We start from the raw sequence: 140290 nt of genomic DNA, 5'->3' as shown, positions 1-140290 counted from the left end.
TTTGCCCAAAAAGGAGATTACTGAGGAAGGTTTCTGGGCTAAACATCCGTTGTCACCTGTCAGGGCTGGGCTTGGGAAGTGTAAGGAGAAGGTTTTTAAGAAAAAAAACAAAAAAAACCCCTGTCTTTGAGTACAGGACTTTGGGGATTAAGCAGTTAATACTTCTACATAACCAGTGTGTGTGCTGTGGTTCACTGGTATCTACTGCTGCCTTCTGATGGCTGAGAAATAGAGGAGGTTAAATTTTGCCTTCCCTCTTCTGATAAGTTTGTTGTAAAAATCGTCTTGGTGTGACCGTCCATAAGCTACAGCACAATTCTTGGGGCTCTGCTCTGCAGCAGGAAAACTGGTATAGTATCGTTATGCAGGCTTGTGGTGTACAGTGAGCTAGCTAAGGCCCCAAGTAATGATCTGAATCTAGGCTTTCAATTGCCACTACGTGGATTTCTAGAGCTGCTGTCTGTTAGTTGTCTAAGGATTTATTTGAAATCATTTACTGGAACCTGCACATTGTTAATTACATGTGAAAAGCCAAGGAACCATGGACCAAATCCAGCAAGATTGATTAAAATAGTCAGGAGTCTTTCTTACCTCAATGATGCACTGCACTAGGGTGGGAGAAATGCTGAGTTATTTCTGTCTGGAGAGAACAGCTGAAGCTTTTCTTATTTCCCCAATTTGCTTTGGCATCCTGCTTGTGGTTCACTTGAACAGGTTGAAGATTTACACTGGGATGCTTGCAGTGGGCTGAAGGACCCTCACTGTTTAGAGTTCAAGGCTATAGGTTATGCTGCTTGCTCAAGTTTCATAACTTCTCCCACAATGTGTTTGCACTCACCAGGTACTTTGAAATGTCTTCCCTGGGCTTTGGTCTGGAGAAACACTCAAAAACCTGCTGCTTGTTGCTGGGCTTTCCATGAAAGGAGATGCCTAGAAGGGACATGCCTTTGGGTCAGAGACAAGTGACTGAGTCAGGATTCCCAGGGTGTCTTTGGCTTGTGCTGGGGACTGAGAAGGAGGAGATACTGTTTAAGGCAAGGAACTGGGAGGTCAAGGATCTGCTCTGCAGTGTCTCATTATCTTGTGAAGCTCCAGGCTGTGCCTTACCTCTTCTGGGTATCCCAGGCTTTAAACCAATGGGATAAATTTGCACTGTGCTGCTTGTAAGGCTGAGTCCATAACCATGATGAGGCTGGGAGCAGTGGATGATTAACGTGCTAAGGAAGAGTGACAAGCTGCTCAGTGTCTGCACCAACAGCCCCTAAGACCACTAAACTTTCTTCTATATTGCTGTCTGCATTTCGATGGTCTTTGCATTGATTAGTTGGAGCACTGATGTGTGCTCCACCAGGCTCTTAAGTTTAATTCAAGTGCTATAGCAAGAGGTTAGAATAATGAAGATATTTTTAACAGCTCCAACAAACAAATCAGCCTTGTGAACACTAAGCCCCATCTACAGCACCATGATGGTGACAGGTCGAGACAACTTCAATTACAGCACTACAGTATGTTGAATTGTTCTCTGTATGCAAAGCGAAAAAGGATGTTGCTTGCTTTCTTCTTTGCTTGTGGGAAGCAAATTGCCAACATGGTTACTGGATGGGGTGGGAAGGGATGAGTCTCCAGTCAGCAGCTGGCATGAAGCAGACAGGAGTGGAACAGGAAGTAAGGTTGGTTGTGATTATGCTTTGGGTTATTTGAAAACTGGGCTGCTGCTTGAAAGTTGGCCTATGACAGCTGGCAAGGCACTTGTGGGGTGGGTTGGAGAGGCTGGCATGCTCTGCTCTGAGGAGGAAGGTGCTAGGAGGCTTCACATTATCATCTTCAAATGAATAGCATCCCCTTCGCATTGTTGACTGTCTGATGCATCTCTTCCTGCCAGCCCCTGTGTTTCTGCACTGCTGCTTGCTGCTGGGTACCCAGCTCTCACTCCTGAGCGTCTCTCTAACGCTGGGAGGAGATTTGCAACAATATGACAGTTGCGACCCCCCCATAATATCCCCTTTGGGCTCCCTCCCTCCTGGATGTGTGGCTTCAGAATCCAAGTTGGGAGCCTGGCAGGGTTGATGGGATGCCCAGAGGGTCTTTGATCCCAAATGTCCCACTGTTTGTGGGATCCTGCAGGGTGAGCCCTGTCCCTTGGGAACCTTAAATAGATGTTAAAGACTCTGGCTGACTTCTTGTCACCCTTGCACAGGACTGACCTTGACTTAAGGCCATTTCCCAACCAAGTGGTGGTTCTTGCATTCAAAGTTGTATGCAACTTTCAAAGCCTATGTCAAGGCCATTTCGTGGCTGTAACTCCATTTTGTTTCAAACTTATAACCTGAGAACTTTCTCTCAAATGTGTACATGGTATTATATGTGATTGGATTCCATGTGGACTAAAAAGGCAGGTTTGTAGAAGTGGTATGTTTCTGCACTGAAAGGGTTGTGTAAGTGGAAAAGCACTCAATGCCTACCGGCTGTTATCTTTTTGGCAGTCACATATGGGTCTGGGTCCAGCTTGTAAAGCCAGTTACCTGCTTTTTACTCTTCAGCAAGGCTTAGTGCTGAAAGATAGAGTAATTTTCACCTTACCCAACAAAGGTGGTTTTTAGTCATCTAAACATATCTGTGGCCAACATGTTTTAGATGGAGCACTTGGGGGAGGTGTGGAGTCCACCTATGCACGTGCAGTAGCCCTGGGGCATCCAGGTAAGTATTGCATGCAGCAGATCGTGCAGCGCATGCAGGGATTGTCCCATCAATCTTTTCCAAATAACCAAACTGCTTTTCCCCTCTCCCCCCATAAAGTTGTTGCTAAAAATTGAAATAAGTTGATCGCCCGCTCCCATGCTAGGCCCTGCTGCCCGTGCTTGCCTGGGAGCAGGGGCAGCTGGGGGAGCTCCTGGCTGCTTTGGGGGAGTAGTTTATGTCCTGATAGCTGCTGCTGTTGGTCATCCTGGGGGCACTGAGCTTCACAATAGCAGTTGGTGGTTGCCTCTGATTTAGAGCTGCAAGAGCAGTGCTTGTTCCCCAGTAGTTATTGCAGCCCACCAAACCTCTGGTAAGAGGTTTTTCAGCTTCCCTCAAACTCCAGAACTGAGACTTCGGCATGAAAGATGTAGCTATAAAATGTCTTACAGGAGGAAAAGGTATCTATATATTTGTCTTTAATCAGAGTGAAGAGTTCGGTGTGTATCTGCGGTGGGCAATAGAGGACATAATGGAAATAGACCCTCTGCAGCCTCCTTTGATCCTGGAGTGGCTTCTTGGCTCCTATGCCAGCTGCTCCCTTGCTTGTGTGCTGCTGTGCATCAGGAAACACAATTTAGTGTGTGGGTTGTGCCCCTCGATGTGAACCTCCAGACACCTGGGCTGTGCTCTGCCTCAGGTGTGGCTTGAGTAGTTCCCATCAGTGTGCAGTTAAATCAACATCATTTATTTCAGTTGGGATCACCCAAGGACTGGCATTATGAATCTTTCCCTGTCCATCTATGACGCTTTAAAAGCTAAAAGGTGTGCTTGGGCTGAACTTGGGGGACAGGCTGAGATGTAATCTTTGTACATAGTGCTCTGAACAAGGTACTTGGAAAAGTGAGGGCAATGCCCCTGAAGTGAACAGAAATGTTTCTTTCTCCTGAAAGCCTCATTTTCCTTCTTTCAGGAGTTCCAGCTGTTGCTGAGAGCTGTCAGTAGCTGTAGGGATGGTTAAATTTGAGCAAGAAGCTGTTCCAGCAGGAATGGCTTTGCAGTGTCAGCTTGAGCCAGGTGTAACTTTATCCTAATGCATCTAGAGAGATTACTTTTTTTTCCTTTGTGCACTCCTAAAATGAGATTGAATTTACGCTTCTTCCTGAGCTGACTCTGAAATACCTGCTAGCAAGCTGCTCTGCATACAGGAGACAGCATTAGGAGGGAACAAGTTTTGTTGGAAACCATCTGCAATATGGGTTAGCAATAATCCCGCCAGCCTAGTGGGAGCTGGGGTGGGAACAGGCAAGGTTAAGCCCTTTGATTATACCTACACATCCGAAGGTAACCCTGGATACAGAAACCCTTCTGTTATCAGCCTGCAATGTTGTAACAGGATGCCTGCAGCAGGCTGATATTACCAGTGTGCTGCACTGCTATCAAATGGGTGAAATATAGGAGCCTGCAAGGGGGTGGAGGATAGGGAAGGTTGTCTCCCTGCCTCTGGCTGCTAGGTGGGAAGGAAGAATGGTTACAGGGTGGGGGGGCAAGGGCAGGGAGGTGATCTCTTCCCCCTTTGGGCAGCAACAAGGCCAGAGATGCTAAAATTGCCCGTACAGCTTTGGTATTGGGAGTTTTTAAAGGGATATTGAAAGCTTGGAAGGCATGTAGAAGGAAATGCCTTGAAGGGAGGGAATGGGAGAACTCAATCTGCTTAGTCCTTATCAAATGAAGGACTGGGTGACTTAATTACACTGTAAGTACTTTCCCAGATAACAAAGAGCACTTTAATCTTGCAAAAAAAGGCACAATGAGAGCCTGTGTCTGAAGGATAAAATCAGACCAATTGAAGCTAGAAATACTGTGCAGTCTGCTAATGACTTCCACCCCAAGGGGGAAATTTTGTCCCCTGACAGGATGGAGGGAATTGGCCAGACTTGTCTTGCATATTGACTAAACCAAGCACCTCATTTGGCCGACAAGCTGATAGTCATTAGAGTGGTCAGATGGGAAGAGGAGGTGTTTCCTGCCCTGGGATGTGGGGAATGGGCTCCCTTGTCAGCACTGTGAGGGTGCAGGGTCCAAGTTCTGGGGCTCCTGGTCACCCTCAGACATCTGGCCAACCTCTTCGTACTGGCTGTGACAAGACAGCTGTGTGGTTAAGTGGGCTGATGGTCCTGCCTTGGCCTCAACATCTGCAAACTGGGGTCCAGAGTGTGTTGGATGAGCCAGCAGCAGACATGGTCTTCCCTAGTGTTGAGCTCGCTGGAGGCGACGGGTGGAAAGCAGGCTGCGCTCATATGTGAGCAGAAAAATTACTTCTGCTGGCTCCATTCTTGCACTTTTATCACTGCTCTTGGCATTAAAAGGGCATTGTATCCAGATTATTCATGCACTGCTAATAACTCTGGAGTGCTGTATGCTAGATCTTGCTCTTAGTTGCACCCAGCACTTCAGTTGTGCTGAAGCCAAGGGAGCTGTACTGACAGATCTAAGGAAAGTCAGAATTTGATATTAAATAAGTTTGCATCCATTTCCGAAGCATGGCTACAGAACAGGAACAGCATGATCCCTGCTACTGGCATAATTCCATTTAAATGACATATCTGCAGATGGAAAAGCTGCCAGTGGGTCTGTCTGGTGGTGTAGAGAGAAATGGAGCACTGGTGCTTAGAGCACCTGATAAAATAAGTTTTTGTCTTCTCTTTTATGAACTGGAGATGAAAGGTGTGTGGGTCAAGCAGATCTCTTGTTGCAAGCTGCAAGCAGACAATGGGTCTTCGAAGGAGGATACAGGAGCATGGAAATGTCCACTTAAAATGCTGTTCCTTCTGTACCTGCCCTAATGCTGGAAGGACATCGGGTCTGAACCCTGTATGTAGGGTTGCAAATGGGATGCTGCAGCATTGGGCTATGGCACCACTCAGGGATGGGAAACCTTCAGGGAAGCATTGCTCTTGATGAACTCTATTTGCAAGAAAATGGAGTGGCTTTCTCTGACACTGGAAATGTGATCTGCTAACACAGCCCTGGGGGCTGCAGGCAGCTCGGCTCTTCTCTTGGCTCTCCCATAGCTCCAGAAGTCTGATGGTGCCTTTGAGGAATAATCCTTGTTTAATTAAGTTGTATGCGTTGGGAGGTGACTTTGAGTGATTTCCTTTGTTAGCTGCTATCTTGCTTGAGGAATGGCTCGCCTTGTTCTTAATGAAGCCTCTCCCGTCTGCTGTGGATTGAAAACTGTCTGCAGACTAATGAAGACCCAGACCTTCCAGAGATGCCCTTGCTTCTTACGGACACCAAAGATGCAGTTGCTTTTTGTGGGGAACTAGCTATCTAGCAGCAAGATAACCAGCTCCCAGACAAGCAAGTAAATAGACTGGATGTGTCAGCCCAAAGGCTAAATAATTTCTAGGGGCAAATGGAGACAGCTCTGAGAGGTGTTGGGGGCTCAGGTGCAGGATTGCAGGACTGGGACTTCATGTGTTCAGCATTGAATATTGCTGGGTATTAGTGCAGCAGAGCTGCACCTTTGCTGTTGCACAGAATAAGATGTGTGACCAATTGTCTCAATCCTACATCTCAAAACTTGCATACAACTGAAAACCAAAACGTACTTATACACTGCATGTAGTGCTAAAGAGCAAGGGAGCTTGGACAGAGTCACAGGTGGAAGAGGCGAAGGCTCCACTGTTGCAAGATGAGGCTGAAACTACCCACAACAGGATGCAGAGCTGGGCTTGAGCCCTGGGCAGTCACTGTGATCCCCAGGGTGATGGGCCTGTAGCTCCAGCTGTACAACCAGATGTCAATAAGGACTAAGTGCTACAGACACTTGCATTGACTTTGGGTGTAGAGCATGGAAAGCTCTGCTCTTTATTGCTAATAATTCTCCAACCTGATTTCTCTTTCTCCATTCAAATCGACATGTTTCCCAGCAGCTGTCTGCTAAATCCCAGGCAGGTTTTGTAATTGGCCCCATTTCCCTGGAAGCTCTGCAACAGCAAAGCAGCTTTTGTCATCTTTTCATTCCTCATGAAACTTCTCCTTCCTGGTGAAGAATGAATTTTTTTCCTGCTGCCTTTGGTCCTTCCAGGCATGACTCATGGGGCTCTCTGGGGGCTGGAGGAACAGTTTGTCTCGGCTCCCCCTGACAGCATTGCTAACTTCCTGAAAATGCAGATAAACAGGAGTCATAATATTAACTTGGGCTTTCCATATTTCCTTTTTGTTTGGGTTTTGGGTTTTTTTTGTTTGGTTGGGGTTTTTTGTTTGTTTGTTTTTAGTGTTGGGAAGTAGATAGGGCTGCAGCTGGGGCTCTTGCTGGTTTGCTGGGCAAGGGCCCTTTGGGTTAAGGAGAAGTCAAGATCTCTGGATGCTGTCAGGTGCTGCTGTGGGGCTTTAGACAAATCCTGATGCTCTGGTGGAGGGGCCATGCACATAACAAACCCTGTTCCAGGAGCATCCTGTACATCAGGGAGCCTGCTGCTGCCAAAAAGCTGCATTTGGGAGTTAAACGGAAGGAGCATGATGGAAATCTTGAAGTTGTGGGCTGCAATGGCTGAAGGACTTCAGTAGTGACCTGTTTTCATCCTGGAGAAGGATCCTGCTGTGTTTCTGTGCATGTGAACATGCTATCAGAGGCAGCTGCAGGTCTGTGTTTCCTCTGATTGACTGCAAGGTCTGCCTCATGTCAAGAGCTTACTGGGAAACAGCAGAGAGCATCAATGTTGGATGGATCTAAACCTATTGCATCTTTGTTTGGACAACTGGAGGTGGTGCCAGGATCCTGTCTGCTGGGATGGGAAGTGTTGATGGGGAGTTGCAGGCAGCTGTGCCATGCAAATGTGCTGCTTTTTGCTTGGTGCATCCAATGCAGGCAGGGTCACAGCCCTGTGAGCGATGTCCTCCTTACCTTGGGGGTGCCGGGGGCTCCTGGTTTTCCCTGGCTGAGTGCAAATGCAACTTGCGCGCAGTGTCAGGTAAGAGCATCTCCTCTTGGGAACCCAAGGGCTTGCTCTGGATAAATTAGCAGTATTAGCCCTTGTGTTGCTGAGCAACCCTGTGGGCAGCCTGTGGTGAAGGAGGTGGCTGTGAATTCGAGAAGGATCCGTGTCTCCTGCTGGCTCTAATCAAGGTCCTGGCCCTGGATGCAGATTGCAGCCTGGTTTGGCTGCTTCCCTTAACGTGAGCCCTGGATGAATGTTTATAATGCTGTAGTGTTCACAACTTCCATCCAACAGTGTTTGCGTTTGTTCCTAGTGCTTTGATCATGGTAATAAATCCCAGCTCCTCTGGCAAATTGAATCTTACCTAGGAGGCTATGAGTGTTGTTAGCATTGATGGACTGAGATGTTCTGCTATCTCCTGGCTTCCTCCAGCTCTGCAGGACTGTGCCACCTTTTCTCGGCAATGCCACTTGCCCATTTTGGGATCATGTCCAGGGAGGTGAGAAGTTTTTCCTCTGTCTCTTGGACTGCCTGACCCAGCAGCGCTGGTGCTGTACTGGCAGCGAGTACTTGGGCTGCCAAAGCAGCACATTGTGGGGTGAGAGTGCTGCTGCTGTGGAGGGGGAGAGGTCACCTGGACATCCTGCAGGTGGGTCCTGAGGGTGACAAACTGCTCTCCAAGGCTTAAGCCCTGCTACAGTGAAAAAATAACTTCTAAACTTGCCTTGTTTCTAGTTTGTCCTGGCTTAGAGAAGGTAACACGCTTGGGCCTACTATTCTAAAGCTGTTTCTAGTCTTGGGTGCCCCATGGCCTTGGGTTGAGACTCTCTAAAAATTAAGCTGAAAATCTGGTTCCTCAGAAAGGGAGTCTCAAACAGAACCAGAGCCAAAGCCTGGCACTGCTGAGCAGTGAGGCTGCAGCCAGCCAAAAGCAGGCAAGAAGTTTCTGCATGGGTTTGTGTGAGTAACACCGAGGACAGACACTTGGCTGTTACTGCTCTGGCTCTGCTATCAGAAAGGTGCCACCTGGGGCAGCCATGGTGGTGGAAATAGGCTGGTTCAGACCTTCCCTGGTGAGGGTGACAGGTACATTGGGTGTTAGCATCCATGAGAAAACCCAGCTGTCCCCTGGCCAGGGGTGGGACTTGGCTGGGGAGTCTCTTGCTTGTGTGTTCCAAGGTCCCAGGGGCATGTGTATTCTGCTGCAGGCCCAGGATCAGCAGGTCAATGAGATCTGCTACATTCAAAGGATGCTGTAAGGGAATAGCTTTGCAGAACTGGGCTGTCCGTGGTGAGATGTGATGCTTCTGAAATCCAGGCTTGGGCACCCAGAAAGCCACTATCTGCTGCAACCTTATTGTTGGTTGAAGGTTGATTCCCTTGAGATCTGTCCATGTTGCTTCTAGCTAAGCTAATGGGGCTGGGGCTGTCCTGACCAGTGGCTCATCTTTCAAATCTGCTGTCCCAGCACTGCCTGTGAGAAATTCCAGCAACTTTCATCATAATTTGCTGGTCCCTGAAAATCCTGCATTGGTTTTGCATGTTGCTTCTGAAGGCTGATTTGAATGGTGCTAAACATTTTGATCTCTGCTCTTGTTTGCTGCCTACTCCCCTGAGCTGCTTTGCACTGTGACTTTCTTCTGCTGGCTGCAGCCTGCAGTTCCCCAACATCAGTCTCCATTAGGCGACACCTCTTTACCAACATTTACATGCTCAATATACAATCAGGTAATTGCTGTGTGATTTCACACCCAGGTGATTTATTGCAAACTCATCCAGCCAGAGACTATAATAATTAATCTGCAAATTAAGCTTGCTTTTAAATTAAGCCATGCATTATAGTAGCATGATGGGTAACTGCTAGCTCTTTAGATTTAGAAGGTGGTGTCACTTGCTTCTCCCACCCAGACAAACTGTAGTGGCTTTAATGAGGCTTTCATGTGTCCCATTTTCCCAAGCACTGGGGACCCAAAGCAAAGATTGATCTTGGGGCATCGAGAGCAAAGGGTGTGGTGATGCTGTTCATTGGAAGCCATCAGTACCAGGAACTGACTGCCATGTGAATCAGACCACTTCACTCACCAGTCTGAAAACTAATCCTAATCCCAAACTTTGCCTCTAATCCCCTGATGTTGGACTTGACTTAAAATAGCTTGAGAATAAGGGAAAAAAGATTTAATTTTTGCTTGTTTTGCAGCTTTGACAGGGCTACATCTCCCTGATCCAGCCAGGAGAGTCAATAGGTCTTAAATGAGCAATGCTTGGTATAAATACCTCAGTAAATACCAAATGCCTTTTTGGTTTTCTGCAGCTTTTAAGACTTTGGGAGGACACTAGAATCATGTGGGTCCTTCTCTCAAGAAGGACAAAAGCTGCTGAGAACTGAGTGGTGTCAGCAGTCAGAAGTTCAGCACTTCTGCAAAAACAGCCCTTTCTATGCAATATTTGGTTGGTCTAAACTTTAAACCCTTCCTACCTTTCTCTTTGTTTGATTTCCCCTTAAGTGAATCCTTTCAGAGATGCTTGTTAATTCATCTCCATTTGAACGAGGTTGGGGGGGGGTTCTTGGGAGCCCTTGGTGTCTGTAATGCTAAACACTAGCTATATGGGTTATCTCACTCTGGCAGCCCCTCACATTGTGGCTGGCTTCCCCCCTTCCTCCTGCAGCTGGGAGCCCAGGTCCCACTCATTCATTCATTCATTAATCCCTTTCATTCCCTGCTCATTTGTTCGTATCCTTTGCAGCATGGGGAGAAAATTGCAATCCTGAGAACAAATAGGAATTCATCTTCTCTTTGGAAATAAAAGCCGGTCCATTTAAATTGTTTGTTCTCTTTGAGATTTGCCTGTGTGCAGATGAGATGGAGGTCTTCTATAATAGAGTCGAAGCCTTGGTGCTGAGCAGGGACAATAGGAGGGAACCCATCCCTCTTCCTTTTGTATCACACTCTCTCCCTGTGCCTCCCCGCAACCCCCAAGAGGATCAGATGAATTTTCCAGGGCAGATGGATCAGTTTTAATGATGTGCTTCTGTGCTCTTCTGGCCACCAGTAAACATGATTAAAGCAAAGAGATTTGTGCTTTTTTTTTTTTTTTTTCTGAAGACTGCAAAGTTACTATGTGGCTCCTGCTGGGCAGCATGGCCACTGCTGCAATGTTTATTTCAGCCTGTGGTCAGAGAGGGTGCCGGGCTGTGGGTCCATGTGATTGCAAATTTGTCTGCCAGGACGTTGAACCTTTTCCTGGCTGTGTGTGCACAGAGAGCCCTGGCAGTTCAGGAGGGGACAGGGTCCAGACCCAAGAGCCTGCTCCCCTCCCACAGGCATGGGAAAGAGTAGGACCCTTGGCTTCTTGGACCTCTGGGAGGAGAAGATGGCAGTGGCATCTCTGTCTCCTGCCTCATTCCAGCTGATCCCTTCTTTTAAGCTTGTCTTATGCTGGGAAATCATAAGCTGTGCCTGCAACTTTGCTGGATGAGCAGTTTTAATTCCAGACAAAAAAAAGACACGAGCTCACCCTGTCCAGCTTCCCACCAGAGCTGGGGGCAGAGCATGCACCTGTGGGGATCGGGGCTGTCCTGAGTCAGGCAATCTGCAGTGACCAGTGAGCCCAAGCTCCTGGTCTGTGGTGGCTACCTGGGGGCAAGGGACCTCCTGCAGAGCCTGAGCTAGGCTGCTGGCATGGGTGGTGGAAGAAGGTTTGGGGAACTTGCTTTGTTGCCTGTGGGTGAGTGGAGACTGATCCTGTTCCCCTGCAAAAGCAGAATGGAATAAATCCTCCCAGGGTGGATTTGAACAAGCTATTTAACTACTGCAGCCCATTAAGTGATCCTTAAAATGTAAGTTTCCCAATTTGCAGAGGTGTTGAGCTGCTCAGGTGTTTGAGGTGCTCTGGAAGTGGCTGCTGCCTTCTGAAGTGTCTCTAAAGCTGAGCAGATCCTTGAATGTCTTGTCCTTGTCTCATACAAGGGATTTCTTTTCCAGTTTGAACAGTCACCAGCTACATTTACTGTCAGAAAAGCTTGTGAGAGTAACGAACCCTGGAAACTGCTTATCTGTCTTTTGAAATAAAAATGTTTTTGTCCTGGAAACCAAATGATATCTTGCACTTAGCAAAAAGAACTAAAACATACTACATCTCAAATGTCATCTGCTCACAAAACTGCTCTTGAACAACCTGCAAAGCAGAAATTGTTTAATGTGTGATGGGGTTTAGTTAGTATCACTTTCTGGAGGGCAATATAGTGAATTAATTCTTGCAAAGTGGGCTTAGGAGTCTTTGCTTTGGACAACCCCTTTCACCTCCATCCATCCAAGTGAAGTAGTGCTGTCACTTCTGTAGGATGTAGCTTGCCTTATAGGATAAAGGTGACTGTTACCCGGTGCTGGTAGTCCTTCACTGCCTCTCTGCCATCACCTTCATCCCCCACTGTGCTTGGAACACTAGATAATTTTGCCTATCAGTTTGGGAAAAATTTGTCTACAGCAGTGCTGGAGACTTAAGACATCCAGAAACCTGTCCTACATTGCTGCCTAATGGTGTGCTCGTGCTGGAGACTCACCACCCCATGGGGACGGTGCCACTGTGATCCCCCCAAAGGAGTGTCTGCAGCATGTTGAGCTGCTGTCTGCCTGCACAGCTACTGGGAAAAGCACTGCTGACTTTTTCCTTCTCTGAAATCTCTCACTTCCACTTTTTACCACCCTAATTCTCCATGGGTAAAAGCATGAGTCTCCAGCTTGAGCTGAATGATTAAACCAAGCCATTGTCAGCAGCTGTCGCTCAGCTTGCAGCTGGGAGCGGGATCCTTTCTGGAGGATGCAGCACACAGACCTGGGCTGACCTCAGCTGCAAAGGGCATCTCTGAAGTTGTGCATTGCTCTGACAACTCAGAGGCTAAAACTCACCAAAGCCTTGCTGCTCTGTGCGATTCATCCGCTCGGGCTTTGTATCTCGGTGCTCCAGCTTCTCGCCTCTGGTTAGAAGCAGCATGGCAACTGCGGAGCCTTGTGCTCTGCAACCACCTCCAGTAAATCAGCCAGAAAAGAGCTGTTTCCATTTCTTGTTTAAAAACACTGGCTGCACTAAAAATACCTCTGCCCCTGCAACCCAGACAGTGAATGGAGGAGTTGGCGGGGGCTGCAGGGCCCCAGCAGGCTGTTTAGCATGACAATACATCTCTCTAATTGTCCATATGCAAGGTTTGGTGCTGGGTGGATGAGATTAAGAGGCTGGTTGGTGATTCATAGCTGAGTCACGGGTGCTTTGGCTGGAGGGAAGCGTTGCCCCCCAGTTGGAGCAAGGGGAGAGGATGGAATTGAGCTCTAAACTTCAAACCATGTGAGGTCAAGGGTGTCCTTCCACAAAGGTCTCAGGAGGTGCTTGCTGCTGAAAGATGTCCAGCTTGCTTCTTGTGTGGCTGCTCAGCAAACTAGCAACTGGCCTGAGTTGGGTTCAGTGTGTGCTAATTAATCCTTAGCTGTTAACCACTGCACAAATGCAGCTCTGTTGCCCCATCTTTAATGTAGGATGACCTGGCCCTGCTCGGATATAAAGGATTTTCTGGTTTTGCAGCTCTTTAAGAATAAAGAACATGAAAGGTTGAGCTTTAATTGTGGCTTTAAATGAATTTAAATCTCTTGAAAAAGCTGCAGGTTGAAGTAGAGATTTGGGACGAGAAAGTGCCTTGCTGCAGGGACAGCTGGTTTGGCAGGCTGGAGTCCGGGGTTTGGGGTGTCTATGGAGAGGCTAGAGCTTGGCTGCCTTCTTGCACGGTTAAAATTGGATGAGGAGCTGCAGCTGCTGCTGGGCAGAGTCTTTCTTTCAGCTGGAAGACTGAAATGGCTGTGGAGGTCATTTCCCTCCTCAGTTGGTCTGCAACAGTGCTGCCTGGTTGCTTCTCCTCCACCACTTTAACTCATAAGAGAAATGAGTTCCTGGAGCTGTTGCTTGGTGTTTCTTTTGAGAAGTAAGTGGGGAAATGCTAATGGGAAAATACAACACTTTCCCCTCACCAGTCCTCTTAGTTTTGAGTTAAAATGCATTTAGGCTCCTGGGAGGAAGAGGAGTGCCTCCAATGTGGTAGTCGGTCTTGGTATTTAATGTAATTTCATGGCCTGTCTCGAAAGGCCTTATTAACAAGGTAGGGTGTGAATTCAGTGTGAAGGCACTAGGAGCAGCACTGCCTACAGCAGCAATGTGCACGGTGATGCGGTCATAGTCCTGGTTTAGCTGTCTGGTTTTATTTTTAACTACTGCTGCCTTCGGAGGCAGCTTCCCTCTCAAGGTGGAGGAAATTATATGTGATCCCAGGGAGAGATTTGTCACACCCAGCGCGTACTCCACTGATGCTGACCCTGTTATGGCAGAATCAAAATGCCAGAGGGTTAGAGTTCTGTCACAGCCAGCACCAATAGTCAAGGATAAGAACCCAAAATGACTCCTGGTAACAGGGTGGCGAGTGGGAGAGAGCTCACAAGCACATCTCACAGGCACCCTCCAGGTGTTTGGAGAGCTGAGAACTTGCTGCCATCTATGCTTGTAGCCCTTGAAAGGCTGGTTTCCTGCGCTGTGGGGGGAGAGCTTCGGAGGAGGAAGGATGCTGCCTGTGTTATTGGGTCATAGATGGTGTCAAGTCTGTCTGACATTCCTCAGTTCTTGGGGGCTGCAGCACTGCAGGCATTAACTGGAGCAAGTCAGGCATTTATATTGCAATCATGCCTAAAAGGCCAGAACTGGAGATCCAGGATGGGGGTTGCCATGTCAGACACACAGTAAGATATAATGATCCTCTGGGCTTCCAGCCTTTTGCTGCCTAGGGAAAGGAGGAGGAAAAAACAAATGCCAGGGGTCTGTACTCAAACTAACAAATGGGCAGAGGCTGCTGTGTGCTGACAGGCAGGGCAGGAGGCACTCAGCACTGTGAGGTGAGCTTGTACTGCTGAGCCCTGCCAGCACAGCCCTCGGTGAGCTGAGCTGCCTCCCAGAGTCAGCAAAGACAAGCCCTCGCTCGCCGTGTGGATGCATGTGGGACGTCAGTGGCAGGGGATGCAGAGCCAGACTGGGGAGCACCTCAGCTTGCAGGCTGGAGGCCCCGTGAGAAGCAGTATGGCCAAACCTCAGCATCTCATGGCTGTATTTGTTAAACCTGATGGAAGTGGCCTTTTCTGCTCTTTGTGCAAAGCCATAGCTTCTGGGGATAGCTAAAACTTGGTAACAGCATCCAACAGGAGCTCTAGTCTCTTCTCTAATGACTCACTGATATAGCTATCAGCTCATTACTGTGTGCTGCTCTGCCTAAATGGACAGTTAATTCGCTTGTAGCGGGCACTACTAGTTTGCATCGCTTGTCCTCTTTGTTATTGATGTAACTGCACCCAGCCGCAAATTAATTGGCTGCTGCTTTGTTGGCCCAGAGCAAATTGCTTGCAGATGTATCACAAATTCATAGATGGTAGACTAGATTGGCGGGGTGCTGGGTGTCCTCTACACCCCTCAGTATCAAACTGATTAACAACTTGTAGTGCTTGGAGGGAGGGAGGTGTGCTCCAGAGCAAAGTCACCACGGCCCTGGGTGCCTACAGCCTTGGTTAGGGAGCTTGGGAGGGGGTGAAAATAGGAAGAGGATGGTGCTGGGTAACCTTTGAAGTTAACAGCTCTTTGTGGAAGTAGCTTAGTGTCATTTGCCTTCTCTTCCCTGCTGTGGCAGCTGGGGTCTGTGATGCCGAGAGATGCCGTGGGTTGGGGTGAGCCCTGTAGGCAGGGCAGAGCTGAGAGTGAGCTGTGGTCTGTCTGCTGTTGGAGCGAGGGTCTTGGTGTGGCTGGGCTTGAAGTGTTTTAACCTGCACATGCAGGCTGGTTCCTTGGCTGGTTTATCTTCACCCAGCACAAGCACAGCATAAGTGAAGTATTCCCTCTTTTCACGGCATTGACGAAAGCCTAACATCAATGATCTTAAATTAATGATATGTTGAAAGCTCAAGGCTAAGGGAGCAGGAATTAATATCCTTGAGACCTGTCTAGTTCTGCCTCTTCTGACACCTCCTAATTTTCCATGTAAATTGGCTTATGGATCTTTGGCTCAAAGGCTGTGTTGTGTGCTGGGGGAGTTTGGCGTGTCTGCTAGGAAATTATCCAGCGTAATGGCAGGGTTATAATTGTGCTGTAGCTATTCAGATCTGCCTCCCCTGTGTGGACGCCCTATCTGTGACTATCTGAATAATCACTGCATTTATAGCAGTTTAGCGTGCATTTCTGGTTTGTTAAATACTGTATGCCAGTATGCGACAGGCCCATGTGTGCACAGTTGTGCTCATAATAAAACACGATGTTTAATCCTTCTGTTATATTGACTCAACTGTGCATGAACAGCAGGGATAGTTCTTACACACACACCTAGAAGAATAAGCTCAGGCTTCGGCTCATCCAAGTAAAGTAAATTCACCCAGAATTTTGCAGGAAGTAAATAAAGGTGTGAGCACAGCTGCAGGGAAATCCATTCAAAAGGTATTGATTCACTAGATTCTGGATCTGTTACTGTACAACAGTACAGACTGAAGGCTGTTTCTGACTTCACAGAAAATCAAATGTGGGGGTTGACTTTTAAAACTAATTGTACAATAGGGAAAAAAAGCTGTGCAAGTCATTCAATCAGCTGAAATTCATTCAGCTTTTAAATTAAAAAAGGTCTATTGACTAGCTGTGCTTTAAGCGCTGCTGATTTGAGGGCTGCATAGCACAATGAGAACTTGTCCCTCTGCACAAACGTAATAAATAAAAACAAGATACGAAAAGAGCCGGTGTCCCTTTGCGCTATGAGTTTGTGACTGGAAAATTCCCTCAATTTGCACACAGCAATAGTCCTTACTTCTAAGGCCTGAGCTGAGGATGGGAACCATAGTAACATCAATAAAAAAATTCCCAGAAGAAGGGGAAGTTTTGCTGAAAAAGTGTCCCTGTTTGACCCTGGAAGATGGTTATGGAAACAAACCTGTGCGAACCTGGAGGCACAGCTGGGTGTGGGCCAGCCCTGGTGGCTGTGCCTGTGATGGAAGCTCAGGGGATGCTGCTGCCCCTTTCTCAGATGCAGATCTGCTCAGCAGGCTGCTGGGATGGCCTCAGGCTCAGCCCAACAAAGCTTGGCAGTTGCTTTCAGGTAGATGTGTATGAGGGCAGTGACCTTTCCTAAATCCAGGATTGAGAATTAAGTCTTCACTCGGTTCAATCGCCCAACTTCTGGAATATCTCAGCAGAGATGTTCTGAGCACCAGTTTCGTTCTGACCAGTTAAAATATTTTTGTCTATCAGGGAGCAAATTAAGATGGAAATGTGCAGGCCAGAAGCTCTTTTGGGCTCAGGAAGGACCTTTCATTGTTATGTTAGATGGTTATGTTGCCAGCATCCCCTTGCTGACACTGAATGCTGCTTTGTGCTTTGGTGGTTTTATTTAGTTTGCCGTATGGAGTGTTTCGGCAACAGCATGGCCAGGGCATGCTCAGGGAGGGGAGCCTGAACAGGTGCTGAACAGAGATCCTGAAGCCCCTACGTCAGCTAAGCAGCAGTCTCACAAGAAGCCAAAATCAACTGTCCGGACAGAGCTACTAACAAGGCAAATAAGTCTGTAATAGATTTTGGTAAAACTCACCTCTGGTTTTAATTAGCTCAATAATTCTATTTTCAAAGTCTGCTTGAAAGACTCAGAATTGACTTTGGTTTTTCTTTTTTCTTTGTTTTCCTCCCTAGGAAAGAGTAGCAGAAACTAACTTCTGGAGGTGGTCTATTTAAAAAGGACCAAACCCACAAATTTTTTCTTTCATAAAACAAGAAGATTGTTTCCCTTTGGCTACTCTTCCCTCAGTGCTGAAATTGTCTGGCTCTCTGAGTCTCCAGTGCCCATTGCTCCTTCTGGAGCTTAAAACAAGCCCCCCAGGGGTACTGCTGTTTTCTCTTGACTATTTCCTCTTCCAAAGTGGCACAAATGGTGCTGACTGGTCTCTTTCCCAAGACCTTAGAGCTTCCTTGCATCTCTGTCCCTGCACAGTGCCTGTATCATCACCCTTGGTCATGGATCTTTTTGATTAAAGATGTCTTGCTTCTACTTATTTGATGAAAACTGACCAACTTTGTCCAGTTGACACACATGTCATTGTGGTGTCCTGACCTTGGAGGCTGGTGAAAACCTTTCCTGGGAACCTAAAAGGAAACCTTTAAGTAGAAGCCCAAGGGCAAAAAGTCAGGTCAGGAGTCAAAAAGAGGAAAGAAATTTATGCCAAACTATTGAGATGTTTTTACCTTGTGTTATCTCCCAGGGCAAAACCTCTGAAGTGCCATCGGCTCATCTCATTTTAAGCCAGAGTGTGTTAGACAGACTGCTGGAGAGGTTGCTGCTTCATCTTGCAGTCTGTGGAGCAAAGATGTAAATGCTCCAGGGTGAGCAAATCACAGGGCAACAGTCAGGATCTGATGTGTCTTGCTGGAATATATCACCACCACTGTGAGCACCAGTTTCTCCAACTGTAGAAATGGGGATAAATTCATTTCTGCTCCTTCTGCAAGTTATGGGCATGGAGTTATTAATGGTCATAACACGCTCTAGTCCATGTTGCAGAAATGTCACCTAAGACAATTTTGCAAGCTTCAAAAATAGTATAGCATCTGCTAATCAATACTCATTCCCACTCCCTCTTCTCCCAACCAGCTACAACTCAAGGCTAATTTTTTTTCCTCTCGAGGTGTTTGCTGTTCACAGTAATGCACACTGAAATACAGCCACTGACACAAAAATATCAGATGTGATGTGAAGCAGCAAAATAGGGTAATATAAGCCACTTGTAGAGCCACTGCTGCCAGCTGTGTCCTCGTTATGCGTGACACTGTCCAAGTGTAGGCAGATGTCTTGCAGGTCACTGAGTGACTCTTGCTTTTAGACAGCAGTTTTTATTTTGGGAGTTAATAAAAGCAAGTCATAAAAGTTCCTATTTGGATTTCACAAGGACCAAACCTTGTTTTAGCCTTTCCTTTTTTTCTGTTTCTTCATTCTTTCATTTGCTTAAAATTTCTGTAGTCTTCCCATTGTCCTTTATACTCCATATTTCTCAAAGCTTCCTTTACCCTGAGATATATCAGCTTTCAGGAGTCAGGCATGTTTGATTGAAAGACTAATGGTAAGCTGAATTTTGTTTCCTGGTGCCCTGTTCTGCAGGAGCCAGCTCTTGTCCCTTCATCACCACCACTGCCATCCCAATTCTTCCCTCTGTGTGGTGCTTTACAAGTCAAACCCAGTTTGGATAATACTGCCCTTTTCTAACTCATCATGAAGGTGAGGAAGGAGCAGAGTAAAGGAACTGCAGAATTTGCTTAAAACTTGATTGATATCCTCAGGAGTTATCCCATTCTAGTTGATGGGAGGGTAAGATAGAGCAGCTTTTCTCCAGCTGTCATCTGGGATTGTTACTTCTTCCAAAATGAGACACGTCTTCAAAGCTTCCTTTGCAAATGAGTTGATGGACATCACCCAACAGCTTCTTGCAAGGGGAGAAATGTGATGTGGATTTTCTGCTTGTGGCTCTGAATGTTGGTGAGGTATCCTGATATGATTAATGCCGTAGCTCTTTCCATGGGAGCTGCAGTGAAGGGTTTCTATTGAAAAATCCCATTTTTCCAGAGCTTGCAGTAGCTGGACTGTATCCTGCTGCTTTCTGTTCTGAGGCGGCTGTGTTCTGGGGAATGTGTGTGAAGATAAATTAGTTTCTGCAGAGTTTTTTATGGAAAATATGTTCCAAAATATGAACTGCTGCTTAGATAGTGACTTTGTGAACTGCCTGTATTGTCTTTGAGGCCTTCCATCACACTTGTAACATCTAACACAGTAGCAAAAGGGTCAAAGAATTTCTACAAAGATCTGGTGCTCGTGCAGCATTATTTGAGTCCCTTTACCACATGAACAGTCAGATACAGAATTTAAAATTTGGGCTTCTGCACTGAGCTGTCACAATTGCAGTTCATTAGTATTGATGTTTCCTCTTTAAAGAAGAGATTAAACATTCCTGAAAAACGCTCCTGACAGATCTAATGTATTGCAGCTTGTTACTGGTTGCAGAAGCTTGTTTTCTGCTAGTAATTATGTAAGTCAGCTGCATGTCACTTAGTCAATCTCATACTCATCTGAAGCAATACCCTCACTGCTGTGTCATCTCTCCCAGCCCATGAGATGTATCTGATATCTTTGCAGCTATTGGAATAAGCACATTTTAAAGAATTAGTACAATGAGGTGATTTGGGGAGATTAAAGAAACGGAGGTTATGTCCTGTCTTTAATACATCAAGGCTCAGCTGATCTGCCTGATCCCTGATGCTGGCAGGCTTGTCAGTGCTGCAGCTTTTATCCGACACTTGTAATGCTGCAGACAAGTGTTTCTGGTAACTTTGTCTTGAATCACCCACTACTCTTTTTTGGTTTCCTTTCGTGTGCTAAAGGACAGAGTCAAGATAAGCAGTTGCTTTTCTCAGCAGTCCTGTAGATTTTATCTGAGATGACAGCCTACACTTTCCAAGGATAAAATGGTCATCATTATTCTCCTGTTTCCAGCCATCATCTGAGGTTTGGTCATTAATACTTATAAAGCATTTGAAATTATTAGACTTGAGGAACTAAAGCACAGTAACATGTCAGCTTTCCTTCTTGGCAGCTCATTTTGGTGGTGAAATCAGAGCCCCGAGATGTCAAACTCCACTCTTGGGCAGCCACAGAAGAAGCTTTTGGTGTGACTCAGACCTTGTTTTGCTTGGCTTTTCTCTAATCCCATGTCATTAATTTCAGTGGAGGCAGTGGTGTGAGTGAGAGCAGACTCTGGATTTCCTCCTGTGGTCGAGCAGTAAAGGGGGTCTGAGGCTGCCTGTGCAACTGGCCTGTTTCCTTGTGCGATCATGGACTGTTCGGTGCCTGCGATTGCCCAATGAGTGTTAACCTCTTGGATGTGTGTGTGCGATGTGTAGGGTGCTGTCCCATCTTGGAAGGGATTAAATACCTGTCTGAACACAGCTGCTGAGGCTGGATGGTACTCACACCCCTTTGGAGGGTCAGTTTGGTCCCAGGGCGTGTTTGGCTGTTCAGGGCAGGTTCCCTGGTTAACTGTTGTTCTAGGAGTGAGTTAGAATATGGATGTGTGGAAGGGAGCTATGATACGGAAACACAGCAGAGCGCTTGGTGCCTGGTCCACAGCCATCCCATGTCTGCCCCCCCAGCGGTGTATGTCACAGCTTCTGCATTTAGATCTTGGTTTATAACCTCCTCCCCATTCACTCTTTCAAGCTTTTCCTCTCCAAGCACAGATGATAACTTGTGAAGTTTCACTAATGTGTGAGTTGGGAATTATTGTTGCTAAAGAAACTTCTTTAGACTTGAGGAAATTAAGGCACCAGGAAGGAAAAGGGCAGACAGCCATGAAACATAGGCCTGAGTCTACCTGCCAGACCTGGCTGGAAACTGTTGTAAAGAAATAAGCAGACGCTGATGTAAACTGGGCCAAGTCTCAATATGCAGCTATGTGGCCAGCTCAGTGCAGCCTTGATTGAGACCACAGTGGTGTCCTCCCTCATCTCACATCTGTACACCAACACTTCATCTATGTGCTTTAGCCAAATCTGGAGATGAGAAAATAGCAGAATATTAACGGTGGAGCTCTAATCCACTCCTAGCAAGCCTGAGCTTGGACATGATGCCATGTGGACAGGGAAGATGATAAATCAGGCCCCTGGTGTGGAGATGTGGGCTGTGAGTGGCTTATGTGTTAACCAGTGGCCGGGAGGTGGGCTACAGATGCTCCCAGAGCACTTTTCTGAGTGATGGGATCCCCATTGGGCCCCATAACCTGACCCATAGGGTCTGCCAGCCTGAACATGGATGCATATCTGGGGGATCATGGCTCCACCATGGGATATAGTGTAGAAAGGCGAGGGAGATGAAGTGCCCATCCAGCTCCCAGAAGCCTTGGGAAAGGCTCTCATTTGCATGCCATGGCAGTGTGTGATGCTTTCCTGCCCCAAAGTGTTGCCCGGCGTCTCTGCAGGGGGGTTGTCTCAGTCTTCTGCATGCATGGTTTTTTGCTCCCACATTGGCACTGGTGCCGCAGGGAAGATGCCTGGCTGCTCTTCTGCTCCAAAGGAGTTTGAAGATAAAGAAGTGTCTGAGGGACATAAGTCCTTATGCTGGTTCATTTAAGAACTAACCACCCAGACCAGCTTCTTGCATCCTGTAGCCTTTGGCGTACCAGGAGATCTTCTAATAGGACCAGAGGTCAAGCCAAAACCTGACTGTGCTCAGTATAGCCCTTTTCCCAACTGCATGCAAAGCTGCTCTGCTCCCCTTCTCTCTAAAACAAGGCGTAATTAGCTATGCTGTGGCAATATAATGAACAGTGGGCTGGATTTGCTTGGTAAAGCCTCCCAGAGCACACAGGAGACATCCTAATTACCCTGATTGGTCCATTATGATGCAAGGTTGATAGAGAGATGCTGGAATGTTGTTTTGCTTTTTTCTTTTACCCTGAGCCTGAGACTGTCAGGAAAAGAGGGGGGAGGTCTCATTAAAATCCCCCCAGGAAAGACACATAATTTATTTCACACTGAACAATTGATGTTTCCCATGCTGCAGAAAGACTGAATATTAATTCCAGCAAATGGGTCCCTTCTCATTGAGCTGCCAGTGTTTGTGTTCTTAAACCTAGAGATCGGGTCAGTACTGGCTGGGGGCTGTGGCTTGGCACAGTGCATCTCAGCCCAGGAGCAAATGTTTATGCGCTTTCTTCAGTGGCCGCAGTTGGCTGGGGAAAAGTATCTGGACTTGAATAAAAGCAAAGGACAGGCAACTTGCTCTCACTCTGAGAGGTGACATTTTACTCTTTTTCCCCTTCTGAAGGGGGTTACCCCATTGATAACACAACAAATTTATGTTTCCAGAGCACTTGGAGGTCTAAGGTGGGGATTATGGTCTAGGAGGTTATAATGACTTGACCTTTAAAAAAAACAGGGGGGGGGGGCAAAAATTAAATCCCTAAAATGCTTTGGCAAGTTGAAATCCAAAGTCTTCATTTATGAGCAGGCAGGAAGGAGGACAGGGAGCCCTGACAAGAACGTCTGTTCCTTTCAAAACCTGCTTCCATTTCTTGGTGGGAGGGACCTGGCTGCTGGAGAAGGTGTACCTCCAAGAACCAACCTCCTAATGGAATAAGTCAACGAGAGCTTTATGCAGCTCTTACCAGTGCTAACTTCACCCACCATTTCCACCACCATGTTTATCTCTATCGAGGCCTCTATGCCAAAATGTTAGTGTTTGGCTTTCTGAGGTCAGGCCCCGTGGGAGAAAAGGTGCCCAACTGCATCCCTGAGTCTGCAGTGGGATGTGGGTGTGAGAAGCAGCACTGCTCCTGGATGAGGCAGGAGTTTTCTCCTTGCTGTGGCTGCTTAAGGAGAGCTCTGCTTTCTCCTCTGAAGTGTCTGGTGGAGCAGGGCATGGCAGCCTGGTGTCACCAAACTGCTGTGCTTCCAGCAGCATGTGTAGGAAGATAATTGCAAGAGCTCCTTCAGACTTAGCAAAGGCAATTTAATAATTTTAATTATTCTGGTGTTTGGTTATTATGTCACTGACTCTCAGCCTGCCTACCCTGCGAGTGGAAACCTGCAGGGAACAGAAAAGTGCAGGTTGGAGGGAAGGGCTGATTCATCTGTTAACTTAGTTTTAAGTGGAAGAAATAAGGTTTAAGGCCTAAGCCAAAACCTGTGTGTGTCACTGTAACTGGAGCTTGGAGAAGTCACTGCCCTGAAGGTGTTTCTATGGAGCCAGACCCTGCAGATCTCCCTTTCTCGTGCGGTGCCAGACGATGATGCACTCAGTACCTGGGGTAGAGTCTGTTCACTGTTGCGTTAAAAACCCGCCGACTGCTGTGGTGTAAACTCAAACTCACCCTGGTGTGACAGGCAGCAGAACTTGGCTCTCGTTTCCAGGGGACTAACCCTGTATGGACCTGCAAGACTGGGCCTTGAGCCTTCAGTGGTGCCTGTGTTGCTCAGCTGCTGTGCTTGAGGAGGGCAATGCTGATGTATGTAGTCTGCCTTTGCTTTGGAGAAGGAATCCTTCATACAAAGGTTTGACCCCAGGGAGCATTAACATTACTCCAGCATCAGGCTGCAGCATTTAGAGGTGGTGAAAGGTACTGAGCTGACAATCCTGGAGGCTTTTCTAATGTGCTTGTCCTCAGCACATCCAGAAGTGCTTATGAAAGCACCACTCTCTGCACCATCACATCTCATACTGAAGTAAGCCAATTCTCAGGTGTAACTTTGCAGTTGTTGAAGCCCAGCTCTACCCTTCAGAAGAAGCCAGTGCCACTGCTCTCCCATGAGCCAGACTGGGAGGTCAGGAGTGACTACTTCCATAGCTGACACAACCGTACTGGTAGAAAGGTGCTGTGAGAGAAACAACTGTTGGGTCCGATATGATTGTAGGAGCTGTTTCCCAAATGGGATATGGGTAGGGCACAAAGGCTCTAAGAGCAGGGATCATCTCTTGTGCCCTCCTGCAATCAGGGTCTATGTCTCTTAACAAAGGTTTTCCCTCCAGTGGTGCAGTTAGTTCCCTGTTCAAATGCTGTCCTGTAAATACAGCTTCAAAATACGCCTTCTGTTGCCTGGAGGCACTGAAGGGCCCCGGTCTGCTGGAGGAGCTCTCCAGTGGGAGATGGGTGGGGGCTGTAGATGAGAAATCTCTCCCTCTTTATTTCTCTACTGCTGGTGAGACTTTCCTGTGTGCTGTCCCCTCCCCAGGCCCACAGCAGTGATTGAGCAAGTGGAAGGGCTGCAGGGGAGTGCGAGGGTTTAGCTGTGTTGCTTTGCTAATGGGAGGTGAGCAAGAAAGGGCATTTTGCTGTATGGTCCCTGCGTCTGGCAGGAGGACTAATGCGAGTGGGCTGGGAATGTATCCGTACCTGCCACGTGGCTCCTCTCCCACCAGTGAGTCTGTTGAATGAAATGCATCCAATTAGCAGCCCAGGAGGATTGATGAAACACGATTAGTCAGGTTCTGGCTGTGTCCCAAGGGCCAGTGAGTCACCCCACCTTTCCCTCCTCCCCACCCGGCAGCTGCCAGCATTGTGCTCGCTCTCCATCACGGCTGCAGTTTGCTCCTGAGCAGGTTTAGCTGTGCAGAGACTTCAGGTGGAGAAAGGTGTCTGGAGAAGGATGTCACCAGCCTGCTGCCTAGCAGGGCTTTGGGGACCTCAGCTCCAGCTTGTCCTTGGTGCTGACTTGGCAGAGCTGTGGCTGTGGGGAAGGCAGGAGTATATGGCACTGCCTGGTGTGGACACAGGGATGTAGACAGTGAAAAAGAAGTAACTGAGAAGGGTGAGCTGGGGACTGAATCCTGCAGCAACCAGCCAAGGAGGGCTCTGTCACTAGCTGGGAAAGTAGGAGTAGAAGTAACTGGGCCATCTGCCTCTCGTGGGAGTTTCTCAAGAGCAGAGCTGTGACATGTGGCTTCAGCTGCACCTCTAAGGACAAGGAGAAGGAAGAGGAGGGAGTGGAGAGTGAACCCATCTGTCTTCCTGCTGTCTGACAAGGCAGCTCGCAAACACGCAGAAGTGCTGGGAAAAAGAGCTGAGGAAATTTGTCTCATCCAGCGTAGCAGGCTGTTGATCCGAACAACTAGATTGAATAGTTTCTTTCTATCACCCTTTGGTTTAGGGGGTGCTTTTCGCCCTAGTTATTTAGCTGGATTTCCCTTAGTTTCTTTCAAGTGAGAGAGACAATGGGCTGTGTATGGGAGGCAAGACTGCAGGGAAACATGCTGCATTATCTCTGTGCCCTTCTCACCATGCCTTTCAGATGGACCTCACAGCACTTCGGGCTGCCTATCTCTGCACAAGTAGCTGTGTCCTTTTCTACTTAGTGATGCCTTTTATTCAAGCTCTGCCATTAGTAACCGAGGCACTGAGATGGGGGGATCACATAATAAATACAAAGAGCAGAATAGACAAAGTGGTAAAGCTGAACACAAACTGGAACATCAACAAGCTCTCTGACTTAACAAAGCCAGCTCTGAAAAATAGGCAAAAGGGGTAGGGTGTTTGGAGTAGGTCACACCAAGGTGCACAGAGACTGTTCAGATACTGGAAGGCCTTGCCTTACCCCCTAGGTAGGGGGACACCTCTGAAGGCCTTTGATCAAAAGGTTTGCCTTCAAAGGAGAAGTTCTTGTTCATCTTCCCCTGTCCTTTGGGGTGATTTAGGGAAGATGGCAAAAAGCTATGTGCTGTCTGTGTTCTTTGCTGCTTTGCTTGCTTGTCTGTACCTCTATTCCCAACCTCCCAGTGCATCCACAGGTATCTACATCCTTGTCTTCCCGAGGTGCATTTGCCACAGCTTTTATGGATGTACGCGGAAAGGAAGGGACCCTACAGCCAGTATTTAGACATCTGGACTAGGAAACCCCTTGGGGACAGGCATGAGGGAATGACAACTATGAGCCTTTGTCAGGGTAGTGGGAAGGGGCAGGTGCCTCTGCTGGGACACCAGCTAAATGGGAAGCCTTGTCCTTGGTGTTGGGACCAGGTCTCTCTAGCATGGCTTTCACTTCACGTCTAAAAGGACTTCAGCCTGGGAAGGTGCCTGTGTACTGTGCCTTGACTTCAGTGTGATGAGATCTGGAAAAGGTCTACTCCACAAAGGCCCTTTCAAGTATTGCACTAGGTGGTGCTGGTCTCTCTTCTTGGTTAGCCCACAGTGCCCCCGTGGTTTTTAGCACGTGGCTTGGCCACACTGGGTCAGACTGACTCACTTCAGACGGGAACAGACTAGTTCAACCATAAACACCCCTTTACTGCATAAGCAAGATAGTATCTTCAGCGAGCTGCTTTCTGAGAGCCTTGACAATTCAGTCTGTTTTCACTTCTCTCATACTTTCCTCATTGCTACTATTAAAGGAGGAAAAAAACCCACCCAACTGCTACCACCTCCTTTCACAGATAAGTGTGCCAGTTCTCCCCTTAACTTCCTTATGGGAGAAAGGTAACACAATAGCTTCCCTTGTCCTGAGAGCAAGTCTGGCTTGGCACAGCACACATCTTCCTTGACCTTCGCTCCTGAGCCCTCTGGGGAGAGTACTGACCAAAGAGCAAAGCAGATCCATGAAAACCAGCAGGTGAAAATTTCTGGCAGTTAAAATGGGGCAAAGATTTTAAAGTCATAAAGCTTGAAAGCTCTCTATGTGTCTGGCTGGGTTTATTGCCCAGGGAAGCGGGGGCGAAAAATTTGCAAGACACCGTACAGTCGTTGGTGTGGATGTGCTGCTGTGGTGGGTGCAGGTTGACAGAGCATGGAATGAAAATACAGAGAGACCCTGTTAAGAGGTTTGTTCAATGACTCAAAAAGCAACATGATGCACCTGATGATGTCAAAAGTGCTGGTGTGCAACACCAGCCTGCTTTGATCACCAGATGCAAGTGAATGGCTGTGTTCTCTACAGGGTGTAGACTGAAGTATTGGCTGTACTTAAACACCTGCGCGTGTGGCATGTGTGCATTAGGCAGACCCGTAAGTGTGCATGTGGCTTAGAAAGTCCTGTGCAGGTGACACAGTTTTGCTGTGTAGGGGTGAATTTCTGTTCTGGGTATATTGTGGGTGGCTGGTGGCATGAAACCATAAGCATGGTAACAAATTCTTTTGTGCTGTATGATGTTTTTAATTCTTCTTTTTACTAAATTCATCTACAGTAACCAGTTCTTCCATGTTTGACAAGGTGTTGAACAATGCCTGCATGGTCCCCTGGGAGCCCTGTGCAGGCTATCAGTGTAATCCCCCACATTTAGCTGATGTGTGCTGTCTTTTCTCTAGTCTTTGTAATAAGCAAAGTTATTTGCTAGCCTCTGACTGTTAAAGCCACATATACAAAACACAAACATTTAATTTTTCCTCTTTTAACTCTGTAAAGCATTTGTTATTTTGAGGAAGCCGCATAAGCAACTCTGTTTCCTCTGAGCTGCCTTTTCACAGCTTTTTGCTCCACAGATCTCTGCACATTGTGTTTTTCAGTCATGTTTAAAACCCTCTGCCTGGGGTTCCCCGATGGCCATGCAGACTGTGAGGCACAAGACAGCATGAGGAACAAGCAGTGTGAAAATCTGCTCATTGGCATGAAAAGCCACAAAGCTGGTGTTAGCAGCGGTAGTTTTGAGAATTGTTTGCAGTCCCTTGAAGCAGTGCAATTGTTATCTGCCTGATTTTGCTTGAAATATTTAGGATTAGCATCAAAATTAGCCAGTTCTTGAAAATGTCTTTGTTGCCAAACAATACAGCCCACTGGAGGCAGACGGGGCTGGACCAAAAGGCCAAGTGACAGACCTGGGTGAGACTTCTGGCCCCAAGATCTCTCTCTGCTGTTTGCTTCTAGGATATGAGCACAGATGTCAAAGTTTCCGGGTCAGATTTCTTATCAAGAATAAATATATGACCTTGTGTTTCAAAGGTTCAAATTTTGAATGAAGAAGCTGTATATTGACATGCTGCTTAGGAACCCCGGTCAGGCCGAGAGACGAGGAATCGTTGGGCAGTGTTGTTGATAAAGGTTTTACTCTTCCAAGGTGAACGTTCCCCCTTGAAATCCTCTTTCTGTCCTGCCTCTCTTTTCCATTCATCCTCTTTGGGGCCCCAGTGTCTTGTGTGATAGAGTCCTCCCATGCAGGAGTGGAAAGAAGCAGCAGTATGCAGCATCTCATAGGCTAAGGGCTGTGTAGGAGCAGAGCCCCGCAATGAAAAAGGGAGGCACCTGGACTCTTGGAGGTGGAAGCTTGTAGTTCATATGCTTCACCAGGAATTGCTTGAACCTGCTGCTTCTCTACCGACTTATAGATCTGAAGGCTTTCTGCTGTGGTCACTTCAGAGCGCCCTAGTGAACAGCCACAGTCACAGGCAGTGAACGTGGGGAAAAGTCCTCCAGAAACTGAGTCTGCTGGGTGGATTCTGGTGCCAGTTTCAGACATACACTAGCCTCTGTCATGCTGTTGTTGTTGACAGAGCTGCTGTTGCGACATGGCTCTTTTGCAGGGCGGATGGCCACTAAGAACTGGCGCTTGAAGGTCTCGCTGAGAGCGATGTAGAGGAAGGGGTTGAGGCAACTGTTGGCATAGCCCAAGCTAATGGCAAAGTTGTAGGCATAAAAGAAGGCCGTGGATGGTGTGTCAATGCCGAGGTGAACCAGCTGGAGGATGTAGAAGGGAGCCCAACAAATAAAAAAGGCAGAGCAGATGGCAACTGCCATACGGGTGACTTTCTTGGTACGTACCCGGAGGCTCCTTTGGGGCAATGGGACCACAGTGGTGGCCATGTGCTGGAGGATCTTAAAATAGACCACACAGATCACAATCAATGGCACAGCAAATGCCAGCATGAACTGATAGAGGGTGAACCAGTAGATATCAGTCTCTGGGTTGGGAAGCAAGAGAGCACAGCGGACGGTCCCATCTTCCAGAGGCATAAGACCTGCATACATCCATACGGGAATGATGGTCAGGAAGGAGAGGAGCCACACCAAGCAGATAACTAAAGCTGCAACACATGGGGTCCGGACATAGGTAGATTTTAGAGGGTAGACAGTTGCTAGGTAACGGTCCAGTGTCATCACTGTAAGGATGTTGGTGCTGGTGATCTGGCTGTTTGTGTCCAGGGCAGTGATAATGGTGCACAGGGGAGCTCCAAAGTACCACGAGCCATTGCCTAGGAGCTGGTGGATGAGGAAGGGCATGCCCAAGAGGAAGAGGAGGTCCACAATGGAGAGGTTGAAGATGAAAATGTCAGGCACGGTCTGTTTGCATCTCAGCTTCTTCTTCTTAACAATAGTGTAGATGACAATGAGGTTCCCCACAATGCCCAGGAAACAGATGATGCTGAAGAGACTGGGCATTATCACATTGGTGTATGGTGCTGGCTTCTCTGCTACTGCCAAAACAAACCAAAGCAGTGAGCATAACCCAGAGGCAACCTCTTTACATCTCTGTATGCTTGCCCAGTCCTGCAGCTAGATCCCCCTCAAAGATGTAGCTTGGAACAGTGCTTAAGACCCTCTGCAGTATGGAGGGTCTTAGCTGGGGATTTGACACTTCCTTCTCTGCCACTCAGTACATGCAGCAGAACACCCAAATCTGGCCATGTGTAGGCATCTTTCCTTAGCTCTCCTGATGTACTTCTGTCCTGCTCTGAAATTCCCTGGCTCTTTTTTGGGAGACTAACATCAAGGTGGTGTGCCTCTGCACTCACTCTTCCAGGGAGTGCTGAGTGTCCAGCCATTTCTGAGGGGAGTGGATGAGGCAGCTGGTGCTTTGCATATTGGAGAAGTAAAGCCTCTGTATGGGTGCCAAAATCTGGATATAGTCAATGCTCAAGCTGTTGTCAGAAAACTTTATTTAGCTTGTCTGTTGGGTGGTTTATCTATTGTACAGTATGAGATAGCTCTGTTGTCAGGGTTAGGCCAGAGCATGCACTCCATTCCATCTTCCTTCCCTGCCCCCCTCCCTTTCTCTAGTTTCTTTTCTTGAAAGAATTCCAGGTGTGTGGCCAGACAGGGATTTTGGGAGTATGTTTCAGAGTGGCCCTTCAACAGGGAGTGCCCTAGCTCTACAAGGAGAAAAACATGGCTTAAAGCTGCTGTCTCTGAGTTCTGGATGCAGGTAGATTTCCAAGGCAAAATTCTTGCCTGGTAACATTTAGCTTATCAGCACTGATGCTTGACTGTTGCTCTTTGGGCTAGGAGGCTCAAACATAATCTAATTCACATTTGCCTTGTCCCTAACCCAGGTTTAAAATCACATTTTGAAGCCACAAGCCCTCAGTGCCAACTAACAGGGATTTCTGCTCTTGGGCACAGAAGGTGGTGTGTAAGGCATTGATCGTGGTGCTCTCTGTTCTGCAGGACTGCCATGTGCAGTGTGTGATGGAGCCTGAAATCACCCTCAGCTGAGGCAAATCTCATTTCATCTCATTACTCCTCTCCTATGGGACCTGGTGAGGTTTTTTTCTAGGGGAAGGCTTTGTGTGAGTTATTTGTGTGGCTGTTACAAGGACATGCATGACAGCCCCTAAGCTTAGACTGCATGTGTCTTTCATTGAATTACAGATGATTCAGTGTGGTGTTAATTAGAAATGCTTTCAGTCACTGTACTATTCCATCTCCTTAGCAGCCTACACCTGTAGAAGTGGGGAAGTCTCCTCCAACAGAACCTAGGGAAATCTTGAAAATGAGATTAAGTGAAATAACAGATTCTCATAAGGTGTTGTCTCTGCCAAAGCGGTGTCTGTTTGCTGAGGTGGTATTTGCTGATTTTGACCTCTAGAATTCTTGAGTACTAACTTCTCCAGATTTACTTTGGTGTGACAGAGAAGCTTGAATTGGCAAGATAACTGGAGCTACACTGGTGGCCTGTGGCTGGAAAAGTGTGTGCCGTATCAACTGTATGTAATATTTCAGTGCTCTCAGAAGTGGGACATGATGAGCAGCCACTGCCTCAGTCCTCCTGGCACTAGGAAGCAGCCAGCTTAGGCATAAGCAAGGCCAAGGTCAGAATCCAGTAGAGCGGTTGCTGCACCATTTTATCAGAAAGCTTCTATGCAGATGACAGAAAGCAGCCAATGAGGCACAGGAGAACTGGCAGGGGCCTGAAGGTGAAAGCCAGGCTTGGTTGGCAAGACAAAAAAGCCTGGTCTGGGCCACTCGTGGGGGTTTGAATGGTTCCTGTTCTTCCTGGCTGCTCAATGCAAAAAAATGCCCCATGTTACATGGCTTCTGATAGGTAACATACTGTCATCAGCACCCTATTGAGACTTGATACTTGCTCTTCAGTATCCAGCCTGTGCATCCCCTGAACATCCAAACAGCTCCTTAATTCTTGAACATGGCAGACTAGAAATTGGAAGATGACTGTGGTCCTGCTGCTCTGCATATAGCTGTTATGAGTTCTGCTCTCCTCTCTTTTAGTCCCAAACTTTGTTATGAATGTGGTGGGCATGGATTGTATGAGTGAAACATAAGGCCACTTGGTTAGCTGGAAATTGGGACAAAATGTCCTTTTCCTGCAGTATAATCAATACAGTGCTCATGCTGATCCTGTAACGTTTGGAATGAGCTCAGCTGACCTTAAAGCAGAATGTGTGCAAGCCCGAAGTCTTCATGTGAAAGGTAGTCTGTAGAGCTGTAGCATCTTTCCTGTTATTGGTATTTGTACAAGCAGGACTTTCAAGTGTTATTAGCTGAAAGCTAGTGTGAAGCTATAGCTCCTGTGTGTATTATAGGCTGGAGTTAGAAGTGCATGACTATCAAATACTCAAAAGTTATCTCTTTTCTAAAGCCTCTTTCATCTTGAAATATCACTGAACCTGAATTTTCAGGGCTGCTGCTGTGCACATACAAGTGGCTTGGCTGTACTTTGTTTACTGAAACAGCTACTTCAGGCATTGATTTGTCCTTGCTTGTAGATCTGTGGCTGCCCTGTTACTTTTTTAAAAAGTCCCAAAGGGGATGGCACTATGTGAACTGAATGAGGACTGGCCTAAATCTTTTTTCTCTAAGGTGATTGTTGTCCTCAGCCATGCCCAGATACATAAGAAACTGCATCTTTACTGCATTTCAGAAGGAAGCACCTAAGGCACACTTTCAGTTTATAAAGGACAAGCTGGTGCACAGGGAGTCAAAGACCACACATAAAACCCCTTCTGTTGAAGAGTTTTACCAACTTGCACCACCGAGAATTGTCATGAATAACCCTAAACTATTGCTACAGTGGTAGCACAGAGAAAACAGGAGACTGATGAGGATCTCTGCTTCCCTCTCCAGCGATGTCTCATGTTCTCTATGCCTTATTCCCCTCCCGGTCTAGCTGGGCTGGTTCATCTCTTCTCCACAACTGAGACCAATGGGCTGCTGGAGTTATTACTGTCTCACAGCCAAAAGGTAGTGAATTGCTTCAAGCCACTGGGGCCAACGGTGGTGGTCGGGCTTTATTTTGGTGCTGTGTGGTGTCCCGGGAGGGAGGGCTGAGGCCCGGGCCGCTCCCCAGCCCCCGGGAGGGGGTCAGCCCCGTCCCGCCCGCCGTGTGCCGCCCCCTCGGGGCCCGGAGCTGTCCGCCCTCGGGTGCTGAAGGCGGCTCGCCCCGGCCGGCAGCCCCGGGGGTGGGGTGCTGGCGGGGGGGTGGGGGGGACGACGACCGTATCCCTGCGCTCAGCCTCTCCCACTTTTTGGGGTACCGGCCGGCCCCGCTGAGCACGAGCAGCGCCGGGGTCAACGCTGCAGAGCAGCACAAGAGGGATGTGCAGGAGGACTTTGCCCTGCAAAGCTCTTCGCGCCCCCGCCCCGGCCCCAGCGCGGCCGCCTCGCCGGGGAGGTGCGCCTCCGCCCCGCGCAGCCCCTGCTCACCTGAGCCGTTTCGAGCGTCCGGCGCGGAGAAGTTGCGGGAGGAGTTGGCGGGGGCCATGGCAGTGAGTCCCGGTGCCAGGGCTGGAGAAAGTTGGGCAAGTTTCCTCAGTGAATCCGCGGCGGCGATGGGGTGCCCCCCCGCCTCCGCCCTTTCCCCGCCGGGGCGGACCGGGGCCGGGCGGAATGTGGGAGGCAGAAGCCCTCCTGCAGCTGGCGAGCAGAGTCTGCGGCTCGGCTACGCTGCGCTCCGCCCCGCCGAACCCGGAGCAGGTACTGACATCAAAGAGCAGCTGACTCCGCCAGCCACGTCGTCTGAGAGCATCCCTCCACCGCCGTCGGGTGGGAGGGAATGCCGGTGTCGAGCTGGGCCCGGGGGGAGCCTCCCTCCTCGAGTGGGAGGGGGCCGACTCCCGGCCGGAGGTTGGGCAGTGCCTCGGTAGGGCTGCAGCGAGAGCCCCTTCACATCACACGCCGCCCCCGAAGGGATGGCTAGGATCTGCGTCCTCCCAGTTACAGCCAGCCAGCCAGCTCTTGCTATCGTCAGTAGGAGAGGAATAGCAGATTTTGTCTTTTAAGTAGCTCTGATCTCCTGCCATCAGTGTGTATCTTTCTCTCTTGCAGAGACATAGGCACTTCTCATCCCTGAGTCACAGGCACATCACCACTAGTGGGGTTGGGGGATGTCAAGGCACCAAATTACTCACTGAAAACTCTGTTGCTTTGACCCTCTGACCCCTCTAACTCCAATTCCGACCTGAGACACTTCACTTGTAATTAATTCTCTGCTGTTTTCTACTGTTCCACTTCTTGCCACAGCTCATTTGCTTCCTAGCTCCAGAAATTAGCTTTATTGCTAGCTCAGGTTTTATTTGTATTCTATTATTTTGGCCTTAAAAATACTAGGCAAGAGCTCCCTTGGGCTTTGAGAAACTGCTTTGCTCTTTTTCCGTGCCTTGCCAGAGCAGTAGCCTGCTCTTTTCTGTGGCTTTAAGCTGATGATTTTGTTGTGCTTCCTGCCCACTGTTTATACATGAATTTGGTTCCTCCATTATAGTTTGATAAATCACATGTTACCAGGGTGAAAGGATCATTCCGTACCATCTGTACCTCTGAGCATTTCCTGTACAGAAAAAGCATGATATCTTGTCAGAAGTCTGCAAGAAATCCAGTAGCAACAGGCAGCTTTTCCTCTGTGGTAGAGTGCAGTGTAGGGGATTGGGTTTGCTTTATAAAAACTACATCTGTCTGTCTGGAAATCTGCCTTGCTTCTGTCTCTTTCTCTGTAGTTGCAAAGGCTGCCATCAACTGTAGGGGCCATTTTTTGGAGCTTCATAAGGCTTTTATCAGTCAGGACTAGAAGTAATCTGTACCATTAAAAATGAGGTCCAACACGCATACCAGCAACAATGCCAGCATGGGTTGTAAGCCAGACTTGGCAGCAGCATTTTCAGTATGGGCCTTTTACTATGTAAGCCAAAGGAGTTCATCATTATTAGGTTGTCCTCTAGTGGACCAGCAGCAGACAGAAATCTGGAGCATGCTTCACCCAGGCATTGTAGCTCTTAGGAATTAGAGACAGGCTGGGGCCAATTTGTCTGCTATGCTATGAGGTTTTTGCTGAGTCTCTGGAGTTGCCTCAGTCAGTGATTTGCCCAGGAGGTTTTTCCCTGGCAGATATCCATGGTATATAAGACAATTTTGAACCTGCAGAGCTTGCAAAAAAGTGGTGTTTCTCAGTCACTTAATATTTTCTTTAAAAAAACTTTTTTTCCTCACATCTTGGGCAAACATTAATTTTCATCTCTATGGGGTTACTACTGCAAAGCAAGCTACGGTTTGTGTACTGGGATGACGGAGCTAAGGTAGGAGAGCTATTGTGAACAGGGTGCTGTCCTCTGCAGTGAGTGCCTTCGTGTAATTTTGCTTAATCCAGTCTTGAAGTACAGAGTATGAGTATTTGCATGGGAAACCGGTGGGCAGTTGCTATTCCAAACATTTTCCCTGCATAGACAAGCTCCTACTCACTTTCCCTGGAGAGGAATGAGCTATCTTATAGCTTTCAAAGAAAGAACCTGACATTTAAATTTAGCAGTTTCCAAAGCACAGCATTATTTTTAATTTACCATCTCAGATATTGCTGTTCACTTAGAAACCACCTTGTGTTTGAGGAAGCTGTAATTCCTTCTTCTCAGCCGTAGGGGCATAATAAACCGCAGCCGCTCCATCCCTGATGCATGTGTGTCACAGCTGCAATGACAAAACTGTGCTCAGCATGTGATATTCACTTTACCAGCATGGTGATGTGACTGTTTTATTATTGGACTTTTATATTCAGACTTTGACAAGGTTTGGTTGTCCCTTTTTGCTATGTCAATAATCTATGGAAGTTCTTGCCCCAAAGACAGGCTGGTCTCTGTAGAACCAGCCCCACCAAGCTGAAGGGCTGGAGAGAAGGAGAGGAATATTAACTGCAGCAATTGGTGATGCATAGCCTGTCTGTGCATAGAGCTCGCCATTGCCAGAAGGAGCAGGCACAGTAATCGGCTCATTATCTGGCTGAACACTTGAAGACAGCAGCTCTCTGAAGGACTAGTTCTGTGAGTGCTCATCTACTTGAAATTGCAGGAGGGATGAACTCTCAAGGGACCTTGGGATATAGCCGAGGAATGGTACTAACCACTCTATGTAATTACAAGGAAGATTGAGGCACTAACCCCTTGAAAACACATCTTAAAAGAGAGATATAGTAATTAACATTTAAGCAGGGAACTGCCATCTTGACAGCCTAATGATGTAGATAAAGGTGTGGAAATGGAGCTCAGCCCTTGAACATAAAAGAAAAAAAGTTACTTCTTCCTACAAACTTGGCATCACCACTACCCTTAGACCATCCTGTCTGCAACATCACTGTTATGAAGAAAGATAGTAATCTTCCAAAGCTGCTTCTAGGCAAATTCTGTGACTAGGGAGTGAATCTGGCTGGTCTAACAGTGGTTTAATGCTGAAAGGCTCTTGCATTTCAGTAATGAGTTATATTTCCTGCGTCTGTCCCAGCTGGAGATCCTGTCTTACGCAACACAAGTAGAACCACAGCATCCCGTGGGGCAGAACGCAGCACCGGCTTCTGTTACTGTGCTACTGAAAGCATTTCCCCAGCTTGTTTCACCAAATAATTTCTCATTAAATGGAGACTTTCTCATTTGCTAAATATTTATTTAGCACCTAGCTACTACTCTGGTTTGCACTCTGGAGAGAGGAGCCTTCACTAAGAGCCAAGTTGCAAATTCTCCCCTCTAACTCACTGGTCTCCTTATTCACAACTCCAGACTTACAGAATGGGCCTCTGCATTTTTATTGCTTAGCTCTTTGTCTTTGTTTATATTGATCAAATAGCCTAATGGGTGAAGTTTTGCCCTTGCGGTGGCCTTAGGGCTAGGGACAATTTCATTCAGGATGTGTTAGACATGGTGCATCAACCCTCCATACTGGCTGAGTACTTGAATATTACTGTCTCTGTCCGATAGCTGCACATCAGTCTCACTTACCCCTTTTCAGGCGAGATTGGTAAAGTAGTTTCCAACTACTGATCCATTTTGCCTCCCTTGATTTTGGAAAGTGAGTCTTTGCTATTACTTCTCATCTACAGAGAAGGAAAATGTCACGTGGCAAACTTAAATAATTTCCCTAAAGCTACATGCTGAGCTTGAGGTCAAAAATTGACAGCAATTCTCTCTACAACAGCACTGGGTTAGGCAGCATCTTATCCATCTTCCTGCAATGATTATCCCAGCACAACTGTTTGTATCCCCACAGAAGCACGTGTGCTGAATGTAATCATTTGATCAAAAAAAACCCTAAACACAGAAAACCCAAAGGTTTGAAGGAGTAGCTTCGTCAAGGCAACTTGATGGTGACTCAGGTGTTGCTGTCATCGATCTAGATGTGCGCTGCATATATGGTCTGGCTGATTGGCAAGAAGTTGTTGTCATGTCTTGATGCCTGATTCGATTCAGATCAGTGCTACTGTGTGATCTGGTACTGCCCTGGGCTGGTATTAATGAACATGGAACCATGGCCTGAGACTAAGCTATGAGCAAACCCCTCATTTCCCAACTCCCAGACTCTGCTTTCTCTTCTATGTGTGTGTGTGTAAGGAATAGAGCAGAGTGAATCCCCTTTCCCAGCTGCTCAATAGTCATACATGGCTTTAGAGGAATACTTAGCTAAACAATCATCTAAACCCTCTTGTTATCCACACTGGATTTCTAATTAATTAGCACAAAGTGGGCATTTATCTGAAACCAGATGACCACCTCTTCTCTCCCTGCAGGCTTCCTCCCCTTGAAATGACAGGTCCGAGCTGCCTGATCAGTCCTGGCTCATTCCAGTCCCACGCTGTTAATTTGAGGTTTTAGCTTTCAGCCTCTGCCCATCCCGGTTGCTCGCAGCAAGCCAAAGGCCAGGGCAGCAGCTTTCTGTGGTTTTGTTTTCGCTGCTAAAGGTTAGAGAATCCCAGAGACAAAAGCACAGCCAAAAATAACAAGAAGGGGCCAAGCAGATCTTGCCCTGTGACAGGGAAGCCGAGAGGCTGGCGGGCTCCACGGCTGTCTGCGACCGATGAGCTGAGGTCAGGGATGCGGATGTGCACTCGGTGAAATGGGCAGATCCCGTCATCAGAGATAAGAAGCTGCTGGTAGCTCTCTGTGTTGGACAGAAACAGCCAGGAGCCCCCACGGAGGCAAATCCTGCTGCAGGGTATACGGTGTTAGTCACTGTGCTTCCCTTTTACAAGAACAGGCATTAGCACAAGGAGGCAGCAGCTGTAACCTGAATTCCTCCTGAGTCTGAACAGGGGGGGAAAAAGTTTTGGCTCAGATCTGTAGCTCGTGGATAACTGTGCATAGGGCTCAAGATAAGGCAGAGCAGGAGGATTGATGCAGGGGGGATGATGACCAAGAACAGATGTCTGCCCAACCCAAAATGAGCGCTCTGCCACCCTTTTCAGTGAGAATGACGATGTTGAACTTGGAAATGGAAATTACACATCCGAGATGAAGTAAAACTAAAAATCCTGAGAGGTTCAAGTCAGGGAGACAAGATAAACTCCAGTCGGTGCCTGGAAAGAGCTGTCACATGAAATTGCAAATCCAAGTGCGAGGGTTTATGACAGAGCTAATAAAAAAAAAAATAAAAAGAAAAAAAAGTGTTTTATAACCAGAGATGGCAATCCTGCTGCCTGATTCTGAGCAGGGGCAGCAGGGAGGAAAGCAGAAATACTTGAATTTTGAGCTGTGGTACATTGAATCTGCCCAAAGCCCAGTAAAGCGTTTGATACAGCAACTCCCAGGAAACTCTTAGGTTGGAGAAGATGTGGAGAAGCACAAAACCTGTAAAATAAATAAGTAAATCACAAGTGAGACTGAACTCTTGTGTTGAGAGCAGGGCTGTTAGCGGTGGTAACATGGAATGGGAAACCCTGCTGATGTGGACCTGCAGGCCCCAGGAAAAGTTCTGCTCACTTTGGCAGTTGGGTTGCTGGAGCAATCAGATGTTTCTTTCCTCTCTGCTTCCTCCCTGCAAGTGAGCCATATGTGCCCTGTGCCACTGCTGGCCACGGAGACATCTGCTGGGGTTGGAGGCAGTGGCTGAGGGCACTGGAAGAGGTGGGAACCTTTTAAAATTATAAAGAAAAAGTAAAATGATGCTCACTTATGAAAATAATAATTGGTAAACCACTTAGCCCCTTGAGCTGTTAAATGCCAAAAGCAGAGACAGACGTTTCAGCAACAGCAATCAGCATTTGTTATCAGCTGGGAGTTCATTAGTCAGAAAGATGGGAGAGGAGCAAGACGTGGGTTTGGTGTGAGCTCCTTCTTTAACATGGCTCAAAAAAAGGCAAATGTGATTCTCAGAGGGACCAGGTGAGCTGTTTCCCTGGCAGGAGTTACTGTTTTCACGTAAGGTGGGGGTGAGGCTTCCTCTGAAAACCTGTGTGGATTTTTGGTCTTTCGTGTCCAGGTCTACATAGAAAGTTGAGCTGCAGAAAGACAAAGCGGGTCAGGGAAGAGTTGGGGTGCAGGGAGGTGACTGGGGTGGTGCTGGGGATGGGCAGACCCAGTACCACATCCAGTTTTGCAGGTCAAGCTCACAGAACAAGATGTTTTCTGAGATGGTGCTTGCTTTCAGACTCGATGCGGGTTTCAGGAGAAGGGTTAAACAAGACAGAGGTTAGCCATTTTGCTGGTTGCCTTAAAATATTTGGAGAGAGTTCATCTGGATAAAAATCAGCCCCAAATGTTATTTTTGATTGACTCAGTTCCTGCAGGGTTTTGAGGCAGTACAGGATCCAGATACATCACTGCGATGCTTTCTAAATGTCCCAGTTTGCCACTGGGCCTCTTTCTCTCCTCTCTCCCTGATTTTTCCTGCTGTGTGAGAAGGGCTGTTGGTCTAGAAGGCAATGGAGATATTTCTACTGCCTCCTGCCCTGGGTTATTCCTTTATGTAAAGGCCCCTTCCCACATCTTGAGCCACTGTAGCCCTGTGGTTCAGTGCAGTCAGATCCTCTTCCCACTGGCACTGCGCACAGTAGTCTTGCTCATGCCTGTTTTTTTTCCCTTTATGCCTTATTTTCGAGACTGGGGTAACAGTGCCTTTGTAAAGCAAATTGAAATGCACTGTGCTAAGTTTTGTATGAGAGCATGTACGTGTGTATGAATCTGGGCTGTTGAGGTTGCAGCCGGGGTTGTTAGCAGACCTAGAAAACCAGACCTATCTCTAGGTCCAGGTTTCTTTCCCATCAGAAAAACATAGTTAATTAAAGCCACCTCTTGAAAGGAATTTCTTAGCCACACTAGGGGGATAACAAAGCGAAAGCCGTGTCCTTAATCCTGCCCTTTCATCTCCTGGAAATTCCTTCCTCTCCTGTCTCTTTCTCTGTGTCCTGATTGTTAAAAGAAATGAGAAATAATTTCTACTTGGAAAAAGCCCAAGACAGCAAAATGCCAGCCCAGCTGATGGTGGCAGAAGCCAAGGAGACGGGAGCTGAAAGGAGGGAGCTGTTAATGAAGCATCAGCAGCAAGCCAGGGGCAGGAGCTGGAGCCTGTCCAGATGGCACTGCTAATTCCCTGCGTCCACTTTACATGCGTGTCCTCTCAGGGAAGACCCCAGCTGAGCGGCTGCCCTCCGCAGTGCTGGTCAGTCACAGCCTCATCCGCAGCCCCGAGAGGGGATTTGGCTGGGTTACTCCAGGCGTCCAAATTGGCTCGTCCAAATTGGCTCATCCAAATTCCCTCCACGGATGGGGAGTGACATCTTCCCTGCTGACCGTCAAGGGGGAATGGACTTGCCGACTTTAGGTTTTGGCATTGCATTCCTGCAGGGATGCATCACTGCTCCATTTGCTGCTTTCCCTCCAGCCAGCCCTGTGAGCGTGGCAGGGAAGGGCTGAGAGGAAGGAGCGGAGGGGGCAGAGAGGCAGGGAGCAACAGGAACGGGGAGCAGAGCTGGCAGCGTGGGGACAGGGGTGCATTGCCGCGGCCCCGATGGCAGATCATGCTGTGGCCGGGCCAGCAGCACCCTGTCTGCAGCCCAAGCGCCCACAGCTTCCTTTCATCCCCAGTCAACCCGGATATTCATGTTTCCTGGCCTGACAGATAAGGCGGCCTCGCCATTAATCAGGAGGCCTGGAGAATGGGATCAGCGTGAGGCAGGCGTGCTGCGGAGTTAATCTCCTTTACTCCCCGATGATGGATGGAGCTCATTGCAGGCATTAATCAAGTCTGTGTGCGTGCACCGGGCAAAATGGATTAGATGCTATGCTGTTGGCAGAGGTGCTTCCCCAGTCCCTGGGCAATCCTGGAGGATGCCTGATGCAGTGCCAGTGCCAGCCGGGGCTGTAGTGCAGTGGCATGGCACGGGTGACAGAGGGATTACAGCTGCTAGATCGTGGGGAGAGCTTCCTTGTGTCCCCGCTTCTGCTCTGCAGGTGCTGGCTGTGCCTCTCCCTGGGGACCAGGCTGGGAGGTGGGTCCTGGCCATGGCTGGGCTGAGCTCAGTCATGAAACCACTTTCCCAAATAACCTGCAGAAGTTGCTGGGATGGTTCCAGGTGCATCTGAACATCTCCAGTTCTGCAGTCCCAAGGTCTGCTTGTTACCCAGAGGAGACCTGGCTGCCTGTGTGGTGAAAGCTTAGATGGGAATGGAGCTGGAGCACCAGGTAGCAGAAACCACCTGTGAGCCCCTAGACACTCTGGGAAAGGGTTGTCCTGGATGAGCAGGAATAGGACCTGCCGTCAGATCCCAGCCCTGGTCATGACTCTGCAGAAGCCGATGTAAAAGGCCCTTTTCTTTTGGTGTGAGATCAGTGCAGGGCAGCTCCAAACTGTGCTGTGGGCTACTTTGGACATTGTAGACTTGAGGAGCAGTGTCTCAGAGTCAAAGCAAGACTGTCGCAGATACCGTGAGAAAAATGCTCTTCGTCTGCTTTGGACTGGCGTTGGAGGTACCAGCCAGTGAAAATAACCCCAAGTCCTTGTCCTCCAAAGGGAGAAGCTCAGGCCTGAGGAAGCAGAGGGAAATGCCCAATTCATGGACTGTGCTGTAGTGCAAGTGTCACACCACAGGGAGCAGGGTATGGATTTCCATCTTAGCCACCCTGCAGCACCTGCTTCTCCCTTAGAAACGAGCAGCTTGGGGTATTCCCGGCAGGGAGCCCTGAGCCCTGATCTCTATTGAAGCGATGCCGGTGGCCCGCATGCTCCCTGCTGCACAGCAGCTGGAGGTTGCAATATTCACTGACAGCCAACGAGTTGTGGTTTTCCGATGATTAATGACACCTCCCTCCTCACGGGAGTCATTCAGCCTCCACACTCTTGGATGATAACGGAGTCAGGATGAAAACTGGGAGTTTCCAGAGAATAACGCCCAGCACAGGGACTGCAGTGCTGGGGTTGCAGGTTGGTCTATTCCCCCCAGGTTGATCCTGGAAGGAGACCCAGTTTCTGCAGGTAAATGTGCATGACCTTCATTTCCAGGATGGGTGCAAGAGGATGAGCAGAACCCAAGAGGTTTGTTAACAGACATTTTCTTTTTCCCCCCTCTGCCTTAAGTGCAAAGCCCAACTGACATCAAAGCAACAGAAAGTCTAATCCTGTTTTGAATCAGTGGAAGCACACGCAGCGAATGTTAAACAGGGAATCCGGCGGCAAAAAAAGGGAGGATTATCTTTAATTTCCTGAGTGAGGGACTAAGCAAGGGAGATGGAGAGAAAAAAAAAGGCACAGGACCAGAAGGAAGTGACTGTCAGCACAGGGAGCCTTGTGGAGGAGGAGGAAAGCGGGCGGACGGGGAGGATAGTGTGAGCAGCAGCACACGTATGCCTGGAGAGGTGAGTCCGGCAGGAGCCGAGCGCTGGCATGAGGCAAGGCTGCTCCTGCTGGGAACCCATGCCGGCACCTGCCCAAGTTCCCACACGGATGCAGGGGAAGGGATTGTGCACAGTGTTTGCGGTGCCAGGGCAGCGGCAGGTGCTGGCTGTAACTCCCAGCTCCTGTTTGAGCTGAGGCTGTGGAGTTGCTTTTTGAGGGAGCTCGGAGCTGGACTTCAGTGAAATGATGTAACCGAGGGCTGGTTACTTGAGGTTGCATGTGGGGGGTGGATTTCTTTGCTGTAAAAGACTGTAGCTGAGCAGAGCTTCCTAAATCACCCCCGAAGCCCTGTTACCTGCTGGAGACCTTACTCTAGGTGTGGTTTATGTTGCTGTCTGCCAGCAGCAGGTACCACTAGCTCTGCTAAGGGCAGTCACTGCTGCTTTTCATACTACGGCTGATGTTCGGCTTCGTGGGGCACGTACACATGGAGCTGTGTCGAGGTTCTGGCCTGGGGCTGGGCTGTGTCCTGGCGTTGAAGCCCTCCCGGTGGTGGTGGCCAGCCAGAGGCTGCAGGCAGCGGCTGTGCTGCACGTGTGTGGGGGCAGGAGGTGTCTGAGGCCAAACCAGCCCAAATATTTCTCTGCCAGAGCCTGGTCCCTGGGAGCACAGCATCCTCCTCCTCCTTGTGGGCAGTGCGTCTCCCTCTTGATCAAACACCCTAATTTTTCTCCTTGGACTTCTTCCAGTAGAAGCTATTGCCAGGAGGCTTTAGAAAAGGCAATGGAGTGAACACATACATAAACACCTTGTGTGTCTGGATCCCCTGTCCTTCTCCAGCTTTGCCCTTGACACTGCAGCCAGCGAGGTGGAGTGCTGACCCAGGTGGGAAATGCCTGTCCTGGACTTAACGTGGGAGGGGATGGATGCCTGCACAGGAAAGGGTCCCTGGGGATGGGGTGTGACTGCGGAGCATGGGGAATGAGACTGAGACTTGCTGGGCTGCTTACGGACAGGACCAAAGCCCAGCAGTGGGGCACACATTGCCTTTTGGTGCTAAGTAACCCAGGTGCTGTGGGAATGAATGTCAGGAGCTTTAAATGTGGGTGATAACCTGCTTTCTGCTGTGACCTGATTCAGTGCAGGAGAGGCTCTTCCTCACCCTGCTTCATCCTTAGCCTGCACCTTCCTCCCTGCAGGACAGATACTGTGGTGCCAACATGGGGTGCCACAGCCTGTGCCGCGGTGGGGTTGCCTTTGTGGGTGTGCAGGTACCAGTCTCCAGCCCCACTCTGACCCTGAACTAGGACTGTCTGTGCCTCGGTGTCTGCACAGCCGCCCAGGGAAAGGAACCCTGTCTGCCTATGGGAATCCTTCCCTGCCTGCACGGCTGCCTTCACTCCCATGTTAGTCTGAACCTCCCCTGCCTGGGTGCAAGAGGCAGCCTTGGGGTTGCAGCAGCAAGTCTTTGCGTTGAGCTGGGCGTGTTTCCTGCGGTTTTAAACAGCAGCGAAAGGAGGAGCCTGAGCCACAGCTGAGAGGAGAAGAATATCTCTATCCAGCTGGTTCATAACATACTTAACATGTTTTGGATATCTGGCCTTTGCAGAACTCCTACCTGCTTGGTGGGGATGAGACAGCCGTGACTTTCCAAGTTTGGCTTTCATGGGTGAAGCTTGGGAGCAGGAGTCTTGCACTCTCAAATCTTGAAGCCGTGTCTGTCACGGCCTCACCTGGAGCTAGTGCTGGCAGTGGAGCTGCTGTGGCGGTTGCTGTGTGCATTGCTCCTGCCAGTGGGGATCCTTCCCTCCCTGGCAGCAAATGCATCACTTTGAGTTTTTACCCTGTCCTCAAAATAGTCTCAGAGTAGAGAGGATGGGTTTCCACAGCTGCTGGGGCTGTGAAACGAGCTGGGATGAGCTGGGGCCATCGATCAGCCATCCAAGACATGGGCTGGGGAGAGCTAGCAAAGCGTTGTGGAGTGACGTTTTGAGTCAAAACTACAGCACATCTAGGAGCAACTAATCTGTTCCTCCTCCTCAGCCCCTAACCCAAAAAAGCCGCTTTGAAATGTTGCATTGAATTAAAAAACCCAAACAAACTCCTTCCCAATACTTTGCAAGGAGACGATCGTTGTAGCAGGGGCCTCTAGATGGCAACATCGACCTGAAGAGCTGCAAGCAGGAGCAGGGGCCCCGCCGAACCCGAGCAGCCTGGCCTGGGTGGGAGCCCCCAGGCCCCGCACCCAAAGTGAGGAACACGAATTGGTGCTGCCTTGGGCACCTTTCTATAGGGGCTGAGGACAGGGCCGGCCACGCAAGGGTGCCTGCACCCCGAAAACCCCCTAGACTGCAAACATCTTGCCCCGGTGCAGAGAGGTAGCAAAATGTTAAAGGGGTCTCTCTGCAGTGGAAATTCAATCGATGCTCTCAACACCTGCTCTGCGGACGCAGGGGAATAAATGTCATGGTGGGTCTGTCGGCTCTGCGAGGTGGACACGGCTGGAGCTGCTGGCAGGTCTTTGTGCTGGGATCACCCACCAGCCTTTCACCCTCCGAGAGTCTATGGAAAGCTGTGAGGTACATGATAGGAAACGGGGGCCACTGCCTGCTCATGCTCATCCCCGCTCTGCTGCCTGCCTGCCGTACAGAGAAGGCATTGGGCTTCGGTGTGGAGCTGGGAGCGCCAATACATAGTTTAATGTTCAAAGGCTGTGCTAGAAATTGGGGATTTCTAGTAAATCGGGGTAAACCTGCTAGTGGTACCCTCCATTCAAAAGTCTTGCGTGACACCAGAGACTAAAGCTTAAATTACCCAGCTTTAACCACACAAGTGTAACTGAAGCGGCATAACCTTTGGGTGGGAATATTGGTGCGGCATGTCCTTACTGCAGCGTAATGGTGTGCTGCCGAAGGTCGTTGGGGTGGAAATGTCCTACCCCTGCCTGAAACAGGATGCACGTTTTGTACAAAGCAGGGTCTGGGCTCCTCTTTTGCAAAGTGGGTTTAGCCTGTGCCCAGAGAGCTGCAAAGGTTAATTAAGATCCTTAAGAGGACAAAAGGTACTACATAAATTCAGGGGATTATTATAAATGTCACTGCGCTTTACAAGCTCTGGCAAAACTCACAGGAGGAATAACAAGACCTTTCACTTCACAGCCCTTCCTAGCAGGGCTACTTACAGCTTCATGCTTCAACATAGCAGCTGTAAAATGTTGACATTTATAATTAGATGTGCATAATAATCTCTTTATTCCTGAACTGAAAAGATAGGGTGTGTCTTGAAATGTCGGTTCCTCCTCTTCACTGAGGATCCCCCTTATTGGGATTGCTCACGAAACCATCATCTGGTGAAATGTCTCGGAGCCTGGTTCGAAGAGGTACTGATCTTTGCAGCTCCCCCAGGGAGCTGTGGGCTGGGCACTTGGTGAATAAAATCAAAGCCTCCGTGTGTTTTTAATCTGATTAGTTGATGATAATCTAGTAGTATCATGCAGCAAAAGCTGTCCAGCTTTATTAGGCAATCTCTTGTTTTAAGAGAACTGTACGCAGGGGAGCATTCAGCTTTGGTGTTTCTGTTGAGGACTGGCACAATTGGGTGATTTTTGGTAGTTTTAGTGCTTTGTGAGAATAAGATTAATTTGGGGCTTGGACAGCTGGGGAGTGGTGGATTTGGGTCCTGTGGGTGCCATCAGCAGCTTTGGGCAGCGCCTCTACCAGGTTGGTTGGTGGTGGAGGGGGCAAAGGGCTGACCGGGTCGGACCGGGGCTGAAGGTGGGGGATTGCCCCACGGTCCCGGACCCACCGGGTCAGTCCCGGGTCGAGAACTGGGTACTTCCCAGCGGGGCCGGTCCCGGACCACCGGCTCGGTCCCGTACCTTGCCGGTCCCGGACCGCGTAGGCTCTCCAGCCAGGCCCCGTTCAAAGCGAGCCTCTTGCCCGGGAGCCCCAGGGGCATTCCCCGGTCCGGTGCGGGGCGGGAGCGGTGCCGGTGCGGCGCGCTGCCGCGGCCCTGCCCCTGCCTAAATCTGCCGGCGCATCACGGTGAGTGACAGCAGCCCCGGCCCTGCCCAGCCCGCACAACCCGCCGGGCTTTTCCAATCAGGCCGGGCCGGGGAGGGATTTCCTGCCGGGACGGGGCCAGCCCGAGCGGGACTTTGCCGAGCGCCGCGCCGCCCTGCGAGCCGGGCAGCCGGGACCGCGCCGCTCGGTCCGGTCCCGGTCCCGCTCCGCACGGCTCGGCAAGTTGCTGCTCGGCTTGGCTCTGTACTTCTCGTCGTGGCTTGGTCCGGAGCGGTACCGTGCGGTCCGGTTCGGTCCGGTGCGGCTCGGTTCGCCCCGGCTGGGAGCGCCGGTCAGGTGAGTGGGGCCGCCGGCTGCGGAACCCGCGGGGCTCAGGCCGCTCGTAGAAGCAGCGGAGCAACCCGTCTCGGTGGGGGCAAAAATCCTCCCGAGCCCTCCCCGAAGGAGGGAGCGGCCCAGTCCGGGTCCTGGGGGTCTCGGGACGGGGGCGGTGGGGGGGACACGGAGACGCGACCGGTGCGCCCATCGCTGCCTGCCCGGCCGGCCTCGCTCCCGCGGCGGGCAGCGCGGGGCTTCCCGGGGGCCTCCCGGGGGAGGTGAGCTTCCCCCGCCCGCCCCTTCGGGACCCAGTCTTGGTACCTACTGCTCTTTCGCATCTTTCCTTCTCCACTTACGTAATTAGTTTGTTGTTGTTTTGTTTTGTTTTGTTTTGTTTTCTTCTTCTCTCCCTCCTTTTTCCCGGCGCCGCCGTTGGCTGCGGGAATGTTTGGGATACTTTGGTTCTCCAGGTGGATTCCTGGGCTGGAGGCTCGGCTCTGCTCGGGTGGGAGGGATGTTTGCTGTTGCTTTTCCAGCTTTGTGAGTTTCTCAGATTTTGCCTTCACTGCTGCTCCTCTCTCGGGAAGGCTGAAGAGGTGGAGGTCTGTATTTGGAGCAGTCGGTACCTCCGAGTTACTCGCTGAGCCTTGCGTGCTCCGGGGGAGGTAGAAGCAGCACGGGGCTGTTTTCTAAGCGAGGCCGTGCAGACTTTTTTAATGCACGAATAAATAGTTTCAGCGCCCTCACACTCGCTTTTTGTGAGTGTTTTTGAAGAGCAGCACAAAGTGGGATGCAGTGCATAGGGTTAAATGAAATAGTTTTGAAAACGGTGCAACGCAGGAGGTTTTGGGAGGGGATTTGTTTGTGGCAAGAGGTTAGTCTGAGTCAAGTGGCTGAAACTTTTTTGTAACATAGATAAGCTGGTGTGGGCGCTCCGGGATGGATGTGGGGAGGTGACAGCTGACCTCGGTGGGCACTGGCCTCAGTGCCTGGTACCAAGCCCCCAAGCAGCCCCAGTGCCGAGGGGCTCATCAGCCGAATGAACTGTGGGCCCCAGGGGAACAACGATGGGGGGAGAACCCCTCAGCCTGGTGTGGGAATCTCAGCATCCCCTTGTCCCAGAAGCTAAGCCAGCACTGGAGCATTGCCTCTCCTGCTGCCCTGAATACCACTGCACCCTGGGGAGGGCTGGAGTATGGGGAGCCCATGGGGGGTCTGTGCTCATGGGCAGCTGCAGCTTCTAGCTTTACCGTGGGTGGGCTGAGCGACGCTGTGTCATGGGACGCCCCTTCTGTTTTTGCCCCCGACCCAGGCAGGACCTCTCTTCCCGCCGTTGCCTTCTCTCCCCTGTGGCTTCCATCCTCAAAACGGTGACCTCAATTGCTTGGAGGAAGCGACACCCGCTATTATATAAACGGCTGAGGGCGAGCGCTCTGGGAAGGGAGATGGCATGCCTGAGCCACGGCGGGAGAACTGGAGCTGGTTCCGATGCAGCCTGGATTGGCACAGGGGGAGTTGCAGGGTGATCTGGTGACGGCCTTGCAGCTGGCACGGCGTGTGCTCCCTGCCCTCCTGCGCACACGCTCCTCCCCGGGCGTTGGAGCAGCCTGTCAGATGCATGGCCCTGAACCAGGAGGGATTTTCTTGCCACCCAGTTTGGGCAGCCCAGGTGCAGCGGGGGAGAGCGTGGGCTGGGAGGTGTGAACCGCTGCCGTGGAACCCCATGCCCTCTCTGGGGTATCCCAGCTGGCCAGGATGTGGGCTTGATCCTGTTCTCCTGAGCATGGTTGTGCTGCTGAATTACACCCAGCCCCTTACTTGGGCCAGAGAGAGCTTGTGTAGCGGTTAAAGATTGTCTTGGGTCCCAGGGCACTGAGCTTCACGGGTAATTTGGAGGGCGAGGGTGTACACCTGCATGCGAGGGGAATAGTGCCGGGCAGGCTGACTTACTCCCATGGGCTGCAGAGGACTTTGGCTAAACCTCTCCAGCTCCATCCCTTGGGTGCTGCCACCAGGAAGGGAGAGGGGGAGATGCTGTAGTGCCCCGAGCCCTGTGTGCTGCCTTTAGGCAGGGGACAGTGTGTGCGCCCCCAGGGGGACGGGGAAGGAGCTGTACTCCCATCCCACTCCTTGGCCACCCCCCAACAGCACCCTCGGGAGGTTTCTTCCACAGGTTCTTCCCTCTCCGTTTAACACGAGGACGAGCCAAGTCCTGCCAGGACTAAATATAGTCAAAGTATTCGTTCTTCGGCGTGGATACAAAAGCTGTTGCGACGGGGCCGGGAGGTAAATGGCCTTCGAGGGCTGACTCTGCTTTTCCCCTCTGCAGGTCCCGGGCTGCCACGCCAGGGCTCGCCCGTGTGCGGGGCTCCCCAGTGTGGCTGCAGCGCTGTCGCCAAGAGGAATGCTGAAATGAAGGGGCTAATGAGCACCAGAGAGGGAGGATCTATAACTTCCAGATGGCGACGAGCCCATAATCCCTTTGGGAAGAATTAGGGACTCATCAACACAGCAGAGCCTGGCGAGGGGAGCAAAGCACGACACGTCTGGCTCCAGGAGCGCTGCGAGAGGCTGAGGGCATCCTGATGCCGACTGCACTGGCCGTCCTGCCCCGAGCCACCTGGCTTGGTCTTGCGGAGCTCTGGTGCTGCCAGGAGCCCGTCCCTAAGTGCTGAACTATTTCTCATTTTAATTGATCGCATGTTCTCCAACCAAACACCACCCGGGTCCTGCTCCTCCTGACGCAGAAATGGACTTCTACCCTTAACAGAAAGACTTCCTCCTTCTGGTTTTTATGTCCCATGGGATTGTAAAGCATCTTTCTTGCTGGATTTCATCTCCCATCAAAGTGTGTTTTGAGGAATTAGGGGCTTATTCTCATGGCTCTATAAACCTCCAGGATCCGAGGGTCTCTGCCTTCTGTGCTGCCACTGCTCCCACCTGTCTGCGATGGGGCGAGAGCAGGAGCTAATCCAGGCCGTGAAGAATGGGGACGTACCCAGTGTGCAGAAACTGGTGGCCAAGATCAAGGCATCTAAGAGCAGTGAGTACACCGGTGCAGAGCTGTGGGCTCCCTCTCCCCGGCTGGGCACTGCTGCCTGTCCCAGTGTGCAAGTCCTGGCAGCGGGCTCGGTGCCATCCAAGCCAGGGTGCAAGTGCTGGCTCTGAACCCCGGTGCATGAGTTATGCTGTGGCCGGAGGCAGGAGCGCAAGCGCAGCCCATGCGGATGAATGACCTGGCTGTAAGCGATCCTCCCTGCAGGGCTGGGGTTCCCCTTGGGCTCGGGGCCAGGAGCCCTGAAGCTTGGGCCACTGAGCAGGGATGGGTGAAGGGAAACAGCAGCGGTGGAGGGAAGCGAAGCTACTTGAGGGGGGGACGCTGCTACAAAGGGTCTTTAGCGATTGCCACTCGCTCCTGGCTGTATTTATCTTGTGAAAAATTATCATCCCAGCCAGTCAACTGGAACCAATCGTCAAGCCTTGAATTTCAGTCTGGTAATGTTTAACCCTTCAGCAGGGCTGTTTTCTTGCACATGGTCTCAGAAAGGTCAGTGGCAAGCATGGCTCAGAGCGAACGTCGGGCTCTTGGGGGTCCCCAAGGGCACTGGGGTCCTGCAGGCACCGCATGGCATCTGGAGGAGATGGGAAGGGTAGCAAGGTGGAGGAGCAGATCGTGGCCGGTGGTATGGTGCCCTTGTAGAGAGCTCAGCTCCTGGCTGCTTTTCGTGACCTAACGAGAGAAGGAGACTGGGAAAAGTAAATAAAAGGGCTCTCAGTGTGGTCATGGTGGGGGGAAGGTGCACAGCACCTGTCTGGGCTGTGAGAGCTGCTCTGGGCTGGGGGGTATGGGACCCCCTGCCAGGGCTGCATGTCGTGGGGGTCTCATGGGTGTGTGTGGGAAAGCTGGAGGGGAAAAAACTGTCCTGGGGAAGGAGAGGCGAAAGTCGGGCAGGAGAAGAAGCTTTAAGGTTTCTTAGGAGCAGCTCAGGGAGGGGAAGCTGGTGCTGAGAAACGGGAGTTAGGCTAGGGATTATAAATGCTAGAAGGGCATCAACTCCCCTGGTTCAGCTACTGGAAAGCTTTGACTGGGGCCAAAACTTTGCAAGTCTGGACTGCTGGGCATGCAGGAAGGCTGGGGGCCACCTCCACCCCAGAACAGGGGGTGCCTGGTGCCTGCTCTCTGGGTGAAGGGACTGGGTGCCATTGCCCACGCTTGCAGCTCAGGGACTGCGCCTGTATGGGGTCCCTGAGCTGGAATGAGAGAGGTTTGCCTGCGCAGGCGGGTTGAAGGACGCCTCCAAGGCGATAAATAACATCAGAACATGAGCGTCCTGCTGGCTGATGCAGCCCCATTCCCCTGAGCTGGTGTCCCATGGCCAGGCGGTGTGGGCAGGCTGGGGTGCCCTTGGCTCTCTTCCTCCTGTGCACCTGGAGGGGTGAACTTATACTTGTTTCCTCCAGTCCCTTCCAGTAACTCTCTCCCAGTGAAACCCCGTCTGTGTTTTCTCTCTGGCATCTTCCCCTCCCTCTAGCCGTGGGGCACCCACGTGAATGTGTGTGTTTAACTCCCCCGCTGCAGCGGCGTCAGCAGCTCCCTCTGCTTATTTTTGTTTTATTCCTTTATAAGGAGGAGGGTGCAAAAAGCCCAGACCCCTGCAAGGCCACCACTGCAAGCCCTCGGTGGGGCTCCTGTGCTGGACCCACTGTGGAGGCTTGCCTGGTCCCAGGGGCTCGTCCCTGGCATGGAGGGCATCGCTGCTCCTCATCCCTTACGGTTCCCCCTCTCTCCTCTTGCCGATGCCATGTGAGCCGAGCATTTGCTGCTCATTAAAGCGCCTTTTCCATATGACAAGCTGAGATGCTGATTATATATATTTTTTTTTCAAAATCCCTCTAAGAGTCCTTCTGCTGTCTCAGTGGATTGGGAGCTTGGTCGCTGTGATCAGCCCTCTGGGTCTTCCTGTGCCTAAAAAAGTCACTGCACGTAAGCAAAAATCAAGCGCCAGTCCCGGCAGCGGGAACTTCAGGGACACGTTGTTTAATATTCACCGTGCGCAGCCCTCCTCCCCGCGCAAGCGCTGCCGTACAAGTGGGTCACAGCACCTATTATTACAAGGCGGTGGGGCGGGCAGGGAGAAAGTTTCAGGGGCAGGAGCGGGAGGGGAAGGGCAGGCGAGGGCGGGCATCCTGCCTGCGGGAAGGGGACGTTGGGACGATGCTGTGGTCACTTCTGCAGCCAGGGAGGGGGTCTCCTCTGGGAGAGCCGGGCTGCTCCTGCTGAGCCAGCCGTGCTTTGCTGAGGTTCCCTGGCGCAGCAATAGAAACGTCCCGCTTTTTAATTTCCTTCTCTCTCTCCCTCTCTCCTCCCCTCTGCGTCGGAGCGCTGCAGAGTTTAATTGAAATTGTTAAACGACCCGTCACGGCTTTGGCCTTTCTCCCCAGCGATCAATCACGTCCCCGGCTTGGCCGTGCTCACCAACAATGCGCCAGTTGGCCGGGCCGGGGCGGCCGCCGCGGCACCGATGGGCTGGGGCTCCCGGGGGAGGTGAGAGACAGAGTCCCCCCGCCGGCTGGGGCTCTCGTCTCTGGGAAGGGGTGACGGCTCCTGGCGCAGGACGGTGCCTGGCAAGGTTTGGGTGTCCCCATCCTGGCCGTGCAGGGCTAAGGGGCAGGGGCTGGGAGGATGCTGGGGTGATGCTAGTGGGTGGGGGGGTGCGATTCCCCTGTGATAGCCGTGGGCTGGAGGGAACTATGGAAGGCGACGGGAGCTGGACTTACTGTTTGCCTTCCTTGAGGGAGTGGTGAAGGTTTGTGTTTAAACGTGTGCGAAGTGCAAAGAAAGGGCAGCAGCTGAGCAAACTGGTGTTAAACTCTCAAGGACAGGGAGTAAAGCCCTGCTGGGGTTCAGCTGCTGCCTCGGGGAGGTTCGGCCGGCTTTGGCCAGCCACTTGCCCCGTTTCACTAGTGACTTACCTCATTTCACCAGCTATGTTGGGGCTTTCCAGACCTTGGATATATCAAGGACAGGGGTGGGCGCCTGGGACTCAGCTGTGTCTGGGCTGTGACCTACCTAGCAAGTTGTTAAATGGTATCAAAGCTTTCAGGGGGCCTTGGCTTTATCCCGTTCCTGGGTTGGTGCCCCTCATTGCTGCGTGCCGGCAGCACAAAGCACAGCAAGTTTTTCCCAAGAGCGGTGCTGGCCCTCGGATGCTGCTGTCACCCATCCGGCTGGGCAGGAGTGGGACAATGCTGCTCCGCCTGCTGTGAGACTGCAGCAGGCAGATGTGGGATAACTTGCTCCCTCCCTCCCCCTTAAATTTCCTCCTAATCCCTAGTAGCTATTTCAGCTTAAGCCCCGAAGCGTGAGGTTTAATATCTCTCCTGTGATTTGTTAGCCTTTACCACCAGCGCTCTGTGTCCCCGTCCTCTGCAGAAACACCCACCCTCCCTTCGTGTCCTGCCGGGCTTTTTCCTTCTCTCAGCGGCAGCAGGTCCACAGCTGTTTGGGGAAGAAGTTGATCCTTTTTGCAGTTTGGGGGTTATTTTGCAATGATGTTGGATGCACCTTTGTGGCAGTCGGCAAGCCCGGCATGCCGTCCCCCCTCACCGAGGAGGACCGTCCTCTTCTTCACTGCTGCTCCTGAGGGAAGTTTGTCCCAAGCTCTGGCTGCTCTGTGTGGTCTGGCTGCGGAAAAGAGCCAGGACCAGCCTCGGGCAGGATCCTTATCATTTCAGGCTCTGTTACACCCGACGGCTTTCCCTGCTGGCGGTGGTGCAGGATGTCTGGGCACCCTGCCTGCTCTGGTCCTGCCCCAGGCAGTGCAGGCGGCTGGACCCGGCTCTGCCACCAAGCCCAAGTGTGGCCCTGGCCACATCCCTTGAAGCCCAAGTTTCGAGGACGAGTTCCCAAGCGTCCTCGGCTGTGTCCTCCCCTCCTCTCCCTGCGCGCTGTAGGTCTGACGGGCTGGACCGGCTTCGCAGCCGCACGCCTGCTTGGAAAGGCCATGGGCACGCCTGCGGAGAGACGCCGAGAAACTCTGCCGAAACGGGCAAAACTCCCTCTTCTGCGGAGACCGAGCCAGGAGCGGGGCGAGGCGCTGTGCCCAGGGGAGCCCGGCTGGCGGCAGCCCCGTGCCGGGGACCCCACCGCCCCGCAGCCTGCCAAAACCTGCTTTTGAACCAGCCTGCGGTGGGTGGGTGGGAGGGGGAGAAAAGAGGCTTCAAAGGCTCCGGCGAGTGTGGCGGCTGTAGGGATGGATGGCGGCAGGGCTGCAGCTGCGCAGCACGGGGGGGTCCATCCTTCCTTCCTTCCTCCTCCTGCAGGATGGGGGTATTCTCCACTAGCCTGGTGTTTGCTTGGTGGGTTTTCCCATCCGCATCCTGGTTGTCCCAGCTCATGGAGGGGCTTAGCCCCTTTTTTTTCACCTCTGTCCCCAGGAAGGAAAAGCCCCCGCGCAGGCAGCAGCGGTGAAAGGAGTGAATGGGTAGTTGCTTTTCAAAGCTGGCCTCTGACGGGTGTTGTGTTTGGAAAGGGGCCCGGCTGCTGCCGGTGTGCCCAGAGCTGGGGAAAGCGTCACCGTGCCGAGCGTGGGAGATAAGGCACGAGCAAACAGTGTCACACAGGGAGATGGAGGAGGCTGTGCTAAGCATCGCACAGCTTCCTTGGGGCGCCCAGCCCTGCGCCCCTCTGCACCCAATCTCCCCATGTCCTGGGTCTGTATTTCTGTCCCCAGCCTTTGAAAACCTGTTGGCAGGGCAGCCTGTGGCTCCTTGCTGTCAGCCTAGGCCACCTGCCTTTTCCCTGCCTGGGTAAAAGAGTAGGGGGGAAAAAAGGGCTAATTCTGGGGAAGGGGATGAGCGTGGGGTCTGTTGGGGCTACTCCAGGCTATGCTACCTTCCCTTGGGGATGGCTGGGCAGCACTGGAGTGTCCCAGGGACTTGCCAGTCTCTCAGCAGGATGCGGAGCTCCCTCAGGGTCGTGGACGGAGCCAGGCTGGCGGCTGTCCCCAGTGTTGCAGGCAGGAGGCTGAGGTTTGGGGCAGGAGGGGGATTTCCATCCTTCAGGCACTTCCCAGTGACTTGGCCCAGACTGGGGGGCTCGGCTCCCCCTTCCTGAGGGCTGCGGAGGCTGTTTTGGCTGCCTGACCCAGAAACACGGGACGATTTGGATGATGGCAGCTCGAAGGCAGACAGGGAGGGCAGCCATGGGACGGCGTGTGCCTGGCTGCCAGCGGCACACAGCCGCCGTAACGGGGACGGTGCTCCCCAGGGCTGCACCCAGGCAGGGAAGGAGGGAACACAGCAAGGACACTGCTGGCACAGGCGCGTCCCGTCCTCCGTATGGGGTCGGGGACGTGCTGGGGGCATGGGGCTGGTTGCAGGCAGGAGGGAGCTGGTGGATAAAGACTTTCCAGGTGGCAGTGGCCTATGCAAAAAGGCAGTCAGCCCTGCAGGTTTGAGGATGCTGTGTGCATGCTGCTGGTACTCCCCAGCTTTCTACCATATGGGAGAGGAGTTGCTTTTAGGTGAAAACATCATCACGCTCTTCCTCCTCCTCATTCCCCTACAGGGCTGCTGAATCCAAAGATCTTGGCTGCGACCTAGAAAGGCATTGCAGCATTGTCCCCGTTTAGGACAAGTGGGTCCCTGTGGACCATGACGGCATCACCAGCATCACTCCTGCCACCTCTCCGTCAGGATCCCAGTGCTGCAAGAAGGTTTCCCTGGGAAGGGGGGAGTGAATTATTGGATCCCAGCAATGATCAACAGCATCTCCCATGGAAGATGGTTTCCAGCCGGCCGGGAGTGCGCGGTAGTGCGCTCCCAGCCGGCTGGAAACCATCTTCCATGCAGCATTGCCCCAGCAAGAGTTAAAAGAGGGGCTGGATGCCGTGCGTGTGTGTGTGCATGCACGCGCCCTGCTTTGTTTTTAAAAGCGCCTCGGCTGGCCTGGCCCCCCGCCAGACCCAGGGCCCGCCGCTGGCAAAAACTCCGGCAAAGGAGTATGAAAGGGGCAGAAACTAAATAACAATAAACCACCTTTTTCTGGCTGCTCTAGCAGGCGAGGGGGTGGGGAGGAGCTGTAAGCACTCCGGCTCCCCCAAATCCCATCCTGGCTTCCCCAAAAAATCATGCCTGGGATGGAGAGGGAGGGACCTGCTCGAACCTTGGGGCTGCAACATCTCCTGGGCCTTGCTGAGGTGTCCCGGTGAGTCACAGACCTGTCTGGAGATGCCCGAGCTGCTTGGAAATGGCTCTGCCGGGATGATCTTTACCCTCCCGGGGAAGGGCTGGACACCCTCACCCACCCCTCGCTCCTGCGGGATGCCCGGGGCTGCGGCAGCCTGTGCCTGGGGTAGGTGCGCAGGCACCCCAAGCCATTTGCAACCCCAGGGAGAAAGGCCAGAGCTGCAACCGAGCACAGCTTCGATGGCAAGATAAGGGAGCAGGGAAAACCTGCGCGCGCCACAGGTATGCGGCTCCCGCAGCATCGCAGGCCTGGTGCAACACGTCCGGCTGCGCTTCCGCCAAGCCCTGCCAGCGCCCGCGCCGCTCCCCCACCGGGCCCCAGCCAAGGCTGCGCAGAGAGCACGTGGCCCCTGGCGCTGCCGCTGTGCCCGGACCCCCGCCTCGACCTCCCCTGGGTGCCATCCCAGGAGCCAGAGCCTGTATCGGCCGACCCCGGTGGGCGGCTGTGCCGTGAGGGGTGAAAACTCCGGGGTTTTGTAACACCGCCGGCGGCCGCGGGCACGGCTGGTTGCGTAAGGCAAGCCCTGTCTGCTCGTGAAGGGAGTCGGCGAGCACGGCGCGGGCGACGGGTGCCCAGCACGGAGGTGCCCCCGGCAGCGGGGCTGACTCGGGCTCTCCCACCCGCTTTGCAGGTGCCTTTTGCCCCCCTTGGAGTGTTGGTCCCAGGGTCTAGCTGGCTCCCTGCTCTCGTTCCCCCGCCTTGAGCAGCCCATCTTGGGGCATCGCCTTGTTTCTTTGCCGGGATGGGCATGGCTAAGCCTGAAGGGGGTTTTCTAGCTGGAGCTGAATTGGGTGCAAACAGCAAAAGGGAGACCGTGGACTGGGAGCCCCGTGGACCTTCCCCTCCTGTGGGTGTCCTCTCTCCCCGGGCAGGACACCCAACTCACAGCTTGCGTGGGCCCTTGGGGACCTCCCCAGATGCGTCCCCAAGGCCATGTGAGCACCACTTGCCTTGTCAGCCTCCAAAAAGGGCCAGAGTCCTCCCTGGTGGCTAATCATTGCCGATGCGGGGGATGCAGGTACATGGTGAGCCCAGCTACCAGCGTGGGGGCTGGCACAGCCACGGCGGCAGGGATTGCTCTGGTCGGTCGGTCTGAAGCACCTCAGGTTTGGTTTTGTTGGGCTGATGCAGGTGGGAAGGGCTGCATGAGCCCTCCTGCCTTGCCTGAATAAGCACCCGCTAATCCTGCTGGGTTTAAAAGAAGGGAAACGCTCCTCTTTGCAGGGGAAGAGGCTCCTGCACAGATAGAGGAGCTGCCTCTGACCCTGCTCTGTGTCTCCAAACCCCGAGGGCTGCTCAAGCCTCAGGGGAGCCCTCAGCTTCCTCCTCAGCGGTGCTGTGGCACAGGCAGCTCCCTGTCTTGGAGCATCTGTCCCACTGGTTATATTTAGCAGCATGTGCTGGGCTGCACATAGATGTCCAGGAGCTGCTTCTCCATTCCCTCCACCCCAAACCTGGTGTGGACATGGTGGGGTCCAGCTCTGAGCCCCCAAAGTCACGGATCTCCTCTGTCCTGCTGCAGCCTGCTCCGAACACTTGCGGCTTTGCAGGGCTGAATTCACACCGGGTGTCGATGTCACCTGTGAGTATTGTCCTGGATAAACATCTCCTCCCAGGACCAGTGCAGGTGGGTGCCTCTGCTCATCCAGGGACAACTTGGGCACTCGGATGGGGATCGGCACGTGGCCATCAGCCCCCTGAGCCCCCACACGTGGCCGGCCACGTGCTTGCAAAGCCAGCGCCTCGTCGGCCGGGAAGGGACATGCAGCTTCCAGGGCTGGTTTGCTCTCCCAGTGCTTTCCCAGCAGGGTTGGCACGGCTCAGAAAGCCGTTTGCTGGCGGGGCCTGGGGGTGAGGCAACCTGCCGTGATTCCCTGACCCGGCTGGGGCGCACAGGGTGCCGCAGGAGGGGTGGCACGGTGCAAGAAGGGGTGTCGTTTCCTACGAAAAGGAGCCGAGGGAGGTGGGGGGACACCTTTTTCCCCTGTCCACCCCCGTCTTTCTCCCCATCACCCCCCCCGTGATGCTGCGAAGCAGCAGGCGGGGGTTTCTGCGCTCAGCTCCCATGTCCTGCCTCCTCCGCCAACTCGGGCTTGCTGGGGCCGTTCCCGACACGCACCCGCCGTGCTGGAAAGGCGTAAACAGATCGGGTTGCCGGCAGGGGTCCAGGGAGCGGGCAGGCCTTGGCTTGCATCCCACCACTGCTCGGTCGTGCTGGGGTGTGGGGAGCGCCGAGGCAGGGGGACGGGATGGAGGGGGCTGACCTGGCGGTGGGGTCCCTGCGGGAAGCCGGGCATGGCCTTGGTTTCGTGAGGGGATGGGGATGCTCCCCCTGCCTCAGTTTACCTCTGGTGCTAAGGTAGGCCTGCTCTTTAGGGGTTTGGAGGTTTTGATGTGCTGCCCCGCAACCCCTTTCCCCGTCCCAGTGTGGGAAGCTGCTGACCAGAGCTCACCCTGGACTGGGGGTCCTTAGATCCAACCCCCCCCCCTTATCCATCACAGTTGTATTCTGATGCCTTTGACCTTGCTGTAAATTAGCCCTTGTCCCTCCTGTAGTGCGTGGGGGGACGGGGCTGCTCCATGTCGCCCTTGTCCCCAGCTGGTCCCCGAGCAGCTGCCGGCCGGCTCCAATGCCTGGGCTGGGTGATGGGAGGAACTTGCCACCCTCCCTGCCGGCCCTGGAGCAGCTGGGATGAGGGGAGGGGGGCAGGAACGCAGCACCCGGAATAACTCGGCAGCCGCCAAGGCCCCCATCAGGATGGCGAGACGGGCGTGGGGTCCTGGTGCAGGTTCCTGCTTCCACCACGAGGATGGGGAGATGCCTCTCCTGGGACATACAGCGTCACCGGCTGCTAAGTACATTTATTGGCGATTGCTGCTTCCACCTGGGGACACGCAGGGTGGTGCAGGGTGTCGTAGTGATAGAGCTGTCGTGTCCCTCTCCTGTACCCTGCAGATGGGGTCCCGGGGGAATCCTTCACTGCTGCAGCTGGACGAAAATATTCCGCTCTAGCCAAGGCACAAGAAAAGCGCCACCGGCCAGATGCTTAGCAGGATTTTGGCGATGGCTTCTCCCACTTCGTGGCATTGCCTGGCAAGCCAGAAACCTGGGCGGGCAGCCAGAGGGTCTGACCCGGCTGGCAAAGAGCCCTCACACTGGGCACAGGCAAAGCCACTCTGCCCTCCCTGGCCTTGGCAGGGAAAGGAGAGAGCAGCGGTGGGTTCATCTCTCTCGAGCTGCTTGTCCCAGGCTGGAGGGAGCTTGGCTCGTGCCCGCTGGGGACGGACCCGTCCCTCTCCCCTTCCTGCTGGCAGCAGCATGGAGCAGCCGGGCAGTTCCTGCTTGCTTTGGTAGGCAACCTTGCGCAGCAGATGGGAGCAGCAAGGAGAGACGGGTGCCCTCTGTGCCCTTGCTACCACCGCAGAGGGGATTTGGAGAGGGATCTTTCCCATTCCTTATGGCTTGGGAGCACCGAGCAGCCACTGCTAGGCGAGATCCTCTTTCTCTTTCCCAATGCCGATGCCATGGATGGCTGCAGCACCATAGCATCTGCGGGAGCAGTTGCCCATCCAGCATCCCTTGGGACCAGCAGGAGCCGGAGGCCACGTTTTGGCTCTGTCCAGGAGGGAAGGAAATGGTTTGCTCAAGCTGCTCGGATCTGGGCTGCAATTCAGGTGGAGCCGGATAGCCTGTGCATCGTTTGCTGGAAGGCGGCTGTAGGAAGCAAAGAGCCTCTCGTTTCGGTTTGGCAGTAGAGGGTAGAGGCAGCAGCCCCCCAGGAGTGGAAATCCTCAGTTCACAGGGAGGAAAACCCAGTCCCCAGGCAGCATCTGCCCCGTCTCTGCAGAGATTGGGCTGTGTGCATCCCGGGGGATCCCGCTGGCACGTCCCTGAGCGGGGCTGGCGGCAGCACCGGCTCCTGGGGTCAGAGTTGAGGAAAGGCATCCGCAAGGTATTTTTAACTGTGTGTGACTCCAAACCCCGGCTGCGCAGCTGCCAGCAGCGGTCTGAGGTTAGTCTTCGGCTGCTGACAGTTGATTGCCCACGAGCTGGTGGCGGGGGGGGTGGGGGGTGGGGGCTTTGGGGAAAATTTGGTTCCCGGTCACTAGAGTCTCGGGAAGGAGTGACAGCACTTGAACCATTGACCTTCTGAGTGACCTTGGGCGAGCGGCTTCACCTCCCGGTGCCTCCCCTCCCATCCTGTGTGTGCCTTGCCTAGATTAGAGCATCCAGGGTGGGGACAGCCGCTCTGTGCACCCCAGGACCGCCTGCTCCGGGCGCACAGCAGTTTGCCGGGGGCCAAAGGGGGAGGATGTTACAGGATTTCCAGCAGCCGCATCATCGTGTGCTTCAAGTACCTGCTCCACTGGCTGGAGCGGCTCCCAGATGCCGGCTGCCACGTGTGGGTACCAGGCTGGCAGTGATGGGGACAGAGTGCTGTAGGGCCATGGCAGCTCTGTACCCCAGCCTCCGCCTTGGCCTGCCACCCCCAGGAGCTGCATGATTTGCTGCAGCCATCCAAGCTACAGCAGAAGGCTGGATCCTCATTTCACTTCCTTGAGCTCGCTGGGTTTTGCTGGCTGCTCTTGGCTGCTCTAATTTTTATCTGGGGCTCATTGTTAGAACCATAAAATAAATAGCTACGTGCTCCTCTTGAGCGTCAAAACCCTCCAGGTGTAGGTGGGTTGCTGCGTCCCTGCCCGCCCTCCGTAATTAACTGTTGCTCAGCAAATCCAGACTTACTGACCTGCCATAATCTTCCTGTGTAAGGCAAGCCCTTTGGCTGCTGGCTCCTGCCGCTCGCCTCTCATGTCCCCCCTAGCCTCTCATGTCCCCCATGAGCCTGTATCATGTTCACAGCCCTGGGCACACGATGGAAAATGGTACCCTGGCAAGCAGCATCCCCCCATGCAGGGCTGCCAAGGTTGTTTTCCTCGCTGGCAGCTCCCTCCATGCCCGCGCTCACGCTGCTCTCACCGTCCCCCTGCATCCTGCTTCCCCTCTTTCTTCCTCCCATTGACCGTCTGCCGGTTGGATTATTTTTCCCCAGATGCTGCAGTCTGCAGTTTTCCTGGGTTGAATCTGCCTGGGTTTGTTCTCCTAATCCTTCTAAGTCCCTTTTGCGTTATTTCTGCCCTCGTTGATCTGTCGAGCATCCTCCACAGATTATATTAATGCACTATTTGCATTAATCGTGTTAATGAGAATGCTGAGGGTGTCTGTAGGTGCAGCCCCTTTGCCCGGGTACCTGGGGGTCACCAGGGCCCTGCAGCCCCTTTCCCAGCTCCCGGGGGAACCAGTTGGAACCAGTATGGAACCAGTTGAACAGGAGCCAAGGTGCGCTGCTAATGCTGGACCAGATGTTCTGCTGGTCCCCATGTCCTGCAGCCCATGGGTGGCTCTTGGCCCTGTGGTGCGCCTGGTGATGCACTGCGGGCGCAGGCAGAGCTCAGGCTTGGCCGCCAGCCCCTGCTGCTATCGCCCCATCTCTTCCCGCTCGGGAGGCGTCCTGTCCTTTCGGAAGGATGGGGGAAATGGAAAAGGCTCCACCTCTTCCCTGGGCAAATAGAGCTCCTCTGAGTTCATATCCTGGAGAGCGGAATAGCCAGGTCCCAGCAGGGACGGTGACTTCACCTCCCGGTAACACGTTTCTCCGGCCAGCTGGGAAAGGAGCCCTTGTATCTCTGAAGGAGCCGCCGGCTTCCCCCACCCAAAGCCTTTCCCAGCTGTTCCTTCCCATCCTGGCCAGGGCTGGGGGATGTGATTTCGATTCCATGGGGCAAATGTTACTGCTACGAGTGTTACTGCTCCCCCTTGCTCTGGGGGCTGGGCTGAGATGCATTGCTTTGGGGTAGGCAGCTGCTGCGAACTCCCAAATTATTGCAAGGAAGGGGAGCAAGCGCAGTTCATCCCACCATGCAGCTGAGATCCTTCTGGGGGCCTGAAACTCAAACCAGGAGCACGTGTTTGGCTTTTGCAAGGGGTGAATCTAGCCCCAAAGGACTCCTGTGATGCCGTTTCCCCGCCTTGGTGTTTGCCCCCTCCATCCTCGCTGTGGCCGACAAACCTTGGGGGCGAGAGGCAAGAGCTGCACCTTCTTCCCAGCTGCATGGATGGGGACAGGGTTTCCGACTCTGCTTTTCCTTTCATTGTTCTGGGAGCCTTCGCTTTGAATAAGCTGCCTGTTTTTTCCTGCTTTGCTTGGGGGGGAAGCAGTGGGGGGAAATTGGGGGTCTGGCTGGTGGTCCCAGGGCAGCTGGGCTGGGGTGAGTGATTGATGTCTGTGCTGTGTGGGGATGCTGCCCCTGCTCCCTCCTGCTGCCAACCTCTTTAAAAAACTTAATTGTTGGATTTTCCCTGGGAAAAAGGCTCCCAGCCTCTCCCAAAGAAGGAAAAAGGTTCCCGGTTGACTCCATGGTCCTGCTGCCGTGTCCCCAAACCCTCCCCTTCACCTGTCGTGGGTCCCAGCCCCAGCCCAGGGAGGAAGGCAGATGCCTTGGACCTCTCAAACTCCTCTGCCTTTGCCATCACCCACCTTCACCATCATCCACCATCATATCTGAACACGTTCCAGGAAGGGAGAGCTTAGAGAAGGAGAAAGCACAGATGAGGAGGGAGGCAGAGCTGCCAGAGGAGACTTAGACATGCCATTGGCAGAGGCAACTTGGTGGCAGGGACAACTTGGGCTCTGTGTGGCTGTAAGCCCTAAGATTTGGGGTTCAAGCCAGGGGTAAATGGTGGAGGCTGTTCAGGTTAGAGACAAGCAGTCTGTGTTTTGGCATGGGGATGCTCACAGTGCAGGGATGCTGTGTCAGCCCTTGGGATGCTGTGAGGAGCCACTGGGAGTTCAGCTCCTGGCAGGTTGCTGCTGGGGTTATTCCAGCTGGACCTGGGCTGCCGAAACCAGGAGTGGGGCTTGGGTGCGACAGGCGTCGCACAGCCTGTGGAGTACTAAACCAGGCAGGGCCCTGGCCAGGTCTGGTGTGTCTCGCACCTGGGTTTGATACGTTTCTCAAGGGACAAAGACACCAATTATTCTCAAGGAGTTGGCAGACGCTAGCGTAGGAAAAGATAAGGGGCTCCCTGCTGTCGCGCTCACCCATCGCTGCCAGTTTGCCCTGTGTTGATGGGAATCTGCCTCCCTGATTGCAGCTTCCCCATCCCTGCCAGTTAACCCAGTGGCTTTGACCCAGTCAGACCCACCCCGCAGTGCCTGGCTTGGTGGAGGACCTGTTTGTCGGCGTTGGTGGGGAGCCCATTCCCCCATCCGCAGGGATGCTGCGAAGCTTCAAACTCTGGTACAGGTGGCCATTTGTGGGCAGGAAAGCACGCACGGCATTTGGACACCCATGGCATTTGGATGCAGGGATGGGTGCTCGGCCAGGTATCCCAGTTGGCAGCACCCTGGTAACCAGAGTCACCCCCCATAACCATGGGGGAAATAGGGGGGCCCCTGCCTGCCCGGGGAGCTGGGCGCAGCGCTGGACTCAGCGTTTGGGGTGCGGGCTGGTGGCTATGGCAGGCAGCCGGGGTCAGGAGCCAACCTCCGTCCCAAGCTTGCTGGGCAACTTTGGTTGAGTTTCTTAATGTCTCTGTGGCCAAGCTCCTTCCCTATCAAAATGGGCGAATCTCTTCTGAACCTATTGGGAAACTGCACCTGAAGCAGCCAGTTTGCCGGGAGGCTGCGCTGGGAGGAGCCGGGTGTGGGTGGCCGCAGCGGACGTGCCTGTGGACAGAGGAGCGACAGGGAAGGGTGATTCCTGCAGAAGAGGGATGGACGTCACCTCTTTGGGTCTCAATTTTGAGTGAGACATCGAGTCTCTCCTGATCCCCAGCATGAGCCCACTGTATACCCAGGCAGGGCCACCCCAGGCTGTCAGTGCAGGTCGAGGCCGGGCAGGGCAGGTCGGGTGAAGCTGCTGTCTCCAGCCCCAGGAGGCTGCCACCACCATCGGAGGCGGCTGGTGCTCTACAGGATCACAGCTGATTAGCTCCTCCAGCTGGTTTATTGGCTTAGTGGTGACAGTTCCCAGGTGGATTTTATTTTTCTAAGAGGGTATGCACATGTATTTGGTGTATCCAGAGCACATGGTCCTCCCAACACCCAGGGCATCAGGATGCTGTTCCTGCAGTGCCCAGACAGAGTATCCCTGTGTGTAAGGTACTCATGGCCGGCAGTGCATGGATGCTCATGGCTGGATGTTCAGGGATGCTCGTGGTGCAGGGACACTCAGGCTGGATATTAAGGGATGCTCGTGATACAGGGATGCTCAGACCCATAGTGCAGGGAGACTCATGGCATAGGAATACTTGCAGCCAGTGGCGTGGGAATGTGATTTCCCAGGGCAAGGGGAAGGGATGGGGGTCTGTGACGCAGGACCAGCAGAAAGGTGTATTTTTTCAAGAAGTCTCTGGTGAGGAGGTGGGTCTCCAGTTATAGATTTGTCTATTCTGCACAAAGGCTTGCAGTGGAGGAGCTCTGCTGTGGCCATGCTGGGTGGACAAATATGGGGGGTTCACAACAAAAGCACTGCTTTCTGGAGCCTGACTCTCCATGTGAGAGCCAGGGCAGGAGTCTCCAAGGGGTGCTTTGTGGGGGTACACAGGATATTTGGGCATTACCTTCCCCAGCCAAACCCCGGCAAGCGTGTGTTGCTCCTTTCTGGTGAGTGGTTCAGCACTTCGGAGGGATCGTGTCCATCTCTGAGACCTCCAGGAGAAGCCCAAGGGTGTCCCTGTGGGGACGAGGTCTCTGGTGAAGGGCACAGGGTGATGCAGGGTGCCCGGTGCGCTGGCTTAGGGGATGCCGGCTGGGCTGGGCGAGGGCACGCCTGGCTCCACGCAGCCGGCACAGCCGGCGCCAGGCGAGCGCCCCGGGGGGTTAAATACGGGTTTGGGCCAGGCCGGCTGCCAACGGTGCGGGTGAGGCACCCGCCCTGGCCGGTTGCTTCCCGGGTGCCCCCTGCACCCCACAGGGAGCTCAGCCTGGCTTGGCATCCCCGTCATGGGGGTGCAGCCCAGCCCCACGGGGAAACTGAGGCACCGGGTGCAGCATGACAGAGGGGGCTGCTTGGCCGGGGGGAGCTGGATGGAAACGCGCCGAGCGGGGCTGCACCATCCTGGCCCCCTCTGCCAGCAAGGATCTGAAAGGCCGAAGGCCGGCAATTTCCCCTGAGGATCTTGGCCCCGTCTGGCGAGCGGGCGGCCGCACCGCCTTTGCCACGGCCGGCGTCCGGCGGAGCATGCGGGCCCTACATTTGTAAGCAATTTGCCGGAGTGCTCCAGAGGTGCTTCCCGCCTGCTGCTTGGCAGCCAGACGCCGCACAGAAGCTCGCTGGCTCCCTCGAGGCCTCGCTCAGCCCCGGCCCCGCGCTGCCGAGCCTCGTCCTGCCCGGGCAGGCGCCGGCAAACGTGCCGGAGAAGGGGGGCAGAGCAGGGTGGGGGCCCGGCAGGACCCCTTGGAGGGGTCATGTTGGGGAGCGGGGCCGAGCAGGGGGAACCCACGGGTGGAGTTAATCCTCAGGGTGCACCAAGCCGGGTTTTCCCCTGGAAATATCTCCTTCAAGGCTTTTTTGCATTTCGGCGCTGGATCCGTGTTTTTCCGGGTTGATCTTCCTGGGATGTGAGTGTGCTCCCAGCGGGGAGCGGGGGGGTGCGGATCGGGCCCGTGAGCATTCCCGCCCTGGTGCAAACCCAAAAGAGGCGACGATGCGGCTGGGAAGGGTCCAGCCACCCCATCCCAATGCAGTGCCTGGATCAGCCCCAACTCCACAGCCCTTTCCCTGCCCGGCTCTGCGGTCTCCCAGCCGGAGCCGCACCTCCGAACCAGCCGGTCTGGGAGGGCTGTGGGATTGGGAACAGCTTGGCCCGGCCTCTGCCGAGCCCCGAAACGTCTGGGCGGGAAAGGCCAGGGAGCCTGGAACTGCCAGGGCACCGACAGGGAGAGAAGAGGCTGAAGAAATGGGGAGAAAAATGGGGGAATTGGTCAAAAGGAGCACATGGATGGAACGAGGAAGAGGGATGCAGGGAAGTGTCCCCTCACTCGCCTTCCTGTCACCGCGTCCCCAGGAGCATGACGGGGGCTGGTGGCACCCCCTTGGCAGCCCTCGTGCTGCCCCGCTGCTTCACCCCATCCTGGTGCTGGCTGCCCGCTGAGGCAGGGCTGCCTTTGGGGTTGCTTTGCCAGCCCCGCGTGCTGTACAGTGCAGAGGTGTGCAGCAGGACGGCGCTGGCGAAGGAGTCCTGGCTGCCTGGCTGTGCTGTTTTCCCCTCCATCCCTCCGCTCTTGTTTGCTTGTGCCTGCGTGCCCATGGTGCCAGGGTGCTTGGCCCCTTTCCTACCTGCGCTTTACCTTCCAGCCTGGCTGCAAACCCTCCAGCTCTCTAAGCAGTGATTTACCCAGCTACAAACCGGGGACTAACTCTTTCCCTTCCTGCCCGAGGTGAATATGAGAGTTACTGAATTCACGTTTGGGAAGAGCTCCAAAGGGAATGCTGCTCCTGACTCCACTTTTTGGGACCTGCTGCTTTCCCAGCCACCCACGCCGTGTCCGCGTGGTCCTGCCCTGCATCCTGACCTTGCTGGGCTGCTGGAGCAGGGAACTAATTTGAGGAATGTTGCTCAGGGAGAGGAGCAGAGACACAGGCATCTTGCCGTGCAGATGCTGACAGCTGCCTCCTGGGGCCAGGGAGCGGGCAGGGACGCCCGCTGTGTTCTGGGACACCCACTGCATCCCATCCCTGCTTACTGGACCCCACTGGCCAGCCTGGTCCCCTTGTAGGAGGGGGTCAGGGATGGGATTTTGGGGTGAGCTTTCCCTCTTCAAATAGTGACCATTGCTCAACTCCAGGACCAGCCCCCGGGGGCTGTGGGATGTTTCTGCCTCTTTCGGATGTGTTTGTGCTCAGTGAGCATCTCCAGCCAGCCCTAATCTTCCCGGCATTGCCTGCCCACTCCGCTCTGCTGCCCGGCTCGCACGGTTCAGGCTCTGCCATTCCTGCCATGGGTAAGGACCCTTCCTCTTCCTCCTCCCCACCCTTTCTCAGCAGCAAACCCCGTGGCAATTTTCAGCTGCAGCTGATGGGAGCAAACCTGCATTGGCCTTCAGTTCCCACCACATGGAGCATCCTTTAAAAATACCTATTTATAAATCCCAACTAAAAGGCAGGGGGGCTGGGGGGTTGCTCAAGGAGCAGGAGGTGATGGCTTCACGGGCATTGCTTACAGCTTAGTGGAACCCGTTGTTTATTTTTAATTTTATCTCGATTGCATGCTTTGGAAATCCCCCAGGAGCAAACTCTTCCCAGCCCTTCCTGCTCCCCGCTTGCAGGATCCGTCTCAAGACTTCTGGAGGGGCAGGATGAGGCCTTTGCCCACCACCGACGACCCCATTCCTGGCTCTGCCGTACGCCCCAAGCGTGATCCTGGCTCCATGAAAGAGGCACCGGGGGCTTGGTGGTTATGGTCGCTCTGCGACTCTGATCAGAAGTGGCCAGTTTACAAGTGAAATGTTATTTTTTCCTGGCTGGTGGGGCTGAGGGAAGCGGCTTGTTCTTGACAGAGACCCCAGATCCTGGGCTCTCGGGCAATACGGGACTGGGAGGGAAAAGTGGGAGCTCTGCGAAGTGATGGCTTTGGGAGCCCGTTCCTTTGGGAAGGGCTTTCAGGTTGGCGGAGCTGCTTGCTGCCATTCTGAAGTTGAACAGCCCCTGGAAGAGGTAATTAGGGTGATCCTGTCCTGATCCCCTCAGCTGTGGCGACAAGTCAGGAGTCCTTCACCAGCAGCCACTCCAAGCCCATTTTGCGTTAATTAGGCTGTTTACAAAACACTGTGAATTGCAGTAATGAACGCACCATTCCTTGGTTTCCTTTAATTATCCATTTGCATGATGAACGAGCCGGCCCCCTCTTCAGCTCTCCTTTCAGGCAGAGGGGCCATGCAGCAGAGTATGGCTTTGTATGGGATCTGCCATGCGAGGTGGGCAGAGACCTTGGGAGAGGAGGAAAAGAGAAGGGAATGGAGGAGGAGAGGGAGCTGCAGCCCCTGAGATCTGCCCAGCTGTGAGGGAGGGGGCTCCTTCCCCAGGACCCCGCCACGTTTTAGTGGGGTTTGAGCAGCTGTTTCACCCTGGGCTCGGAGCCCGGCTCTCAGACTGATTTTTCATAGGAAACAGCCCAGAAACCTTTCAAAGCATTTAATCCTCCCCAGCTCGGCGATGGGGCTGCCTGGAAAGGCAGAGGAGGAGCGGCGGCATTTCTTGCCCCCTGCATACCTTCCCCTTTCTTTCCCTTTTGACTTGGCGGATGAATTCCAGAGATGTTAATCCGCTCTCAACCCCTCGGTGAAGAATAAAACGTCCTCTCTGTGTGGGAGGAAGGAATTCATTCGAATTAATTGCGGGAAAGAGCGAGGAGCTGGGGGTGCGCGTGAGGGTGGGGTGAGCATCCTCCGCCGCTCCGTGGTCCCCGAAGGGGAGGGAGGGACAGATGGGGGGACGGGGATATCCGAGGTGGCACAATCCTCGCATTCACGGCCAGAGGCTTCAGCCTCTGCCCCGGCCGTAAAAATGCCAACCATGTGGTCTGTGGGCCGGGCCTTGGCGGCAGCGGCAAGCACAGGGAGCCGAGTGGGGGGCAAAATGGCCCTGCTCAGCAGTTTTGGGGTGTTGCTGCCTATAAAGGGGAGGGAAGTGCCATCTCGCTGAGCCAGGGTGACAGGAGCTGCGCGGGGTCTGACCCGTCCCGGGGGCACGCAGAGATGGGGCAGGAGGGATGGAGGGAGGAAAGGGTCTGAGCTTGAGCTGGGTCAGCCCGTTGAGGGTTCGTGGAGGTGAACATGGAGTGAGAGGAGAGGAGAGGCCGCTGGGATGGGCCAGGCGCTGTTCTGCACGCTGGGAGGTCGGTGTGGCTGCAGGATGGGGTTCACAGGGGGTCCCGGGGGCTTTGCGGGGCGGCGCGGGCTCTGCCTCCTGCCCTGATCTTCGCCTCTTCTCTCTGCAGAGCTCTTGGGATCTGCCAAGCGCCTGAACGTGAACTACCAGGATGCGGACGGGTGAGTGCTCCCCTGCCAGGGTGCTGGGTGCTGCTGCTGCCAGTGTAGGTGGGCTTGCTCTCTCCAATATCCAGTCGGTTCTGCAGCTCTGCGTATCATAAAGCTTTCGAGGGTAGCTGCTGAGCCCTGCAGCATCCCAAACCAGGGCAAGCCCTGCAGAGGCAGACCCAATGCCTGCCCGGATCTGAGCTCAATCCATCCTGCAAAATCCTTTGTAAAGTTCTTCTACGTCCCCTTCTGTAGGGCTGGGGGTGAAAAGGGATTGCAGCATGTCCAGCCGGTGCCTGTGTCCCGAGTGCTGGTTGAAGCACAGAGGAGCACCCGTCCGGCCCCGGTGCCTGCACGTGCTTGTGCCTGTGTTTAATATCCCAAGAGCAAAATCCCTTCATTTGGGGGGGGTTAAAGAAAGAAAAGATGAGGTTGCCATGTGACCACAGCATATTTGTGTAGCTCATCACTTCCAAAATCCAAGCACTTAATAAGCTGAGTACTGAGAGTTAAAGAAACCACAAAGGCCCATAAAATAAATAAGCATGTTATTCTTATTGAATTAACTCTGACCTGTGAGTTATTAGCATTGTTTTATGTACTGTTGTTGTACCTAATTTCTACATGTTTTCTTTTTGAGGACTCTGTAGGAGGAGGTGTCTGTGATGAGTCCTAACAGGCCAGCGGGGGGTTGAAAATGTGCAGGATGGCTCTGCCTTAAAATAATACTGTGCAGATGGAGCTTAATAGAAAAAAAATGTAATAATAGAAGCAATGATCTGATTCTGATAAGGCACAGGGCTTGTGTTTGGGCAGCTCCAGGAGGGCTGCTGATGGGAATGAGGGTAAAGGGTCCGTTCCCCCATCAGAGGGCCACATGCAGCAGGCAGGTTATTAACAGTGCGGGTGGTGAGTTGGGTTTTACTGGGGTGCAGGAAGGAGATGGTGGGGATGTGAGACCCGTGCATGGGGATGGCAGAGTGCACCCTCCTGGGAGAGCCACGCCGCTGGCAGTGTCCTTGGCATCGCCTTGCTCGCGGCTTGGAGATGATGGGGTGGGCAAGTGTGGGTTTGTGCAGCTGCCTCCAGGGCAGAGCTGGCCCTGCAGGATCCCCGCAGGGTTGGCTCGGGGGAGATTTTGTACCCCCCACATTCTTGCTTCGAGGCAGAGGTTTTGGCGTGGGCTCAGGGACATGGTGGCTGCACTGAAGGAGGGAGCAGCCCTCTCTGCTGGGGTTAGTGTCCCTTCTGCAACGCCCAGAGACTCTGCACAGGGACTCTGCTCTGGGAACGCGGTTCAGGAGGAGAGGCATGCTGGCCGAGCTGCATCCCTAGCACAGGGCTGGGACACTGCTGAGCCCATCGGAGCCCTGGGCTGATGCCGTCTGGAGTCCCCCACGCCCCTTGGAGCAGCACACGGGCTAATCCCTGGCGGCACGGGGACCCCTCGCTCAGCCATGGTCCTTCACGTGACAGCACGGGGGGAGCACCGGGCAGACAGGCCCCTTTCACAGCCCTGAGACACAGGGCTCTTTCATTACCAGCGGCCTCCCACGCTGTGCCGTGGGCTCCCGGCATCCCTGCTGGCATGGGGAGGGGGTGGCTGCCGGAGGGGCCAGGAGTAGCCGCTGGGCTGGTGCGTTTGCTGGATGCTGTGAGCAGCACTGCTTCGGGCTGCCTGGCTGCACTGTGGAGAGGGGCAATGCATCGCTGTCCATCCTGCCTGCTTGTCCCCCACACAGGGCAGGGGGATGAGGGACCCCTCTCACTGGGGTCTCGGGGTGCACAGGGTCCCTGCAACCCTCGCTGAGCCCTGGAGTATGGACAGCATGGAGGGATTTAACTCTGCTTTGCTGTGGGGAAACTGAAGCATTGGGAGTGGGGAATCGGGAGGGATGTAGCCATGAGCAGCTGGTGACTGTCCCGGCCCTCACCCTGTGTCCCTGTGCAGGTGGGGGCTTTAGGGACAGCATGGCAGGGACCGGGGCTGGGCTGAGCTCTGCCTTGTGTTGCAGGTTCTCAGCGCTGCACCACGCAGCCCTGGGCGGCAGCCTGGACCTCATCTCGCTGCTGCTGGAGGCACAGGCCACCGTTGACATCAAGGACAGCAATGGTAAGGGTCACCCCCTGGCATGGCCCCGTGCCTCCGGCAGCCAGCTCAGCCCTCTGAGTGAGGTCAGGGGCCTCATCCAGCCCTGCTGAGCACTGTTCCCCCGCAGGGATGCGACCCCTGCACTACGCGGCCTGGCAGGGGCGCGTGGAGCCGGTGCGGGTGCTGCTGCGTGCCGCTGCCTCCGTCAACATGGCCTCACTGGACGGGCAGATCCCGCTGCACCTCTCGGCGCAGTACGGCCACTACGAGGTGGTAAGTGAGAGCCCAGCACCACCCACGCACCCGCTCCAGGTCTTTCTGGGGGTGCGCGGGTGGGGGCGAACCCCATCGTGCCGGGCGGGAGGGAGGCAGGGGCAAGGGATGATGCTGAGCCCCTGTACCACGTTGCTCTCCCACAGTCAGAGATGCTGCTCCAGCACCAGTCCAACCCCTGCCTCATCAACAAGGCGAAGAAAACCCCCCTGGACCTGGCCTGCGAGTTTGGGCGGCTGAAGGTGAGTGCTGCGGGGCTCTACCCTGCACTGGGCACTTCTCCGGGGGCAGCTCTGGAGCTGGCTGGCTCCTCTGGGAGCAAAGCGCTAGGTCCAGCTGTGACCGCTCTCCCTCTGCCACAAGCCTTGGAGCCTGGCAGGCAGCACCTGCCTTCTGGGAGCCGTGGGTTCGTGTCCCACTACTGACACTTAGGGCAACCAAGTTGGTGAGGGGCCTTGAGCACAAGTCTTATGAGGAGCGGCTGAGGGATCTGGGGTTGTTCAGTCTAGAAAAGAGGAGGCTGAGGGGAGACCTTATCGCTCTCTACAACTACCTGAAAGGGGGTTGTAGTGAGGTGGGTGTTGGTCTCTTCTGGCAGGTGGCTGGAGATAGGACAAGAGGAAATGGCCTCAAGTTGAGGGAAGGGAGATTTAGGTTAGATATTAGGAAAAATTTTTTTACTGAGAGGGTTGTCAGGCATTGGAACAGGCTGCCCAGGGAAGTGGTTGAGTCACCATCCCTGGAGGTATTCAAAAAGCGAGTGGACAGGGTACTCCAGGGCATGGTTTAGGGGGCATGGTTAATGGTTGGACTTGATGATCTCGAAGGTCTTTTCCAACCGAAATGATTCTATGATTCTATGATTCTATGATTCTATGATTCTCCCGTGGCTGGGCAAGGCCGGATCCTGAAGCTGGGAGCTGCAGGTTTTGCTCCTGACCTTGTGGCAGGGCAGCGTCAGGCTGGGAGAGAAGCCAAGAGTCCTCGCTCCCGGTTCCCCACAGCCTTCCTCTGCCCACCCCAGCTTTGCTCCTGTTTAAGCACAGATAGGCTGAGCTGGCTAATCCCCACAAGCCCTGAGCGCCCAGCCCTGCTCAGCTGCTCGAGGTCCCCGGCACGGCTCGTGGGGATGGGGCCGCCCTGTGCTCTGGGAGACCCCGGCCCAGCCAGCACCGCACCACTGGGCTGGGCTGGAGCATGGCCAGGCAGACTGTCCCGTGCCCCACTGGGGAGGGGACCAAGGGGATGTTTCCATTTTTGGAGTATCCATAATGTCTGCAGCTATAAACAGGGCAGTAAAAATAACTCCTCTGTGCCTCTGGGCTGCCCTGAGACGCTGAGAGTCGCTCTGGGCTTGGAAAGACTGGAGCTTTTTAGGGCTTGGTCTGAAAAGCCTGATTATGGGAAGACTATTTCTGGCTGTTGTGACCTTTTACGGCCCCTTGCGACAGCGTCGCCCTGCCAAGCACTGGCCAGCTCCCGCTGAGCCCTGGGGCTGCGAATGGAGGGGAGTTGCGGGATGGGGAGCAGAGTATCGGCCCCGAGGGCAAGCCCCTTGCTGGGAGGGTGCAGGTGGGGGTACCTGTACCCCGCCGCTTACCCCTGTGCCCTATGCAGGTGGCCCAGCTGCTGCTGAACAGCCATCTGTGCGTTGCCCTCCTGGAGGGACAGTCCAAAGATGCCACCGACCCCAACTACACCACCCCGCTGCACCTGGCAGCTAAGAACGGACACAAGGAGATCATCAGGTAACCCCCTGCCAGCCCAGGGCACTGCCCTATCCCAGAAAAACCCATCATGGCTCCAGTCCTGCTTCCTCCCAAACCCACCTCCCTGCTGCGGGCTTCGGTCCCTTGTCCCCAAAGCCTTAGCAGTGCAAGGGCTTGTCCCCTTCCCATCGCAAAGCAGCCGATCGCCTGGCCCTGATGTCCGTGTCCTGCTGTTCATGCCTCTCCCTCCTTCCTACTAGGCAGCTGCTGAAGGCCGGGATCGAGATCAACAAGCAGACAAAGACGGGCACAGCCCTGCACGAGGCCGCGCTCTACGGCAAAACAGAGGTGGTGCGGTTGCTGCTGGAGGTGAGCGCGGTGGGGACAGGGCTGCACGGGGGAACAAGCGCCCGGAGTTCAGCCATCACCCCCTTCCCCTCGGTCCTCCGTCTCCCACGGGTCCGGTGGCAGGTGTGGGGTCTGGTCATGACCACGTCCCCTCCCGGGCAGGGTGGTGTCGACGTGAACATCAGGAACACCTACAACCAGACGGCGCTGGACATCGTGAACCAGTTCACCACCTCGCACGCCAGCAAGGACATCAAGCAGCTGCTGAGAGGTGAGGTGGGGCCAGTGCATGGCTGGGCACTGCCTGGCACTAAGAGGGGCTTCTCCCTGCTGGGACCTGCCTGGGGCTTCCAGTGCTCCTCCTGAACAGCCTAAACCAGTCTGGCTGTGAGCATCAGCATCCCAGTCCCATGTCCCTGCCCTCTGTGTGGGCAATGTCCAGGGATCGAGTCCTTCCTGCAGTATTAATGTTTTCTTCTTCCCTCTCCTTGCTCTTGTTTTTCTCCCTCTGCCTTCCCTGAACCACTCTCTTTCCTTCCTGTGCTCTGGCACCTTCTTTCTTCCCTCTGTCCCTTGTCTTCAGAGGCATCAGGAATCCTGAAGGTCCGAGCTTTGAAGGATTTTTGGAACCTCCACGACCCAACTGCTCTCAATGTCCGGGCAGGAGATGTTATCACGGTGAGGCTGCTCCCTGCTCCCTGTTCCCCTGCCCCGCCCGGGCTCCAGGTACCAACCCCATCCCTCTCGTCCCCACGGCAGGTCCTGGAGCAGCATCCGGACGGGCGATGGAAGGGGCACATCCACGATGCTCAGAAAGGCACCGATCGCGTTGGGTACTTCCCCCCCTCCATCGCTGAAGTCATCAGCAAGCGAACAGGTCAGTGGCCGTCCTGGGCATGCCGGGGACGGTCCCCTGTGTGAAACCATCCCGGCCTTCCCAGCACCTCCTGTAGGACAGGTCCCCGCAGCCCTGGCTAGCTAGGGGGAAGAGAAGGACTCGGGTGGGAACGGGGGGTCACGCCATCAGTGGGGTGGTAATTTGGGGGTTGAGGCTCAGATATCCCCCCACCCCGCGCTGCCTCCCGCACGAGCTCTGACCACGCGTGTTTTGTCTTTGAATGCAGGCATGGTTGTCCCCCGTGTGGCACCCACACACCAGCGCCAGGGTCCCCCCGGGGCCCTCCCAGCCCCCCCCGGCGGGCTGCAGCACCTCCCCGACGAGTGTCCTCACCAGGCAGCCCCGAGCGTCCCAGCGCCCTATGGCCACCTCACCCTAACCCGGACGGCCCCGGGCCCTGACAGCTCAGGTCAGGGGTGCAGCTGGGGAGGGAGAGGGGCTGGGGACCTTCCCCTGTTCCCAGTCCTGCCTGTGCAGGGGGACACAGGGGGAGGCTCTCCTTCCACCTCCCGGCGGGGAAACAGCCAGACGAGAGGGAGCAGGCGCAGGGAAAGGGAGTTGAGGGGAGCCCGTAGAGCAGCCCCTTCCCTCCGTGTGTCCTCGGCCAGGCTGTGTCCTCATGTCCCCTTCGTGCATCCCTTGCCAGCCCAGGTCACCCTGTCTGTCACGCACGCTGGGAGGTGGGAGGGACCGACGCATTGTCTGTGGCTGGAGGGATCTTGTGGGAGGCTGGTTTTTACTGGCATCACTGCGCTGGCACACGGGTCCCTGCCAGGGACCTCTGTGCCCTGTGTCAGCCCTGATCCCGGGGCGCTGCTGACAGCCTCCCCGCCTGCCCCAAGCAGCAGGAGACAGGAACAGCGTGGGCAGCGAGGGCAGCATCGGCAGCATCCGCAGTGCCGGCAGCGGCCAGAGCACCGAGGGCACCAACGGGCAGAGCACCAGCATCCTCATCGAGAACGCCAGGGTAGGCACCAGTCCCCGCTCACCCCATGCTGCTTCCCCAGGCCTGCCCTGGGCTGGCTTGGGCTGGAGATGGAGCCCCAGTACCATCCCTGTTGCCCCCTGTACCTCCTAGCAAAGGAGGGGCTGCAGGAGCTGAGCATCCTCCACCAAGCACTTATGTGCTGCCAGGACTCAGCAGGGAAATGCTCCTGGGGGGTCCCCAGTTGCCCCCCATAACACAGCTGGCCTTTTCAAGTGGAGCTGAAGGCTCTGGTTGGTACCACACAGCATCTCCACCATGTCCTGTGCCATCTGAGAGGACAAAAAGTGCCCTGGGCCAAATCCTGCCCAGATCTCTTGCAAAGAGCCAGCCCTTCACTGGGTGGAGCTGTGCCCAGCAGCCCAGCATGGGGACCGGGGCTCCCTCCTCCACTCACTCCTTCTCTCCCCCAGCCGCTGCCCTCCGCCGGCGACGACCTCCAGCAACACCTTTTGGGATCGGAGCCACGCAATGGGCAGTTGACCTCCACGGCAGGTGAGGGATGTCACAACTCCGTGGGGCCTTGGGGACAGCTCTCTCCCCAGCCATGGGGGCTGCTCGCTGCTCAAGCACGCCCGTGATGGTTCTCCTCTCTCCTTTCTGCCAGGGTCACAGAGCCACCAGACCCCAGGCAGCTGCCCCTCTGGAGACAGGGTCTTCTCCCACCAGTTCTTGCGGCCTGAGCAGCTCCTCGAGGGCAAGGTAACTGGGCCAACTGGGGACCTGGTGTGCTGGGTGAGAGGGCCACATTTGGGTCTCTCAGCCCAGCTCTTCCTGCACTGGGGACACAGGGGACTGGGTCTTGAGGACACTGGGGACAGGTGGGTCTTGCCCAAAGAGATCCTGTCATCTTGCCTGGAGCAGCCAGGTCCTTCTAGCCCCTGCAGCCCCCATCACAGGCTGCTCTTTGCCCTGTCCTCTCCCCAGGATGCAGAAGCCATTTACAACTGGCTGAGTGAGTTCCAGCTGGAGTCGTACACTGCCAACTTTCTCAACGCTGGCTATGACGTCCCCACCATCAGCCGCATGACCCCAGAGGTAAGGCAGGTCCTTCCCCACCCCAGCCAGCACCCGCGGAGCTGTCGGCAGTGTGTACCCACTGCCCTGCGCTCCCCATGCCACTGCTGACCACAGCCCCACTCTGCTCGCATTAGGATCTGACAGCCATCGGTGTGACCAAGCCGGGCCACAGGAAAAAGATCTCCACTGAGATCGGGCAGCTCAGCATCGCCGAGTGGTTGCCCAACTACATCCCGGTGAGCCCCTGGCACGACGGCTATGGCCCGGCACCCTCTTTTCCCCAGGTATTTTCTCAGAGCTGTCTTACCCCAGGACAGGACAGGAGCGGGATCTGTAAGTAAATACTTGCTGCAACGGCCTGCATTAATGCAGTTGGAGGAACCCCAAAATGCAGTCTCCTGGCCAGGGGCAGGGAGGGGATGGACGAAGGTGCTGCCCATGCCTTGATGCTCACGGTGGTGTCTCTGTGCTCTTTGCAGGCTGACCTGATGGACTGGCTCAGTGCCATTGGGTTGCCCCAGTACCACAAAAAGCTGGTGAACAACGGCTATGACTCCATCACCATCGTGACAGATCTGACGTGGGAGGATCTGCAAGAGATCGGCATCAACAAGCTGGGTGAGTCCCTGCCACTGTGCTGGGGTGGCCCAGGGCAGCCAGGTTTCCCACCCAGGTCCCCACACCCCATTCTCCCTCAGGCTGGAAGGTGCAGGCATGTCCTGAGCACCCGGAAAGGGCAGTTCATGTCTGTCCCTGAGGAGTCTCCTTGGCAGGCTGGAGCTGGGCTGAGCCAGGTGGACACCAGCCGTAGTTTGCCTCCTCCCATAGGCAGGGTTTGGATAACCCAGGGGCCTTTGCCCTGGTTGGTGATGCGACCATGACTCTTCCTGGCCAGGAAACAAAGGCCTTGGGGGCCAGAGCCAACCTAATGCCCCTTTTCTGTTTCAACCTTCCCGCAGGCCACCAGAAGAAGATCATGTTGGCTGTCAAGAAGCTCAGAGACCTCCGCAAAAGCCTCAACCAAGCAGAAGCAACTCTGGCAAGACGCAAAGTCCCTGGTGCCCTGGACATTGTCACCATCGAGTCGCTGGAGAACGGGGAGTGCCAGTCCCCACACACCCCCAAAATGACGACCTTCCAGGACAGCGAGCTCAGCTACGAGCTCCAGACGGCCATGTCCAACAGCTGCCACGAGACGCTCGGCATCAAGAGCAGCCAGGGGATGTCACGGAGCCAGGAGAGCATCGGGGTGCGGTCCCGAGGCTCGGGGCACTCACAGGACAACGTGCTGTCCCGGCACCTCTCCAGCCCCTCGCAGGAGAGCCTGGGCAGCGGGGAGAGCAGCAGCAGCAGTGGGCAGTCCTGCGCACCGCCCCGCAGCAAGGAGAGCCCGGCCAGCCTGCCAGGACAGCCCAGTCCCGAGCCCTACGGGAAGCTCGTCTCCCCCGAGGGGTTGAACGGCTATGCCAACAGCGGCGGGGGCAGCCCTCTCAAGGAGAGAAACCTGCCTGAAGGCACGGATCAGTACGCCCGGCCGGTGGCTCAGAAAGGTGCCGGGACACCGGCGGTCACCCCCTGTACTCCTCCCCAGACCCCCAGCAAGGCAACAGCCCCGTACGTCTTCATGTACCCACACATTTCTTTGAAATCACCGACGGTCCCTCCCCTCCTGGGAGCAGAGCAGCCCAAGACCCTGGCGCACCCGTACCCCTCTGTCTCCTCTGGACAGAAGAACAGCCTGCAAACATCAGCCCAAAAAGCCTTCTCCTACCTGCACAGCCAGTGCGGCCCCACGGAGCCGCCTGCCATGCCTCCCACGGCTGGGGCGGCCCCGGGCGCCTGGCAGGCCGTGGAGCAGCACAACGGCGGCGAAGGCTTCAAGTACAAGAAGCGTTCGCACAGCCTGAACCGCTACGCGCTGTCAGATGGGGAGCACGAGGAGGAGGAGGTGGCACACACCAGCACCCTGGGCTCCTACGCCACCCTGACGCGGCGGCCGGGCCGCAGCCAGATGCCGCGGGCCTGTCTGCAGACGGATGCCAAGGTGACCCGCAGCCAGTCCTTCGCCATCCGGGCCAAGCGCAAGGGCCCTCCGCCGCCGCCTCCCAAGCGCCTCAGCTCCGTCTCCAGTGCCCTCGCTGCCGAGGCAGACGGCGAGCAGCCCCCCGACCCCGAGCGGCAGCCCGCAGCCCCCCAGGACGTGGCCGATGCGGGTGCCAGCCCCGGTGAGGCTGGCTGCGGCAGGACAGTGAAGAGCCTGGCGGCTGCGCTGGAGGGGATGCCGGGGGCGAGTCCGCCCAAGCCCCTCCTGGCCCCGAAACCGCTGCACGTGGCTCAGGACTGTCTTCCCGGGGCAGATGTGAATGATGAGTCCTACAAAGGCAGTGACACCAGCAGCGCCACGCTTTCTGATAGCGGCAGGGACCCCTTTGAGAGCAGCAAGCCACGGAGACGGACATTCAGTGAGCCCAGCGCTCCCATGACAGAGGTGGCTGCACAGGGTGGGCGGGAGGACGCCTGCTCAGACACAGAGGAGGAGGCCAAGCCGGGGGTCTCCTCTTCATCCTCCCAGAACAGCTCCAGCGAGTGCATCCCCTTTGCAGAAGAAGGCAACTTAACCATCAAACAGCGGCCAAAGCCCACCGGGCACCCCAAGGCCGACACGGCCATGCTGGACACAGAGCCTGGTTCCCAGCCGGCAGAGCCCCCCTGCTCCGCTGGGAAGGAGCCAGCGGTGCCCGCTGCCACCAAGGAGCCGCCCGTGCTGGAGTTCAACCTCACCGAGTCGGATACGGTGAAGCGCCGGCCCCGCTGCAGGGAGCGGGAGCCGCTGCAGGCGGTGCTGAAGGCATTCAGCATGGCAGGGCAGGCTGAGGCGGGAGCCAGCCCTGCGCCCCAGTACGCCCAGGCCCAAGCGGTGAGCATCGCGGGCCCTGCCGTGCCGGCACCGGCGCCACGGGCCGGGCTAGCCGGGGATGCCTTTGATGATGACAGCGTGGAGTTCAGGATTGCCGAAATAGAGAAAAGCATCTTGTCACTGGAGAAGGGGATCAAGAAGGCACCGAGCCCCACCAAAGCCCCCAGCCCCACGGAGCTGCTCGGCACAGCCGTGGTGAGGACGCCCGCTCCAGGTACGTGGGTTTGTGGGGGTGTCTCTGAGGTGGCGGTGGGGCCCGAGGCTCCCTCCTTGGTTGTTACGGGAGGCGAGGAGGACGTGTGCCACAAGTCCCCTTCCTTTGCAGATGTCCCCACCAAGCACACCTCCGTGGCATCCACCAAGCTAGTCTTCTCCGGGCCCAAGACCATCTACCAGCAGGTCCTGCAGCCCTCCCGCCACACTGTTGCTCCCTGGGCAGCCGCCGAGGCGGTGCCAGATGTGATGGGGTCCCCGGCCGGTCCCAGCTCGCTGACGCTGGAGGCGGGCAGCAAGGTGTCGGCGAAGCCTTTGGCAGCTGCCCCGGGGTCCGCCCTGGCCCAGCAGCGGCTGGAGCAGACCAACTCCACCCTGGCCGCTGCGCTGCAGGCGGCCGAGAAGAAGATCACTGTGGAGGAGGCAGAGAGGTGAGGCGGTGATGGGGGCGAAGGAAATGCTGGGGCTGAGCACCTCGAGGCGGAATTGGGAAGCCCTCAGCGAGGGCTGGTGAAGGGCTGTGCCCGGGCGCGTGCCGGCGCCGTACCAGGTCACACGCGCTCGAGTCCGGCTGCGTGCTGAGCTCTGGCTGCCAGCGGGAGGGTCGGGTCCAGCCTGGCCAACCCTACCCCGTCAGCACCTCAAGCCTTTGGGTGATGTTTTGATTCTCTCCCTTTCCTCCCCAGCCACCCTGGGGCCGTGCACTCGGCCAAGAACATCCTGGAAGACATCAGCAACATGTTCGACGACCTGGCTGACCAGCTGGATGCAATGCTGGACTGAGGCTTGCTCCCTCCTTCCCCTCCCAGCCTCCGGTCGCTCCGCCAGTGCCCCTCATGAAGGAGGGAGAGCAGAATTGGCACCAAGCGGTGCCTCCAGGTCTCTCCAGCCACCTCCCTCCCCGCACTTTGCGCTGCGGCTGGGAACGCAGCTGCCCCTCCTTGCTCACCCCTGGCTCTGTATCAGTCGTGCCAGTGCGGCCGCGGGCTGGTTTCTGAGGGGGTCAGGCGTTTCCCACCAGACTGGCAGCAGGAGGAGAGCCCAGAGGGGCTGCACATGCGGTCCTGGAGGCCACGGAGAAGCCCTCGCTCCCTTGCACAGAGCCGAGGAGCCTCCACAAGGGACCTTTCTCTTTCCCCGCTGCATTGCTGAGTCCTGCCTCTTATTATTTATCCCCTGCCAACAATGTGTCAAAGGAGAGACCTCCCCGGGCAGCCGCCACCGAGCTGGCTATTTACTGAGCAGATCCCAGCCCTGGCAAGGCCTGACAGCAGCTAAAAGAAGACAGGGCTTGTTGCAATTTGGCAGCTTGCGGAGCGAGAAGGAAACTTTCTGCTTTATTTGTTGCTTTTCCAAACGCGTCAGCGTCAGGCAGCGTGTAATCCAAGCGGATCGAAATCCCTCCGGTGGGATCCACAAACCCCTCGAGATGGGGCTGGCACAGCTTGCGAAGCAGCGGATGCTCCGCCATGGCGCTGCCGGACGTGGAGGTCTACCTGCCCCTTCCCCAGAGTAAGGAGGATGGTGATGGCAGCGCCGAAGGCCTGTGCATTTGTGCCAGTCCGGCTGGATCGTGCTGCTAAATGGAGGCTGCCCTCTGCCGACACCGTGCCTATGCAAACCGCCACCCCGGTGCTTCCAGGGTGAAGTAGCAGCGTGGTTAGTGCTTTTTATTCTTTTTTTTTTTTTTTTTTCCTCCCCTATCCCTTTTTTGGGGAGAAAATGATCCCTTTTCCCACTCCCCCTCCCTGCGGGAAGCTACCGGCACAAACTCCGCTTGGAGCTTTGTAAAACAGTAGCAGCGTTTGGGCCTCCGGGAGATGCTTCCTTGCAGCACTGAAACCCAGCGGGAGAGGTGACCCCGCGCGCACTGGGTGAATTCGGCTCGGCAACAGCTACTGTGCGTACAGGCTGGATGCGGTCACAGCCCCGTGGCTGCAGCAGGGGAACAGCAGCGATAGCTCATTGCATCCAAGCGGTAGGAACGGCTGCATAGCTTGAAGACAGATTTCTCTAGCAGGATCTGTTTAGTAGTGCATGTCTAAATATGTCCAAGAGCCCTGAACTTGGCTTGCGCTCGGCATGCCAAGCAAATGAAAGCATCAGAGCACCAGAAGGGAACCTAAGATTGTACTAAAGTGCCATTTGCTACAAAAATTCCAAACAAAGGGACCCCCCCCCCCCCCCCATATCCCCCCTTTTAAAAAAATCACCAACGCAAAACCAAATTGGAAAAGGAGAAGGTGGCTGACGAGGCAGTTGCTTCCCAATCCTTTTGGGAGTTTGTGGCTGAATTGGACTGTTTGCAGCCCCTCGTCCCCTTGCACGGAAAGGGGAGCAGCCCCTGCGAGCAGAGCCCACCTGGACATTCCCAAGGGTCTGTGCTCATGAGTGGCAGTTGTGCCGTGGGCCGGGTGGGCAGGAGGTGCCAGCCTGGTTTCTAGGCTGAGAAGCAAAGACAAAAAAGCTCTGAAAAAAAAAATCCCTGTATCGTTGGCTGGGACTTAAGGTCAGTTTGAGGCAGTTAAGACACTTCTCTCCTGGCTAGTTGGTTGCTCTGATTTATATATCACATTGTATGTACTTAAATGACCATGTCTGACAGGCAAGTGCTACGTCATGGACCCGATTGTTTTTAAATAGCTACAACCAGTGGCACTTTATCAAAAGGTTTCCAGAAACCTTTTAAAATTGATTTTTACTCTCATGAGTCAACCTGGGACAAGCCCGGTTATTTTTTTTCCAATGTCGATAAACTGTAAATGTTTTTTTTAAAAGGCCAATGTATATATTTTAAATGTGATTTATTATATATATTTACTAACCAGAACTGCAAGTCTTGTACTCTAGGGTCAGGGATAAGAGGACACTGGGGTGGAGCTGTCGCTGTCTGAGCCACGTGAGGGCAGCACCACGCTGCTCTCATTGTCAATAAGGGAATTAAACATTTGATTTTGGAGAAGAATGCCTATTTTTTAAGCTCTAGATCTCTATTTTGAAGCTACTGTATGGTGTGTAAGTTATGTACACTGCAACTGGGACTAACTGACCCCAGCTGCACCTGCTCCGTGCAGCAAGACAGTGAGGGGAAAAAATAGCCCGTGTAATCACCAGACTGACAACAGATTTTAAACCATCTGCTCTGTTTGTGTTAATCATGTGTTTTGTTTTCCACTAACATCCATTAAGACTAAATTCTATTAAACAGTGGGGCATATTTTACCCTTTTGATAGTTTTGCCTAGTTGCGTCCTTCATGTCAAATCGCACAAGCTTGTCTCCTACTCTGTTTGAAGTTCATCGAGGATCAGCTTCATCCTGCCCCTTTAGTGCTCAAGATCTGGGTTTCCTCAGATAATCTCCCCTGGTAAGAGTCCTGCTGTCACTTCCAGCGAGGTTAATGTTCAGTTTGAGTCTTACCACCATGGTAGCGACGTGTGGTGAGAGTGCTGGGCACCAACACTACCTTCCAGTGCCCCACTGCCCAGCTTTGGGCACGTCTGAAGCCTCAGCTACCCCTGCCTGCCAGGCAAAGCACTCCTCCATCCTCCTTGGTGTGATGAGAGTGCGGCCACAGCGACACCGGCTCCTGCTTTGCTCAGAACCAGAAGCCCAGGCCTCCTTGTCTCGCCGCGCTGCTTTTCTCCAGTGCTCCCGGCGCCTGTTCCAGTTCACCCCTGACCTTTCATCCAGAGGGCTTCAAACCATGCCACCAGCCACGACCAAAGCAGTGCCTGGGAAGAACCATGTGTGCTGTGCCTGGGATCCAGGAGACCATGAGGTAAGCAGACTGTTACTCTGTAGGCAGAGGCATTCAGAGCTGGACAGATTTGCCCAAAGCTGAGCAGAAAGTGGGGAAAAAGCGCCAGGATCACGGCCCAGGAGCATCAAGCTCTCGAGCTGTGTCTCTAGAACAGCTGAGCCAGGTAACTCAGACCCTATGACATGAGCAGCCACACACATTTTCACCTCCTCGCTTTGCAGGATGCATACTCCCTCCCACTCTCATTGTGTGTGTTATCCAAGACAATCATTTATTGCCGTTCATACACTGGATGCATGTGGGTCTGGGTTTGGGGGGTTTTTTATACAATTTACAAGTTTTAATACAAATCAAGTATTTTTACATACATCCCAAAAAATTTAATATAAAATATACACCATTTAAAAACATCTTGATGTAGGAAATTTCTTTCTGAAGCCATGCACCCTGACCCTCGGATACCTCAATGGCCGAGGGAAGGATGGCATTGGCGAGACCATCCAAAAGGCTCCGTTCATACGCCTCGGCTCCCTCCAAGTCTAGCACGGGAAGAAGGGTGCAGGAAAATAAACATTTGTGATCACCCAGAGAAGGAAACCTTGGAGGTGCCTCCTCTAGAGGAAGGTGTGGCCAGCAGGAAGCCCCAGTATCTGCTGCCTTTTATCACCTAAAACAGTTAGTGGCACGGCAAGAGCTAAGGTCTGGTGGGGGGGAAGGTTGCTCTGCAGGAGTAGCAGTGAGCAGCTTGGTGCTGCCCCCGACTCCAGCTCAGCTTGGCCACAGAGGAGACCATATCCCACCTGCTAGCCGACCCTGGCATCAGAAAGCAAAGCTGATTTCTCAGGTGCCAGGGGTAACAGATCTGGAGCTGGCATTTAGTGAATTAAGTGAGACTGAGAAAGATGCAGCTTGTTCTCCCTGAACCAGGCAGCTCTGCAGGCGTGAGAGGAGCGAAGGCAGAGTTCAGCCTAGCTGGCAAAGGTGAGCAGACCCACTCTGCAAGCAGAAGTGGCCTGGTACTGCCATGCTGCAGGAGAGCAGCCTTGCATTTCCCCAGTGAGCTGCTGGCTCCCTATCCCATGCAACCCTGGCAGCAGCATGGAATCTAAACATCCACTCTCCAGCTGTAGGAATGGGGTCCAGGCCTCTGAACACGTCCAGCTGCCCCCTTCCAGCATCCTCTGTCTGTCCGCAAAGCTCAGAGGCTGGCTGTACCCCGACTTTGCCCTCCTGCCAGACCACAGCAGGGAGAAGGGTATTGCTTAGAGACACGCAGTAGTGTCAGCTCTCTGGTCATGCTGAAATGTAAGGAAGACAAGGCGGAGCCGCAGGGCAGAGCTTGGGGGTTCCCAGCCAAGGAAGGACCAGCAGCCATTTGTTCCCTGCCTGCCAGGGAAGGACCAGCAGCCATTTGTTAGTCTCGGGTACCAAAGGGGAAGTAACAGCTGTATATTGTAGTGTTAATATTGGGAGCAAAACCAGTGCCAGCACTTACCAGCTTTAGTCAGTTTTTAGAACTAGGAAGGGAGTCAACATCTCCGTGAGCTGCACATATTCCAGTAGCCAAGCCTGTGTGCTCCTTGACTGCCAGCCCACAACAGCACCAGTGTTCCCAGTACAGCTGGGGTCTGTTCAGAGCCCAAGAGCATATGTGCCACATTGGGGCAAATCATGGTTTGCAGCAGCCCTCAGGGGAAGGTTTCCCCCTGTCAGATGAAGAAGAGACCTCCAGAAAAACAGGGAACAGATGTGAGGGCAGCAGCATGGAGGGGAGAGACTTCCAAACACTATCACAGAAAGACATGATATAGGGGGTTTCCCTGTGCCTTGGAGAGCCAGTACTGGATGCAGCACAATCCCAGGACTGGGAAAGGAGCCGTCCACCTGCTCCGTGTTAGTCACAACAGCAAGATGCAGATATCCTGCCTGATAAGATGTCCCCTTCCCTCCACAGCAGGATAGGCAGGTCTCAGGTTTTATCTCTAGCTATGGCGCTCTCAAGCAGGCATTTTACTGAAGCAGAACGGCAATTCGTATCACAAAAATGAGGACAGTTATAAACCTCTCTGGGGATTGTTAAAGCAGGTAAGAGCTGGTTCAACAGGGCTGAAGAAAGCTGAGCCACGCTGACTCCCTGCAGGCAGGCAGAGCTGCCCTCCTGACTCCCTCTGCACCAGATCACTAGGGTCAAATGCAGACAGCTTTTCTTAAAGTCCTGTCTTACCTCTCTTTTAAAAACACTCAACAGCCGGCATGTGGCTAGAGCAACAACGCTAGAGGGCAGGCCTGGCACAGCCTGGCCATTGCAGGGGCTTTCCCAGCACCCTGCCAGAGACCCTTCCCAGTGTCCCCTTGGGGATGTGAGCTCTAGTCCTCACCTGGCACCCAGCACTTGGGAGCTGCAAGAGAGATGGCTCCTTTGCCCCAGGACACAGGGACAGGGAGGTGGGTGAGGGCATGCACAGGCATGCACACACGCATCATCCAGGAGAGCACGCAGAGATGGAAAAACAAAACAGGTTTCAATAGCGATCTCTTGCTTCAGCAGCCCTACGTCTCCCCTGCTGGCCCCAGACTCTCCTGCCAGGTCCAGGAAACCCATCTGCTCCCACAGAGGCAAGGAGTCACTTCATTTCAGCATCACCATGATACTAACAAAAACCTCTAGTAATAAATAAATAAAGAGCAGCCTGAACAGCCACCAGAGCTTGTAGGCTCCCTTGGGAGTACCCTAGCAGGCTGGGGAGGGGCTGCATACCTGCTAGGGGATCCTGATAGCAGTGCCCTGCCTGGGGCCCCCTGGAAGGTGCTGATGTAGTTTTGCAAGGAGGCTGTCTGGTTTGCATGTGTGAGGGAAAACTCCCTGAGCCTTTGGTGCAGCCACTCTCCCAGTGAAGGATGCGGCTGTGTGGCCCTGGCTCCAGGGGACTCGATCTGGGAGTGTTTAAAATGGCGAATTCATCCCCAGCTTTGTCTCAAACTGCAACTTCTGCCTCTTTTGGTAACGGACCCGGACCCTGGAGAAAGCAGAAGAAAGAAGAGAGTCAGCATGTGGAGGGGTGGAAAGGCAAGCAAGGCTGCCCCACTGTGATTCCTGAGCTGCAGCTGCACAGCCCCAAGAAACAGGGAAGCTCTGGCCTGGGCCCTGTGGTACCCTGAGAGAAGAATGGAATCCAGAGAGCAACCCATGGTCTCAGTCCTACCCCATCCAGCCAAATCTCATTTCCAGGGCCACCAGACACAGCAGAGAAAGGTCCAGAAATCCTTCCCAGAAACAGAGACAGCAGCTCTGTCCCCATCAGGGTTCCCTGTAATCCCTGCTGCTTCTCCTCACCAACCCATTTCCTGAATCAATGCTCATTAGCGTTAACTCCCAGCTCCGGCTGCTCCCTGTGCTAGGAAGAACAGCCAGTCACTTTGCCTGCTACTAATTCTTGGCTTCAGCTACTTCCTGTGAAAATGAGTCCCGCAGTCCAGGCACTGTGTGAAGACGTATTTCCTCTGCTGTGATTCAATGCTTCTCTGTCCTCATGGGACGAGATGGAGAGAACAGCCCTCTCCAATTCCATACCGGTATTTCATAGACCTTGGCTGTCTCCCTCTCATTGGTTTGAGATAAGGAAATTTTGGTCTCCCTTCCTGCTCCCAATCACTGCCACAGCCCTTCCCTGACCCTCTTTCCTCCCCTGCACTTCCTCCCTGAGAGGTGGAACATGAGCTTGCACACAATAGCCAGGTGATTTACACAATGCAATCATCTTTTCCTTTTTATTCCCCACCCTGTTCCCTGTGCATCATTTTTCTGCAGCTCAAGGCCAGGCTGGAGTGAGGCTCCAGTCCTTTCTCCTCATCTTCCCTACTACCCCCATACCTGATTTCATGCAGCTTGACAATCTCATTGATGATAACCACAAGGACCAAGGAAAGAAAACCCAGGAGCCATGAGACCGGGGAGATGGAAACGTGGTTAAAGTTCAATGAAGAATTGAGGTTTTCCCAGAGTTTCAGGTCCAGCACAGTCTGCGCCACTTGCCCCAGCAATCTAAGATTATAAACAGACACAGCAAATCTCAGCAGATCTAACAAGCTTTCCAGGATCTGCAGATCAGGGTTTAGGCCCAGATGTAACACTCCTGAGTTTACAACAGAGACCCTTCACCAATTCAGCAGTGGAGAACAATTGCCATCTACTATCATTTTCCTCAGCACTAGCAAACTGGTGCTGGAGCAGGTCTAGAGCCCTCCTTCCTCCAGCATTCTGGGGTGCTTCATCAGGGCCTGGGGATACTCACACAACAACCACAGTGAGCGTCCACCACCGGTTGGAGAGGGGGCTCTTCTTCCACAATGGCTTGGTGCGATGGACGTGGGTGATGGATATGAACACTATGGGGAGATGGAAGAGGGGGTTATTTAGCACACACACAGATACAACAATTTACAATATACACCAACAACTGTTACTCCAAAGGGATATGGGGTTTATGTCACTGAAACCAACCTTTCATTCAAGGTCTTTTCAGACCAGACTCCCCACAGCAATTCCAAGTCCCCAAATTTGCAGGGAGGTGGGGAGTGCAGTAGTAGTAGTGCACAGGATTACTCACTGTGGGGATGCCAAGGTTGGTTCGCAGCCTGGCATGCTAAAACAGATCAGGCAAAGGACCAGAACTAGAGAGCCGTGGGGGGGGTCTTGTCTCTGAGTCACTGCAGGCCTGCACCAGTGGAAAGCTCCAGCCCAGAGAAAGATACTTAGCCAGAGACCCAGAGCTGTCTGTACAGGACGGAGCATTTGCTCAGCATTTGCCTGGGCTCTTCAAAACAGCACTTCCCACCTGCCAGGCAGAGCATCCCTGCCTAGGCTCAGTGGTCTGAAGGACGTAAAACAGTAATGCACACTACCTCCCTCTAAAGTAGGGCTGCCTCTCAAATCAGGAAGCATTTCTGTTGGCCTGGACACCCTGCACATCTCAACATGCAATGCTCTATCTGACACTAAGGCGCAGCACCACATGACATGGTAGAAAGGGAGCAGAGACCCTTTAAGGTTGTCAGAGAGCAGCTGGACCTACTTTGCTAGGCAATCATGTGCAGGTAATGAGGGTCAGCCAGGAGGTGGTACCCCACCCCTCCAGAGGGTTTAAAAAGCCTTCCAGCTCCAGAGTAGTCATAGCTGTACCAGTGCTGTTTGGGATAAGGAAAGGGGGTGCTTCACAAAATGGCAGCAGTCATGTAAGGACTTCTGAGGCAGGGAATATTTTTGGAGAGCTGCAGGATGCTGCTAGCTGATTTGCAAGAAGGCAAAGAAGGATGCTGACCTTCTGGTGAGACTGGAAGGGAATCAACACTTCACCAGCCTGGTAGGAAGCAGAATCAGCTCTGAAGGTGCTGTATTTAATCTGTTAGGGCAGTGCTTAGTAAGACAAGGGGCTTTATGCCTGTGCTGAGAGGCCATTGAAGTGTTTGCTTCTGCCAGGGAGTTTGTGCTTTGGCATAAGGGGAAAAGAAAAGAGGCAAAGGATGCAAGTTTTCCCACAAAGTAGGGAATGGAGGTCTGGGAACAGGGACTTACCTGTGTGTAAAACTATCAGGCCAGCTGTGAGCTTCTGGGCTACAAGAAGAGCATTGGAAAATGTCCCAAACCAGTCAGGAGCACCATCAGCATTGCTGGTAAATGAGAGGACACAGGAAAGAAGTCAACAGTGGGGACTTACTGTCTGACCTGTTCCCACCAGGGCCATGTCCTCCAATAGCTGAGAGAACTAAGTGTAAGCTTGGAGTCAGGCTGTCCTAGTACCAGGAGGCAACAGTGAGTAAAGATGCAATTGTCAAGGCTATAGGGAGAGCACCCAGCCCTCTGTATAGCCATTATAGCTGGATCATGCAAGAGTCTGGAGCTTGTTAGAGGGAAATCAGTTCTACCTGGGAAGAGCAAGAGCAACAGGCCCTGCAGGGTGAGAGGGGTGTGTGTGCCAGGCTCAGTTCCTCACCTGTGCAGCATGATGGAGGAGCAGGCTGTAAGGTTGAGGCTGGTAGTGTTCACTTCTTTGCAGGACTCATGCAGTGTGAACCCAAAGCAGATGAGGCAGGAGCAGATGGTCAGGCTGAATTTCAGCAGGAAGCAGAACAGGAAGTAGTGCTGAGTCTGTGAATAAGGGAGATGCAGGAGGATGACATGGGCATGTCACTGGTACAACCTCCCCCACATGAACCATCAGGGAATCGGTGGCTGCAGATGACAAGCTGTAGTACAGATGAGATGCTGCACTGTGGCTCTGCCCTGTGGGCATGCTGACGCTAAGGGATTCCCTTCCTGTCCATGCCAGGCTTTTAGATAACATGGCTCATGTCATGGATCAATTTACCAAGCAAGCAGGGAAGGCACAGGGCCTCAGCTATGCATCAGCACTGGGATAAAGTAGAAGAGAAAACCGTGTGAACAATTTTAATCTGCTGGGCCACCTACCTTCTTGGGAATGGAAGTCAAGTTTTTTCCTGTTGCCATGGTCATGATGGAGCTGTGGGGAGGCTTGCCTAGGAGCGAGATGCTGGAGAAAGGTAAGTTAGTCTCTCAGTAACAAGTTCAGGTACCAGAACTATTGCTTTTTTGTCTGTGTTTAATATTTTAACCCAAATAACCTCCTCAAACTGCTTGAAGCATTGACGCTTATCCGGCCACTGCCTTAAGCATATGCTGTAAAAGGTGTCATTCATGGCAGGTGCAGACAGGGAGAGAAGTAACCTCCAAATGTGTGATGGGGAAAAACCCACCCATAGTACCTTGGCCTCTGCCTGACACCCTAGCCTCTCCATCACACTCCAGCTAGTGCAACAGTATCAGGATTAGAAGATGATTTTCAGCTGGAGGTTCAAGCCCCAAGATAACAGCAGCTCTCAGACAGCAGGAAGGGCTAACAGCAGTACACAAATGCTCCTATCTGTGTTTCCAAGCACCTTGTCAAAGCAGGTGCTTGGAATAATCCTTGCAGCCTTCTTAGCATGCTGTGGGTGATGTCAGGCATTGGAACAGGCTGCCCGGGGAAGTGGTTGAGTCACCATCCTTGGAGGTATTCAAAAAGCACATAGACAAGGCACTGCAGGACATGGTTTAGTGGGCATGGTTGATGGTTGGACTCGATCTTAAAGGTATTTTCCAACCTAAATGATTCTATGATTCTATGTCAGCTTGCTTTTAATGTGGGCGCAGTGAGGCTGGGGGACTGGTCTGTGCATCCTGTGGGTGGGAGGCAGGAGATTCCACCCTGTCTGATAGACTCACCTGAGCAGTGGGTAGCAGAAACAGGAGAGCCACACGATGTCCGTGGTACTGAGGATGGGGGGCAGCTGCACCAGGCAGGAGAGGAACTGGACAGGAACAATCCAGAGTGAAGAGCATGAGCAGTGCTAGTCTTGTTACCAAGATGCTACTGTCCTCCCCCAAAACACTGGGATGAGCTGGTAACTAGGCTGCTAGTGCACAGCCCCTCCAGATGTTCCAGGCTGCTGGGGCAGGTGCTGCAGGGGATGCTTTTCTCCAGGGAAAAAGAGTTTGAAAAGAAACCCCTGTAGGAGGGTCAGGGAGAAGGGGCAATGCAGGCTGAGATCACATAGTCTCTATCTGCAACTTCCCCAAACGTGCTGTGTAAACCTGACCGAAGGCCACCTTCCTCTCTTGTAAGGCTGCCCCACTGCAGCCACCCAAATCCATGCTAGCACTCCTGTCCTCTGAGCTAAATGCTGTCCCCAGCCAGGCCAGGACTCACCTGAATGACAACCAAGGTCAGCTGGCACTGCAGCAGGAAGAGGAAACACTTGCGGATCCCATATGTTGCATGCCTGGCCTGGAAGGAAGCACAAGCCCTCAGAGCCCTTGCTGTGATGGGAGCAGTTATCAGCCAAGAGCAATTATTGGCAGGCAGGGGCAGAACATGTGGCCTGCAGGGGAAGTAGGAGGGGAGAGGATCTGGACACACTGTAAGCAAAAGGCAAAGGTCTCTTGCCTAGATGTAGAAGTTGTGAAGCAAAGATTGAATTTAGCCAAGGGGTAAGTTTGTTTAAGCCTCCTGGCTTTTCTGTGGTAACACTTTTCCCTAGCACTGCATTGTTGTCTGGCTAGGGATCTCTGCAAGTTTATACTTTATCCAGTTGAACAATATTCATGTTTTGTTGCCGCAAGTTACCATTCCCAACCCATCCCCTGCACCTTGGACCGGTAGGGCCAGGCAGGAAGAGTATCTCTGTTGTGGTTCCTGAACAAAGGACAGGAGACATGAGCAAAGCTAATGCTGGCAGCTTACTGTGGGGCAACTCAACAAGAATGCTCACAGGAGCTCCTGGCTTTGCTCTTTGTGAGCTGCAGGCAGAGGGGTGAGTACTAGAGAGGGGATATGCCTGGCTTACCTGCTCTATAAGTCTGATGATGCTGGTACTCTCTTCTTGGCGGAAGGACATGGAGCAAGGTAGGCTGTTCAGTTGACCTGAGAGCTGCAGCGGGGTGAGCTCATCAGAGACATGAGTCATGGTGGTGCTGGTGGCATAGCCAAAAGTCTCCCAGGAGCAGCGAGATGGGTAGAGAGGGTCCAGTGCTATACTGCAAGGACAACACAGGAGCATTAGTGAAAGTCCTCATCCCAGAGGAGAAACTATGTTTCAGTGCAGTCCAGCTTGTAAAGCTGTGCTGTGCCATGCTACCTCTATCTACCTTGCTGGTAGAGAAGTCCTGAGCTGTGTCACGAATTTAGGATCAATCTCCCTAGACTTTCAGTTATTCCCAGAGATATAATGAACATACTTAGGTTTGTGGCTCAAGGTCAACAAATAGGCTGACCCAGAGGGGCATTTCCACTCTTTCACCCAATGAGAAGAATCTGTAATGCCAGCTGGTGCACAGCAGTTCAGCATGCAAGACTAACATCTTCCTTTCAAAGATGGAAACATCTCTGTGTGTCAAGGGATCTAGCTAGTTGTCCCAATACCACCCAAATCTCCCTTATGGTGACAAACGCAGGTAATAATGGACAGAGCAATTGTGAGCATCCCCCTGCACAATCTACAGGTCTGGTGTGACCCACGGCTGGGCACTTGCTAAGCTCAAAGCAAAGGCAGCTGGAGGAGTCTGGATTCTGCCCCACCTGATATCACTTTGCAGGAAGAGGCAGCTGTTCCGCAGGTTAGCAGAGCTTCCCAGACAGCAAGTCACCTCCCCGTACTCCTGCATGATCTTGATCATCTCACACATGGCTGCAAAGGGACAGGAGGAAAAACACAGTGTGTTATCTCATTATGCGCACAAAGATGCAGTGTTTCACACCCTTTCCAGTCTGGATAACAAGCTGATATTCACCAGTCATGTAGAGTGAGATCCAAAGTCAAAGTACACAATTAGATAGCTAATCAATTGCAGTCCGAGTGCCCTGTATACCTGGCTCCTGCAGGAACTGAACTGCAATTCACAGAACTGTGACCCAGAGATTTGCATCTCTAGCACATCTCTTTCAGACCAGAGCTGTAAGTATAGCCTGGGTATATAATACAGATGGCTTCAGTGTCAAATGGTCTTGTTAGAAAACAGCAGAAATTAAATTAACCTAAATAATTCAAACCTGAAATAAATACACAATTTTAAACTCTGCCTAGCAGCACATCGCTACTGTTTCAAGTCTAAAGGAACAGAGGGAATATAACAAACCACTCCGAAAGCAGTGCCACACTTAGCCATACTCAGAGCCAGCCCCTGTTCCTGCACTCCCACCACTACCTCTAGCCTTCATCAATTTTTTTTATCAACAGCCTGCTGGGGCCTCTAAATCAAAGTTGCTGTTTGATCTGATTTTCTTTCTGTAGCTCAGTGCACAGTGCTCTGTGTGTATATGAAATTTCTAGAATGTTCCAGGTAAAAAAACAAACCAAACCCACCCTCTGCAGATTCCTGTAAACAACTTATCTAAATGACTGGTGCACCCAGATCTGCAGCACAGCAGGGGTTTAGATGAAGTGGGGAACTGTCACTCCTGTCAAAAAGAGAGAGGAAATCTACTGGACACTGACTGCTTAGGCAAACTGGGCTGTAACTGGTTCTCACTGGCACTCTGTAAACTGTGCCCAGAGGTACCTAAAATGCCAAATCATAATGATGCTTAGCACTTCTACTGTAGAGAGGACAGGTATTAGCCAGCTGAGCACTCAGCCCCTTTCCTAGATAAAATAGTATCTCTAAGAGAGATAAAGAAATTTTGTCCTTTCTGGTCTCTGCAATCAAAAACTCTGCGAAGCAGCAGAAGGTGTTAACAGCAACTGCCAGAGGAAAATTCTTCTGGGAAGTGATTTTTGAGTTATATAAGGCAGCGAGGGTTGCGAGCAGAGATCAAAGTCTCCTAGCACACTGACAATGCTTATTTATTAAAAGGCAGTAGCATTTTGGATGTTTGCTTTTGTGTCTCTTATGAATGCAAATTGAAAGGGGTGGTTCTTAGCCCAATTCTGTAGCTAGGGAACAGCTGCATTAAAATGAAGTTAACACCTGGCTTCCCACAGGCAGCAAGAGAAGGTCATTAATATCAAAATGCCCTTCTAGATTTCTGGACTGTATCCCCTTCCCTTCACCCATGTCCACACCCAGATGAGCCAGAGCAAATGGATAGGGAAGGTATTCATGGACAGCAGTAGGACAGACCCAGGCTCTGTGCCACTTACTCTCTGGGGTGCAGTCTGTGAAGAGGGGCACCAGCAAAGGCACATTGTCTATATTCTGCAGGTGAGGTCTCACCTGGTGGATCCCCCGTGGGAGTTTGGCCTGAAAAAGAGAAAGAAGAGACTAAGCAGGGGAGTGTGTATGTGAGGGAGAGGCATTTCAGAGGGAACTGCTGAAATGAGAATTATAATTCTCAGAATTATGCAACTTTAAGAGCAGATACAAACTGATGTCGCTGCAGACAAAAGCTGGCTTTCCCAAGCCACTGTAAAAAGCCTTCTGAAGTTCTACACTGATATGCTAAGCTGTCTGTGCTTGCCCCCAGGGTTTGTAAGATCAGCATGATAAACCTGTGTTCAAGGATTTCTAAGGACTTTTTACCTGTGTGGAGAATCTAGTCAGAGACTGTGCTGTCTCCCAGGAACTAGATCTATTTCAATTGCAGCCACATCAACACATGGCAAGGGAAGGACTTTTGCTTTTTAAAACCAGGCCTAATAGATTTTTTTTTTTTTTTAAATCTGCATCTGTCTCTGATATTCCTGTAACCTCTGCTAAGCATGTCTGAGTTCTTTAAGAGGCAGGAAGAGCTTGTCCTGCACTCTGAATACTGGGCAGCACCAGCCATGGCTCACAGCTGGAGGAAAGACAAAGTTTCTTCTGTCTGCATGGAACATGGGGATGTTCCCACTCCCTGCCCAGCACATGGGAAGGGGACCCAGATGGACTGAGATGCAGCTCTCAAAGCTGCCCCATATGTGGTCATCTCCATTCCTAAACTCCAAAGAAAAGACCTGTTCAGCAAAAGTGATTAACTGAGAGAATCCCAAACTTCCCAGGCTTTAGATGCCAAGCTGGATGAGGTGGGGGAAATCAGGAGTCCCAATGCAAACCAGTCAATCTGCTTCAAAGAGGAATTCCTTCTGGGAGTAATGAGGTGATACTGCTGACCATGACAACAGCACAAGGTATATAGGGAAAGGGGGCCTCACCCTGTTACAGTCCTCCAGGAAGCTGGGGATATCGCTGTCTGTTGGCTGAAAGCTGATGAGATCCGAGTGCCCTTCCTCTTCCATCAGCAGAAGCCCCTCCACATCATCTCGAGAAACTGGAGCAGAGAGAAGTAGCATAAACAATAAGCACAAACCTGCCTCTGCCACCCCTGTGCCACCCACATGTTATATTCACGTGGCACTGCAGAAGCCAGGAAACGTGAGGCCTAATTTTCTAGGTTAGCAACACTTAGATCCCACTCAGCCATCTAAAATGCAGTATTTTTAGATGACTAATCTGCTTGGAGCTAGATATGTGAGCCTAGTCTCAGCTCTTTTGAGACACAAGAGTTTATATGTTCTGCTCTTTCTTCTTCTAGGGGAAGAAGAGAGTAAAGAAATCCCACCTGAAATCCAGGAAACCCGTGGCATTCAAAGGGGCTTAGGTGCAGTTCTCTCACCTTGATGTAGGTCATCATGCAGAGAGCCAGCATGGCTAGGGCTAGAGGGAGGGATCTCTGAGCCAGGCACATCACCATTAGGGGTTAAAGATATGTGGCAATTCCAGCCAGTCTCAAGACCCATCTTTTCAGCAAACACCTGTAGGTGAGCAGAAAAAAGATTTTAGTGTAGCTGTTCAGGCCAGAGCATTGCAGACCAATGCCATATTGGAGTGTAGGTACCTTCTGGACCCATTAGCTAGTTGAATCAGATTAACCTTAGATTGCACTGGAGCTAAACTCTCCAGTCAGACAACCAGGGGACATGCAAGTTCAGGGAATTTAGCAAAGACAGCTTACCTTGCTTTTGAGCTCATCTTCCAGGGAGAAGTAGACAAAACGAATGCAGGCATTGACCAATCCATCAATGAGGCGAACAATGTCAAGACGGGCCTGATACTGAGATGAGACCATTCCCATGAAGATCTGTCCGCTCAGAGCCTGGATACAGTCTTCCTTCTCCATCACTTCCCCAATCCCTTCTTCAGTCATGCAAACAACACGCAATCACATTGAGACACAAGGGGCCACGTGCATCAGACAAAGTACACATGGTGGGAGAGGCCACCAAGATAACACCCAAGGATGCAGTACCCAGATACACAGAAACATGCAGATACACACACATGTATACAGGAGGAAAGATGAAGAGACATCCATTTGTCCCAGCATACCCAATCACAGAAGCAGTTTCAGGATATCCCCCACACGTGTGACCAAGAATACAAGCATGAAACAGTGAGCATGGAAAGGAAAAAGATAAAACAGAAGACAGGGATCAGTCACAAGGAACTGGGGCAGAAAGGTAAAGGATGTATGCTGCATAATGTTCACATGTGCATTTTAAACACATCATACTGTGCTTAAACAACATGGCAAGTCTAGCTGAGGCAGTGGTATCATAGTACAAGGGGCTGATGCAAAGGAACTGAATCATGTTCCCTCCAGTGACATTGCAGATGCTCCCAAAGAGCCTGCAAAGGCTCTTTGACAGGGTTCCTTCACCATCACCAGATCAGCCTGTGGTGAATGGGAGCTGGATGCAGCATGAGGAACAAAATAATAAAACACTTCACACAGTTGCAAAGCTTGCCACAGGTAGGACTGAAAAGTGTTTTGGAAACACTCAGTCACAACTGCACCCCAGCTGTTGGAAACCCCATTATTCACATTTTACAGAATGGAAGACCAAGGTGGAAAGAGGTTAAGACTGGTTTTCCAAAAGAGCCTCCTGGAGTTATGTAATGGTATGTGCTTACGTCTCACTTCTCACTTTCCATTGCTATTCTGGAGGAGATGTACAATTCACCTAGTGGGAATCAGTTCCTTCAGCACAGCAACAAAATCCATCAGGGGAGAATAGTTGCATACCATCATACATTTAATTCCTTTGAAAAACCCAACATATGTGATTTCCATAAAATTAGACAAATAGCAAACCAAGTATCAAAATACCCAGAAGTCTTGATTCTTAGTTGCCTGCTTTAAGCAACAGACTGCGTACAAGTAGAAGAATTTCTCTGCAAGCTTCGAATAACTTAACTAGAAACATACCTACCAGCTGCTACATCATTACTTCCTCTGGAAATGCATCTACTTCAGAAACTCTTAGTTCTCAATTTCCATCTGCTACTCTGAATAACAATGTTCTTACAGCTCTAGACTGATCAGAAAGCAAGCACCTGGTCCAGCAGCAGACCTTATTATAGACAGCACAGAAGACACATACCATCTGAGCTCCAGCTATTCCTCCGACTGCTCTGTTTGATGGGGGTTGTCCCAGGGAGATCACAGCATGTGAAGATAGCACTCTGCCCAGGGACCTGCACCAGTTCTATGCACTTGCCATTGAGCTGGGAGGACAAGGCACAATGCATTGGCTTGTATGCAAAGGCAGAACAGTATCCTGAGAGGCAGGCTCGCTGGTAGAAATCTAACACCTTCTTCCTATGTGGAAGAGACAAAAAACATGTGGAAGAGACAAAAAACAGACAAAGTTAGCAGAAATGTGATGCATTTCTGACAACATACACCGAAGTTCAATGTAGAAATCACCAGTTGGGTATTTGGAAAAATGTATTCCATGAGGAGTGGTCAGAGACTCTGAAAAAGCCTTTCCTTACTGTTTCTGCATTCTCTAAGCTGCAGGCACTACAGGGCAACAAAAACATATATTCCAACAGGGGAAGTGGTGAATGTTTCTGTTTGCTCATCAGACAGATTGATGAGTATGAACACAGTACTCTTTGAATACACTTATTAATATAATATGCTCTATATGGCTGCCAGATGACTCCAAGGAAGTTCACTGCATGACAGCAGAAGCTTAACTCATCAGACAGAATTTATCTGTAGGGAGAAAAACACCAAGGAAGGAACTGACAACTCTGACAATAGTATCTATGGCAGAGATAGTTACAGTAACAGATTTTTCTCCTATCCCCTTTCAGAGTTTGGGTCCCAGGAGCTGTATGTGAAGTCTCCGTATTCAGTCACTGGAATAGTGTAAAGTTCCTTCTCTATGTTGAACTCATAAAGGTAACAAATTAGACTATACATGGGATTTTTCATTGGCTTCTAAGATTATAAATATTCTAAAAAGGACCAGTGGGAGTTTTCTTACACCTGAGGATAACCAGACTTAGAAGAAGAATGTGCTGCTAGTCAATGAAACTAAACATTACTGGTCTGTGATGCATTGTGGTGGACTCGTTTGAAGCTGTCAACAGCAGGCAGAATTGATCACTTTGCATTTCATGTTAAGACAAGCCATTTGTCTTGAACAACAAAAAAACCTCTCTGCCACCAGCATATGACCTGATTATAATTCACGGTCCTGCTACACAGCACAGTCAGAGTCCACTTATAAGAGGCTAGTATGTTAACAGGTACAGTAAGAAATGGCTTAGTCTTACAGTCCAACAGATTGCTTGTTGCTATCTGATCTCTTACGTTGCTATAATTATAACAATTAATTATAAGCAGAGACACCTCATGTTCTTAACCTACTTGAAGCTTCTATTAAATAGCTTAACAAGCATCAGTAAAGGGTATTTTAACCAAGAGTGACCAGGTTCCCTCTGCAATTTATCTGCAGGTCCTGAATGCACCAAATAACAAAGGTGCCCACCTGTCAGAGCCAGAGAGGGGGTAGATATCGGTACCATCCCAAAAGTCTGTGCAGGCCTCGAGGATGATGTCAGCTGTCCCATGAGAAAACATCTGCTCAGTGCCTGAAGTGTAGGAGAACAATGAGTCAGCATCACACAAACAGGCTCCCAGGAAAGGGATATCATACCAACCGCTCCCTTATTTGTTAAAAGCGAGTGTTCCTGCAAACTGCCTTGACACACTCCAGATATCCCCTTTCCTCTATTGAAAGTCTTCAGTCTCCGTCAAGAAATTATTCAAGACTGGATGATATATATTCAGCTGCTATTTGTCTAACTGTGAGTAGAAACAAGGCTGCGATAAAATGTGAGCCACGTAGTCAGCTCCTATTCTCCCCTTACACTGTGTGACAATCCTGTTCCTACAAAAGGTGGGATAATATCTTGCTCCTGTATCCAACAGAGCAGAAGAAAAGATATTCCTGTGTTCCTCTTCTCAAGAGAGCACAAGCACCAGTGATGAGCCTGCGGGGATCAAAGTCTGCCTACACTGGAAAGTGCGTTCGATTTTAGGCCAGGCATGCATCTAAAGGGTAAGAGCTATTCTTGAATACCTTCCATTCAAGTAGAAGATAATTTAACAGTGTGACCCATTAGATAACAGCCTGTCTCACAAAGGGTCCTGAAAATGTGTTAAATCAGGATGGGTCAAAAGTTCAGCATAACAGACTCTAAAAAAGTAACTCATGTTGTGATCAGGGAAGGATTGAAAATCAATGGATGCCACAGCTTGTCCTGTTTTTTTTCTTCCACTACTTTATTCTTTAATACAGACTTAAAATATTTTATTCCCTCTTGTAGACAGAGGTGTTAAAAAGTGTTTCTCAAAGGTGTGTGATATCAGTTGTCTGATGCAGCTCCCAGGCACAGGACACAAGTTAAAAGATGCAAGTCTGCCTCCCCCTCCACACTTCCTGCTCCCTTTCATTTGCACTGATACATTAACATTGCATGCACGTAGACTTCTCTGTCTAGGTTCCCTCCTCCAGCTGCTCTGTGACTTTGCCCCCAACAGCTTCAAAGCTGATCTAATGAAAAAAACATCACTGCCAAGAAAAATGAGCCCAAAGGCTTCTTGCTGGCATTGTTGCTGACTGCAAATGCTCATGCTAGCTGGTGAAATCAAGAGCCAAGAATATCCACTTGCACAAACCAGGCAGGGACCTTCAGGAACACCGGAGGATTTTCCAAAACATAGCAGCTCTCTGCTTTCTGCTATAAATAGTCATCACACGCCAAGTTTATCAGCATAACAAACCTCCAAGACGAATAGGAGCTCTGTGTGAAAGGAGCCTGTCTCAGGGACACAAAGGAGTACTTGTGCAGAGCTCTGGTTAATTTTATTGTATAAACACCCAATCCTTCCCACCTTGCTCCTACGGTCAGATAGTCCTTGCTAGGAAAGAGGGAACAAGAAATGTTTATTGATTCATGCAAAACCTATGCCCTGGACACAGAGCAAGAGCTTGCAGATGACCACACACACAGACATACCTACGTTCATGCCTGACAGCAATAGCAATCCATTTCCCATTCAGTATCGTCAGCATTCCACACAACAGTCCTTCTAAGGGGTAAATGACAGTGATAGCACACACTATAAAGTGGAAGGAGTTCATTCAGCTGTCATTGCCAGTAAAGTAAGTTCAGCCTCTTCCCTTCCTAAATCATGAACTTGAAGGCCAGGATTTCTCTGGCACAAGGCAGAAAACTGATGAATAGGACAGGGAGTATGACTAGCCATTCATGACTGCTGAGACTTGTTAGGAAGAACCAAGCTGCTACAGCTGAGCCAGTGAGACAGAGCAAAAGGAATCGAAGAGTGTAGCTATAACAAAGGAAGACAGAGACAGGATCAAGCCATTTTACTCCACTGAAGATGCCAGTAAGCCCTTCATTTCCATGTGGTTACTATGGATTTGGGATGAACACTGCCAGATGGTGAGACACATATTTCAATGGAATAGCAAGGGAACATACAGATAAACTACGTCCTATTTCTGCTACAGCTGTAGAATTATGTATCTCCCTTTGACTTCAGCATGTCATGGGAGTGGGTGGATTCAAAGATTTATTCACAAATAATGTATCAAGAGAGGTTAGTTATGATCATCTGATCTGACTCTGCTGCATAACCGAGCCAATTTATCCCCATTAACCCAATATTACCTGCATAATCCATTATTTCTGGTTGTACACGTTTTAGAAAGTTTCAAGGGACAAGACTATCACGTGAGAGGTGTTCCAATGGTTAACTAACCCCACTGGCAAAATTCCTCTTAGAATTTACTCTAGACAGCATAATCCAGGTCACACACATATTTGTCTGAGCTCCAGCCTCTAAACTAAACCGTTTAAAAATGAGGATAAGGAGTTGAAATGAGGCAACATTAAAGGTTTTTCCTTACACTAAGAATCTCAGCATCAGAAAAATTCTTGCTCACAAAGGCAAGATAGCAGCAATCAGGACAAACGAAATAGCTCCTCCCCAGATTAAGATACAAATCTAAGAAGAACTGGGCAAGAGAAGACCATTTACCTGGTAAATCTCTGGCCAGCATAATAATCATATTTCAGATTCAATATTGAACATATGTCAACTCCAGAGTGCCAAGTTCAGTCAATTTATTATGAAGAGACTAAGAGCTCTGTCAGGCAAGCTGTTAAATCTTGCTGAGGTGCTTTAAGACCTCATGGTGCCCAGCTGTATGTCCTTTCCATCCTAGCCCACTCCTATTAGAATAGGAAGGAGTAGAAGGAGTGGGAAATTCAGCATGGCTTCAGGTGTTGTATTCATGGTCACCATGAGTTTGCAGGGGATTTCTGTGATTTCTCATTAGTATGCAATATAGAAATAGAGTATGCAATATAATACGCTAGACAACTCATGAAGATAATGATTTATAATTTGGGTTATCAGAAGGATTAACATCACTAGCTAAAACCCTGAGTGATATTCAACCCTGTGCACTATCAGTTTCCCTACCATAATGAAGTCTATTCAAAACCCACTAGAACTCCCACCTTGCTCTGCACTGCCATTTGGTCCCAGAAAACAGGTTTACTATGTGCTATCTAAGATAATTTAAAAAAATTATTTATGATCCTGGAGTGAGCCAGAGCTGGGAAGAATTCCTCCCCTCAGTATGCCATAGCACTGATCACTAAGGTTTGTTGAGTTTATCTGTACCGGCCATAGGCAGAGCAAGGCTATCACCACACAGGGACTCCAGACTGTCCCAGTCTGATATTTTCTAGGCTCTGCGGAGAAGGTCTTCCCATACCAAGTGGATGGCCAAAGAAAGGGGCAGCCTTACTGGTAGTGGTGTCCTTCACGAAAAGGTTAATCATGTGGCTCAGGGGTGGTCTCCTCTTGGTGATTGATGAAAGCTTCCCCAGGATTGTTTCTTTAACCATCTCATCACTTGGCAAGCGGTACAAGGCCAAATAGTTTTCCTGCTTGAAAAGATCTTTAGCACCTGGTGTGAAACCTGAAATATGAACACAAGGAGGAGAAAAATTAGGCTCTAACCGAAGCAAAAGAAAGGTCCTCTCTCCTGCTTCTGTGCCATCCACTTTGCCTGCACTCATTCTGACATATCCCCAGCAATAGGTAGGTGAGCTGTGCATCTACACCAAGATGGCTCAAGATCTATGATGAAAAACATTCAGAAAGACTAGATGTTATTAGTAATTACAGCTTTCGTGCTTCTGGTTCACTGAAGACAGGAACTGTGACACTGAAGATCAGGCACAGAAGTGAGTTCAAGAGCTTCCAGATTTTAATCCTAGTGTTACATCTAACCTCTTATCTCCCCTACGCCTTGGTTTTCCCATCTATAAAATGAGCTGAGGTACCTCACATAATTTATACCCAAACTCCTGGTAAAGCATTACCGTAAAGACAGGGCAGCTATCTGTCCATTAGCAGGTATTCTTTGTCTCCTGATGAGATTGGCAGACTCGAACCAGAAGAATACCAAGCCAAGCCAGGGCTGGCTGGAAATATCCTTGATGACATTTGTTCCTTTGATAGTGTCTACAATATCAGAACTTGCCAAAAGCAATCTCTTTAATAGGCTGTTTTGGCAACCAAACAATAACAGTCAGCTCTGTAATGTCACCTTCTCAGCAACCAGGACTGGGGAAATATTTTTCTTGTGCTCTCTAAGGATTAAGTGTCTATTGACAGCCCTGATTTCTCTGTGTCTGCTCATCCAATTTCTCCTTACCTATTAGCCTGGCAAGCTCACAGAGGCCCCAGGGCACATGGACAGGCAGCACAGCATTGTGAGTTTCCTGGAGGGCAATGTTGCAGAGGTGGTCAGAGAAGCGGCACAGACGCTCTGTCACACTTGCATTGCAGAGATTGAGCAGCACATTCAGGCCCAGAGGCTTGAGAGAATTCAAGTGCATATGCCAGTTGGAGTCATCAAACTGGATGCAGGAGGGGTTCTGCTGGTCTTGGGACAGGCTAAGCATCTCAAGGTGGTAGTCACACACAAAGTCTTCAGCCTCACAAGCCAACACCTCACTGTCACCAACAACCTGGTCCAACAGACAGGAAAATTCTAGTTGGTTACAATGAATATAGCTTGAGCCTAGAATCCCACAGGGACTTCCCAATTAAATTCCCCAAAGGGAAGACTCTATGAGTTTAAGTCTGTCTTATGGCTCCACAAAAGACTACTTGTGTGCCCCTTCACTATGCCTTACCTGAGTATGTTCCTCCTCTCCACCCTCTGTGTCCTTGCTAAAGCTCACATTGGACCCAGAGGGATGCTTGCTTCTGCTGTTTGGCTTTCGGTGGGCATGGGCATCGGGAGCCTTTGGAGGGTCACTAGACCAGTTGTTTCTCTCTTGCTCATTGGTCATGTGGATTGTGTCTGCCAGGGGGCCAGAGAGCAAAGCATCTCTTTCATGGGGCTGCAAGAGACCAACAAAATGAACAGTGGTGATTCAGTGGTTGAACATGAGCCGCTACTGACTCACCTGCTGCTTTAGGACTCCTGTAGAAAAGGATTTCATCCTCGCTGCTTCTTCATCTTTTAAGCAAAGAATTATGGCACAGGACTTCTCTACAGGCAAAGGGCCCCCCTCTATAATACCATGTTGTGCATGCCAGTCAAACTATGATTAGAGCCAACATACTACATTATGGATTACATATCACTCACCTCATCTTCCATCTCAGGGTGGCAGAAGGACCGTGTAGAGAGCTCATCAGTCAGATCTTCATGGCTATCATGAGGTGGTTCCACCTTCCCACTGAAGAACAGAACAGTCTCTGGGCTGGGGTTTGGCCAGGAAAGAATCCCCTGCTTGTCTACACAGCAGAGCACCTAGAACATCCCACAACACCCCCAAGAAAGCAAAATCTCAGTGAAAACATGTCTCAGTGTTCATGCGTAGTTGTAAATATCACAAGTTTAATAAACACATGGGAGGATAGACAAGTCTCTCCTTTGCCAACCTTCTGTCTTAAGAAACTGCACCTGATAACCCTCCAAGAAATCGGAGAATTGCTTGCTCTAGCAGGATTGATGGGTTGTTTAACACCATTTTTATCTCAGGATACTGCAAAACTAGGCATGAAGACCACGGGAAGGAAGCAACTACTCAACCTGTTTCACCAGCTAGTACCTTATCAGGACCCGAACCAGCTGGCTCTTGAACAGGAGTCAAGAGGGTTATGGGACCAGAACCAGAGCTGGAAAATACAGACTTCCTGTTAGATGCCACAGAGTACGTCTAACCATTGTTTTAGTTTGTGAATGTCCTGCTTGGACAAGACAAAAGAGTTATAAACTCTTCTACAAAGACAGGTGCCTGAAGGGTTTCTAATTCCAGCACAGTGAACTGATTGCCAACAGTCTATGCTCAGGGAAGGATGACATAAACAATGCAAATGAAGCATCCACACAGGGCTCCTCCTTCTGACAACCCAGCAATACTCACAGTGACAGATCCCAGACTATGCAGCAAGCTGGAAGTGAAGCTCAGAGTTGGGGATTTGCCTTTTAAAACACAGAGGAAGTGGCTCCAGATACAGCGTATCATTTCCTGCCGAGGGAAGCAGAGGACATCAGCCAATTAAAGACTCATTCAGTGAAAGATGACAGGACAGAAGGAAAAAAGGGGAGTATGACATTACCTGCTTTCAGGTTCAACACAGTGATACACTTTAAGATAAAGAGTGGTCTCCGTGGGAACCTGTTAACTGATACAGTGCTGATTTTCTCAACGGAAAGGCATTTCTTCCCCCTTCCAGAGGATGCTAACAGACAGTCTGATTGTTGAATTGAGAATTCATTGAAACTACCTTTGTCTACCCAAAAACACAGGAAGGGTTTCTGAAGTGATTTCATTTGGGGTGAATCAGTTGTTACCTCTTAGTATTTTTTCCTAAAGTAACTCTCATCCCCTTAGATTATAGTTTGAGACTTTAAGCTTATGATCACCGTGCTGCAAATCGGGTAAATGGAGTCACTGTGGTGAGGTGATTTGCCCAAGGTTACTTACTGAGGCAGTGCCAATGTTGGAAATAAAGCCAAGGTGCCCTAACTACTCCATCATTACAAATGAATTGTAATCAACATGGTAATGAACTGAAAGAAGGGGATATTTTGCACAATTAAAATGTAAAGTTGGCACCCTTCATCTTCCACGTGAAAACGTTTCAGAGTGAGTCTGGATGGCAGCAATCAATCCAAGCACCAGACCTGTATGTTTTTGTCTGTGCACTCCTAAAGCCAGCAAAACCAGGTTTGCATTACAGTGTTATTTTACTGCTTTTTAGCTGTCGTTCCAGAATGCTGTCACTGCAGAGCACTTCCCCCAAAGCTCCTTAAATCAAGTTTCTTAGATCCTAAGGGTTAGTACAGCCATAAGCTCAAATGCAAAACAATCATGAGCTATCACCAGGAAGAAAAAAGCTCTTATTTAAACCAGTTTCTCATAAGCAAAAATGTTACATAGGTACAAAAGGAAAGAAGCAGATCTTTTCAATGAGGAAGGTCAGGTCAAATCACTCCCACACCTGAAAAACATTTCAGCTAAATGATGAACTGGCACAGAAAGGCAACAAAATATTCAGCGAAGGAAGCGTGTGTGTGTGTGCATCCATGTGCATTCCTCTGTGTGGCTGGGAGCAAGGAAATACAAATTGATTCTTACAATATCTAGGGATTTTTAATCACTCCTAGAGTTCATCTGCCTCCTTATGGAAAGGGGAATCTTAATGCCAGATTAGACAGAAAAGTGTCTTTCCTCTACCCACCTGTTTAATCTGGATGATGCAATTTATAGAGTGGCCAGATGCAGTTTGCCCCCAGAAAAAGGTCTTCTGAATGTTTATTTGCCCCAGCTTTGGAAGCACTAGTAATGTGCTTAAGCTTGTTAAGGAGCCTATGAAACAGGATCAGACTTTTTAAAAGCCTGAACTTCCCATGGTCCCCTCTTCACATTTGGTCTTGGTGCTGACTGCCATCCCCTCTGTTCTTTAGTTTTGGCTTGAAGAAGGAGGTTTTTCTCATACAAGCAAAATACTTCCCTTCTTTCTGACACACACCATAAAAAATTTATTTTACTCCTGGAACAGGGGAACTTGAAAGAGGTACTTTCTTCAGGACAGAAAAAGTTGATTTCAAACCATTTGCAATATTCAGAAAAGCACAACCTTACTCAGTATCAAGGTCACCTCAATCTCTGGTCAGCAGAGCAGGATTTACATGGGAAGGTGTGGGGGAAAGACATGCAACCTGCATGCATAGCAGCAATTAAAGCAGCAAATGGGTGACAATGGACAACTGACACAAGTAAAAAGGGTCTAGGAACAAGCAGGAGATCAGAGAGGAAGGGAAAGAGTATCATGAAGTTCTGCAGTGAAGATGGAAGAAAACAATGTATAATAATAGTACCTGAGAAGACACCATCTCTGTGTAGCTGCTGAGAGTGTCCTCTGAAAACTTAGCAAGCTGCAGCAAGAGAAGAGACCAGTTACTATAATCGTGTTCAGAAATGTGCCATGAGGAACATCCTTCCCTAAATACTGTGCCTTCAGAGAGAAGAAAGCGGGACTCCTGCTCTGTGGGAATCACTATACCAAGGCAGACCAATAATTCATCAAAGCAGTTAAGTCTTTAATGGACTATGTCTTTATTTGCTTGTGAAGCACAGTCAAAGTGCTTGGTGCTGTACATCACAGAAGAACACACAGTCATTACCTAAATGTCTACAGAGAAAATAATAGCAATTAGACCCAGAGGAGGCTCTTTCTGGATGGTTATTTTTAGACAGAAAGAACCAGGATTGACTGATCTGTTTTTAAGCTATATGGGTCAGTTAAAAGAAGGGAGCTAGAAGAGTGGTTGTAAAAGCAGGTGCCTGGAACACAATGGACACAGAGGAATGAGGTGATATGAATGGGATGTGGATAGGAAATGAAAAGAAATTATAGCAGAGCACTACCATGGGGCTCTTGGAATTACACTGAGAAATTTACTAACTCAAAATTTGTGCATCCAGCACAAAGGAATTCCACAGTAGATGTGATTTTGAAAAACAGTTTAAGTATATTCATAAGCATAAGCGAATACAGCAGTTCCATTTGTATGCAAGTAAAACGACATCCCAAATAATAATGCATATATCTGGCACTTTAAAAAGGATCAGTTTAACAAAGCTGAAAAAAGCGAAGACAAATTTGTCAGAAGTAATTTAAAGTGAGAACTATAAAGGATAATTAGGAACTGTTTAACAATATTTTATTAAAATTTTAAAAAGCAACAATCCCATAGTAAAAATAAAAAAGTCCAGTTTTGAGTGGAAGTGAAAATAGAAGTAAAAATTAACATAAAAATAATAAAAAGTATACCAGTAGGTAATTAAAATCAGTCCACTGCTTGTTTAAGACAGTGAAATTGCAAATGATATTGCAGGCAAGGCAGATGTGTTAAATAAATATTGCTATTCCTTATTCAGTGATATAATCATACCATATGATAACTATAAAATATTTTCCATTCTAACACTAGCTTCTGAAAGTAAATATGTTTAAATTAGCAAGTCTGGACAACTTTCTGACTGTTACTGCTGATTTTGCACAAGGCTTGAAGCATGGACTAAGTCCCAGTGCAATGGAAGAAAGCTAATGTGGTGCCAATGCCTAAAAAGGGTAAGGAGAACAAACCAAGTTACCACAGGACCCCAGGCAGACTTTGATTTCAGGCAGAATAAGAGAGCAGCTAATATGAGACTCAATTAAAAGAAAAGAAATGGAATAATACAACCAGTGCCAAACACAAGTATATGAGTAATCAATCTCATCAAACTATTGTGATATCTTTTTTGACAAAATTACAAATTTGACTGATAAAAGTAATGCTTTTGACTTAGACCACTTGGTACTTTGACTTGATACAAAAAGTTTTACTGGTTTTCTAACAAATACTGAAGTAATACCAGAGAAATAGGGCCCATATTAAATCTATTAGAAATAGACTATCTCCAAATGTAACAGAAACTGAGAAATTATTTACAATAGGATGTGTTACTAGCTCAAGCAGGGACAAATCTGGGTATTTTGTTAATAGCCTGAAAGAAAACTAAAAAAACCCATTACTGATAGAGACTGTAAACTATACAAAGTTTGGAGCAGGTCTAATAATGAAGATAACAGACCACTGTTACAGAACAATGTGGATTGCTTGGTAAATAAGCAAAAACATGCAAACCAACAGGCGCAAAAGTAAGGTTGCATATCTAGGAGCAAAAATGAAGGTTGGACTTACAGGATGAGGAGACTGTCTTAGAAAGCAGTAACTGTAGATTATCAGCTGAACAAAGCCTGGCCATTTAAAGCAGTAGCTAAAAGATCTAAAATGATCCTTTGTTGCACTAACAAGGGAACATAGAGTAGAAAGTCCAAATTATTCTGAAATTTAGCACAAACACAAATGTTACTGGAATATTTTGTGGGTTTTAGAGATTCATAATTCTACAGTGATCCTGAAGCACTGGAGAAAGCTAAGAGGAAAGCCAAGAGAAAGATTAGAGGGTTGGAAAATATAGTGACTTAAGGTGCTTAAACTGTTTAATTAACCAGAGACGATAAAAGGGAATGTGAGTAGCTACAACAGACCAGAAATTTCATTGGTGTGCTCTTAAATCTAGGAGACAGAAGATGTAAATGTTCCAAGGGCTGGAAATCAGATACTACAAAAAATCCCACTGACATAGAATGCCCATTTTTAGCAGTGAAGGTAAATAATTACTGAAATGACCTATCAAAGGCAGTAAAAACATTTTTAAACCAAGACCAAACTCCTTTCTAAAAGGAAAGCTGATGTAGTCTAACTGTAGTAATGCAACTTGAGGCAGGGGCTTGGGGGGCAGGGGGGGCTGGTTTGTGTCCTGCAGTATGTCTGACTAACCAGTCACAAGGGTCACCTATGGCCTTGAAAAACTGGGAATCAAACAGCTTGAACACGATGGGAGGGGGCAGAAGGTGGAGAAGAGTGTCACACAGGCCAAGTGATTGAAGAGGAAGAGGGTCTTACCTGCTACACTTTTAACAGAGTAGAGGGAAGGAAGGAGTGAAATAGAGAGGCCAAGAGAAGACTGCCCTAGTCAAGGGGGAGAATGACCAAGGCACATCACAACGCTTGTTCTGCAGCAGCAAGGATGGAGGACCATGTTTGAGATGTCACAGAAATTGCTGACTGGACAGAGTGAGTTGCCTGGACATGAAAAAGGAGAAGACAGGAAAGAACACAAGGAAGGTGCAAGTATGAGTGACAGGGCAAATGGATATGTTGAGAATGATGAAGCAGGGAAGCCCAGAAGCTCTGGCTTTTCCCAGCCAAATAGCAAGGTGTAAAGGGAAAGAGGAAGGTTCCAAAGACAGAAACCAAGCAGTGCTGAGAATGGGTGGGAAAAGTAAAGTGAAAAAAACACTCAAAAGAGATCGTAAATGTGCAAACACCACTGAGGGAGGTAGCATGTGTCCTCCCTCCCAGGACACAAGCAGCTTAGTTATGTACAACCTATAGGGAAAAGAACAGAAAACACAGACCCAGGGCCACAGAGGCCAAGGAAGGACAAGAAGGAGAGAGAAACTCTGTCCAAGTACAGGCGTAACAGAAGTCAGCACAGAAGACAAACATAGCACAGTGCATCTCACCAACACTGCCACCAGGACAGGACAGGAGACACCCATCAGCGCATCTAGTTCAGGATCACACACCCATCAAACTACCAAACTCCACTCCCCAAACCAGCACAACCACCAGAAATTCCTCTTACTCCCTGACCTACTGCCAAGGCCGTGCCTGCAAGCAAAGCCCCAGAGCCTCAGGAAAGGGCTGTTCAGCCCACGCATTAAAACAGGGGATTACAGAGGATCTCATGCACCCCATTCCTTCTCAGTGGCTAAACATTCCCTAGTTATAGCCACCACAGGGCATTTATCTCCACGTTGACCACTCTGACAGATTACATTTAGCTGATAGAAAGCACATGCCTTGAAGAGTTTTATGGAATCACTGGAGCTTCCTATCACCACAGGATATCTGTAGACAGGCTGAAAAAATTAAAACATCTGTTCAAAAAGAAGCCACACTGTGCCCCAGGGAGAGGGCATAGCTGGGACAATCAAAGATCCAAAGCTTTTACAATTATGTGGACACATCTGCTGAATTCATTGTGCTCACTTCACAGAGCCCTTCTCATCTCCTGCCCTTTTCTCTGCAGTGGAGAGATACCTACCAGTGAGGTGGATGAGGCCTTGCTCATCTGGGCCAAGACTCTGGCTTCTCCAAAGGCTGTAGAAAGAATCCACAGGACAGGAAAGAGCAATGGAAGGATGGGTAGGACACCATTCACCTGAAAAAAAATTGCAATCACCAGCAAGCACAGAGACAACAAGAAGTCAGACCTCTCACATGACATCTTGTCCACCACAGTGAAAGGATGGGTAAAAGGCAATGGCAGGAAGGAAGAAGACTGCTTGCACTGGAAGCAGTGCAACACAAGGAGAAGCACAGGAGGGGAGACACACACACCCTTAGGGGTTTGTAATGAAGGAGAACATGAATAAATCACACCAACTCGCAGCTGGTTTTCCTGCTGAATTTGGCATAAACTCTTACAAGTTTAAAGGCAAAGGATACCATGTATCTCTCTCTATATATACACACACATGGCAAGTGAGAGAGAGCAAACAATGTAAAGGGCAGTCTGGGAGGAACGGCAAGGGTAGAGCTGTTGTCTTGCTCCACTGAGAGCTCCTGGATCCAGCGTGCACAAGGGCCTGCATAGGATGCTGTCATAGGATGAAGCAAGTTGCTGAGGGAGGGAATCGGTCTCAGTGGTGCTCTGGGGAGGAGGTGTAGCAGAGCTCAAAGCTCTCCTTTACCTGTAGCTGAAGAAGAGTGTACTGCCAAGAAGTAATTCCAGGAGCTTTGAAAATGAAGCGCACAGCATTGGTGATCAGGAAGCCAGCCTGCAATTCAAAGAGAGATGACACTGTCAGCTAACTACTAGTACTTGTAGGGAAAGAGTTTTCACTGCCTTGTAATATTCTCAGCCCTGGGAAAGTCTGGAAGATATACTTGGTCTGCTGCTGCAGTTCCTCCCTCCACTCTCATGGCTAGATGGCTCAGCATCTTTGCTTCTCTGAACTAGCCAAGGTACACACAGAGTCAGCTGCATGAGTTAGGGCCTGGCCACAACTTCCTGTTGATGGCTGCAAATTCTTCACGTTTATTGACAAAACATGGCTATATTCAACAACAAAGGCTTGAAATGAGACCTACCAGTACAATAGGGACAGCATATTTCAGCATCACTGACTGTACAGTGAATCTCTCATTATCCAGGGCTGTCACAGGACGTGACAAAGCCATTTCCAGACACCACCTAAAAAAATGGAAAACAGCTTGAGATTTCAGCAACCAAGACCCTAACCCTGCACTTTCTTCAGATATAAACCTCCTGGTAGACCTGATTGGAACAGTGTTCACCCTATGCTATGAGGGGTGACCTTCAAAAGAGAAGCCAAGTTCTATAATAGCAGCATTGCACTTGCCATGGTAGATTTGCAGTGCTGTTGAGCAAACGCCCCAGGTCTCCTCACCAACTTAACAGGAAGGCTCCATTGCCCCAGTGTGTACTGAAACTCCAACAAGGACATTCAGATATCTCTATCTCCAATTGACCAAAGGGTGTGATATGGCTGGTTACATCAAACGCATGAAATCTGTGACCTCCCCGCATTGTTCAAATTTAGTTGAAAAGCAATGAGCTCAACAGTAATACTTAGCATATATGTGGTTTTATATATTAGCCTAACCTACCAGTTAAGGAGGACAATTGAAGACAGACAGTAAAAGACTTATAGCATTCCCAGGTAATAGAGAAGACACAGCACAGCATATTTGAAAATTCCTGTCCTGGACTGGTAAGTCTCATTTTTTGCTGACACAAAGCAGCAACAAGGACATAGACAAGCTGTGCAGGCATTGTGCACTGTATTGAACCCACCTGACATTATCAATTATTGGGGTCTTCAAGACACGGAAGAGACGATACAGCTGAGGGTTCTGAGGTCCCTTCTTCACTTCTCCCCGTGGGGAGGGTGGAGGTGAGAAAGGTGGAAACAGATCTCCTGGCTCCAGAACTATGTGCTCATCATCCTAGAAAAGAAGTCAGAGAGCCCCAAGGCTGCACAGTTGGGGCCTCGGTGGAATCCTGCTGCAAGGGACCAGAGGTTTAGTCCAGCACGACCCCTTCCACTGCAAGTGACACAATACATGTTTGTCACAGTTCCCTCTCTCATGTCTCAAAAATTCATGAGCTAAACTACTGCTTCAAACTTGATGCAAAATTAAATGTTTCTGTTCAAGCACATCTGGTTATTTCATGAAAATTGGCATTTGGAGTGAAAGTTACGATAAGAACCAACAAAGGTAAATTTCAAGCTTTAAACTTTTTCCAATCTTCAAGCAGCAAAATCTTTGCATAGATCTTGTAATTGATTTGTTAATTTACTTCTACCCCAGATATTTTATATTATCTTCTTTTATTGTAAATCAGTAGTAAGGAGAAGGTCAAAGCAGACAAACTATTTCTCCACATAAAAACCAGGATAAAGTAGGGGTTTGTACGTCATATCATCCTACTGGACAGATTCACTCCACTCATATTTAGCAGCACGTTACAATTTCCCCTTGACCTGGAAGAGATGGAAATATGATGCTTTGGGATCACGTTAGTGTCTTCTGTCCATTGGGTTTGGGAGTTCATAGAGAAGATGCAGTCTGTCTGACAAAGCACTGCCCTTGACTGAACTGGAATTTCAAGCTATTTTCAAGGTCAGAAGAAATCAAACACTCCAATAATCTGTACACTGGGAATCAGAGTATTAGCAAGAAAATCCTGGGAAATATATTGTTACAGGCTACAGAAATAAGACAAGCAAGTTACCTTAATCCCTCTCAGAGAAGCAAATGACTCCTGGCCTGGCCTCAAAGCAATGACATCTCCTTCTACTAACAGGCTCACAGGCAGGTTGACAAGATGACCATCCCTGTAGGCCCAATGAAGGGACCAGGATGGGGCATAAGGCATATGAAGGTCAGGGTACATGGAGTCTGGCCATTTCACCTCTTTGCCAAGTGTATCTGAAAGCACAAAGCATGAAAGAATTAAGTGATAACAATTCTGGAGGGGCCAATCATACATTGATTTACCTCCTGTAGTGGCCATTGCCAGTGCTAAACTCAGTCCATTCCCATGATCTTTTATCATCTCTCTCTTTCTGCTTGATGGCTTTTCCCCTCTCTCTCCACCCACTATTAACAACTAAACATAATAACTTTATAACCTTAAACACATATTTGCACAATGGAAAAACTAAAGGCTGTCCTTAAAACTGCCACACTGAAATGAACTGCTGCCTCAGGTTCAAAAGCCCCCATTGAGACGATGCTCACGCGCAGCAATTTATTTCCTTCTGTTCTATGTTGTGGTACAACCCCACGTATTCTTCTCTCATCATCTGCTGCAAGGCAGATATTTTTGTAAGATACTGAGGATTCAAATTACTCCAAAGCACAGACATAACAGACGCCTACCTGATAACACACAGATTGGAAGCACATGGCCACATGACAGCTCAAAATAACTATTTTACAGGACAGGCATGAGTAGGACACAATTCTCACAGCCTGTTTCTGTGTAACATAGGGGAAGGCTAGTAAGCTCAATTAGTAACGTATGTGATCAGGCTTGGAGAAAAATCCAATGGGAGGAAAACACAAATGGAAATGAGAAACAGATGAATGAGACCTCACCATTTATCTTATCAATGATTGTCTGAAGTCTCCTCTCCACCTCTCTGCACTTCAGCCTCTCTTGACGCCCGATCATGAAGAGATCCAAGAGGAGAAGGAGGAAGAGTGCCAGTGCATTAACTATCTCAGCACCTTGGCTTTGCACAGCAAAACAGAAGAAAGCAGAAAGCAGATGAGGTTTGGGTAAATGAGCAGAATACACTGCCAGACACCCACAGAGATAAATGTACACATGCTCAGTTGTTTATTCCTACATCCCACAGATTTATGGCTAAAAAAGAAAAGCAGGGGAGCTATGATCACACTTCTTTAGAATAATGCCACCAGAGAAGTCTGAAAGGACCCGGTCAAGGCATGCTATGGTGCATGTGACAGCACAGTAACTTCTATAAGCCACTAACTTCTCCAGTTTCAAAATCCTTCCTAACTATGATAATGCCTTAGGATTTTTCAAGATCTAGAAATGCTGTAGGAAAAAAATCTCAGTCTCTCCATAGGACACTCGACAGGTCTATTAGAAGTAGAATTAAGTTGGCTGAAGTTTTGTGAAAGGGAATGATAGGGACAGAATTACCAGTGTGACTATGCTAATGTCTAGATGTCTAGAAAGAATGAGGGACAACACTGTTATGTCAGCCACACAGAACGTCAAGACGATATAAAACTACCACCTTGCTTCAGTTAACCAGCATAGGATGTTTTACTTACCTCCCCTGTGGCTGGCTCCCATAGCAGCACAGCAGCAACAGCACTGCCAGAAGCATCAGAGATGCACCAGGCCAGTGGAAACAGGAGCAACGGTTACCATGGTACAGAAAACTGCTCCTCCACACTTCCTACAAAAGGAGAGTAGCAGACAGTCAGCATTCATGAAATACAGAGCCAGACGTTTGAAAAAGCAGAGTGAGAAAGGGTAAAGGCAGCAGTTGACACTTCAGGGTGAACACAACTTTGTAAAACCCCTGAACAGGATACAGAGCATCCAGATCAGTTATGCGAATGCTACAGCACTAACAGTTGCTCAGCTGGCAAGTCTGGGCGAACACTCTCTGCTTTACTCTTGCCTGGAAGAATGAAAAGGCTTCTGTGCCAGGCTGCTCCATTGTCACTAACCAAGCGAGGAACACTTTTAAGTACTGTGCATAAACACTAGCACTTTGTATACAACACACAGGCCAGACAAACATGGTGGACAAGGGCAGATGAGCTTCAGAGCTCTTTCTCTCCACCTGATATGGACCCCATAGGCACACTGCCATTAGTGGTTCTTGAAGCCCTTAGATCCTTCACAGGTGAAGCCAAGCTCCTGCAGAGGTCTAGCATCCAGGAGAGAAGTGCTGAGAGAAGCATAACCTTATGTACTTTCCTTGCTTTGTTCCCAAGGACTTTAGCAGTTCTGCACCCAGACACTTTGCAGCAGCAGTCTGGGACAGAATTCAGCCAACTTTTGTTTAATCTTCAGCTTTACTTTGAGAAGGGGAGACTGTGTGCCCAACCTTGTGCTGTTTGGTGCCTCACCTTCCATGAAGTCACTTTTTTCCGTTCCTTCTGATGCCCCTCCAGCAGTGCTGACAACTGGTCTCTCAGGATTGTGAGGGCTTTCTTTGTGGTAAGGCCCAAACTTGAGGTCATCTCATCCTGAGGTGCCAGAAAAAAAAACCTGTTTAGTGCTTTCCTATTTTCTTTTTAGGCTTTTTCTGGGTGGCTGACTGAGCACTCTACCGTGAATGCCCTGCACTCATCATCACCTGTCTGATTCTCCATTTTCCTGAAATCATCTTCCCTTCTGTGAACTTTAGACTGCTGGCTGGAATTAGAGCACCTAGATAAAATCAGGTAAACAAACCAGTCCTGACTGTGCCAGATAAATACTTTATCAAAGCACAATACCAAGTCATTTCTGCGAAACAAGATTCTAATCAGCAGAGGCTGAGGACAGTACAAAGGGAGGCTGCTCAGCTCAGAGGTTTACACAGGCTTGAACTGGTATCAGCTTGTAGAGACAACAGAACACAGACAGTTATGGTAGAATTTTAATGATACAGGATGGATTTTGCTAACAGTAATAACAACCAAGTAGTAGAATATCTGCAATTCTAAACCAGAGTGGTCCAATTTCCACAACTGCTTGTTATGAATTTTTGGTTATGAATCCTGCCTCTGTGACTACTTTGATGCAGAAGCCCCCAGATTTAAGTGCTAGGCCATGGATTAGTTCAGGAGGAGACACGACTCCAGCATCAACTCCTCCTTTTACAAGACAAACCACTAGAGTCTTAAGTGCTGAACTGTACGGACATACAAGGGAGGCATTTGGACTTGAAGAAAGCACACAGAGTCAAGAGCAATGCTTCCTCACTGGGCAGCAAAGAGTTAGCAGCCTGGAAGGATACAACCCAAGAGTGTGCCATCTGGAAAACACTGCTGTAAGACGCTGATAACAAGAAAGTGGAGTCAACGCTTGCATTTCTGGGGCAAGAACACAAGCACTTTCCTTTCTTTTAAATCACAGAGACTGCTGCGAGGTACTGTGGGTACCAGATCACTGAAAGTGAATCAACAAGGAAAAGCTGGCAGGTGTCCATGAAAGGGCTACAGCAGATATCAGGGAACTGGTTAACAGAAGTTCTCATTTGCATTTCATGTTTAAATACAAACACCTTGAGGGTGTAAAGTGCATAGGATATCCTGCACATTAGAAATGTTCAGGTGTATCGTACTGTTTACAGAGTACAGAACTACTGAACACAAAGAAGGCAGGAAGCTTCCCCCTCTGGTCCCCACCAGTGCGACACACAGCCCAGCAAATACAGCTCGGGCAGGAGCTGCAGCTCTTCCTGCTATTGCAATCACCAGCTCTTCCCAGCCCTGCCAAATCCACCGTGGTCTCAAACTGCAGCAGCTCTGCTCTTCAGGAGGTGCATGCATGCACCCAGCTCTGCAAGTGCAGCTCAGCTCTGATCGGCACTTTTCTTCCTGTTCCTTAACCGAGTGGTTTTGTGATGAACATTTACCGGAAACTAATCTCAGACTTCAGACTCATTTGCATTGATGGTCCAATACAAAACTGTAATGTAAGCATCAAGGAATAGCAGATACATGCCTTTAAACTACCATCTACCGTACACACACTCCCCACCTATCAGGGACAATTTGAAATAGCAAATTCTGGCCAGGCAGTCTAGCAATGCTGCTTTAGCTGCACTTTTACAGAACTAAAAATAATCCTGCTGTAGTTTTCATTCTCTGTGTCAGTTTTAGGAATAGAGGAAGCAGTTCTGTGTTGTTCTTGGAAGCAGCCCAGGTAACATCAGCACAGGACTAAACATAGGAGTCTCTCAGAGACTCCCGGAGGAGAAGATGGCAGGCAGCGTAGCTGGCAACAGACCTGCTGCTGCACCACAGGAGTGCTGCAAACAGGAGTGCCTGAGAGCAACGTGGAGCAAGTGACAATAAGGTTTCTCTCTCTCCGCTGACTGCTGGCTGAAGCATAGCAAAGCACCCACTCATCCTCTCCAACACAGAGAAAGCAGACAGATAAATAAAAGACACAGAATGAAAGGCAGCAATAATAAGAGGGACTTTAACTGAAAAGCAAAGTCTGCTTAGACGCCGAGCTGGTTCCAATGGATACTTCAAGAGCTACAGAAGAAATGAGAGGAAAGCTGCACTTAATGCCAACATCTAGTACAGTCACACACTGCCTGGAAAGAGAAACTGCCACATCACAGCAGGCAGCGAGCAGAAAAAGGCAACAAATCCAGAGGTAATCAAAAAGGTTCCTGAAATACTTGCACACCCGCTCCAGTCTTTGCACAGGAGTTACCGTTTTGCCGTAGTATCAGTCAAGGTAAGGGCAGCCACAAAGGAAGGTGGCTGCAGCAGGTGAGAAAGGACAAGTGCAGAGTGTGGCAGGGCTGGGGAAGAAGAATGGCAGGATGGGCAGGGATTGTTAAACACCCATCCTGACACTTAAAACATGGAGTATTCGGCAAAGCAGGCAGAGCCAGCCTGGTAAACACTGTAATAATATGAGTGAGAGGCTGCCTGCGGTGACTCAGATAACCTACTGCCAGTGATCATCAAGAGAAAGTGCTTGGAACCAAGGAATCAAAGGCACAGGCAAGAAGAGCCACCCTGAGCTCCTGGCAAGGGGCAGCTCTAGGTTTTTGCAACAAGAGCTGCCCTGCTAAGTCATCAACTGCTAATGAGGCATTTTTCAAATGCCCTAAAGTAAACCTTTGTATATGGCAAACCTAGGTGCTCTTAAGCTGTCCCAGAGGGATCTTCCCAGCCTTTCATCAGCTGCAAGTGCTCTTCCTGCCACAAAACAGGAGGTGAGCACCCCAGGGTGAAGAAGCCATTCACAGGAGGTGTCAGTTCATTAGTAAAAAACTCAGCATTCACATCTTTGCTTTGGACAGTTGCACTCAAAGAGTAATCTGCTAATTTTCAGGTCAAAACAGAAACAGTTGAGACACCTTCCCACCCAGCTGCCTTAGCATAGGGTTTCCTCTGAAGAACAAAAAAAAAAAAAAGAAAAAACAGACAGTAAATTCCAGGTTACAGTGAAAGCAAACCCCTGATGGGTATCAGGAGATATTTTAAAAGGCTATACTTTCCTTTTGCCCCTGTCTAAAGTGAAAAAGTCCTGAGAGAAAATGAGCAGTTGCTTCCTCCTTTGCCCAGAGAGGCTGGAGAGCACACGAGCCTCTAAGTGCGTTTACAGCTCCCCTGGTGCTGACCCCTACCCTGGCTATCACAGCTTCAGTCTGAGAGGCGTGACTGAAGCCAGGTAAACACAGGATGATTGCAACCCTCTGCCTTGCAGATGATACTGCAGCTCTCAAGAGTTGTAACCTGCAGGATGGCTGTTAAGGAAAAAACACACAGTGCAGGAGATTTTTTTTGTGCATGTGATTTTATTTTCTAGAGGGGATGAATGTGCTGAAGTGTGGACTGGACAGGAAGATGAAAAGATGCATGAACTTCTCCAATTTCAGTAAATATCCTACATGTTAAATTACTGCTTAGCTTGCCTGCAAACATTAGGGAAAGGGGACCTGAGCTAGATCTAGTGAATGGCCAGGTTTAGGAACTGGTTTGGCTCTTCAGGAAGGAGACAAGCAGCTCAGAGCTAGGAGATGGGGAGCCACAGAATCTGTAGACTTTTCTTTGCCTTCTCCTCTCAGTTGGCCCTCCATAGTTTGACAGGGGGAAATTAGTTGGCAACACCCATGATCCAGGAGCTTGCTGAAATCTGTAACCTTGCCTGGCTCACAGCAAAAAGGTTTCCTTTGCCTTTCTCATGAGTTGCAGGAGCTTCTTCAGACTGATAGATAGGAAAAGAATGGTTATCTTCTGATTTTTCCTCCCACAATGTGAAGAGCATCACCACCTACTTATGTCTGCTTCCCACAGCCCACCTTCATCCTCACACAAAAATCACCACTGGTTCCTGATCTCTCCTCCAAAATTCCCATCCTGTTCTTTTACACACAGAACCATTCAAGAATATCTTAAAATTTTATCACCTATTCTCACACTCTGCTATCTGATGGACAGAGGTCTTGCTCCTTCCTTCAAGAGGAACAAACAAGCAGAGGTCAGAATGTGAGAAATGGACACAAAATATTAGTGTAATTAAGTCCTCTTGTATTTTCATACAGCCATTACACATCCACAGCAGCATATTTATTAGTTGTGCCAGTAAATGTTTACATAATATGTGGTGTTGTATCATATGTGCCAAACATTTTTTTAAATAATACTGGAGCACAAATATATCCTTTGCTTTACAGATCAAAGTGCGTTGAATCATCCTCCATCCTCTGTGGATTCAGTCCTTTGCAGAATAAGGGCTTCTCACCAAGACTGCTGAACACTTGAATGTAACTGCCTTTACAAAGATTGTTTAAACAAATAAGGGAATAGAAAACAGAAGATTTGCTAGAAGCTTCAATTTTCAGAGACTGCAGATCCAGCCCTCTGATTCAGAGTGGTATGGAAAACCCCTACGAGGCAGCTGTCAGATTGTTTCCCTCTTTCCAGGCTGCACACACTAGGCCCCTTTTTTAACACTTCTACTCAATTGTTTTTCAGATTTAAACATTTGGAGGCGGGAAACTGGACAGCAGAATGTTATTCCTTTTTCTGAGAGCTATTTTGCATTCCTTAGCAGAAAAAGAAGGTAGTTTTTAATTTAACAATGACATTTTGCAGGCTATTAATCTACTTCAGGGATTACACCTCCTGAAATGTAAGCATTATTCACAGTTTCAAAAACACATGAGAAGGAGTAACTCCACCAAATGTATTTGCATTTAGTATTGTAAGTCAGATTCTTGCTTAGGATATAAGGCACAACATGACACATAGTGGGGTTTTTGGGGTATCATCAGAGAGGATGGCAGACATCATACACACAACAGTGTGCAATTTCTTGGGGCAACATTTCTTACAGCAGGCTAGTGCTAGAGAGGGATTTATTCTTGTTTTAAAGCAAATCATATGTCAGGATGCTACAGCTCTGTCCAACTGCAGCTGCTGAGCTAGTGCTCAGGCTGCCTGAAATGGCATATCCACGCTACAAAATGATACAGATGTAGCCAGCAAAGCCAATGTATAGACCACTCTGGGCAAAAGTTTCCCTTTGCTACTTACATCCGTGGTCCGATTATAGTCTTTCTTAGTGCTCACCTGGTTCCTTTTCAAAAGAGGTCTGATCCCTGACTCCTAGCAAGAGTGCTTCTCTAGTGACCCAGGCTACTAGCAAGAGTGCTTCTCTAGTGACCCAGGCTACATGAAGCCTCCACCCTGACACATTCCTATTCCACAGGATGAACTTTTGATTAAGACTCTGGACTAACTGTCAGGACAGCTGGATTCTGTTCTTTCTTCTGCCACAGATTTCTGCATTATAGTGGGAAAATCTGATGTTCCTCTGTGCCTTAGTTTCTCATCTCTATAATGGGACTACCAACTCCCTACCAACTGTAGTCATTGTGAAAACTGTAATACTCACCAACCCACCTGAACACTACTGGACAGCACAGAAAAAAGAAATACATGTTGATACCTGCATGATGCAGCCAGCTCCATCAAGCAGATTATGGCTCTGTGGGGACCACTGCCTTTAAAACTGGACATGCCAGGAAAGGTATCAAAAGGCACAATGAACACAGCTATTAAACTTCGTTTAAATGCCACCTGACATGAGCTTGGCAGCCACAGCTTAACTGTTGGTGATCTCAGATCAAATTAAACAAGCAAAGTCTTCAACACAGCACTGCCCATATTAATGGACGGAGAAATAGTCAACAACTGTCTCCTTCCTCCATCTGCAGCAACAGTATGAAAGGCAGCCCAGACCTCCCCCTGCCCCTGGACAAAAGAGCCCCCAGAGTTTGGTAACTGGGTGCTGGCAGCGGCTACAGTGCGGACACTGGCTTTGAGGCTCCCCGCAGCTCATCGCTAACAGGGCCTGCAGACTTACACTGCAAAGAGACACAGCTGCAGGAGCACAGATCTCTGAGAGATCTGGCCAAAGCAACGCAACTCAGCCATGTGAATCACCAACTGCGTTTTGGTGTGAACAGGGTCCGTTTTAATCCAGACAATGACATTCGCACTTTATGCCCTCCATAAAGCACAGAGTAAGGTGCCAACAGGCACGATCAACCTTTCTACACGGGTAATGCAAAGCCCAGCATTTTGCTTCTCCCTCAGCTAGTAGCAGCTCAACAGCAGAGAAAGAGGCGACTGCTCCCCAGGTAACAGCCCAGTTTTGAATTGTACATTCCTCAGTCTGTCTGGTCCTGTTTGCAGCAGCAAATCCCCAACCATAGTTACCTGCCCCACCAGGCTGCTGGCAGGATGAGGCAGTGTTTATGCACTGCTCTGAAGCTCACCCGTACTACACAATTATCAAGGTTTAATTACTGTAATTTATCCAGTTACATTATTCCTCCGAGTTCAGAGAGCAGTTAGGGGTCTGTATTTATTCTGGCTTCAACACACAGCATACTGCTTTATGCCAATGCAGAGCTTACTCCAGAGGATGCTAATCCCCTCCCAGAGGCCAGCAACGCTCAGAAATCCACAGAACTTCAGTACATCTTTCATCCCCCCATTAGCTTCCTTCCCATCCCCACTTCTTTAGCTGAAGACTTTGGGGACTAAAACTATGATACAGCCTAGGAGGTGCACTGCGAGACATGTTTCAAAGGGATAAGAAGGTTCAACAGCTACAGATCAAAGCCCATAGAAGAAACAAACAAATTTAAATCATGAGGCAAAGAGGCAGCAAAGCAGGAGTCAGCAGCTAAAATAATGTTTGGCCCTCCTGATGGTTCTAGGGCTAAATGTACAGTTTAAACCAGAGCTTCTTTCCCCATAACCTCCAACACCAAGCCATTCCCTAGCTAAAATCATCATTCACTGCTTCATGTCCAGCCATAAGCTCTTTCCCCAAAACCTCAAAGCTCTTCACGCACCATCACATCAGGCAGGATGCAGGTTGGGGAGGGAGACAGGGAAAGCCATTTTGAATTTAAATGTTAAGGGAAAGAAACTTACTTTGCGGCATTTGCCTTGGTGAGGGATCCAGAGATCGGCCTGCTTGAAGAGCATTTGGGCTAAATCCCTGCGCCACTTCCCCAGCAACTTGCACTGCTGCTGCCCTCCAAAAATGAGAGAGCAAAGAGGGAGAGAGAGAAAGACTGTGCAGAGCCCAGCGCTGCAGAGAATGAGACAGAAGCAGCAGAGTGAAGCACCAGTCTGCTGATTAATTCAGCCTGTTTCCAGTCACGCTGCAGATCCAGCAAGGAGGCAGTGGATGGGGGTGGGGGAGAGAAAGGGGGAAAAAAAAAAGGCAGAGAGAGAAGAAAGTTTGCCCAGGATAGCACCAGATGTCTGTAAGAATGGTTCATTCATCAGATGGAGCCGACACAGCCAGAATCCCTGGGTTCCCTGCCTGTAGAGATGCATATGCATGCACAGTAATGGTTGACGCTGACAGACAGGGGTCTGTGGAAAAGCAGATGGCAAATTAGACAGGACAAAGTGCTACAAAATATACTACAGGGGAAGGAACACCTGAGCAGGCAAGGAAAAAGACTAGATTGAGACAGAGACACCCAGGAATACTAACTCCCCTACATAAATCTAGGATAGTCTTCCAGACAACTCCACAGCTTTGGATTCAAGCTCAATTTAAAAATATAAGCATTTGCTATTTAAACAAGTTGAGATGGTTACAGGTCCAGTCTGAAGTGTTCCCTCGCTCTTCTCTTGTTGATAGAGAAAGCAGCAAAAGCCCCTCTCAGCATCCAATATTCATACATCCTGAGCCACACAATCTAAACCAAAAGGTGCATGTAAATTCTTCATAGCCATTCACCATGCCTGGGGCTCCCCATTTACTGACACCTGGGCAGTGGCACAGAGAAGGCAAAGGATTAGCATAGACCGAGAAGGCCTGGGTAGAACAACAGGTAATGGGATAAAAAGGCCTTTGGAGGTGAAGGAATGAGCCTTCTCTCTCATTCTCATCTTTTACAGGAATGCTTCCTTCTCATTGTTGGAGGGAAGCACCTTTATAAGCGGGTTTTTATATAGGTCCTACTTCGGTGCTGTCCTAATTCTGACTGGGGCTTCCCAGTTCTGCAGAACAATCACTAAACCAATTACTTTCATTCCATATAGAAAGGGGTAAAGAACTGGCCCAGCCAAGAACCATATAAAAACTGCAGCACAGATGAGAGATGCCTGTGGAAAAAGGATCAGTTTGTGAAAAAGCCCTTGGAAAAAGAGCTGAGGTTTTAGAGAACAGCAGGGAATAAAAACAGAGATACAGTTACTGGCAAGATGAAAAGAGGCAAAGGACTTGGGCTACTTTTCAGTCCAAACATAAGACTGCAGCTCTTGTTAGGCATCCTGGAACAAGATAGCTCAGGACCAACAGTCCTGTAGCTGGAGCAATGTGGAGTACAGCATAGGCTCCCTGAATACATTTCCGGGCTCTGGCCAGGAGGCACGGTGCTGTATCCAGGCTGCAGCAATTACACTGGGATAATACAGCTCAGTTGTTATTGGTAACTGTGGAATGGATGATGTCAATAATTTTTAATAGTTGTGTTGCTGCAAATACAGCCTACATCTAAAGTTAACTCAGACTCATAAGGCTCACACTGTCCTGTGGCAATCAGTGCTGCTGTCTGTCTTGGTATATGCTGAGTGGGTCTGGGAGCAGAGATTATGACACCTTTCGCAAGTATTAAATTCACTTCAGAAATACACAGAAAATTAAAAAGTCAGGAGAAAGGGAAAAGAACAAGATATCAGCACATTTAATTTAAGCATTGCTCCTAAAATACTCTCTGCCTTTCTCTGCAGTGTCTGGCTTCTGGAAAAAATTGGAAGGCATCCTACATTACACCTGACAAACTCTGATCCTCAGCCATTTCTGACAACGGAACTGTATTAGCTGACTGGAGCTAGAGGACAAGTCTCTCATCTTCTGAGTGACAGATGTCTGTGCTGCAGTGGTGCTCTGAGCGCGTCCTCTGTTCCAGGAGTGCTAACTCTTCATCACACACATATATTAGAGCAAAAAGATTGCTTTCAGCTAGATTTGGGACTGATGTTTTCACTTGGGTTCATTTTATTTTTAGTATTTTAAAATAAACCTAGCTTATCAAATTTACTACTGAGGTTACATAGCAGGTTAATTTGTTCTCTTATCAGCATATATGAGTCCAAGTGCTCCACTTTGGAAAAGAAGATGGATTCCACCTTAAAGGGGGTGAAACAAGGATCTGCAGTATTGAAAAAAAAATAGGAGAAAACTCCTTAACACCAAATAATATACTGTTAACAAGAATAAACCCATGGTCTTTGCTCAGAATCCAAACAAAGTATGTTGCGAAATGCAGCTGTATATATAATTTTTTTTTTATTCCTATTGAAAAGAGCGTGATGATGTCTTGCCTTCAATTTTAACCCCCATTCAGAAAGGAGGGAGAAAAAACTTCAGTAAGTCAGGAGAGGAGACTAGGACTTCAGAACACCATGATTCCCCCTGTAATCTCCTTGTGCAGGGCACTTTTCTAATAGGCCTTTTAAAATTCTATTACAATACTGTCCACGCTGCTGCCTGTCCAGCAATTTGATACGCTCTTCCTGTGTTGTACAATGAAGAATATCATATGAGAAAGAGAGAGATGAACCAAAGATAGCGACCTACAGTGAAAGTGTCTCTGCTGTGCTCTGCCATGGCTGGAGAAATGCCAGTGTTGGCGCTCTCAAACGCTACACAGAACACACCCCTGTACAGAATGGTAATTGCATCATCTCTTAAAATGATCAATACCAGCCCATGATGTCATTAACAAGAGAATAAACAGATAATTATCCTCTTTGGAATGTTACCTCCATAGTAATACAGCAATTCGATATAAAACAACATAGTTCAAACACGTCCTCCCAGCATACCAGCACCAAGAGGTTCAGGCATGAGTAAGCCCAGGCCTTCCTGGTCCAGCACACTACAGAACAGAAAACCCAGCAAATAAGAAATCTAGTAGGCAAGTGCAAGAGTTGATGTGAAAAACTGAGTATTTTTTAAGTCACTTACACGGCTGTAGTAATCTTTTAGAGCAGATCCGAGTCTAGGTACTTTGCACTAATGAACAAAACCTCTTCTAGATGCTAGAAGCACTGTAAACAAAACAGGAAGAAAGGGAGGCACGCAGAATAACAGAGAGACAGCAAACATGATCTGGCAGATGAAGCTTACAGTGAGGTAGAGAGACACCAAAAAGTAAAGCCAAGAATGTTCTCTTACCAGAGCCAGCTGAGAGCTTGGTGTGTATAATGTTCTCCACTGGTCTCAAACTACCTGTCCCATTTCTGATTGGGATCCAGAATAAGGACCAGTTCACGTTTTTGAGTGAGAAATATATTTAATACTCAGCTGGCTGCTGAAACATGGCTAAAACATAAGTGACCAGCAGCCTACTCACTAAAGTGATCAAAATCATTTTACTTTTGGGAAGTAGTAACATGTGCCAAGTTTACAGTCTCCTGTCAGCCACAGCAGATATGTCTTTTTAGCTTCTATAGCAGCTATTCATGAAGATCTCTCTTTCTTCTTTTTCCTTTGAAGCTCAAAGCATGGCAAGATAGTAAGAGACAGATTGCCCCTCCATACAATATCTAGACTTATCTGGCACCTTCTAAACCAGATCTAGAAATGCTATCCTGCAGCACTCCCTAGAAAGACATGCAATTGCCCAAGAAATACATACACTTATAATCAGAAAAACTGGACGCGGGTGATTTCATTACCTTAGTTTATTTAAAAAATCTTCTCAGTGAATTCAGCCTCTCAAATAAAGCCAAGCTAAGTGTCCAGGGGACGGAAGCCCTACCTTAAAACCTCAAGAAGGACACAGCATATCTGACAGCGTATACTTCACTTATGTTGTTCCACCATGGTGCCTCAGTCCCAGCCTGCAAAGGACTTACCTACTGATACAAGCACATACATCCCTAGGAATGTGAAGGTGACAGAACTCTCAACTTTGATACTAACCATGGATTATACCATCACATAATAACACCAAATAGTGAGTCTTGACCCAAAATAATGAAAGACAATTAAAAGGACTCAACATTTAAACTGGGCATGACACTTATCAGGAAACCTACCTGACACTTCTCCTTGAGGTCCATGGCTATGTGGTTCTGTAAGCATGTCCAGCAAAAGGGGATTGCTCCTCAGGGGAGAATGTCTCCTAGGTAGAGACGAGCTTGGCTACACTTATCACATCACCATCTGTGGAAACAGAAGGGGAAGCAGTCAATCTCCCCATATCACTCCCTTTAGGACAAGAAAGTGATGAAATTCACAAAACTCAAGTTACAGGATTGGTCTTTAGAAGAAGGAGAACTGGGGAGCTGAAAGTGCTTCTACTAGTACATCAACCCTCCCCTTACTCAGAACTGATCCCATTAGCTTAAGTCCCCCCAAAATCTGGCAGCAATAGATTAATTAAGTCCCCTGCAGCTCAGAGTAAGAGTATTATTGCAGCCCTGACACACTTTTGGGCAAGCCTCCAGAAAAAGCTGACAAAGCGCTGGATTCCACCAGGTGTTGGAGCATGCTGTCACCCATGGCTATTTGTCTTGCTATTCTTATCTACCAGGAGCTTTGTCCAGCTAATCTCTAATGGAGCCTGCAGTAATGATTCTTCCATTTGCTGAACAACACCTCCTATCTTTGACAAGGCTATGCTGCTGGGCTGAGCATGTATCTGACCACCATTAAGTAGGCCAGAAGTCATAAAAACAATTCCAGATATCAGGGAACTAGGCCTTTTTTTTTTTTCCTTTTTAGCAAAACTGGGACTGTAACAGAATTGAGGTAGGAAGCAGCTCTGGAACTCACATCCTTCTAGCCTATCTCCCCCTTGATCTCCAATGGCATAAACTTGTTCTTCTTCCACATACGCAAAATGTCTTTTCTGGTCAAAACAAAGGATTTGTGTACATTGCTCCAGAGGATTCTCTTACATATAAACACAATGAGGTATTATAAGATCATGCTATGATTGGTCTTGGGAAAGTCTTTTTGTTGGTTAGTAACTCTTGGTTCTATTTTTTAATATCACACACAAACTCAGGGCTTGGACATATACTTCTCGTAAATCCAAACAAACAAGGAAGCAACTAGATCTGCAAATCAATACAAACCACCCACACATTTCCTAGATACCAGAGGACTGGCTTTTGCCAGCTGGGATTTACTACCCTGCTCTATACCACACTGCCTTCTTCAAAGAAGGATTCTGGAGGTCCCATCCTTGTGGCAGTCACCTATGGCACTACTCTCCATGATGGTACATCATTTCAAGGAAAATGAGGCATCCAAAGCTTACTGAGAAAGCCACTACTGCCCCATGCTGAAGAGTTAGATGTCAGTATTTCCTCTTATGCAGGCAAGTCCTGCACCTGCATTCTGGGAAGCAGCAAGCATTCAGTATTCAGACTGCTGGTTATCAAAGAACTGCTTGCAGTCCAGCAACCAGCACCTGCAAGTACCATTTTTTGGCTGCCGGCTGGCTGGCATGAGCCACAAGTCTGGACTCTGCCCTGCTTTTCTGTTCCGTGACCCTTGTCAATGTGCACACACCAAGGGAATGAAGCTATTTTCAGTCACTTCGTATCCCTGCCAGGCCAATTAGCAACTGCAAAGAGAGGATCAGAGAGTTACTGGAGCGAAGCTGACAAACAGGGCTGGGAGTGGGAAGCGGGAAAACATACTTTTGTATGCTTGCACACAGCAGCTTAGAGCCTCAATATCTTGCCTTTAACTTGAGAGTGACTTCAATATAAGGGAAGGCAAGAGAAGATGATTTTTAAGGAGAAAATGGTCGCTAACAATAAAAGGGCTAAGAAATAAATCCATGATTCTTTTTTTTCTTGACTCCCCTCCGACAGAAGATTTATTAGTAGATCTACTGAAGGATTTATGCATCATGCTCTCACTCATTCAAACAAAAGTTAAGCGCCTGAATTTCTCTCTGGATCTGGACTTCAAAAGCATAATTATCCGTGACACAACTGGCTAACTGGGAAGCCAAAGTCACAAAAGCAGAACAAGAAAAAACATCCTGGACTGTTTGTGCTAATCCCATGGAGCCCATATCATTAGCAGTGGTGGGTGGCTCTGGCTGGAGGGCAGGGGGCCATGCAGGGAGGCAGCTGGGCAGGAGGCAGGATTTGCTGCACTGCCCTGAGTGACATTTTGTTTTAGGCAGCAAACTGAAATGTGATCCTGAACGCAAAACATGCCATTCCTTAAAGTTCAAGGCACACCATCCACATGCTTAGAACATCACCCTGAAGTCCTTCCATGCTAGGAAGCAGGATAGACAGCAAGGGTGTTAAAAAGATGAAAGACTGGTTGGAAAGAGTGAATATTCCCTACCCAGAGAAATTCAAAAGCTGTTATAATGAACAATGTAACAAGAGCTTGCGAAAGTAATCAGTGGGGCATGCAGCACTGCTTCATCATAGTACATGCTCAGGGCTTCTCCAAAATTTGAACAAACTGACCTGAAATCCAGAAGCAGTTCAGTTTCTCTCACATCCCCAATTTAAGATGCCAACAATGGTTAGATAGTAGACATTTCACTGAGAGAAAGCACGAAGCCAAGTCTTTCCTGTGCCAATCTGGACATACAAAACAAGCAGAAAGTTTCATTTTTCAAAGTTTAAAAAGGGTTTTAATTTAGAACCAAGAATTCCAAACACAGCTAATCCTAGATAGGTTAGAACAGGATAACTGAAGCCAAAAGCAAAGACAGGCTACAATGATAAACCATCCTCCCCCAATTTCTGCACCACGATTGGCACTGGAGCCATGTAAAATGTGATTTGTGTGCTTTCTTTCAAATGCATAGTTTATCAAAATAAAAAGTCTGCAAGAATATTGCAAGAATTATGTCATACCAACTAAAAACCTCTTATGCATTACAGAGGTCTTGCAAACACTCAGAAAATGGCTTCACACAACGAAGCTGAAGCAGTTCATTAATTCTATAGGCAACATGCAGATCTGCAGAGCTGTGCATCCATCCATGCCATCCCCCACAAGGTCCTTGTGTGTTCCCCTCCCAGACTCTTCTGTTTCAGGGATTCCTGTAATTCCCACCACCAGACCTGTCTCTCCATCACCCCTACCCAACAGCAGGGACTCGCCACACTCTGGACCCATCCTAGGAGTTTTGTGCACTACTATTTCTTCCACACTAGAGTATCTGCCTTCCTCTGTCCTCCCTGTTCTTATCTCTCTTCTCTCTGCCCAGGCAATTAGTCACTCATGCTGTCAACATGTTAAACTCTGCCAGACAGCAGGACAGAAATGAGGTGGGACTGCTTTGCTGAAACATGTCAGTAGGTGTCAAAGTATTCGGCTGCAGACAATCAGAGATGCCCGAAGCTGTGGTTGCTCTGCTCAGACACCAGAGGCTCAAAGTGCAGCCAGTTTACCCCTTTCACTTTCCCAGCACACTCTATCCTCCTCAGTATTCTCATGCCTAGAGCAGTCCTTGAAACTTGGAAATGGCTGGATGTGGCGTTCAAGTGTCATCATGCTGCATCCAGCCTGAGAAATACTTCCAAATCATTAGGTATAGTAAAACCCAATGTAGGGTCCACCAAATAACTCAATCCAATGCATATATCACTAACAGCAAGCTAACTTTCTGGAAATCCTGTATGCTGAACTCAACCAATAGTCAGCCCATAGCTATGTGGACCAGTCTGCAATGCACATTAGAATATCTTTATTTTATATTTATAAGAATGAATGAGTTCAGTGCTTGGGTTGCCATATGTATCTGATACCCAGTCCTTTTCAAATCTGAAAAATACATTCCCATCACACCAAACTTATTTCTGTTTTGAAGTGCCCTGAGCAAAGAGTAAGTCTTGTAGCTTGATCTGAGCATCAACAAGTGTCTGAAACATCCTTCTGAACAGCAGAAGCAGAACTTTACAAGGGTCTATTCAAACTTTTGTTTACCTGATTATCTTTGGAATAACAGTCATGCAGCCAGCGTATAGGTAAACAACACTGTGCTTTCAGATCCTCCTTTGAAATCCAAGGATTTCAAAGCATGACAACTTAACCAAACCTCACACCACCAGTATGAGATATCAGTGTTGAAATTTAATAAGAAACTATACAGCATGATACATTACGTAGAGAACTTATAAAACAACTAGCAAACAGAAAGATCAGATAACTATACAACCTATAGCCTTGGAAAGAAAAATGTGTTTCAGAAGCTGCAAGTCTTTAGGGAGAAAAATAAATCAACCTAATGATACTGGTCTCCCTAAAGTGTTCAATCACTGATGCTTTCATGCTATTTACTGAAAATTCCCAACATAGATTAGTCTACAAAAAATGATGGGGAGTCTGAACATTTCTTGCTGCCAAAAGCGAATTCCTCAAGAACAGAAGCCTGATCTGTCACCGAGAATAGAAACACGGGGGAACAGATAACAACCAAAAAAAGCAGCTGCCTTGGAGAAAATGGCTTAGATTAGAGCTGATTGTTTTGATATCAGCAGAACCATACAGTCTTCCTACTCGTGAGTAGCTGATGCCTGCCTGATAATTTGCAACATGGGCACATTTACTGATATATGGGCTTCCAAAGGTGCATCAAGTGATACTGTCAATTGCTTTGAGACCCACTGAGAGCACAGAATAATTACAGCAAAGGAGCTGGCAGCCACACTTCTTGGCTTCAGTATTCGCTTGTGAAAAAACTTGTCAAAATTTGGGCCAGCTAAACATTCTCTGCCTCAATAACCCTAGATTTTAGATAGAGATATGCACATCTGCTTCAGAGAGAGACCAGGAAGTAAATTTATTAGTATCTGTAAAGTAAGTGAGATCTTCTGAATTAGTGTTGTATATGTGCTAAGTCTTATCAACTCAGTAGTGGTCAAATATCTCATTTGTGCATGGCTGTGAAGAATCCAGAGTTGATTTCACACAGGCTCCTCTTCCCTCGCTAAATTACAGGAATTAGAGAGAGATCTATTCTACCTTGAATCAGGAATAGGATTAAATTTAATTTAAAGTTTGTCTTCCAAGTGACAAGTGTGCCTTTTGGAGGTGAAATTACTTTTTGTTTAAACCTTACTTGCACAGTTTTCCAATAAAAAATGTCTGACTCCTTCCCTCTTTCTTCAGCACAGTACTTGCACATTAGACTTGTTTCAAAGGACAGTGGTGTCTTAAAATGAAAGCTAGGCAACAAGGAGGGAGAAAGGGAGTAGGAAATAGCTTTGGCACACTTGTAAGAGTCAGACCATCAGTTTACTTGCAAGATTAAGATTGGTAAAACAAGATGCTACACAATCGAAAGAACACATTTATTTTCATCTTAATTTTGTTCTGGTGAGTTGAGAAGTAATTGACAGATATGATCAAAAGAATGATCAAACTAGTTTAGTCTACCTTACTGTTTCCACAGGGGCTGATACTGTTTCAAATTAAGTTATAGTAAATCTGAAAGATCTTTGTTGTGTTCATTTTTCCTTACTTGGTTAAAACAAAAAACAAGTGTTTGGGAATTAAAGGATTGCTTTATCTTCTCTGCTTCAGGTACTCTAAGCCTGCCACAGAAAGACAGAGCACATACAGTCTGGATCAAAGTTAAAAATGCAACAAAAGGCACAATTCTGAAAGTTGTAAGGGCCCCTGCAGCTTCTGCAGAGCAATGAGACATCATCTTCTTTGTGGCACGATGCCTTGAGTGACAACTAAAACATTTTACACAAAATTTATGGAAGAATTCACTGCAAAAGTGACAGCTGTCATTCATCATCATGATATTGGTTATTATGGCAACGAGGATTGTATAACCACCTCTATTTTAAAAAAAGCACCCTGAAATGCTAGAAAACCACAAAAAGGCAGCAGCTCAAAAAAAATTAAAAAGCCCATGCTGTATTTATAGGACCGTCTAACAAATCAATTTTTGCTGACATACACTGACTCACAGATAAAAGTGCAGCTTTTTCTCTTAATTCCAGTTTATAAATAAGGGTGTTCTATACATAGTTTATAGTAAAGCCAGGCAAAAAAACCTCTTACACTAGTGTTTGCCATTTGGAGATATTTAAGGGTGTTTTCTGGGAGTTCCCCAAAGCAGGCCCAGCACCTGAAGGCCATTAACAGGATCAAGCTCATACATTCATTCAAAACAAAGCACAGCCCTTATGCAGAAAAGACACTGATCAGTTCAGTAGATTGTATATTTTGCTATTCTCACAAACAGCTCCATGAAAGTTTTATGATGAACATTTGTATGATGAACTGTGTCTAGAAATAGGGCAGTGAGCTGGCTCACTCTACTGTGAAAGGAAAACAGAGGAGCTCTCTGCAGCTGCTTAAGAACTTCTCTCCACTATTCACTCAAGAGTTTTCCAGACAGAGATCCAAAGTGCACTATTTAGTGTACAAATGGTCCCATACATCACGGATATTAACCCAACCAACCCAAAGCAAATCCTGCTCCCTGGAGGCCTGGGCACAGGACAATACTGCCTAAGCCCTGGCAGGACTTTTTTTGGCCAACCCTACAGAAGGACTTGTCTTGCGGCCAATCCCCCATGGCCCCAGCCCTGCTCCTGGCCAGTCCCACCCAGCCACAGGTGTATATAAACCCTCACACCCACCCCTTTTTCAGGGCTGTTTTTCCTGCTTGGAGTAGCTTGGTGTCTGGAGTGCTTGCTGTGGCTTCTAGCAGTCAGTTTGGGTAGGACTCTAACAGAAGCAAGGGTGGCCTCAAAGATAGAGATTTAAACAGTTAGAGCTCTAATATGAAGATTAGAGGAAGAAGGTTTGTTTTCTTGGTTCTACTTGCAGTACCAATATTGATTTGTTTTGTGACCCAGGCTAAAAGCACTAATATCTTAATCTCCTCAGATAAAAAATGTTGGCAATGTGTTTATTTAAAAGGTCATGGTTAAGAAGAATATTATGTAAAGTGTTTTGATATGCTTGAGTAAAAGACAACAAAGAAATATAAAGCACTTTTCTTCTAAAGAACAAAAGATATCTTGCATAAAACCAGCATAGTGTAGCTATTTATATGCATGCCTGTATTAAGCAGGCTTCTTAGAAAGTAAATTGAGCTTGCTTGCTAGGTTATTCAAATTTTGCTATATTTGAGCAAGCCCTGTAGTTTAATGCAGTACAGCCGCTGTTAAGTAACAGTTTGTTTATATAGAAACTTGCATTTCTAAGGAACCTAAAGTGTTTCATAGAGATCGTGCATTACTATACCATTGTATCTCATCATGTATGACCTGTCTGTTCAACTAGGAACTTTATTCTACAATTGCTGGGGGAAATAATATGGTTTTAGACAAGTATGCCATAGCAGCTTCCTTTTCTCAGAAAATGTGAAAATAGGTACTACTTGGTAGCTGCCTCAGGAAGATGGATGGGTGCTTATGCTCGTCTGCTGCTATCTTGGTAACTTTTAAGACTGGTAAGTCTAACTTAAACTCTTCTGTGGCACAAGGTGTCCTGTGAAAACTCAGCGACTCTTAAATGCATAGCTATAAGACTATCTGCTCCTGTCTGGGTTTTCCCTTCTTCTTTAGCTATCTTTTGGGTAGATAGTATCATCTAAGACAAAATTCTTGTGCTTTATGTAACGAGATTTTTAACTGGGATTTTTAGGCCTTTTCTATAATCAATAATAGCCTGTGTTATCCTGACAGGAGAAAGCTCCCAAACAATGGACAAACAGTGGTAATGTAATCCAAGAACTACGTGGATCACAGCTTTTGGAAATAAAACAAGTGGACGTCTGAGGCAAAATGAAGTATGCTGTGAACTTCTGCTGATCAAAAGACCGCGATGAGGTAGGAGCAGGAGTGAAGCACAATGGAACAACTGGCTGAGTCGAGGCTGCTATCCAAGCTCATAAGGGATCTAGGCAAACTTGTGAAGGCCTTTTAGTCAGAATTTGGGACTATCCCCAAAAACCTTACTGAGCGTACAAACCTGGAGCCGCACCAAGCGCACCCACAGCTGTGGGAGCACCCTGCTTTGGTCTGCGGTGCCGGGGGCTCGGCCTGGGGACACCCTAACCCCCCCGCCTCGCCTGGGGCTGAGGGAACCGCCGAGGCCGGTGCCCGGCGGGGGATGCTCCGCGGCGCTGCGAGGCGGAGTCTGTCCCTCAGCTGTGGGAGAGTCTGTCCCTCAGCTGTGGGAGAAGCCCCGCTGGGTGCGCTGAGCCGCTAACACGTGTGGGAGCGCCTTTTGGGGGGTCTTTTTTTTATCTCCTCTCCCTCATAAACCGCTAGGTAACACTCCGGCGAGGTGCCAAGGGAGGGTGTGTGAGGGGAATGGTGCTGCGCGGGAGCTCCGGCCCGAGGGATGGAGGGCAGCGCGGCGAGACCGCCGCCGGCTCTGCCTCGGGCCTCCCCCGCCATGGCGGGCCGCCTCCAGCCGAGGTGGGGACCCCCGCCGAGGGAGCGGCGGGCTCTCCCGGCCCCGCTCCCCGACGGGACGGAGCCCGGCCGCGCCCCGCCGCCGCTCGGCCCGTACTCACCAGCCGCGCCGGGCAGTCTCGGCGGGGGAGCCGCTCGCCCGCCGGGCCTCCCCCCGCGCCGCCGGGGCCGCCATCAGGGTCACTGGCAAGCGGGACGCCACGGCGCTGGGGACCCGCGGTGGCGCTTCGGGGCGGCCTCAAGAAGCCGATGTCTGGTTGGTGAGATCCCGCGCGGCCGCCCGTACGCCGCGCGGTGATTGGCTTGGCCGGGGTGGCGCGCGAAGCCGAGCATCCGCCCTGGCGGCAGGTCGGGGCTAGCCCTGAGGGGAGCCGGAGCGGGCTGCGCGCCCTGAGGAGCGGCTGCTCTTCCCCGACGGCAGCGCTGAGGGGGACGGCCAGCAGAACGGCGATCCCCCTGGCCCCGCGGCTGCCGGGATGCCGTCGGAGGGACGGTGCTGAGGGGCAGTGAAGTGACTCGGGGGTGAAGGGAACGCGCGAGGGAACGGAGGGAGCCCAGGAGCGCCCTGTGGCCTAAGGCTCCAGCCCCTTGGCAAAGGCAGGTCGCGGTGGGTGCCACAGTCAAGGGGGGATGAGGGAGAAGGGATGTCCCTTTGCCAGGGCTGTGCCTCTGCAAGGGGAGGGTGACACCTGCAGATCTCCCTCTGAAAAACCGCTTTTGCCGTAGAGTAACCAACTGCCGGGAAGTCTCAGAGGAGCTGTGAGGTGAATGCACGCGCTGGGTGCCAGATGCGCATGGTGGGAACGAGCGCACAAACGTACCAAGGTGGTAACTTAACGAGAAATCTAAGCCACTGCAGAATCTGAAAAGGAAATCAGAGGTAGGAGGTGGAGATGGCCACTTTTGTGCCTCTGTGTACAGAGATTTGGGGTTTGTCTTCTGAATTCATAATGGATTGGCTAAATTGAAAAGATGCGTGTCCCTTAGTTTGAATTCCTTTCCTGTTCCTGTAATTCATTGCAGAGCTTGTATTATCCCAGGTTGTGATGCAACAGTTCCCATGTGAGATTTTTCTTTACAAAACTGATGTTCATTAGTGGGCTAAACTACAGATGCCAAAGCCTGGTGCAGTTGTTTGCAATTTTACGGCAATAAATTGTACAAAGAACTTAAGCTGTTTTCCCTGCAGATGCAGTTTTGGATGAGAATGTAGTAGTTTGGGAATGTACTTGATACAGTCTACTTTCACAGTGTCTAAATATATAGAGAGTGCAGGAGTTCTACAAATGTGATTTCAGTTATGTCCTGGTTTCAGCTGGGATAGAGTTAATTTTCTTCCTAGTAGCTGGTACAGTGCTGTGTTTTGGATTTAGTGTGAGAATAGTGTTGATAACACACTGATGTTTTAGTTGTTGCTAAGTAGCACTTATCCTAAGTTAGGGATTTTCCAGCTTCCCAGGCTCTGCCAGCAAGCAGGTGCACAAGAAGCTGGGAGGAAGCATGGCCAGAACAGCTGACCTGAACCAGCCAAAGGGATCTTCCATGCCATAGAATGTCATGCCCAGTGTATCAACTGGGGGAAGTTGGCCGGGAGGGGCCAATTGCTGCTCAGGCATTGGTCAGCGGGTGGTGAGCAATTGCATTGTGCATCACTTGTCTTTTCTTGTGTTGTATTTGTTTTTTATTTTATTATAATCCTTTTCATTACTATTATTATTACATGTTATTATTATTGTTCTTAGTGTTATAATTTGGTTTACTTTAGTTATTAAATCATTCTTATCTCAACCCCCGAGTTTTACTTTTTTTCCCCGATTCTCTCCCCCATCCCACTGGTAGGGGGAAGGAGTGAGTGAGAGGCTGCATGGTGCCTAGTTGCTGGCTGGGGTTAAACAACGCCAAGCTCTTTTAAATGCAATCTAAATTTTAGTGAGGTGAGTGAAGGCCACAAAACTCCTGGTTTTCCTGAGCTGCTTGTTACCCAGAACAATTGCCTATAATCAGTCAAAAAAACCTCCCACAACTGTAATACACTTGTGTGACACTGTAAGTGTTTTTGGTATCTTAGAAGGAAATAAAATGGCAGGTCTGGGGAATTTTATGGTGTAATTTAGAGACAGAACAGGAAGGGGAAGAGGATAAATGTGTTACTGGAATTGTAATAACATAAGATCATGAGTTGTGCTTAGTGCTGCACGAGCATCTCGTTAGTTCCTCTTTAGATTGTTCTACCTCCAATAAAATCTACTTAATTAGTAGAAGGCTTTACATAAAAGGTCAGAGTAAAGATACATCTTGAACAGAGATCCAGAGTCTGGATTATTTTGCCTCTGACACTGATTCCCTGTGGGTCTTGAACAAGCCACTAACAAAACCTGTTTTCACTCACAAGTATGCTGTATATAGAATTCCTGTCAATGAGACGTGCAGTTATAGGGGCTGATAGACTGGACCTTTAACCTATTTGTGCCTTTATTTCCTCCTTGGTAAATCTGATCTAATTGTTCACCTCAGAGTGATTTAGGGACTTAGTGCTTGTAGAGTGTGTTGAGGTTAAGTGAAAAACATTATTAAAATGCAGTATTACAAGGATGGTTGGAAGAGTAGAAACACCCTTGAATTGGACAGTGTTGCTACAGATTCAGAAATAGGACAGGTATCCAGAGAGCACTTTTCCCTAGTATTCTGGTACTAGATGACAAAGGGAAAACTCAAAAGGCAAATGCTGTGAAGTATTCAAGAGGCACTAAACTGGTATGATTTTTGGATCTGAGAACTTTGGTGTAAAGACCTGTTCTACAAGAAAGTGCTCTGTCTTATGTTAAGTCATCATCCTCTCTATTTTTTAATATTACAGAATTGTGAATGGTCTAAAGGTAAACAAGATAATGTTACTTCTGGATGTTTATAGTAATGTAATATTCTGGTATAGGAAGCTCAGATCAGTTAATTTTGCCTGCAAATTAAGATCACTTCCCATACTTGCTTCAAAATAGCTATTAAAACTATTCCTTGGGTGCTTTTTTTCCCCACATCCTTGTACTTCTTGGAATTGTTTAACTGTAAAGGCCTCCTATATAATTTTGGTAGGAAGTGAGTTTACAGAAATGAAACAGCTACTGCAAACCTATGTGTATAGCCTAAAAAAGCTTAATTTCATGCTCACCATGTCTTCAGCGCAGGGATATACTGTCTCCTCTTGGGACCACAACATATGGGCAGAGACATGGCTCAGTTTGCAGTAAGCTTCCGCCTCTGAATGGCTTGCAGTGCCTGACAGATCCAGGGGAACTATTTGACCTCCCTGCATGTGCCTTTCAGTCAGTCCTCATCAGTGTGCTGCTGCGGGTAGAGCAGACATGAAAATTTGAGTAGGACCACTTTAAAGCAGGTATTGTATGCAAAAAAATCTTTCTTTGCCTTTTTTTTTAGTTAAGCTCTCTGGCCAGATGTTGAAGTTGCATTTTAATCAGTATTTGACGAGTAGCATTTCTGAACAGTAGTGCAAAATAATTTAAAAAATTAATTTAATTGGTGAGAAAATTTTGTATTGTTTAGAAAAGGCAATTGCTGTATGTCTGATTCCCCCACCCTTTTGCACATTTCATGACAGATGCTAGGAATTGACCATATTTCTAATATGTGTGTAGTGATAAGAGGAATTAAAAGGGGAAGATTGATACAAAAGCTGTCTGAGTTAAAAATTAAAAGCAATAGTTGAGCTGACCAACACCTCCCAAAGCTGAAGGGAAGATAGTATTTCATTTTAGCTGAATGGTATTACTTCCCAGCTCCTGTGTATTGTTTAATAAATAAGGGAGATGCACATAATTCAATGTCTAATTATAAAAAATGAGACGATATATTCCTCAAAAGAGAGAGATTCTGCCTTTTAGTAATAAACAGCATCTGCTTTGTTTTTCTCCAAACTGAAAGGTAATTGAACTGACAATTCCAAGCTGTCCTGAAAATGACAGATGACTGAATTGGGAGTAGGAAGAAAGCAGAAGCCCTTTTGTACTGAAGAAAGGGAGATGGCACACTATAGTTGGATCTGGTTCCCTTTTACATATTTCTTTCAGAGCTTAAGCTGCTCTGGGTGACCCCAGCCAACTCATTTTATTGCTTAATTTCTTAATGTCAGCAATGGCTATTACAGGTCCCAGGTAGAGCAATATTCCTACATAGTCATTTTTATAACAATCTTGTCCTTTCTTCTCTGTGACCATAGAAACACATGTGGTACGGAAGAGAATCTGCTTTTATTACATTCTTCCTAGCTCACTTAGCTTTACTGTAAGACTCACTGGTGTTTTTGTTTTGGACCTTTTTTCTGCTAGTTTTGAGGCTAAGCTAACTTCTTGTCTCCTGGTCTATAAAAGTCTTAATCACCATGTGTTTGTCTCACATGGTGATTAAGCTGCTTCACAAGTGCTCTTGAGATCTGTAATGAGTAGAATTGTGAAGCTGTTTTGGCAGATCAGCTGTTCTGTCTGGGTCACAAGCACCAACACTTACTGCACTTGGACAGATTCACGGAAACAGACAGTTGTGAAAACATTTCAATATGTGTGTGAGAAAGCCAGAGCATTAGGAGGGTTTCTGAACAGGGAGAGCTGGATGATGGTTACAGGAAGGCTCAGAAGTCAAGAACTATGAATTCTGTTCCTACTGCTGTTGAACATTGTGGTGTTAGCTTATTGTATGGCTTTGGGCAAGCCGTCTATGCCTCTGTTCCCCTGTTTGCAGAATATGGATATTTATATTGTGTATATGTGTATACATCTATTATATCCCTTTGATATTGTTGCCTTTATCACTAACAAAGCTGCAAACTAAAATGAAACTAGGTAGTCAATATACAGCAGTTACCCAATCCATTCACTATCCTGCTCTCTAAAGAACAGACACAGAAAACACGCTTGGACAGGTTTTTTTTCCTTAGCTTTGCTGTCTGATTCTCTAATTAGTACTGTCACACAATGTTCCAGATACAGGCATGTGGGAAAATCCTGTATCTAGATTGGAAACTTAGATCTTGAATTAAGGTTTCAGAGAAACTCTATTAATACCAGTTAAGTCTTGTAGACTCCATCAGTGGCCAAGCTTGTTTGGTGACCATTTTAATACTTAATTAAGAAGGAAGGGGATTTGTTGCCTTTTCTATCTGTAAGTAGTATCTGCAGGTCTGTTGCATGTGGCCTGACTTTAAGACTAGCACCTAGATGCTAGGTTTTCTCAAGGTA

At 50.1% G+C, this 140290-nt stretch overlaps 3 protein-coding genes and 1 long non-coding RNA gene across 11 annotated transcripts; 2 read left to right on the top strand and 2 right to left on the bottom strand.

Annotated features, from left to right (window-relative positions):
• Positions 1 to 27344: 27344 nt before the first annotated feature.
• Positions 27345 to 33390, bottom strand: LOC128151025 (melanin-concentrating hormone receptor 1-like). The gene is given in 4 exon segments (XM_052807959.1): positions 27345 to 29602; positions 33069 to 33209; positions 33212 to 33321; positions 33323 to 33390. Coding segments are annotated over 4 exon segments (1368 nt in total). The 3' UTR covers positions 27345 to 28553.
• A 13205-nt stretch (positions 33391 to 46595) lies between these two features.
• CASKIN2 (CASK interacting protein 2) lies at positions 46596 to 82756 on the top strand. 5 transcript variants are annotated; one of them, XM_052807988.1, is made up of 21 exons: positions 46598 to 46796; positions 49108 to 49821; positions 69029 to 69080; positions 71084 to 71181; positions 71288 to 71433; positions 71580 to 71675; positions 73051 to 73181; positions 73403 to 73511; positions 73653 to 73761; positions 74083 to 74168; positions 74250 to 74367; positions 74615 to 74797; positions 75234 to 75355; positions 75787 to 75868; positions 75981 to 76075; positions 76301 to 76411; positions 76528 to 76629; positions 76873 to 77011; positions 77353 to 79524; positions 79636 to 79954; positions 80210 to 82756. In XM_052807988.1, exons 2-21 carry the CDS (start codon positions 49728 to 49730, stop codon positions 80304 to 80306), a joined length of 4461 nt encoding a protein of 1486 aa, XP_052663948.1. In that variant the 5' UTR covers positions 46598 to 46796; positions 49108 to 49727; the 3' UTR covers positions 80307 to 82756. The 5 variants fall into 5 exon arrangements, with proteins under 5 accessions (XP_052663946.1, XP_052663948.1, XP_052663947.1 ...); XM_052807987.1 differs by having other exon boundaries at positions 46599 to 46796; positions 74074 to 74168; XM_052807986.1 differs by having other exon boundaries at positions 46596 to 46796; positions 74074 to 74168; positions 77353 to 79954.
• Positions 82757 to 85790: 3034 nt separating this feature from the next.
• Positions 85791 to 135277, bottom strand: TMEM94 (transmembrane protein 94). Of its 4 annotated transcripts, XM_052809044.1 has the most exons (33): positions 135146 to 135277; positions 129111 to 129227; positions 126702 to 126828; positions 115509 to 115628; positions 114699 to 114826; positions 113991 to 114127; positions 113122 to 113318; positions 112180 to 112331; positions 111453 to 111555; positions 111053 to 111139; positions 110404 to 110520; positions 106557 to 106613; positions 104596 to 104700; positions 103815 to 103979; positions 103354 to 103563; positions 102870 to 103185; positions 101955 to 102128; positions 98598 to 98700; positions 97197 to 97414; positions 95768 to 95949; positions 95429 to 95567; positions 94968 to 95083; positions 93978 to 94077; positions 92417 to 92525; positions 91686 to 91875; positions 91049 to 91126; positions 90565 to 90650; positions 89752 to 89833; positions 89276 to 89430; positions 88858 to 88952; positions 87578 to 87671; positions 87157 to 87327; positions 85791 to 86302 (listed from the first exon to the last, which is right to left on the bottom strand). In XM_052809044.1, exons 3-33 carry the CDS (start codon positions 126723 to 126725, stop codon positions 86230 to 86232), a joined length of 4083 nt encoding a protein of 1360 aa, XP_052665004.1. In that variant the 5' UTR covers positions 126726 to 126828; positions 129111 to 129227; positions 135146 to 135277; the 3' UTR covers positions 85791 to 86229. The 4 variants fall into 4 exon arrangements, with proteins under 4 accessions (XP_052665004.1, XP_052665002.1, XP_052665001.1 ...); XM_052809042.1 differs by lacking the exon at positions 129111 to 129227 and having other exon boundaries at positions 135146 to 135268; XM_052809041.1 differs by lacking the exons at positions 126702 to 126828; positions 129111 to 129227; positions 135146 to 135277 and adding an exon at positions 122568 to 122733.
• On the top strand, positions 97780 to 124707 carry LOC128151520 (uncharacterized). Its single transcript, XR_008238399.1, has 4 exons — positions 97780 to 98005; positions 98565 to 98916; positions 99041 to 99170; positions 124386 to 124707. It is a non-coding gene; the product is annotated as an uncharacterized LOC128151520 (long non-coding RNA).
• Positions 135278 to 140290: the final 5013 nt, after the last annotated feature.

The sequence above is a fragment of the Harpia harpyja genome, chromosome 14 (genome assembly GCF_026419915.1).
Source record: "Harpia harpyja isolate bHarHar1 chromosome 14, bHarHar1 primary haplotype, whole genome shotgun sequence".
Taxonomy (NCBI): domain Eukaryota; kingdom Metazoa; phylum Chordata; class Aves; order Accipitriformes; family Accipitridae; genus Harpia; species Harpia harpyja.
This window is presented reverse-complemented; position numbering and strand designations above follow the sequence as displayed.

Bases quoted from the DNA above. Each gene is read 5' to 3' on its own strand.
- TMEM94 (XM_052809041.1), bottom strand. From the start codon at position 122,621: ATGCTCTTCAAGCAGGCCGATCTCTGGATCCCTCACCAAGGCAAATGC. The intron at 106,614-110,403 runs GTAGGTATCTCT...CTCTTGCTGCAG, and splicing joins AGGCCTCATCCACCTCACTG to CTTGCTAAGTTTTCAGAGGA. The intron at 86,303-87,156 runs GTATGGGGGTAG...TGCTTTCTCCAG, and splicing joins GTCAAGCTGCATGAAATCAG to GGTCCGGGTCCGTTACCAAA.
- CASKIN2 (XM_052807986.1), top strand. From the start codon at position 49,728: ATGGGGCGAGAGCAGGAGCTAATCCAGGCCGTGAAGAATGGGGACGTA. The intron at 49,822-69,028 runs GTGAGTACACCG...TTCTCTCTGCAG, and splicing joins GATCAAGGCATCTAAGAGCA to AGCTCTTGGGATCTGCCAAG. The intron at 76,630-76,872 runs GTGAGCCCCTGG...TGCTCTTTGCAG, and splicing joins GGTTGCCCAACTACATCCCG to GCTGACCTGATGGACTGGCT.